Raw genomic sequence first — 144179 nt, 5'->3', positions numbered from 1 at the left:
AGCCCAAGCTTAAAATTTTTAAAGGAAAAGTTTTTATAATAGAAGAATCTAAATCTTTTACAAAAGTTGACTTAAGAGAATAGGGACCTCTATATTCCTGTCACTCAACAACAACATTGTTACCACTTTATCAGTTTCATTTCCTCTAACCTTCCCTTGCTTTCCTCCTGGTGTACCTGAACCTAAATCCCAGACACTGTGTTGTTTTATTCATAAATATTTTATTATATCTCTATATGAGAATGAGATACTTTTATCTTTTTAACCTCTTATTACTAAGGAATATATACATTGTAATATTGCCCTGATTTAAATAATTAAATATTGCACTACTTAACAAAGGCCATGAATGCAAGAGGATAGTAATTAAGACCACTGGAAAGAATGTAGCCGAAAGGAAAGGAATTTTCCCCATTTTTCTGCCTTCTCTTTAAGTACTTACTTACCATGCTTTTTTCTTCTTCCAGTTTCCTTGATTCATTAGGCAAATATGTTTTCTGGGTCATTATAAACTTAGAAACTAAAAAAAGGTGGCCAACATAAATGCAATATGAAGCAGATAATTCTTAATTTTTTAACAGGTTTTAAGGGTGAACGATTTCAGGTTGTAGCAACAAGTATTTTTCTGTACATTCTTAAACCAGACTGTAATAAAATAGTAAATAAGTAACCCAGGTTTTACAATTCATGTGAAACACTTCCTGTGTTAAACATTTTTCTTTCTGTCACACAAACTAAAGAACATACAGGAAAAATGCAACAAGAACTACTATATTCATCTTCAATAATTCCCTCTGTGCTATTCTTGAGGCCCCTGAATTTCTTTAAAACACTACATAATGTTTATTAGAGTAGATCTAAATTTTATATATTGATATACCAACATTTTAAAAAACTCAGTCATATAGATGGATGAATGGATGCATGGATGAATGGATAGATAGGATTTTTCAGGCAAGAGTACTGGAGTGGGGTGCCATTGCCTTCTCCGAGGTATATAGATAGATGGGTAGATTTTTTAAAATTTGTTGCTATTTTTATTTTTGTTTGCTTTGGGATTTTGGATCTCAAGTGCACAGAATTGAATTGATTATACTCCTTGTTTCCTGGCAAATTTTTATTGTCAACCAGTGCATCTTCTCTTTATTTCATGATTTTTCTCATTCATTTCTGCATCATCAACCCCCTCCAAACCCCACCAGGCTCCTACTCACATGCAGTTAATGTACACTCTTCCAATCCACATTCCACGGGGTTTGTAGTCATTTGCAATGTGAGCATTCATGAAATTTATTTTTGTTAATGTACATATGCTCTTATTGGCACAACTGGCATCACATGCTGTTTGTTACTATTCTATTCAACTTCATAGTTATGAAATCTGCTTACACCTATCTTTTCCATGCTGATCATTGCCTCAAGCATAAGGATTCCTCTCATGCATATTAATACACTGCATGTTACTTATACCTAAAAGCAATTTACCTATTTTTCAACTCCTAGATTGCCTTCAACTTTTTCCAGCACAATATACTTTGATAGGCATCACTCTACAGTCTCCCTGAGCATCTGTGAAGAACATCACTCAAGTCCACACTCAGGAGTGAACTTGGGGGCACAACAAATATGCCTACAGTTTTCACTCAGTACTGCCAGACTCACTCGAGATGTTTACATCGTGTTAGAACTGCCCGTCTCAATATTATATGAGATTATTTCCTCACATCCTTGCCAGCCTTTGATGTTATCTTTCTAATTTTTAACAACCTGATGGTGTAACAGCAGTGGAGTCATACCAGTGTTAGAGGTTATGTGTGTGACATCAGAGAAGGCAATGGCACTTCAGTACTCTTGCCTGGACAATCCCATGGATGGAGGAGCCTGGTAGGCTGCAGTCCATGGGGTCTCGAAGATCAGACATGACTGAGCGACTTCACTTTCACTTCTCACTTTCATGCACTGGAGAAGGAAATGGCAACCCACTCCAGTGTTCCTGCCTGGAGAATCCCAGGGATGGCGGAGCCTGGTGGGCTGCTGTCTATGGGCTTGCACAGAGTCGGACACGACTGAAGCGACTTAGCAGCAGCAGCAGTGTGACATCAGGGCTTCCTTGGTGGCTCAGTAGTAAATAATCTGCCTACAATATAGGAGCCGTGGGAGTTGTGGGTTCAGTACCTGGGTTGGGAAGATGCCCTGGAGAAGGGCCTGGCAACCCACTCCAGTATTCTTGCCTGGAGAATCCTATGGACAGAGGAACCTGGTGGGCTACAGTCCATGGGGTCACAAAGAGTTGGTTAAGACTGAAGCGACTGAGCATGCAAGCATATGTGGCCTCAAAGTCTCATTCCACCTCTAAATACTTGTGCAACTTTCTGTTCCTGGTTTCCTAATTTGGAAAAGGAGACAATAATGATGCCTAGTTCATGGAGTTGCTCTAAGGTCAGAACAGAACAGTTATACTTTAAAAGCACTTAGAGTAGTGGCACTCAAATATTGGATGTGTATGTAGTGCTGTCAGTTAATAATGAGTGCCCAAATAAGCATTCTTTGTATATGCTCCATATCTTGACATTACTTTACATTTCCATAACGTTCCTTGACTTTATTCTTGCTGCATGTGTTTTATTTGCATGTATTCTTGATATCCTTATTTACAGAAATTAAAAGCTTTTCACTCAGTCTGCCCACATCTTCAATTTTATCTTTGTCATCCTATTTTAAGGCCATATCTTTAGTTCCATGTAGTCAAAGCTATCAGTTTGTCCCTTTATATTTTGTGCTACTTTTGGTATTAATAAAGTTTTCTACTCGGAAATCATAGACACATTCAATTATATATATATTTAATTCTTATGACTTTGTATTTTATATCATTATTCTAATCATTTCATAATCTTATTGAACTTTCTTGTTCTATCAGTTTGTCAGTAGGAGTCTTAAACTTTTAATTTTCAAATAAGCATCTGCAGATAATGAGTTTTAATTCTTTCTAGCAATTCTTAATCTCTTCTATTTCTTTTTCTGGTCTTGTATTGTCCATGATTTCCTGTACCCACTTGAGCATTACTGAGATACTAGGGCTCCTATTGCCTTTTCTTATTAGTTTTTGCCATTCTCAAATGAAATCCTTCTAAAATGTTCCCACTTGATATGTTATTGCTATAATTTATTATTATATAATTAGGTTAAGAAAGTTCCCTTTTCCCAAAGCTATCTAATTTTCTAAAAATGTTGACATAAAGAGCTTTTATTTTTTTTAATATATTGAGATTATCTTATTTTTTCTTTGAAACAAAAATCATTTTTTACTTGATTGGATAAAAATTTAGATCTGATATGGTGTTAATGTTCATAAGTGAAAATGAACTGTAATTTTATTTTCTCGAACTGCCCTTATTGAGTTTTATATTCTATAATTGCTTCATGGAAATAATTTTAGCAGTTTTTCTTTTTTCCTCCTTTCTAGATATATTAGTATACAATAGAGGATATACATGGTAAAACTCGCATATAAAACTTTTTGGACCTGGTACTTTATGGAAGAAAAGTTTTTGCTTTTTAAGGGGCCTTGTTTACTCAACATGTGTGTATTGGTCAATTAAGAATTTCTATTTCTTCTTTTGGTAATTTTAACATTTTATATTTTTCTAGAAATATAATTTTACTTTGAATTTCAAATGTATTGACATTTATTTAGAATACTTTTGATTTTTAAAATACTTATGTTATTCTGTACTTAGATTACTTTTACAAATTATGTGTTATTTCCTAGAACTAAGAACTGCATACTCTTCCAAGGTCCTGTCAACTCTCACTATCTTTGATTCTAAGATTTAAAAACCATAGTCTTACTGAGGTACATCCAAATACATGTCAAATCAATTTACTCTTCTTCAGGAATTATGCTATCCTCCTGATTAGGACCTGGATGAGTTAGTACTGGGGCTTCCCTGGTACCTCACCTGGTAAAGAATCTGCCTGTAATGCAGGTGACCCCGGTTTGATTCCTGGGTGGGGAAGATCCCCAGGAGAAGAGATACGCTACCCACTGCAGTATTCATGGGCTTCCCTGGTGGCTCAACTGGTAAAGAATCTGCCTGCAATGCCGGAGACATCAACCCACTCCAGTATTCTTGCCTGGAGAATTTCCCCATGGAACAGAGGAGCCTGGCGGGCTACAGTCCATGGGGTCGCAAGGAGTTGGACACAACTGAGCAACTAAGCACAACACAGCACGTTAGTACTGACTGGTAGAGGCTGGGACGATCACTGTGGTTTAGATGGTGAGTTCAGCACTTCAGTAGCCTAGGTTCAGATGCCAACTCCGCACTGATTACAAAAGTGACTTTGGACAGATTTCTTACCCCACCTCTATCTCAGTTACTCTGTCATGAAAAGGGAGATGAAGACTTCCCTGGTGGTCCAGTGGGTAAGACTCCACACTTTTACTGCAGGGGGCATGGGTTTAATCCCTGGTTAGGGAAGTTCCACATGCTGCAGTGGTGAGGCAAAAAAAAAAAGGGAGCTGATAATAGTAGCACCTGTCTGACATGATTGTTGCACGACTAGGTTGGCAGTGCGTGTGAAAACACTTAAACAACACATGGGACACACAAAATCCTCTAAGTAAAAGGTGTTCGTTTACGATTTAAAGTCAAATCTGAAGATACTAATGTGTGAAAGTGAAAGTTAGTTGCACAGTCATGTCCGACTCTTCGATTCCAAGGACTACAGCTTGTCCCGCTCCTCTGTCCACGGAATTCTCCAGGCAAGAGGACTGCAGTGGGTTGCCATTTCCTTCTCCAATACTAATTTGTATCTTGTTTCATTTTTCTTTCACTTACATTTTAAGAAAAACTTTCCAATCATTCTATATTATTCTAAACCTTTTAGTAATTTTTAAATGTTATCAAATCCTCTCATATCATCTATTGATATAATTATATATCAATAATCTTGAAGATGAGCCTATTATTGCACACATATAGCAATGCAGATGTATCATATATTTAATTATAAAAGATTTAGGAATAATAATTTTTTTAAATCCTTAAATAATACTGAATTTTATAAACCAAGACATGACTAAATGCCAAGAGTATACCATGTTCCCAACATAGTAGATTAAATTAATGTTAAAATCAGTTGACTCGTTTCCAAAGAAGACATAGATGGCCAATGGTTGTATGAAAAAATGCTCAGCATCACTAATCATCAAGAAAATACAAATCAAAACCACAATGAGATATCATCTCATACCTGTCAGAATGCATATTATCAGGAAGACAACAAATAACTAGTAGCATTTGGCTCCCCTGCTGGCTCCGTGGTAAAGAATCTGCCTGCCAGTGCAGGAGAAATCAGGGTTGGATCCCTCATCGGGGAAGATCCCTCATGCTATGGAGCACCCGAGCCCATGTGCCACAGCTTCTGAGTCTGTGCGCTACAGCCCCGGAGCTGAAACTACTGAGCCCTGCAACCCTGAAACTGTGTGTGCTGCAACCCTGAAACCTGTGTACCCCAGAGCCTGTGATCTGCAACAAAAAAGCCCCTACAGTGAGAAGCCTATGCACTGCAACTAGAGAGAGGTCTCTGCTCATCACAGCTAGAGAAAAGCCTGCACAACATCAAAGACCCAGCACAGCCAAAAATAAATGAATAAATTAGTAAAATCAATTTTTAAAAAATAACGAGCATTGGTAAATATGTGAAGAAAAGGGAACTCTTTTGCCCTGTTAGTGGGAATGTAAATTGGTACAGCCACTGTGGAAAACAGTATGGAGGTTCCTCAAAAAAGTTAAAGTAGAACTACCATAGAATCCAGCAATTCCACTTCTGGGTATTTTTCCAAAGACGGGAAAAAAACACTAACTCAGAAAGATACATGCACACCTATGTTCATTGCGACATTATTTGCTGTAGCCAAGCTATCAAAGGAACCTAAGTGTCTGTCGAAAGATGAATGGATAAAGAAGATGTGGTATATATGTATACAATGAAATACTGCTCAGCCATAAAAATGAATGAAATCTGGTCATTTTCAACAGTATGTATGGGCCTAGAAGGTATTATGCTAAGTGAAATAATAAGACAGAAATACTGTATAATTTCACTTATATGTAGAATCTTCTAAAAAATGAACAAATAGAACAAAAGAACAATTCATAAATACAGAGAACAAACAGGTGGTTGCCAGAGGGGGTAGGGTTTGGGGGGATGAGTGAAAGAGGTGAGGTAGATTAAGAGTTACCAAAAAAATGAGTCATGGGGATGAAATGTACAGCAAGAGGAATACAGTCAATTCTATTGTTATATTTTTGATGGTGACAGATGATAACTAGACATATCATGGTGATCATGTGTAATGTGTAGAAATATTGAGTCAGTGTTGTGTACCGGAAACTAACAGTAATGTAGATCAATTATACTTCAGTTAAAAAAAAATACATAGACACTGGGAAGAAATACATCAAAATGCTAGTGATGGTTATCTCTATGGGGTGGGGATTATGGGTTATTGTTAATCTTTATGTATTTATGCATGTCTTGTAACATTAGAAAGAAGACAATAAAGGTCATTTAAAAAGTTTAATGTTCAGATGATTCTTAATATTACATGTCAAATATGTAAGAATTGATACGGAAGTTTTGAAGAAAATAGTGAGGACCTACCATAGCAGAAATTAAAGGAAAATATAATTATTGTGATAAAAGAAGCATGCCACAATGAATACATAAATCAGTAGATGGAATAGAAAGCTTAGAAATAAGAATTTCATATATGATATATATTATCTTTCAAATCAATACATAGACACGAGTAGATATTATTTGATCTAGAAATCCCACTTTTTTTTTTGATTTTTTTTTGAAATCTATTCTACAGAAATAGTGACACATGAATAAAGAATAATACATATGGAAGATTGTTTATTGACATGTTATTTAAATTGATGCTTTTGAAAGTAACTAGAAGTATATAATTGGGGAATGGTATATTAATACAGTGGAATACAAAGCAGTTACTATTTTTAATAAGGTTCTATATATCCTTACCTGAAATGATGTTTATAATTTATTAATAATTTTTAAAGCAAGCTACATATGAATATAGACTCCATTTTGGTTGAAATATGTATGTGAATATATGTGTTTGTGGGTGAATAATAACATACATTTATTGAGAGTTCACTATCTGCCAAGAATTTTTTCAAGTTTATCTATGTTAACTGATTTACTCCACACAGCAATCCTACCACGTGGTACCCCCATTTTAGAGATGAGAAAACTGAGGTTCCACAGGTTACGCAGCTCAAATTGACTGAGCAGGGAACTGAACATAGGACAGTTGAGTCCAAACTGTGCTTTTAACCACTGACGTACATAGAGACGGGTGAATGCGAGGGTGAACAGAGACGGCTAGACAGAAAGTCATAAAGATGATTCATGGATATGTCTGTAACGATGAAAAACTTGAAAAAATTGTGCATCAGATTGTTAAAACGCGTCCTCTACAAAGTGGACTTCAGTGGGCCAGATGGGCATTCACTTCTAAAATAATACAATGTTTGTCAAAATAGAGAGTAAGAAAGATGTGATTATGGGTGAGTGTGACTCTTATAATTTTTTTGAATAAAAATAAAAGGTAAAATTATATTCTCAAAGACTCTAAAATGACACATGATTTGTTCATGCCTTACAAATCAGGGTTTCTCAAAGGTGAGGACAGGGCTTTTGAAAATTCTACATTGATTTCAGCTCCACCCGCCCAGTGAAAAGATCTATGTATTAATATTAGAGATGATAAAACAAACTGCATATCAAAATGTAGAGTTTCATTTCATGATCTTATTTTTGGTTAAAATGTTATCAGAACTTATCCTTAGGTTGTGTGATTAGGGATCATTTTAATCTCATTCATAATTGGTACTTTCAAAATTGTCTTCAATGAACATATGTAACTATTATAATCAGAAAAAGCACAATAAAAATAGTAGAAAAAAACAAAAGAACTCTGCCCTCTTTTTATAAGACCTCCAAGTATCCCAGTGCCCCACGATTTCCTTGGTGAGGGAAATTGTCTTTCATTTTTCCTCTGTGGGCCTCAGCAAGAAGCGTGAGTTCCAGGCGTCCAGGGAACAGTTATTGAATGACTTATTTTGAATCTTGGTCATTTCAGGAGAGAGACTGGGTAGACATGGAAGAGGTGAAATCTAAGAGTAAAAGGACTACCAGTCAGATTGCTCAACTTAAACTCATAGAAACAGATACTGAGTCAAGAAGAGAATTAGCTAAAGGAAGTGACCTCCGGTCAGTGAGAAGGGTTCAGTCAAGCCTTAACTTTTCAGCAATCTGCTCTTTGGTTTAGGTGAGTTAATTAACCCTAATTTTGCAAGTACCTGTACAAGAAAATGATGATCTGATCATGTCTGATTTCTATTATTCTCTATGATCACAGTTCTGCCATTCAAATGCCCTAAATAAGTGTTGACATATTTCTTGAAAATTTTAGGTTATCTCTCACAAGATGGTAAACTCAGGATTACAAACAAAACTAAATAAAACACTCATCATGATTATTAGTAAATAGTTATATTTAGAAAAATCAGGCAAAAAAATAAACTGTTCAAGCAGCTTTAGCCTCAATTCTGTCATAGTTTTAAAGCTAGAATCCTCCTCAGACCCCTATTTGCATAAAAATAAGCTTAAAACAAAAATTATCATTTTAAGATCATAAATTTCTGTAAGACCTTGGACCCTCAATCTTCTTTTGGTCATGTGCATTCTCTAATATGTAAATTCCTAAAATAATGATGATGTCTCAATAATCTCATATGGGTTAGCTATTTCCTATATAATAATAATAATAAATGATTTTATATATAACAAAAAATTACAGAAAAGCACTGAACCAACCCACTGTAGTAAATAAGTTTACAAGAAATAAATTATCCCAACTGCAGATTTTCAAGACCAATAAAACCTTTACTGTAGCATTGAGCCATGGACATGGCTCTAGTTATAGTTTATAGTTATAGTATTATGTGCAATTTTAAACTAACTAACTGGTAAAAGATAAAGTCCTAGATACTGACTGATCTAAAAAAAAAGAAAGAAAGGTGAATTTTAAAAAAATTCTACTTTGTCTGATGTGGACAGAAGAGATGGAAATATACTTCCTTAGAGTACATTTTCACTTTTGATAATCACCTGCTTTAGAAAAGCACTGAGTTTAGGATCAGGCTGATTATTAACGATGTTCATTGACTGTGTTCACAGGGTTTTGCCATACCTTACTTCTTTCAGTCTTCACAACACTCACATCTTCTGACTCCAGGTTCCATGCTTAAACCCTGAACTCATTTGGTAAATCAAACAGGTTAATACAGTTTAGCAGGATTGCCTGTAAAAGAGATATATTTTTAATTATGTTCTTTTAATATTTAGTCAAAGGAAAACAAAAAATAAGATGAAGCATTTTCCTCTACTGGAAAAAAAAAGTGTATACATCCTGTTATTCACATATGTTTAATTTCAACAATTCTGTGGTCATGAATCAGTAATGGAAATAAAATTAGCTGCCTCTCAACTCTAAGATTTTATGATTTGGAGAATGAAGGCCACTTGAAGCCAATTTTTTGTTTTGTTTTTTTACTAGCTCATCCCAGTGAATTTCACAATGAATTAATTATATTATTTAACATTGCTATTTATTTTACAGATTAAACTATGTATCATTTTCCCTTGGGCATTAACATTCTAGAAGAACAAGGACCTTGAATTTAACCAAGGTCCCATACCTCAAATCTTCAGACTCTTAGTGAAAAACAAAAAACAAACAAAAAAACTTATCCACCTTGGTAATTTTTATCTGGACTGAGAGAGGATTGATACATTGACCAAAAAAAAAAAAAAAAAAAGTAATTTAATCCAAAATCAGTTATTTAACCACACATTTTCAGCATGTGTTACCATAAGATCAGAGAATAAAATAATGAGATATTCGTCTCTGAGTGAGCCTACAGTCTTGTGAGAGAAAACTTGCTTGAGAGTGTGGTAGTTGCTATAATGTAAGAGCATACCAAGAGCATTAGGAAAAGAGAGTTTCCTAAAATTTAGAGATGCCAAGGATATAATGACAATGAAGATGTATATCTTCAATTAAACCTGAAAGAAATGGTAAAACTTCAATAGATGGATAGTGGAAGAAGGGCAATAGCATGAAGAGGAGAAAATAATCACTTTTAAGAACGTAGGTTATGAGAGAAAGAAAAAGAGAAAATAAAGGCATGGAAAAGAAACTGACATCTGGCTTTAGAGACCTATTTTTGTATAGGAAATGGGCAGTTCTTATCTGAACTAGACTTAGAAACATATTTCTTAAAGGATTGGATTTGGAGAAGTGAATTAACCATTCATCAATCTCAGCTGAGTTTATGCCAGACAGTATTGCAGGCTTATATTTACTTATCCATTTAATGGGCTTCCCTGGTGGCTCAATGGTAAAGAATCTGCCTGCCAATGCAGGAGATGTGGGTTTGATCCCTGGGTTGGAAGGATCCCCTGGAGGAGGGCTTGGCACTCCAGTATTCTTGTCTGGGAAATCCCATGGACAGAGGAGCCTGGCAGTCTAGTCCATGGGGTTGCAAACAACAACACATTTAATAATTACAATTTTACAAGGATTCCTGTCTGTATTCCCATTTCACAGACAAGAAAAATGAGACACGAGAGCATAAAGATTCAGACATGACTTAGTGACTGAACAACAACAATGCAAAAAAACCCACACTAAACAAAAATACCAAAATTTTAAGTAAAGGAAGATCAGTATTTTTTCCTTTGTTTCAGCATCCAATATGGTCCCATCTAGCACTGTTAACAAGTCTGTCCTTATTTTAAACTTTGCTATTTTTATCATAATTTTTTGCATTAATCTTGATTTTAAAAAACGTTGCCTTAAAATATTATTGACCTTGATTATTGAACATTTTTGGTGCCCTTGTAAATTTTGCATCCCAGGCAGGTACCTCACTTGCTGTGTGCCAAGTCGCTTCAGTCGTGTCTGACTCTTTGTGATCCTATGGACTGTAGCCCACCAGGCTCCTATGTCCATGGGATTCTCCACGCAAGAATACTGGAGTGGGTTACCAGGCCCTCCTCCAGGAGATCTTCCAGATCCAGGGATTGAACCCACTCTTCTTATGTCTCCTGCATTGGCAGGGTTTTTTTTTACCACTAGTGCCACCTGGGAAGCCCACCCTAGTGCCTGCGTAAGCAAGAGGGAATTTCACTTATCAATCAAAGTTCCTTTTTATTTCTTTAGTAAAAAGAAATTATCTCCTTTCATTTTTATTTAATCATTAAGAGGAATTCCTTCACCAGAAGGAAAGGAATTATCACTAAAACTGAAACTGAACTTAAGTGATAACTCTGATTTTTAAATTGTCTTAATTCTAGATCACCAGTTTTCATATTTTTTTTCCCTAGAGGAAGGAAGAGAACACATGATTTTAACTTTACAGATAAGAAAACCAAAACATGTAACGGTTCAGTGACAAAGCTAAACTTCCTAGTACTAAACAGGACACATGATCAGAAGTTCTCTAGGACAAGTCTGAAGAAAATAAAAGTACAACGCGTACTTACATGAACAAATCTTGGCCAAATAATTTGTCTTGAAAGAGTAAGGAACATATGTTTTTGAATTAGACACAGTGAGCTTGAATTCCCCTTTGGCCACTCACTAGTTCCATGATCTTTGACAAGTTACAAAGCTTCAGTTGCCTCATTTATAAAATAAGCCTTCTCATACCTACCTAACATTGTGTTAGGAGAAAAAAAGAATGTAGCTAATAGTTTTTAGCAATTAGGATCTCAATCTGTGACAGAGGGCATATACAAAGCAGAAAAATTCATATTATTAATTTTTTAGAGGTTACATACATTAATAGAAGGACAGAGGAACCAAAAGGGATAGTGCACCTAAGGGTACAGTTGCTTGAATCCAAAGGAGAGAAAAAGTTGATTATTTGTCTTTAAAAGTACACGGACTTTTGGTAGAGGAAGTCGAGGAAATAAATACTCTGACCTTACTGTCCTCTCCCTCTGATTTTCAAGCAGCCCCTAAGCCAGAGGACACTGAAGCCCATTTGCTCTAGGTCATGCAGTTGGGTCTTAAGGGAGGGCTACAAGGTGCAGAAGGATGGAGAAAGAGTTCAGAGGAGCAAAAGGAAGCTTACCACCTCATAATGTGCATACATGCTCAGTCGTTCAATCTTGTCCAACTCTTTGCGACCCCATGGACTGCAGCACGCCAGGCTTCCCTGTCCATCACCAACTCCCAGAGCCTACTCAAACTCATGTCCATCACATCAGTGATGCCATCCAACCATCTCATCCTCAGTTGTCCCCTTCTCTTCCCACCTTCAAGCTTTCCCAGCATCAGGGTCTTTTCCAATGAGTTCATTCTTTGCATCAGGTGGCTAAAGCATTGGAGTTTCAGCTTCAGCATCGGTCCTTCCAGTAAATATTCAGGACTGATTTCCTTTAGGATTGACTGGTTGAATCTCCTTGTGAGAGAGTCAATTCCTAGGTAGGTTGACAAGAAGTCGGGGGTTCCCAATGAGAGAGGGGTCTGGAATTCTCAACAGGGAGGAAAGGACAAACTTTTTTTCCTCTTCATTCCTTAGGGTTATATAACAATAATGTATCCTGCTTGAGGACAGTTTCTGGAAAAAACCTTCTGGCAGCCCTGTAATCTTAAAATGTAAGTTTTATGAGAGTGGGTCTAGTAAGGTCTTCACAACCTCCAGACATTCTTTCAATTCACTGTAATAACTAATTTAAAAGTATATAACTCCATTGCTAACAGTAGTGAGGGGGTACTCTTTCTGCCCCCTTCTGATGTCTATGTCAGAAGCTTTCTCTATCTCTTTTATATTTTAATAAACTTTATTACACAAAAGCTCTGAGTGATCAAGCCTTGTCTCTGGCCCTGTATTGAATTCTTCTCCTCCGGAGGCCAAGAATCCCGGCGTCTTTTGTGATTCAGCAACCACCTTTCATCTTGGGGGCTCATCCGGGGTTCTTCAGGACAAGGTAAGGATGCTTGGAGCTCTAGTTCTTAGTTCTAGTGAACACATTTTCTGCTGTACTTTACTAACTCTACAGTGTGCTTGCATGAATGAATGACATGCCCTGTGTGACGCAAGTGAGGAGCCCTGTTCTGCGTTTCCACAGTGACCTCATAGGGCTTATGGCAGAAATCTGTTGGGGTTTATAACAACCTGCCAATGCCAAGAGGTACCCAATGTCTCCTTCGGGTACCAAGCAGAAATGGACAAAGCGTGTGGACTGAACTTTCCTTTCTCGGTCAAACTTTCCTGTCTCTTTGACCATTTCATAACTTCTTGGGAATTAGAACTACTAACCTATCTGTCGGATCATAGACTTTCAAGGGACTTGTGATCTATGCTGTTACTGTGTACCGGTACTCAGGTCCCAAACTTGGATTGATAGTCAGGAAGTGTCTAGCTAGGAGTCAAAAGTTTGAAAGTTGGATGGAGCTCTAGCTCCAGGAGCATCTCTGAGGTTAAAGGTTACTTAGATTGGAAGTGCAATGGGTTTCTTACTCCGATAACACTAGCTCTTAGTGGACCACAGGAGGATTTCCAGTGGCTTCTGTCCCAACTCCTTAGATATTCTTTCTTTAAAATCTGTGGGAATGAACTGGAAGGACTAGCCCTAATAACTGGAGGACAAAAATCACTTTTTCCTCACTGGCCAGCTCTTCACCATCTCTTTTGCTATCACTTATACTGGTGTGGTGACACTTGGAAGGAACATCTCAGTTTTATGTTCATACCAGTCTTATTGTGGTCAGGAATATACTCAGGGTCATGCACAAGCACTCAGGTGATGAATGTTTCCCCCAGTGGGTCTTAGATTGGGAGGCATTCTGGAAGGTTACTCTGACAGCACCCCGGGTGGCATCAGAGGCAAGCAAGGTTTTAATGGTGAGGAACTAGACATCAGTCTGGAATGCCATCAGGTCTACCCCTGGTGCATCTCCACCCTACCTTGGTGGTACAACCAGGAGGGACGAGTACGGTGCCTGCATCTGTAAGGGACAGACTAAGTCTAACCAGGGAAGGAAAGCTTAGGTGTAAAGTCTGTCTACACCCCCATCTAGAGCAGGGAGGGATGCCTCCGGTAGAAAGATGGTGCTGGTCACTTTTTTTCTCTCTTACATATGGGAGCTAACAATTCCAGCCTCGCTCCTTTGACACGCCTGATCTTCCTATGTGATACTGCATGGCCATGGTATCCATTGGAGGATGGTGAACGGTGGCCGGTTGGAGGGTTTCTTAATTATAATACTGTTTTACAATTAGACCGGTTCTGTAGAAAACAAGGGAAATGGATAGCAGCAGCATATGTGTTGCTCTTTTTCTCTCTGCAAGGCATGCCAGACTTACGTCCTAAGGGTATAGTTTTGGGTGTTCAACCTTTAGCTCCCTTTTGTCTTCCTACTTTGCCCCCTTACCTGGGGCTCCAAACTGAGCAAACTGAAAGTCAGAGAACCATCCCCAGGAAGGGTTGCTTTGGTCTCGGTAAAAACCCAAACTGAGAGTCAAACAGCCCAAGTAGAGGTCCAAACAACCCCCGTCTCAGTACGACCTCAGACTACTCTGGTTTCAATAGAAACTCAGACAATCGAAGTAAGAGAAGCTCAGACAGCAAAAACTAATGGTGAAATACAGGATGAGATGGAGGACAGGAGACAAAGAGATGGAGAAAAGCAGGTTTCTCCAATCTATCCCTGGGATGGTATGTGCAGAGCAGCCAGAGAGGCTGAGAAACAGCCACACAAGCTGTTGCCTCTACATGAAGCATCCACCAGGAGAAATAATCAGTCTATGAGAGTTAATAAGCCCTTTTCTTATCAAGAAATAGAAAGAATCAAGGAGGATCTGGGAGACTATTTAGAGGACCCAGAAAAATATATTAGAGTTTTTAAAGGTGTTACTCAGCTTTATGACCTTACATGGAAGGATATGATATATATCTTGGGACAAATGCTGACTCCCAGCTCAAAAAGTCGAGTTTGGCGGAACGCTGTTGCTTATGGAGATGAATGGCTTGGAAATGAATCAGTAGGGAAGAGGTAGAATGAGATAGCCGCCCTCCCCACTGGGAATCAGGCAGTCCCAACTATAGTGAAGGAGGAAACAGAAAAGGCTCCATCTTGAAATCAGAAGTCCATCTTGGGCCGGACTGTGGACTTTGAACTATATGCCCAGTATCTATGGAAATGACATATCAACTGGAAAACCAGGCCCCCCGAAGGAAGAGCCCCAGGGCTCCTACCTAGACTCTCAGTCACCTAAAAGAATACCCTAATTATCTGTGTAACCAAATAGACTCATACATTCTATTATGCTTATTGGGGTATGACCACAGGCCTATTGATAATTGTCCATTGTTAACTATCTAGGCTTAAGGTATATGATTGCGGGTAAACTTTGTATCTTTCTTTTTCCTTTGTTCAGACTAGTTTCAGGGAACCTTATACACTTAGGGTATATAGTGAAAGTGAAGTTGCTCAGTTGTGTCCGACTCTTTGCGACCCACGGACTGTAGCCCGCCAAGCTCTTCTGTCCATGGGATTCTCCAGGCAAGAATACTGGAGTGGGTTGCCATTTCCTTCTCCAGGGGATCTTCCTGACCCAGGGATCGAACCCAGGTCTCCCACATTGCAAGCAGACGCTTTAACCTCTGTGCCACCAGGGTAATCTTAGGGTATATAAGGTTTTCACAAAAACTGGTCGGGGTCCTTGGCTAAGAGGAGACTCTGCCTTGGGCCCGCCGGTGTCCACTATCTGCACTGTCCTTCTGAGTGAGATTGTTTCCCAGAACGCGTGGCTACAACTGTAGAACCAGACTGGAACTATAACAAGGCTAAAAAATGAAGATGAGATCAGAGTCATTTTGTCGGATGTATTCTTGAAGGACTCAGGCAAATGCATGCTAAAACTTTAAACTATGCCAAAGTGGCAAACATAGAACAGGAGGAGAAGGAAGCTCCTGGTAAATTCCTAGATAGACTGAGAGAAGCCCTTTGCAGATTCACTGAGACTGATCCCGAAAGTGAAGAGGGAAGAGTGATCTTAAAAGATTTCTCACTCACTTACAGCTCCATATATCCACCGTAAGCTATTAAAACAAGCGTATGGACCAAACCAGTCTTTAGATAATTTGTTGCAACCAGGTCAAACAGTCTATTATGGTAGGTAATATGAGGAAAAGAAAGAAAGGCCGAAAAAGACAAAGGAACAGTTGGAAGCCCTTGTAATGGCTGTCAGAACCGTTCTTAAACAGCCTGAGAAAAATCCCAAGAGGGACCCAGGTGAAAAGGGATGGGTTTGCTATTACTGTGGAAAGGAGGGGCACCTCAAGCGGGATTGCCCTCAGGCATCTAAGCCGCCCCCGGCTCCATGTCCAGTCTACAGGGGACCACACTGGAGGAGAGACTGCCCCAAGAGGTTTAGGTGTCAGGGGTCAGACTCTCAAGACAATCAGGACTGAAGGTGCCTGAGGGTCCCCACACAAGCTCCCATCCTAATTACACCTGAGGAACCCCGGGTGGTAATAATTGTGGGGGGCCAATCCACCGATTTCCTTTTAGATACTGGGGCAGCTTACTCTGTGTGCTTACTGAAGCCCCTGGCCCACTTTATTCCCTATCTGCTTCCATAGTGACTGTCTGGGCAGTCCACTGTCCAGTCCACTTTGCCTATTTGGGCAAAGTTTGTCACGGGATCTACAAAACTTTAATAGCTCCGAAGCAGTTATGCTATGATATATAGATGATATTTTGCTCTGTGCTGAGACAGAGGAAGCTTGCTTACAAGCCTCAGAGGAATTCTTAAGCTTTCTAGCAAGCTAAGGTTACAAGGCATCAAGAGAAAAGGCTCAGTTTTGTCAACAATCTGTTAGATATCCGAGCCTAATCATATCAAAAGGGACTAGGGCCATAGGCCCTGAAAGAATTAAACCTATACTAAATCATCCCCTGCCTATGACTTTGAGGCAATTGAGAGGATTTTTAGGAATCACAGGCTACTGCTGCATTTGGATTCCAGGTTATGGGGAACTTGCCCGGCCTTTATATGAATTTATAACTGAGACCCAGCAGGCCCAAACCAACAAACTGGTTTGGTCTCCAGATGCTCAAAAGGCTTTTAAGGCTTTTTGAACTGCTCTCCTGAAAGCTCCCGCTCTGAGCTTGCCCACAGGGTCAGAATTTAATTTGTTTGTCACTGAAAGAAAAGGTATGGCCCTGGGTGTTTTGACACAACCCTGAGGGCCTCACCAGCAACCTATTGCTTATCTAAGTAGAGAATTAGACCTAATTTCACTAGATTGCATTGTGTAAGAGTAATTGGGGCAATGGCTTTATTAATACCTGAGGCCTTAAAAAAAATTATGGACGAAATCTTACTGTACTGACTTATGATGTAAGTGGAATCTTAAATTATAAGGTTAATACTTGGATGACAGACAGTAGGCTTCTTAAATATCAGTCATTGTTGTTAGAAGGACCAATAACTAAGCTTTAAAGTTTGTGGAAATGTAAATCCTGCCACTTTCCTTCCTGAGAAGGAAAATGAAACACCTGATCATGATTGCTTCCAATTTCTAACTTTAAACTATGCAGCTTGGGAAGATCTAATGGATACCCCATTAGACAATCCTGACACAGAAAGATTTACAGATGGCAGTTCTTTTGTTAGGGATGGGAAGCATAAAGTAGGTAACCTACAGCCGCTATGCTGAGAGCTGAACACTAAGTATGTTTATTTGACTTTACATGCTCATGCTGCAATATGGAAAGAAAGGCAGTTTTATATGGCAACAGGAGAACCTATTAAGCATTTCAGAGAGATCGAGAGACTTTTAACTGCTGTATATTGCCCTAAAGAAGTAGCTGTTATGCATTGCAAAGGGCACAGCAGGGATGGGAGTAAAGTAGCAGAAGGTAATCAGCTGGCTGACTGTCAAGCCAGAAAAGCGCATTTTTACAAAACCCCTTCACTGCAGACACCCTTGATCTGGACAGGTCCTGTGGAACAGGAAAAACTACAACATACTGAGGAAGATTTAGAAAGATATGCAAAAAGAGGAGCAAAGATTACTGATAAAGGATGGTTACAGTCAGAGGACGGATGATTAATAATTCCTGAAAATGCTCAATGGAAAAGTTTTCCTAAAGCCTTAGAATTAACTAATTATGTAACTCAGTCCTCAGCTTTTCAACAGGCATTGATGGAACTCTGAGAGGTGTCTCCTGACCCAGCCTCTGAGTCAAGCAAGCCTCTACTTGAGCCAGGAGCCAAGCTGCTGAAAAAAACATTGGGATCTGGGGGCCAATCTCTCGAGCCCCTCTGGGAAGGCCCTAATTACCAAGTTATTCTTTCTTCTCCCACAGCTGTCAAAGTGGCAGGAATTGATTCATGGGTGCATCACACTCGAGTTAAGAGGTGGCACCCTGACCAGAAGGAAGTGACATCATTTTATGTCTTTACTTTCTATACTCTGACTTTGTACTTTTTAGATGGGCCTGATAATCTATGTGAGCCTACTTCTGCTGACTCCAAAAGTCCTGAGTCTGCCATTTGACCTTCAAGACAATGCCTTCCTGTCCTGAACTCATTCCTATGTCACATTCCACAATCCATCTAATTGCTGGGTCTGCGGAATGATCCCCTTATCATCAGTGGAAGGCTTCCTGTGGTGGACATCTCCACTTCAAGGAAAAGACTCTCTTCAACTCTGTAATGACATCTAACAATCTTAAGATGGACTGATGTAACTATGGACATAATGTGACTTTTGAGTTTAACTTGGTTTAATGACTATTTTGCCTTACATCTATAACTGTAAAACAGGGTTTGTTTCTAACCGTCTGAAAGCTTTTAAGTTACAAATGGTTGTCCAAGCTCCTATGAGTGCCACAGCCTCCTCCAACTATTACTTGGGACCCCTGGAACAGAGACCCTCAATATGAGGGTTAGGAGAATATGTTGCCTCAGCAATTTAGGGACAATACCCCTAAATAGCAGGAAGTAGTTATGGAATGAAAACGATGCCCCTTTCCCTTGGCAAAATAATGCTCTTAAAAGAAAAGGAGGGGGGGTGGGGGAATGAGAGAGTCACTTCCTAGGAGGCTTGATAAGAAGTCTGGGGGTCCCCAAGGAGAGAGGGATCTGGAATTCTCAAGGAGGAGGAAAGGACAAACTTTTTTTCCTCTACATTCCTTAGGGTTATATAACAATAACGTATCCTGTTTGAGGACAGTTTCTGGAAAAAACCTTCTGGCTAATCCTGTAATCTTAAAATGTAAATTATGGGAGTGGGTCTAGTAAGGTCTTCACAACCTCCAGACATGCTTTTGATTCACTGTAATAATTAAAGTATATAACTTCACTGCTAACATTAGTGAGGGGGAACTCTTTCTGCCCCCTTCTAATGTCTATGTCAAAAGCTTTCTCTATCTATTTTATACTTTAATAAACTTTATTACACAAAAGTTCTGAGTAATCAAGCCTCATTTCTGGCCCCGTATTGAATTCTTCTCCTCTGGAGGCCAAGAATCCTGGAATCTTCTGTGGTTCAGCAACAACCTTAAACTTGCTGTCCAAGGGACTCTCAAGAGTCTTCTCCAACACTATAGTTCAAAAACATCAATTCTTCGGTGCTCAGCCTTCTTTATAGTGTAACTCTCACATCTGTACATGACCACTGGAAAAACCATAGCTTTGACTAGATGGATCTTTGTTGGCAAAGTAATGTCTCTGCTTTTTAATACGCTGTCTAGGTTGGTCATAGCTTTTCTTCCAAGGAGCAAGCGTCTTTTAATTTCATGGCTGCAGTAACCATCTGTGGTGATTTTGGAGCCCAAGAAAAGCCTCTCACTGTTTCCATTGTTTCCCCATCTATTTGCCATGAAGTGATGGGACCAGATGCCATGATCTTAGTTTTCTGAATGTTGAGTTTTTAAGCCAGCTTTTTCACTCTCCTCTTTCACTTGCATCAAGAAGCTCTTGAGTTCTTCTTTGCTTTCTGCCATAAGGGTGGTGTCATCTGTGTATCTGAGGTTATTGATACTTTTCCCGGCAATCTTGATTCCAGCTTGTGCTTCATCCAGCCCGGTATTTCACATGATGTACTGTGCATATACGTTAAATAAGCAGGGTGACAATATACAGCTTTGATGTACTCCTTTCCTGATTTGGAACCAGTCTGTTGTTTCATGTCCAGTTCTAACTGTTGCTTCTTGATCTGCATATAAATTTCTCAGGAGGCAGGTCAGGTGGTCTGGTATTCCCATCTCCTGAATTATTTCCCACAGTTTGTTGTGATCCACATAGTCAAAGGCTTTGGCGTAGTCAATAAAGCAAAAGTAAATGTTTTCCTGGAACTCTCTTGCTTTTTTGGTGATCCAGCAGATGTTGACAATTTGATCTCTGGTTCCTCTGCCTTTTCTAAATTCAGCTTGAACATTTGGAAGCAACAAGAGAAGAATCTACACATGAACATCACCAGATGGTCAAAACTGAAATCAGATTGATTATATTCTTTGCAGCCAAAGATGGAGAAGCTCTATACAGTCAGTAAAAACAAGACCAGGAGCTGACTGTGGCTCAGATCATGAACTCCTCATTACCAAATTCAGACTTAAATTGAAGAAAGTAGAGAAAACCACTAGACCATTCAGTTATGACCTAAATCAAATCCCTTACGATTATATAGTGGAAGTGACAAATAGATTCAAGGGATTAGATCTGACAGACAGGGTGCCTGAAGAACTATGGACAGAGGTGCATGACATTGTACAGGAGACAGTGGTCAAGACCATCCCCAAGAAAAAGAAATGCAAAAAGGCAAAATGGCTGCCTGAGGAGGCCTTACAAATAGCTGAGAAAAGAAAAGCAAAAGGCAAAGGAGAAGAGGAAATATATACCCATTTGAATGCAGATTTCCAAAGAATAGCAAGGAGAGATAAGAAAGCCTTCCTCAGTGATCAGTGCAAAGAAATAGAGGAAAACAATAGAATGGGAAAGACTAGAGATCTCTTCAAGAAAATTAGAGATACCAAGGGAATATTTCATGCAAAGATGGGCACAATAAAGGACAAAAATTGTATGGACCTAACAGAAGCAGAAGATATTAAGAAGAGGTGGCAAGAATATACAGAAGAACTGTACAAAAAAGATCTTCATAACCCAGATAATGAACATAGTATGATCATTCACCTTGAGCCAAACATCCTGGAGTCAGAAGTCTTGTGGGCCTTAGGAAGCATCCCTATGAACAAAACTAGTGGAGGTGATGGAATTCCAGTTGAGCTATTTCAATTCCTAAAAGATGATGCTGTGAAAGTGCTGCACTCAATATGCCAGCAAATTTGTAAAACTCAGCAGTGGCCACAGGACTGGAAAAGGTCAGTTTTCATTCCAATCCCAAAGAAAGGCAATGCCAAAGAACGTTCAAACAAACACAGGTAGTTGTGCATTTAATTCAAATAACAATCTTTAAGGTGAAAACTATTATTTTCCCATTTTATACATGAGGAACCTGAGGCTTGCTGTAGTTAGGAAGTTGCTAAAGCCTCAGAACCAAGAATGCTTGCTTGCAAGAAATGTTGTTTGCAACATTGTGTTAGCAAAATATAGACAAAATTTAAATATCTATGAACCTCAACAGATTAAATAATTTACAGTACATTTATAAGATTTAATACCATGTGTCAGTAAAAAGAAGAGGCTCTATGAGTACTGGGTATTGATATTTTGATATGTTGTTACAGAACAGTGTGTATATTACCATTTCTGTTAGAAAATAAAATTACTATGCTATCTATATTCTTGTAGATAAAAGAATATCAAATATGTCTGGAAAAATACACAAGAAACTGGTAACTCAGCTGCCTCTGGTGAAAGCTGAAATAGAGATACATTTTTATTGCTCACCTATACTTCTGAATTCTTTTTCCATGGTCATGTAATACCTATTTCAAAACAAATTAATTAAGGAAAAATCAAATTGTATGTAATTAGTGACCTCCAGAGAAGGCAATGGCACCCCTCTCCAGTACTCTTGCCTGGAAAATCCCATGGATGGAGAAGCCTGGTAGGCTGCAGTCCATGGGGTCGCTAAGAGTTGGACACGACTGAGCGACTTCACTTTCATTTTTCACTTTTCATGCATTGGGGAAGGAAATGGCAGCCCACTCCAGTGTTCTTGCCTAGAGAATCCCAGGGATGGGGGAGCGTGGTGGGCTGCCGTCTATGGGGTCACATAGAGTCGGACACGACTGAAGCGATTTAGCAGCAGCAGAGGTGACCTCCAGAGAAGCCTGTAATTTGGGAAACAGTGACAGAAAATGTACATGCATAAAAACTAGCTTTCTTCCTCTGCATCCTGAGCAATTTGGTTTCTCAATAACAATAAAGTCAATTGCCACATCAGCTTCAGTTAAATGAATGCAAAATAAGGAGTAAATTTTCATCTATATTTTACAGTGCTTAGCCCATGCTACAAAAGCAAAGTCTGTAGGGAAAACAAAAAGATCAGCACCCTGAAGCATTTGTAAGAGGTAACTCACACGGTAAGCTAAGTATATAATACCGCAGTCACAAACAACCCAGCCTGAGAACATCCCAAGAGGATTGCTGCTTTTTTTTTTTTTTTTCCAAAAAATTTTCTTGGTGAACGAAGCAGGTGGCAAAGAGGTTAACCACAGCTTCCTGAATCCCTGAAGACTTATAGAGCTCTATCCCCGGGGTAAGACTGCTATCCTTCCAGGTTTTCATTCTTTCCAAGAAAACTGACAAGCTGTTTCTCGTGGCACTTTCAAACCGGGAAGATCAAGACAGAGAGAAACTGTGGCCAGCAGGGATGGAGAGACTGGCAGATGAAATGATGGGGTTGATGATTAATTATTACCTAGACAGCCAATTTTTTTCTTCCCCCTAAACGATGCACTAAACAGTTTTCATTGTTGATCTCCTCCATCTGTTGCCAAGAAATATGTCCTTCCTGGGAGGACGCATTTCCTGGATTTTCAGTAAGGTTCTCTCAGGATCTCTACGATTTCTGAGATTCCGATTTCCCTCGGGCTGCAGGAAAGGGCGCAGGAGGTTGATACAGGATGCTGCGCTTAGGCTGAGAAGTGATTGGCTGAGATACTCCTGGCTAGTAACTCCTGTCTGGGCACTTGGCCCCTCCCGTTTGGGGGCCCCGCCCCCTCCCCCGCCTCCCCGCAGAGCACACCCTATAAAACCGCTGCGACCTGGGTCCATCCAATCGGTCTGGGTTCAGTCCGACTCCCAGGTCAGCGAGACCCCGCGTCCACTCCCCGGAACATCGCGTGCCCGAGTCATGGCCCAGGGGCTGTACCACGAGGAGTTCGCCCGCGCGGGCAAGAGGGCGGGGCTGCAGGTCTGGAGAATTGAGAAGCTGGAGCTGGTGCCGGTGCCCGAGAGCGCGTATGGCAACTTCTACGTCGGGGATGCCTACCTGGTGCTCCACACGACGCAGGCCAGCCGGGGCTTCACCTACCGCCTGCACTTCTGGCTGGGTAAGGGGCGAGCCGGCCGCGGGGCTGGCTCGGGGAGGGGCGAGGCCGCCCGGGATTGCGAGTGGCCGGCTGGGGGAAGGCAGCACTAGCTGGACCCACTTGGAGACCCGTCGCGCCGGTTGCGCCCCAGTGGGCGCCCCCTCCAACTTTGGGGTTGGAAACCTTCCACTCGCGAGAGTCCGCGCCTGCAAACGCGTTAGCGAACGCAGGGCGCGGCGAAGTGGGGGAGCAGTCTTACCTCCATGGCTTTGACCTTTGTTGAGCCCACCTCCCAGGTTTTGCAGCTGGTTCCTCTAGCTTCTCCCCCTTTCACGTTCCAGTCTCCAAACTCCCGCTTCCTCCCAGGGCGGCTGCCAGCCACGCCCTGGGGCCGGTCAAGTTAGGCTCACCTTCCGAGAAGTTCAGTCCTGGTTTCCCTGTCAGCTAGGAGATGAAGTCAAACAAGTTTGTGGGCATTTGCCCGCAGCCGCGGGAAGTCCTTGAATATATGTATATATATATATATATTTTCCACCCCCCTCCCGCACCCCCCCGCCCCGCCCCGCCTTCCTGGACTCAGCTTAGCGTTCTCTAGTAATTGCAACGATTAAGTTAAGTTCTTGGCTGCTTTAAAAATCACATCCCAAGCCTGCACCGCGCTGCTTGCAGCTTTGGTGAACAGAAATTCCTTTTGATTAGGATGCTGGCGGCCTTATCAATACAAAGTAAATAACTTTCTATGGCAGATTTTGTATTTAGATGAGTCGCTTTATAATGACTATTTTTATATTTATTACCTATGTTTTTGAACAAGGACACAGTTTGGAACAAAACAGCTCCTTCATCGGTAGTAATTATTTTGGGCTTCACCCGCGCCGGGCTCTTAGGACACTGGGCCTTGTGTGTTCTACTTTTTCCACCTTCTACTTTTACTCGTAAACATGCTGAATGTCTAACCTCTCCCTGTGAGATCCTGTGCCACTGGGCACACCCCGTCTAACAACGCACCGATTATCTGAGCCTTATTGCCTTCGTTGAGAATCAGCTTGCCTCCCCTAGACTGTGTTTATTTATACTTGTATTCATTATGGGGAAAACACACAAAACATACACATTTTGAAGTCCCTGAAAGTCATTTCTCCTTCCTAACATTTGAAGATTTTGAGGCAAGATGGTAGAGAACATTGAGAAGTGATGTTCTCAATATTAGCCACCACCGGGAGCAAACACTTCCAAATGAGAAATCCATACAGGGAGACAAGACTGTTTCATTATAACATTTATTTGATACTAAAATTTTGTGCCTGCTTGAGGAGGCTGAGGCTGAGATCCAAACTCCTTGTGGTTTTCTAGTGTAATGTCACTATTCATTTTATCACAGACAGTGATCTACTTATGTTTTACACCAAGAATCACCCCACTGAAATCTTAATGTATAACTTATGTTCATGAATGAGTGAAGCCACATAGAATAGTAATGCCTTCACCTTGGTCCTTTTTTTAGAACTTAGTTTTGCAATGAGTAAAAGTGTTGTAAATGAATGAATGAATCAGACTTCAGAAAGGGAAGGGAAACTAAACTGATGTAGTTCCAGTTTCAAAAAATGTAACAGAAATGCTTTGGGCAGAAACATTTTATGATCTTAAAGATCTATAAAAACTGAACATACTAGTGCGTTAATTAATAGGTTAATTCAGTAACTTTCAATGTGTCCAGCACTGTGTAAGGCATTTTTGCATACGAATAACTTAAGGAACTTCCCTGAAAGTTTACAGTCTCAATGATGCAATGAAACAGAAGTGATAGAACACAGGTAAAATGTGATGAGCGCCAGGAAAGAGACACAAAGTGTCTGTGGTCACTGGGAAGCAGAAGAGCCTTGATGGAAAAACAGGAAAAGGAGGGGAGTTGGGAGGGATTGTGTGATAGAAACTCATGGGAAATGTGGAAAGTTTAGAGCACAGTAGCCAGCAGGACCTGAAGATATAACTCGACCTAAATTTGGGCTTGGCAAGTGGCACAGTGGTTAAAGAACCCTTGTCAGTGCAGTAGACACAGGAGATGGGAGTTCGATCTCTGGGTTGGGAAGATCCCCTGGAGGAGGAAATGACAACCCACTCCAGGATTCTTGCCTGGGAAATCCCCTGGACAGAGAAGCCTGGCGGGCTACTGTCCACGGAGTAGCAAAGAGTCAGATACGACTGAGCACCAGCACACCACTAGACCTAAATTTGGGTGAATTCGTGAGGTTTATTCAGAAAAACAGATTGAGAGGACATTCCAAGAGGGAGAGCTGAAGGTTCAAGGGAAGAGAAAGCCTGACTAAAGGAAGTCAGTTGAGAGGAAGATGAAAGAGAATAGAGTTAAAATCAGCCTGGTATGAGAAGGGGCATAGCGTAGAAGTGAAGAAACAGGCCAGCTGAGAGGAAGAAAAGGGAAACAGGAGGAAGTGAGCCCAGAACAGGAGAACAGAGGAAGAGTTGTCCTCCCTGGCCTCTCCCTCAGTGTCTTTCCATAAAACCCTCGCGTATCTCAGATCTTTTTATTTGATTATTTTTTTGTTTTATTTCCTTTACAAAGTAAGCATTTGTTGCATGTCATTCAGAAGTTGTTGCATTGGTTCTTCCTGAAAAAAACATTTTGGTTTTGTACCTAGCAGTTTAAATGCATCTACCAGCTAGTCTGTGCTGGGTTCTATTTCAAGGCACTGTGAATCCAAAAAACTGGGTGAGCGTATACAACATACAATACAAAGAACTTATACACCGGCTGCGGAGGATGCTGAGAAACTGGGGTTTTATACATCGCTTGTGGTGGGGGTGGAATATAAAGTGTACAACCATTATGGAAAAGACTTTGGCAGTTTCTTATGAAACTGAGCATGCAACTTCCATGTGATTCAGCAGTTACATTCACAGGTATTTAATCCAGAGAAATTTCATTTTCATGCAAGAACCAGTACACTGATGTCATAGCAAAATTTCAGTCAGCCCACATAACTTTCAACAGGTTACTGATTAAACAAGTGGCACGTCTATACCAAGGACTACTACTCAACATAAAGGAACAAACTTTTTTAAAATTAATTTTAATGTTATGTTAGTTTCTACTGTACAGCAAAGTGAATCAACTATACATACATATATATACACATACTCTTTTTTTTTTTTTAATTTCCTTCCCATTTAAGTCGCCACCAAGCACTGAGTTCCCCGAGCTATCCAGTTACATTCTCATTAGTAATCTAGTGTATACATCGTGTCAATAGCGTATATGTGTCAATCGCAATTTCCCAACTCATCCCACTCTCCTTCCCCACGTGGTGTCCATACATTTGTTCTCTGTGGCTGTCTCTATTTCTGTTTTGCAAATAAGATCATCTATACCATTTTTCTAGCTTCCACATATATGCACTAATATATGATATTTGTTTTTCTCTTTCTGACATCACTCTGGTTGAGAGCCCCAAACTCCGGATAAACACAAGTCAGACGAATCCCTTAGGGAATTATGCCTAATGGGAAGAAGAAAAACAACACCAGTAGGTCTCATGCTATATGATTCTACTCATATAACATTTTAAAAATCTAGATTCATTGCTACCAGAGGTTAAGGATGAGGTGAGGAAGGAGTAGTTCAGGTGGGAGGTGGGTGGAGTTTTAAAAAGACACCATGAGGGATTTTTTGGTGATGGAACTATACAGTGTCTTGACTATGATGGTGGGTATGTAAATTTACACATGTGATAAAATTATATTTAACTAATGTACAAGTGCAGATGACTACAAGTAAAATTGGGGAAATATGAAAAGTGTATAAGTGGATTGTATCAGTGTCAATATCCTGGTTGTGACAGTCTGTGCGTCCTGTACTTATATGCTTATACTTTAATGTGTGTATACTGAATTAGTGGAGAAGGCAATGGCACCCCACTCCAGTACTCTTGCCTGGAAAATCCCATGGATGGAGGAGCCTGGTGGGCTGCCGTCTACGGGGTCGCACAGAGTTGGACATGACTGAAGCGACTTAGCAGCAGCAGCATACTGAATTAGTATACATATAGTATACTAATTTAGTATACTAAACTATACATACTAAAGTTTTACAAAATGTTCTATTTGAGGAAACTTGGTCTATTGATCCATCTGTCGATTCTTCAACCAGTACCACACTATCTTAATTAATTATTGTGCCTGTATAGGAAAACTTAATATCAGATAGAATTAGTTTTTTTACCTTATTTTTCTTTGTCAGGATTGCTTTAGCTGTTCTAGGGACTGTGCCTTTTCACATTAATTTTATAACAAACTCATGTAATCTGTAATAAACCTTGATAGGATTTTGACAGGAATAGCATTAAGTCTATAGATCAATTTGGGGAAAATTGACATATTTATTATATTACAAGACTTATAATTCACGAACACTGTCTTTACTAAGGTCTTTGATTTTTATCATCATTTTGTAGTTGTTAGCATGTAGATCATGTACTTGTTTTGTTAAACATATTCCTGAGTATTTCAGTTTCTTTGAAGTGACTGAAAATGATATTGTGCTTTCAATTTCAATTTCTGCATGTTCATTGTTTCTATATAAAAATGCGACTGCTTTTTGTTATTGGTTAATATTTATCATGCTATCTTGCTGAATGCATTTATTCTAAAGGGTTTGTTTTATTCTTAGGATTTTCTATGCAGATTATCCTGTCATTTCTAAATAGACACATTGTTTTATTCCTTTACAATCTTTATGTTTTTTTATTTCTTTTTCCTACCTTTCTGCAATAGTTAGAACTTCCTGTGTTATGTTCATAAGAGTACTTGCCTTGTTCCCCATTTTGGGGGGAAAGGATTCAGTCCTTGATCATTAAAAATTATGTTAGCTTTATGTTTTTTGAAGATGCTGTTTATTAAGTTGAGCATTTCCCCCCGTATTCTAGACTTGCCGAGAGCTTTTATCATGAATGGATATTCCATTAACCTAGTCATTAAACCTCTCTTTTTATTATGTTTTATATATAAAATCCGGAGAAAGCAACGGCACCCCACTCCAGTACTCTTGCCTGGAAAATCCCATGGACGGAGGAGCCTGGTGGGCTGCAGTCCATGGGGTCGCTAAGAGTCGGACACAACTGAGCGACTTCACTCTGACTTTTCACTTTCATGCATTGGAGAAGGAAATGGCAATCCACTCCAGTGTTCTTGCCTGGAGAATCCCGGGGACGGGGGAGCCTGGTGGGCTGCTGTCTATGGGGTTGCACAGAGTAAAACACGACTGAAGCACCTTAGCAGCAGTAGCAGCATATATGAAATCATCACATCCTCGAAACAATTTCAGGAAGCTTATAGCATATGGCTTCCCAGGGTGCTCAGTGGTAAAGAATCTGCCTGCAGTGCAGGAGACGCAAATTAGATCCCTAGGTCGGGAAGATTCCCTGGAGAAGGAATTGACAACTCACTCCAGTATTCTTGCCTGGAAAATCCCATGGACAGAGGAGCTTGGCGGGCAACAGTCCATGGGTGTTACAAAAGAGTCATACACGACTTGGAGACTAAACAAACATACAGCATATGTACAAATAAAATATAACACAATGTAATGTAAATAACATAACATAAAAGAATATAACATGAAAGGCATTGGGAAAATCAGCATGGGAAAAATAAATGAAATCATAAGAACTCATTCAGAACACTCAATAGTTTTTGAACACTTATGAGAATTTCATCATGCTATAACTGAATTTGATTCTAGTTTTTATGTTCAAAGGCTAGTATTGGTTTCATTAAGACCTTTCAGCCTTTTTAGAAGACTCTGGTTTACTCATACTGACATTCCCTGGCCTGGCACAGTACATAAGCATCAACAAATTACAGGATAATTTAATTAACTTACTTCAAGTTCATTCATTAATCACATACCTATCCATTTGTATCTACCTCAAGAAACTCGGATTTCAACCTGTTCTGAAGTAAGAATACGTGTATCAGATGCATCATCCTTAACACCTTTCCTATTAAGGTTGATTTAAGTTTCCCTCCTTTAACATCTTTGCCTTCATTGATAATCTGATTTATGGATGGGGAAGTGGACAGAAGAATGACACTAGAGCTCTTTCAGACTGCAAAACTGCATGTGCTTTTTATGTGTGTTAAGTAATTTCCTTTGACCACAATGAGTTCATAAAATTGATATCTAGCTACTGATTTTCTTTTTTCCTGAGAAGATAGCACACCAGTCTTCTTTGAGAGTAAGAGAGGAGTTATAAATAAATCCAATCCTTTCTTTTATATACTTGACTGACTTCCTTTCTTCAACTTTAGTGAATACTCCTAATTGGGGTTCCAGGTGAACTCTAGTATTGTTACAGCTTTTAAATGTTTATGTGTCAATTATCCAGGGAGGAAAATTACATTCCCCAGTCACCTCAAAATGTTACTGCTAGTGAGAGTCTGAGTTTAAAAAACCTACTAGTATCGTAATTTCTAAGATCTGTGCCTCAGAGTCACAGAAACCTGTCTTAGAAACCTGGGCTGTGTCTGCCAAAGGTCAACTTTATGACCTCAAGGAAGTTACTTTTTCTCTCTAAGCCTCCATGTCCTCTGCTGTAACATGGTAGAAAATGATTTTGGCTACGTTGGGTCATTTGAAGATTAAAGCAGATCATTAATGTAAAACACTAGCACAGTGTCTGGCCCATAGCAAGGGTGCTATAAATGTATATTAGCTACTATTATTTCTAGAGTCATTAACGGTTTTCACACAGGTTAGGTATAGTAAAAGTTTTTAAATGTCTTTTAAATTTTGAGGTCTTCTCAGGACTGTCCTCGACGAAGGCAATGGCATCCCACTCCAGTACTCTTGCCTGGAAAATCCCATGGACGGAGGAGCCTGGTGGGCTGCAGTCCGTGGGGTCGCTGAGGGTCGGACACAACTGAGCGACTTCACTTTCACTTTTCATTTTCATGCACTGGAGAAGAAAATGGCAACCCACTTCAGTGTTCTCTTCTGGAGAATCCCAGGGACGGGGGAGCCTGGTGGGCTGCCGTCTATGGGGTCGCACAGAGTCGGACACGACTGAAGCGACTTAGCAGCAGCAGCAGCAGCAGGACTGTCCTGGTTCTGATCTTTGTGTACACTGAGGACACTGGGTCTTAAGAATTGGTGTTTTGACCTCAGTGAGGTGGCCTGGATCAGATCTGTATTAGAATTATGAAAGTTAAATGTGTGTAATATGTTAAATTCCCAGGATGATACTGCATATGTTAACATTCAAAAGATGTGAGCATGCTGCTGCTTTTATTCTCCCTTTTCCTTCAGAGAATATTATCTGATGCCAGTAAGACAGTCAAGTGGGGACACTGGGACTCAAACACAGGGGAAAGCTTAAGATTTTATCAGCTCTGTAGTCCTAGAAGCGATCTTTATATTTATCTTGAGAACACAGTTTCTGGACTTAAAAAAAAAATGTATTGGCGTATCCCAACCATCTGTACTGTTCTAGGTTTTTATCGCTTAGGAGTGAATATGATTTGAACTTAATACATTTTTGTTGTTCAGTTGCTAAGCTGTATCTGACTCTTTTGTGACCCCATGGACTCTAGCCCATCGGGCCCTGTGTCCATGGGATTTTCCAGGCAAGAATACTGGAGTGGATTGCCATTTCCTTCTCCAGAGGATCTTTCCCACCCAGGAATCAAACCCACGTCTCCTGCGTTGACAGATGGATTCTTTACCACTGAGCCACCAGGGAAGCCTCATTTTTAAAGTTGTCAAATTCAGAACCAGACAGATCCATCTCTTGATCTTAAACATGGTGCTAAAGTAAATTGCTTGAGAAAATTGGATTCCAAAGATTACATGGGGAGAATTTTGAAGTGTGACCATATTCCATTGAAGTTCAGAGAAGCCCAAATAAAGAATTATGGACTAACTGGCAGCTGTGGGTTGAGCTTTTTGACAGGGCTATTGAAGATTATGACTTTGGAGGAATTAAGGTGCTTAGCAGTGGAAAGAATCAAAACATGTGAAATTCCTTAAAAATGTATTGACTTAATTATGCCTATGTTACACATACTTATTAAAAAAAAACCTTTATACTTAAAAAATAGAGATAAGGTCAAGTTACATTAATTTTCCTGTTCTCAAAGTGTTGTTTAGTTCTGGCCTATGATGTTTGTATTCCTTACAAATATTAATATATTGACATGTTGGAAACCTGGAGATTAATGCTGAGAAAGGTTAAGACAACTGAAAAATGTTTTGATAGCCTGATCTTATTGACTGTAACAAATGAATCTGAATCCTACTGGAATATATTATTATATCATCCTGAACGTATTTGGACAGTGGTGATTCTTTTAAGGTTTAAAAAAAAAACTGGAAAGCAGATACAGAGAATTTCTTTTACTTATTAGCAAAATAGTATTTTATATTGAATCATTTCTGCAGAAAAATTGTTCTGTTGAAGATGAACAATTTATACATAAATTTATGGTTCAGTTCAGTCACTCAGTCGTGTCCGACTCTTTGCGACCCCATGAATCGAAGCACGCCAGGCCTCCCTGTCCATCACCAACTCCTGGAGTTCACTCAAACTCATGTCCATTGAGTCGGTGATGCCATCCAACCATCTCATCCTCTGTCGTCCTCTTCTCCTCCTGCCCCCAATCCCTCCCAGCATCAAGCTCTTTTCCAATGAGTCAACTCTTTGCATGAGGTGGCCAAAGTATTGGAGTTTTAGATTTAGCATCAGTCCTTCCAATGAACACCCAGGATTGATCTCCTTCAGAATGGACTGGTTGGATCTCCTTGCAGTCCAAGGGACTCTCAAGAGTCTTCTCCAACACCACAGTTCAAAAGCATCAATTCTTCAGCACTCAGCTTTCTTCACAGTCCAACTCTCACATCCATACATGACCACAGGAAAAACCATAGCCTTGACTAGACGGACCTTTCTTGGCAAAGTAATGTCTCTGCTTTTGAATATGCTCTCTAGGTTGGTCATAACTTTCCTTCCAAGGAGTAAGCGTCTTTTAATCCCATGGCTGCAATCACCATCTGCAGTGATTTTGGAGCCCAAAAAAATAAAGTCTGACTCTGTTTCCCCTGTTTCCCCATCTATTTCTCATGAAGTGATGGGACCGGGTGCCATGATCTTCGTTTTCTGAATGGTGAGCTTTAAGCCAACTTTTTCACTCTCCACTTTTCACTTTCATCAAGAGGCTTTTGAGTTCCTCTTCACTTTCTGCCGTAAGGGTGGTGTCATCTGCATATCTGAGGTTATTGATATTTCTCCTGGCAATCTTAATTCCAGCTTGTGCTTCTTCCAGCCCAGCATTTCTCATGATGTACTCTGCGTAGAAGTTAAATAAGCAGGGTGACAATATATAGCCTTGATGTACTCCTTTTCCTATTTGGAACCAGACTGTTGTTCCATGTCCAGTTCTAACTGTTGCTTCCTGACCTGCATATAGGTTTCTCAAGAGGCAGGTCAAGTGGTCTGGTATTCCCATCTCTTTCAGAATTTTCCACAGTTTATTGTGATCCACAGAGTATAATTCAAAGATAGTTTCTGAGTTTTTTCTTATCAGACATTCTGCCTTAATCCTGTTTCTCAGTTGACAAATGAGATACTGTCATTTGCTCTTTTAGGAAAGGAGTGTACTCAGGATGAAAGCACAGCAGCTGCCATCTTTACTGTTCAGATGGATGACTATTTGGGTGGCAAACCTGTGCAGAACAGAGAACTTCAAGGCTATGAGTCTACGGATTTTGTTGGCTACTTTAAAGGAGGTCTGAAATACAAGGTAAGCAGTTCCCCAAATTGTTTTATGACCCCCTTTCTCTTCCTATGCATCCATACCTCATGTCTTGATAGAATAAAAGTTCATTGAGGGCAGGTTTTTTTTTTTTTTTAATTGGAGGATAATTGCTCTACAATATTGTGTTGGCTTCTGCCATACAACATTGTGAATCAGCCGTAAGTATACACATGTCCTCTCCCTCTTGAACCTCCCCTCCGCGCCCCCGCCACCTCGTCCTACCCCTCTAGGTTGTCACAGAGCTCTGGGTTGAGCTCCCTGTGCCTGTACAGCAGCTTCCCACTGGCGGGCTGTTTTACACATGGTAGTTAGTATATGTCGGTGCTGCTTAAACCTAGTGAAGTAATTCAGAAAGAGGGCAGGGTATTTCGTTTTCATTTTAATCTATTTTGTTCACTGATATAGCCCCAGGACTCTCTAGACACATAATAGGTGCTTGATAAATGTTTGTGGAATATATGGTATAATGTATGACATATTCTGACTTAATCTCATTTGGCAGGGTAATTTTTAATGAAGTTAAGTAAATATAGGCAACATGGACATTAATAGTGTTTATTTTTTTGCTATTCTAAAGAATCGCTGAATTTGCTACAAATAACCCATAACTCAGGAATTTCAGTTCTGGAACGTATGAATTCAGTATTTATAGCAAGTATAACTTCAGTTAATACATAGAACTATACATACATTTCCCAAATAGCTTAGTTTGATCTTAGAAATGTTACAAATGAAACCACTGAATTGAACATATGCGTGGTTCAGCCTCACAAACTCCTACACATACACTGGCATACACACATACCCACACACGCACACACTCACACACACACTCACACACACACTCACACACACACTCACAGAGTTTATGTGTTTTGGCCTGAAACTCATTATCAAATGACTTTACTTTGGAAATAAACAAGTAAAATATCAGATAATTAACTATCTCTATACCTTTAAGGCAACTTTCAGTAAAGGATAGCTTTTTCTGGAATTCTCTCAGTGACCCTTGCAGATTGTCCATCTTTCATTATTCCCCATGCCCCTGAGAATGTTCAGTTAAAGTGTGAGGAATACCTTCCCTACAAACACACCAGAAACAATCTTTTTAAAATCAAACGTGCTTCAGCAGGTATTCTGTGAGACCCTACCATTCCTCCCCTCCAGTATATTAGCCCTGCGGAGACCTAAAACCTCAGAAGTAAACTACTAAACTAGAATTCTGACTCTAATCTAGAGACTATTGAATATGAAACTATTGCCCTTTATTTAATTCACATGAGTTATTTTATGTCAAATGATCCTGAAGTCCCCTGTATATCAACGAATCCAAGATTTAGAATAAGCTGGAGCTTGTATTACTAAATGCATGTACTGTACCATCATCCTGATTATGAACCCATTTCTGTCACTTGTGGCTTGTTTGCCGCAGGGAAACAGGTTTTCTGTGCTCGATTTCCTCAAATGTGCAACAGGATAACAACACTTTCTTGTGTAGGTGTCATAAGGATTAGATTAAATGATAAAAATGTGTATGTTATAGTGCATATGCAATCATTTGAGACTCATGCTATTATTAATTCTTCTGGTATTAGTGGGTCTTTTGAAATCAAATTTCTGGAAATATATTTAAAAGTGGACATGATAAAAGTAATTTTACAGTTATTGAATAATTGTCTTCTAATTGTCAACATTAAAACCACCACAGATCAGCATTTTTTAGAAAGAGGATATTTGCACATAGAGGTCAAATTTATCAGCAAAAAAATCAGTTTACTATCTTATCATTAGTGACATTAACCAGATGGTAACATGTGTAGTTGTAGCTAGACTTGATAGGAGATGTGGAAACAGAGATCATTTTACCACCCAGAACTTTAGCAAAGATTATTATGTTATGCTTAATTTCATGCTTTTAGGGATGTACTAAGCACTTCACATGTGTCATCTCATTTAACTGAAAAAAGCAGCCCCGTAGTACAGTTTCTATCATTATCATCCTATTAAGATAAGTAAATGGAAGCTTAGAGAGCCTAATTTGTGAAGGTCTCACATTTCACTTTCATGCATTGGAGAAGGAAACGGCAACCCACTCCAGTATTCTTGCCTGGAGAATCCCAGGGACAGAGGAGCCTAGTGGGCTGCCGTCTATGGGGTCGCAGAGTCTGACACGACTAAAGTGACTTAGCAGCAGCAGCAGCAGCAGTAGCAGCATAGGTACTATATGACTGAATTGGGTGACCGACTCCAGTGCCTAAGCTAGTAACCATGGTATTATGATGCTTTCAATATAAGTAAATGGTTCAAATGTCTGGATGAATTTTTATTTAAGAATACTTTTGAAAAGGATATTGTGTCTATTTGAAATGAGTAAAACTAGGCAAAGTCTACCATTACCAAGTCAGCAATGGTCACATTTAGTTGCCATATGCAGTATAAAGATGTAGCTAGGAAACGGTGAGACCATCTTCCCATGTCCCATGTCATTTAATTGACTTGTGTTTTTTTTTCTCTGTGAGGTTTTATAGGGAGATGGGGTGGAGTTATAGAGGATGACTTACTTACTTACTATTGCTTCCTTTCGGAGAAGGCAATGGCACCCCACTCCAGTACTCTTGCCTGGAAAATCCCATGGACAGAGGAGCCTGGTAGGCTGCAGTCCATGGGGTCGTTGAGGGTCGGACACAACTGAGCGACTTCACTTTCACTTTTCACTTTTGTGCATTGGAGAAGGAAATGGCAACCCACTCCAGTGTTCTTGCCTGGAGAATCCCAGGGACGGGGGAGCCTGGTGGGCTGCCGTCTATAGGGTCGCACAGAGTCGGACACGACTGAAGCGACTCAGCAGCAGCAGCAGCATTGCTTCCTTTATTATCTCTCTGGCTAAGCCCCTGTCCCAGCTTGAACAAGACCCAGCCCCAACTGTGGTTGTAAGTAGCAACAATTAGACATCTGTCAGCCAGTAAAACTGTATTTATGGTGCCCTTGGTTTAGAAGATCATCCACCTTGCTTTCATTCTATAAAGTAGGTAGAAGGAGACTGGGAGTTTCTAGGGTTCATTCAAGCAATGTTCACAGAAGAATTACTTTCTGATATGGATATATATGGAACTTTAGTTTTTTGTTCATTTTTGGCATCAAATATTAGAGACAAAATTAATTTTTAAAACTACCATTAAATGTTCACATACTATATATATATCACTCTGATAGTTCACCATATGAAATTATCCTAATATTATATATTTATTTTCAGCCTAATTCAACTCTATATTTTATGACTTTTTTTTTCAGAACACAGTGTTCTTACACTATTTTTTGTTATCAGATCACAGTATAATTCTTATTTTAAAAAATTAAAATGGCAAAACATAATATGTAGATGATAAACTTTATTTTTATTTTATACTACTTTGTGCTGTCAAGAAATATGGCAATCCTTTTAAAATTATGAACTGGGAAATTATTATGTATTTGTAAAAGCTTGTGGTTATAGTTATCCTGAAGTCAACATTTAAGCCCATACTAATAAAACCTTTATATTCATGAGGGCCTTTTGGAAAAGCGGAGAAGTCTGAAAGTCATTGGAAATTTAAAGAATGTGCTATTAATTATATATGAAGCTTGACCTCTTTCTTTGGATTTATTGTATATGTTGATGTAATAAACTTGAAATCTGGATTATTTAAGACTTCATTTTTTAAAGATTTTGTTTTGATGTGAACCATTTATTTTTAAAGGCTTTATTGAATTTGTTACAATATTGTTTCTGTTTTATGTTTTTGGTTATTTGGCCCCAAGGATCTGGGATCTTAGCTCTCCAACCTAGGATTGAACTCGAACCCCTGCATTGGAAGGCAGAGTCTTAACTACTGGACTCCAGGGAAGTCCCAATTTATACAGCTAATTTTCTTTCCATATTATCATGGGAGGATTTTGATCAATAAATAACAGATTTATTTCCACTGCACCTTTATTTTGTACATTACCTCATAGTTAATTATGGAAGTAAATAAATATTAACCACTGGACTCTGGGGAAGTCCCAATTTATACGGCTAATTTTCTTTCCATATTATCATGGGAGGATTTTGATCAATAAATAACAGATTTATTTCCACTGCACCTTTATTTTGTACATTACCTCATAGTTAATTAGGGAAGTAAATAAATATTATTGTCCCTAACATTTTAATTCAGGAAAAGAATAAAAAGCTTGAAAAAGCTGAAAGCTAATTTCAAATGATGCAAGAAGATGTGCTTGATACAGTTCATCTTTATTTGTCCCCATTTCTTAGTTCAACGTGGTTGGACTTTGATTTTCTTTCTGTTTTGGTGGGGATATGCCACCAATTTAGACTGTAAATACTTAGGCCTGGCATGTTTTGTACTCTTTTTACCTAAATAAATAGATAAATAAGACATGTGATGTTTATTTAATGCAAAATCAAGGACTAAGATTAGAAGCAGCCCATACCTGGCAAGCACTCAGGTCTCTCCTCTGTCTTGAGGCTGTGACCATGGGAATTTCACGCTGCCTGGTTCCCGGGCCCTCCTTCGTGTATGCTTGTGACCTCTGACTCTCTAACCTCCTGTCACCTTTTCCTCTGAAATCCTTATCTGCCTTCTCATTCAGTGCTTTGAGAATCATTAGTTCCCCAAAGGAAAAGAATAACAACTCTTTTCTGTTTATGTAGCAGGTTTTATATACTGAGGGTTTTCTGTAAATATTTGCGGTATTAACAGGAATGGTTAAAATAGGAAGGACAAAGAGCCCACAACAAAACAATTACCTATTGATTTGCCTGTTGGAAATTCTCTTCTGCATATTTAATTTTTCACACGCCCTTGGCTGTTTTCTCTTGGCCTAGCAAGCAGTTTGGTACCAACACCAGCGGTTTTCTAAGCTGCCGTGTCAAAGCCTCAGCTGTTTTGTTTTGTTTTCTTTCTCTCACTGATCAGGCTGGCGGTGTGGCATCTGGACTCAATCATGTGCTTACAAATGACTTGACTGCTCAGAGGCTCCTGCATGTGAAAGGTCGGAGAGTCGTCAGGGCCACGGAAGTTCCCCTAAGCTGGGACAGTTTCAACAAGGGTGACTGCTTCATCATTGACCTTGGCACTGTAAGTGTTATGCTTACCTGGAGATGTCTAGAGGAAGGTAAATTGTCTTCAGATCAAATCAGATGTATGTGTTGTGGAATATACTCACTTTTTCTACACACTAGAAAGTGGTCATGGCTACGTGACATGCAGTCATATCATATGACTAGTTGGCAAGTATTTAAATGACACATAAAACTTCAGAAGTTTTTATTTCTTTTGATAAACTTAATTAGAATGGAGTAATGATTTAGTTCTTCCTACCATAGAACAGAAATTGAATAATTCTTAATATAGTTCCCCTTCTTCTTGAACAGAGCTTCCTCTAATTATTTTTGTCCTGAAATATGTGTGGGAAAACATTGCATGAGGGGGAAATTGATTCCCCCAGGAAGCAAAGATTCTAGAATTTAACATGGACATAGGATGAGTGTAAATAGCCTGCCTGAAGAGTGTAGGGAAAGTATTTCAACAAATACTAATATAGCCCATATAGCCACACACATAATACTATTTCGTACTTGTTAATTCTCTCGGAATTGTTAGAAGAAAAGGCACAAGTACAAATGTCTAGTATTATCTTAGTGGGATGGGCAATATCTGACTTAAGTCTTTAAAACTTTGTAAGGTTTCAAAAGTAGAAGGAAAAAAAAAAAAGTAGAAATAAAGGGTATTTCCTGCTACTGGAAACCACGTGCAGTGGCAGGGTTGCCCTTTTCTTCTCCAGGACATCTTCCCAAACCAAGGATCAAACCCGTGTCTCCTGCATTGCAGGTGGATTCTCTACTGCTGAGCCACCAGGGAACAGTGATTCCTACCTAAGTATTTTGTTTTACTGCCTCTCCTTAGGCAGTATGTTGGGGAAGAGCATCAGTCAGAGGCCAAAAGAGTTTATTTCATGTATATAGAAAGACGTGATACCAAGGAATTTAAAAATGGAACTACACAAAGCTCAGTGTGAGCAGTATTAAGCTGGCAGGAGCACAGAAATTGAATATGCTAAGGTTATAAATGGTTTGGAAAATGACCCAAATTGTAAACTTCATTGGGTTCTCTAAGTTAGGGACACCTCTACTTTTATTACTACTAGTGTATAATCTTGGAGAAGGCAATGGCACCCCACTCCAGTACTCTTGCCTGGAGAATCCCATGGACGAAGGAGCCTGGTGGGCTGCAGTCCATGGGGTCGTGAAGAGTCGGACACGACTGAAGGACTTCACTTTCCCTTTTCACTTTCATGCATTGGAGAAGGAAATGGCAACCCACTCCAATGTTCTTGCCTGGAGAATCCCAGGGACGGGGGAGCCTGGTGGGCTGCCATCTATGGGGTGGCACAGAGTCGGACACGACTGAAGCGACTAGCAGCAGCAGCAGCAGTGTATAATCTGACTGTCTTAGATTATACAAGCTGTGTGCATAGTTGAGATTATGCTACTAATGCCCAAAGTACAATTCCCAGTGTTACATTTAGACATCTACATGCAAAATGGCAGTATTCTTGCCCTGTATTTCACAGTGAATTTCATGGAAATGTCCTTTTCAACTTTAGATACTGTCCTATTGCCCTAACCAGACTGAAGTCCTAACCTTCATGCTGCTGCTAAGTCACTTCAGTCGTGTCCGACTCTGTGCGACCCCATAGATGGCAGCCCACCAGGCTCCCCCGTCCCTGGGATTCTCCAGGCAAGAACACTGGAGTGGGTTGCCATTTCCTTCTCCAATGCATGAAAGTGAAAAGTGAAAGTGAAGTCACTCAGTCGTGTCTGACCCTCAGCGACCCCATGGACTGCAGCCTTCCAGGCTCCTCCATCCATGGGATTCTCCAGGCAACAGTACTGGAGTGGGGTGCCATTGCCTTCTCCACCTAACCTTAATATCTAGGCAGAAAACAGATGCTATTCTCTCTCTGCACTCACCAGCAAACAAAACCATGGCATATAAATAGATGATCAGGTGTATTAAGCTGTGCAGTTCCAAAGACAGTCACAGCACTTGGAATCTCTCACAGCTAATGTACAATAATTAATTTTCTGTCTTAACTACTTATATTTTATAGCCCTTTATCCCCTTATAATTTACAAAGTATTTTTATATATAAGGTGATATGGTTCATGGAAAAAGCGGGCCTCAATTTTCATCAAGTTGAATATAATCTCAGGTTCTCATCTACAAATTTGGGTATTTGATTAGATGTGCTCTGGGGTCTGTAAATACTTCCCATTGATACTGTAATTCATCATTGCCATTACTTGAAAATATTTCCTTCCTAAAAAAAATATTTTATATATAATGTATTTGTTTTACAAGTGCAATAATCTCTTTGTCATGAATAGTGTCCAGTTGAACTTTTCAACTCTCTACTCTTTTATGTTGAGCAAGTCATTAACCTCTTCCAGCCTTAACTTCCTTGTTTTTGTTTTTCATCTTGACTGTGGTTTCTAGTGACATACTGATCTCAGCTGATGGTGATTCAGTCCCGTCTGACACACAATCATATCTGGAAATGACAGTTACCATTCCAGTTTCCAGAGAAAACCACCTTAGAATATGTGAGAAAGTCACTTGCATTAAAGCAGGTTGAGCGGCGATCTGGAACGAGACCTGAATTTTTCTATTCATAGTTTACATCCTACCAAGTGTGAAATGGCTCTATAACAGAGTATCTTGCAACAGTTTCAGAATCTGCTTAACTCAGAATAGATTATGTCTAATCTGGCTTAGAATCTACTGAAATTAGTATTAGTAATGAAATTATTTGGCTTCCCTGGTGATTTAATGGTAAAGAGTTTGCCTGCAGTGTAGGAGACACGGAGATGCAGGTTTGATCCCTGGATTCAGAAGATCCCCTGGAGGAGAAAATGGCAACCTACTCCAGTAGTCTTGCCCAGAAAATCCCATGGACAGAGGAGCCCAGTGGGCTATAGTCCATGGGGTTGCAAAAGAGTTGAACACGACTGAGCAATTAAACAACAATGAAATTACTTATTATTTTATTGAATAAGTATTGAATTTCCATAATGGGCTGCATAGTTCAGTGCTGTGCTAGACTGATTATAGCTCTGGTAACATGCTGTCTTTCCATAGGTAATACCCGTCATAGGAATATTCCCCGCAAATCCAGGCTCATGTCATAGGGAAGAGTCTCTATAAAAAGGTTCAAGGACATTGACCTATTTAATAGTCAATTTTCTTTATTTTATGTAGTTAATATTTCCAATGACTTTCAAGTTATCTCTTGCTCTCGTGGCTGATTAGAGACATTTGGTATAATTTTCTTGCATCAATACTTGAAGCTGATTCCCTCTTATGTTGTGGAACTTTCCCACCACTCCCAGAGATATCCTAGTAGGATTCAAGCTCTGAATTCCTAAGTATTTTAGAACAAACACTCACATGACCTGTGTTTATATTACTAACCTTTAACCAGTTGGTATGTCGCCAAAAGTTTCTAAAAGGTGATAAGATCTTGCAGTTACCTTGGGCACTTTAGTTTTGGGGTGTGTCATAGTCAACCAATAAGAATGAAATGAAAATCTCTGTCATAATATTTTAATAGCAGTTATTGAGTTAATTATTTTGTGACCACTTTCTGCTTTAGTTGTTACTTGATGTGTTTCATGACCCAGGTATGAAAGAAGATAGGTTGCACATCTAAAGCTGTCATTAAGCTAAAGCCACATGGCCAACACTAAGGTTATAGGTATAACCTAAATCCTGTGTCTTGATTGTTTTGGGGGGAAGTGAGCTTTTTTTTCGATAAACAATCACTAGTATTAAGGTGATGTGGCATATACCTTAGTAACATTTGGTGTGATAGGATTTTAGACTACAGTAAATATTCCCTAGGGGCTTATCTGGTGGCTCAGAAACAAAGAACCTGTCTGCCAGTGCGGGGAGGAGGGTTTGATCCCTGGGTCAGGAGGATCCCCTGGAGAAGGGAATGGCAACCTGCTCCAAGATTTCTTGCTTGGGAAATCCCATGGACAGAAAAGGCTGGCAGGCTATAGTCCATAGGGTCGCAAAAGAGTTGAACATGATTGAGTGACTGAACAACAATGACAAAATATTCCCTAGACATGACAGCAAAATCTTTCCAACCTAAAGCATGAAATTGTAAAATTATTTATTTAATCACTTTGGAAGTTAAGAAAATTATCATTTTAGAGGATGATTTGGATAAGTTGTCTTATATTTAGTGTATTTTCAGTAAATAATATGAGACATGGGTAGATTTCAGCAATTTGGAATTTACCGAATTATTGGAAAAATGCTTTTGAAATATATGTTCTAATGTTGCTGAATTTATGAATCATTACTCTCCCACTATTTTTAAAGATATGAGGAATTTGTAGAAATTAATAACATCACAGCTTAATATTGCAACAGAACATCTATAACCCAGGAATGTGAGTGATAATGAAAAAAAGCCCATATTCTCAAAGTTTGGGATCTGAAGTTAACTCTTTTAGAAGTGTATATCAGAGCCAGTCACTAGTGGAGAATTAGGTTTCAGAGAAATAGGAATCTGTGCTGAATGTTTTTTTTTCTTGTTGGTTATCCATTTTATTTATTTTTAAAAATGTATTTATTTTAAATTGAAGGATAATTGCTGTGGTGGGTTTTTAATCATGATGTTCTGCATGTTCCGTTCCCGTGTTAACTTACTTGGTCAGTTATGCAATATTGCCCTACTGCCTTGCTATTTATAATCTACCCTGCCCTCTCCCATAGTCAGTCATCTGCTTCAAGAAAGCAGCCTGCACTTCCTCATTGACCAGACGTGGCCTTCAACCCACGTCTTCTGACTTTCACTCCCACCGTTTCTTTGAAACTGTACTTCCTGTGAGCATCAATGCCTTCTGCTACATCCATGCCTTCTGCTACATCCATGCCTTCTGCTACATCCATGCCTTCTGCTAAATCCAGTGAACTCATCTCTTCTACTTGCCTCCTAGGCTGCAGTTCACACTGCATTGTTGTCATTAAAGCACATCAGATTATCCCACCCACCCCCGCCCCCATCCCAGAGGAAGTATATGGAATATTAATGGCCTGGGATGGGGAGAGGGTTGAGAATGAAAGTGTGAGTCTGGTTTGCAGTCTTCAGCCTCCCTCCTCCCTAACCTTCCCAGAGGCACTGACATTTCACTGAATCTTAACTGCTGGGCTTTGACCTCTATCCTAAGGCATTTGCTGGAAAGTATCCTCACTTTGGTCTTTTGAGATGCCCACATCTCCACGGCACGGCCCTTCCTGGTCTGTCAGCCACAACGGTACCCACCCTTAGGCGTTCTGCTTAGTTTTTCCTGTGCCACGTAAAAGTTTCGGGGACAGCGTGTCCAAGTTGTTGCCAATACCTGTTAGTCCAACTGCCTGGACACTGTCCAGAGTTGTTTCTGCTCTCATGCTCAGCATCACGGATAAATGTATGACAGAGATTACCAAGCTCTTCTCAAAGATTCATTGCACCTGGTCATGTTTCCTAGTTTGCTTGTAATGACCTACTCTTTTTGGACCAGACAAACTAGTCTTACACTATTTCACACTGCTGTCCTCTCGGTGGTTTCTGCAGTGCACTCTAGTCCCTAAGGCCAAGACCGTGGTTCTTGATATACAGATCTGACTTTCTAGACCACATCCTCACTCCTCCCCTGCAAAACCCTTAACTCTGGCAAAATCAAGTTTCTTTTAAATTAAAGTTTTGTTGGCTTTCAGACTTTTGTCTCTACTATGACTTAAGGAGGCTAACTTTAAAACTGAAAACTGAGCAGAATCGTTTGTTCTGGATACATTTTTCCTTACTTCAAAGTACTCCACTAGATCTACTGGGGACAACAAGAAGAGAAATGGGCAAGATCAACCTAATTTTAAATCTGTAGAATTTACTCTGCAGCAAAAGTACGGACGGGTGGCATTTAGTGTGTTCTTAGCATGTGTTGGGTGTTTGGAGTATAAAGATGAAAACCAGATAGCCTTTGACCTCAAGGTGCTGTGAAGTGGTGAGAGACACAAACACATACACAAATCAGAGTCTGATCAGGTAGAATGTTAGAAGCGCTGGAACAGAGCTACGCACATGCTGTAACTGGAGAATCGATGAGGGCACTAACACAGATGGCTCGCAAGGTATTAGGAATTATATTTTAATTCTCAATCATGGTTTCACACTGGAATCATTTAGAAGAGGTTTTAAGAGTACTGATACCTGTGATTGGATTCCTGGAATTCTGATTTTAAGGTTTTGGAATGGGCCTTTGGTATAGGTTCTTCTTTTTTTTTAACTTTTAACTTGTCACATGGAATTTTAGTTCTTTGACCAGTGATGAAACCCATGTTTCTGCATTGGAAGTGGGGAGTCTTAACCACTGGACTGCCAAGGAAGTCCTGATGTAGATTCTTTTTAAGCCCCACTCCCAGGTTATTGAACATTCACATTTCAATATGGGAGATGCCTAAAGGTGCTGGGAAGTTCACAGTCATACGTCTAAAGAACAAATAAGTCAGTTAAAAATAGTTGAGTCACCTACTTATGTGGCTGGTGGAAATTATTTTAATAAGATGTGACTATAAGACTTCCTTGCTTTGCTAGGTACTTTGAGTAGGACACAATCTCGCCTTCTCTTCTTATGAAAAGTTTGCTCCAAAAGCTGTCACTTGGTCCCAATAAATGACATTACTGCTGCAGCCATGCTAGAGTTGTCCAAGTCATGTCCCCCTTTCTCCGTCCTCCAGTACCCATCCAAAGGCATGGTTGACCCTCCCTGTAAACTTTAGTCTTATAAATATCCCTCTATTCTTCTCTGCTTCTCCATCAGCACTGCTCTGTCCTACCTCACATGCAATTCCTCCTTTCTGGTCACCCAGCATTCTGTGACCATCCACACCCTCTGCACCCATCTTCTATCCTTCAGTCAGAGATGCTTTTAAAAACACATATGCATGTCATTGAAGGATATTGAGGTAGCTTGACTTTAAACAACAACAAAATAGAATATAAATGAACATTTGTTTATCCAAAAACTAAAAATCATGTTTTAAAGTTAAAAAAAAATGGAGATTCTGGGAAATATTGTGCAAGTTAATATCTTTTTTAAAGCAATGCTTAAAGACCCTTCAGCCTAGAGGGGCATCTGAACGAACTTCTGTATTTGTGGTTAACTAGATCTAAGGAAAACTAGGGCTTCCCTAGTAGCTCAGTGGTAAAGAAACTGCATGCAATGCAGAAGAGATGGGTTTGATCCTTGGGTAGGAAAGATCCCCTGGAGATGGAAATGGCAACTTACTCCAGTATTTTTGCCTGGGAAAATTCCATGGACAGAGGAGCCTAGCAGGCTACAGTCCATGGGGTCACAAAGGAGCCAGACACGACTTAGTGACTAAATAACAACAAAGGGAAAACTAGGCGCTGGAAACATAAAACCGATAGAAGCAAGGAGAGTAAGAGGTCTGCTTCTCCTACCCCCAGCTTTTATAAACTTTTAGATATGTTTAGAATAAATAGCTTGGAAAAGGAGCAAGTCCATGCTGAGTTCTTTGCCCATGAGTCACCATCACTGGAGGGTTCCTTTAAACTCAGCTTCTAAAATCTTGCCTCCCTTCAAGGGCATCATTAACCATTGTTTTATTTCTGCTCTTATTTCCTGTCCCCGAATGAGGTTTGGCTACACTTCGATGTGTGACTTGTTAGCTCTGACCATGTAGTTTAGAAGAAATTTTAGAAACCTCTGGTCTGCCTGCGGTGTGGTTGTTTCTATGAATACCACTCACTTACTTTTATTTCTTGTTACTGGTGGTCCAAACTAATCTCCAGTAACAGAGTGTTTTTGCTCCCTTATTTCTTCCTTTTCCAACTATCCAGAATAATTTTACTTTCCTTAAATAGTTTGTACATTAAGAGTTAATTGTGGCTTCACAAGCTTCTACTTGAGGGTGTTCATGAGCAGTACATACATCAGCAAATTTCTGCCAAAATTTAAGTGGACTTCAGTCTGAATTGAATGGATAATTCCATATTTACAAGGAGTTTTTATGTCCTTTCCCCGCAAAAATGTAAAGTTTTCTGTTGAGTTATTAAAGTCTTTAGGATCTTAGAAGGTAAAATAGTTGCCTCTGAAACTGTATTTGCTTTATAATTTTTAGTGTCCAGTACACAAATCAGATTTACAAAAAGTTTATCTAACTCCCATTCAAGTATTATAATCATCCTGAACCCTCAGGATGGAAAATAAAGAAAAGAAAAAAAATAAATAAATAAATGTGAAGAAGTTTTTGGAAAAAAAAAAAAGTATTATAATCAAAACAATTTAAATTATAGTGAAAGCTTTTTCTGTTTTAAGAATACACATCAACCTATCACATCAGTTACATTTTTTAGCTCTGTGCAGAATTTCTTATTTTTTAGCCCTTGCCCTTTAAAAAAAGGTTAAGTTGAATTATAGGGGAGTTTTTTCAAGGATGGGGCCAATTGAGTACAAGGTTTCTTCGTTTGCAGAGTGGTAAAGTAGTCTTAACCAACTGCCTCTGAATAGGGTGCGTGTTGGGCTAGTGCAGCTTATTAATAGTACTGCACACATGCATTTATTTCATCACTGTAGCGCTCTGTTAAAATGAGACGTCTTAAACACATCACCCACATGTGGTAAAATATGAACTGCTCAAATTGAATGAATTGCTCAAATTCTGTTTAAAATTTGAAGTATGTTTTAATGTCCATAACTGAACAAACTATGTTTGTATAAAAAACATAGTATTGAATGAAAAGTGTTTTTTATTAACTTAAATTTTTTTTAATTTTATATTTTAATTAACTTTTTAAACAGTTCTGGCTTTTAGCAATTTAAAGTCCCCATTTTATTGCATTTCTTGTCTAAGTTAATCACTGAAAATTAAATCTAATAAATCAGCTATGTTACTTCTAGAAATATCACAAAATAAGGTGAAAATAATAAAAGAGTAAGCATAATACACAACATCCATTTTCATGCTCAATAAGAAATTTTTTGGCAATGTTTTCTTTGATGATTTAGTCTTCTTTGAGTTAAAAGGAAAACTTTACTTTTAAAAGTTTTATCATTTTTATGAGTTTTTCCTAGATATATTTTTGCTATGTTAAAGGTTGAAAGTTGTCTCTAAGCAATGGTGAGGAATATTTTCTAAAACTAAATTTATCTGTGAATTGATACTGCACATAAAAAACTCTCAAAATAATATCATAAAAAATATTTTGGGGTCCAAGGAATATTATAAAATTCTATGTTAAATAATATTTATAAAATTATCATTAACTAGAATTCATTTTTAAACATGTTTTACCAGACTTCCTTAATGCTTTACAAACACTAATAAAAACTCAGTTCAGCCACTCAGTTGTGTCCAACTCTTTGCGACCCCATGCACTGCAGCACACCAGGCTTCCCTGTCCATCACCAACTCCTCAAACTCATGTCCATCGTGTTGGTGATGCCATCCAACCATCTCATCCTCTGTCGTCCCCTTTTCCTCCTGCCTTCAATCTTTCCCAGCATCAGGATCTGTTCCAATGAGTCAGTTCTTTGTATCAGGTGGCCAAAGTATTGTAGCTTCAGTTTCAGCATGAGTCCTTACAATGAATATTCAGGACTGATTTCCTTTAGGATTGACTGGTTTGATTTCCTTACAGTTAGTGTGATTTTATATAATTTCTTTGAAGTAGATAAGAGGTCATTTATAAAACTAGAGAGAATATCAACATCTATTGGATGCATATAAAAATACAGAGCAAATCTGTAATGAATGTGGCTAACAGTCTGAGAAATCTTGAGAGATAACTTCTTATCCACTTCTTATATTTCACTGTAATGTAAATATTAGAAGTTTGTTTTCTCAGATCTACTAAGAAAAAAACCAATTGCAAAATATCACGGAATAAGGAAGAAAAGGTACCTAAGCTAAGAGCCTAAGTGTACTGGCAGAGTAGCCTGCTTTGCTTCAAGGGGTAATTAGAAATGATAGATTCCCTGCAACACCTGCTGGGTGCAATTTGCTCCTAGAGACCAGCAGATGTTCCAGCCCTGGTTTAATGCTTAGAATTATCAGGGGAGTGTCAGTAAATGCAGTTGCCTAGAACACATCTGAGAGTCCCTAAAGGGTAGGCTCAGGTATCCATATTAAAAAAAAAAAAAAACCACTATCCTACTCTAACATCTGATTTTAATGCTCAGTGATTAGGTGTTGGCTGATCATTGGGAACCATTTGTTTTCACTGTTTGTAATTGCTAATGTGGGCCTGGTATTCAAATCACCTCTAAATGTGAGTCTCATATTCAGAAGCCCAGGTGTAGAAAACAGGAAAAAAAAAAAAAAAAACAGAAGGAAAAAAACCCCACTCCCTTAATCATGTTGAATAACTAGATCGGATTCTGAAATGAAAGGAGTTGCAAGGCACAGTCCCTTTTTCTTTTACTTCTTATGAAGGCGTGAATTCCTAAGAGTTATATTTTACTCTTGAAAAGGAAAGTGGAGCCGATGAATAAGGAACATGGGAGTTGGGGGTACAGCTTAAGGGGTTAGAGAAGCTGTTACTGGGCTGTGTGCTTTGAAGTTGCACTCCCACGGACAGGGAGCCTGCCCAATTTTAGGCAATAGTAAGCTATCTTTGAATGAAGAAACAACTCTGGACTGTATCAGCGAAAAGAGACCGTTTCTCTGATTTTGAGGGTGCTGGGTTTTTTTTTGCTGTTATTAATTTATTCCCTCGTTTGAAAGTTTGCAAACATAAAGTCACATAGTAAAAGGCTGCTAAAGTCTGTCTCCTTTACACTTAACCACAGTGCAACCTCCCCTCCAGATTGACTAGACAAGTATGTATGGAAACGTTTTGAAAACCGACGGTAGTGCAAACATATTACTAGCCTTAGTGATCTACATGTCAGTCTCCCTTGCTAGTGTCCACTCATTCATCTCTAGTCCCAACATCTAGCTCCTAATAATCACTTAATAAATGAGTGACATTATTAAAAAAAAAAAGAAAAAAACAGACAGATTAAAAACTGAAGGCTTTCTTTCTGCAAATATGTGCCCCTCCCCGTGAGACACTGTGTAGCTTTAAAAATCTTTTTCCTGCAAAGGCAAAAACAGAGCTTATATTTTTGTATCTAATTAAATGGAACTGTATTATTGTGTGGTTTTATTTAAGTCTTTATGATGTACCTGGATATTTTCAACATCAGTGTTTAAACATTATCCTCAATTTCTAACCACTGAAGGATAGTCTATAGTATCCACATAATGACATTTTTATGGTGATTTCCCTATTGAATGGGCATTTGGTTTTGTTTCTTTGTTTTTGTATCTGGTGTCTGATACTTCTGTAAAATAGATTCCTAGAAACGGTCCTGACTCTAAAAGCACATGTAATTTTTTAATGTGATGCCAAACTGCCCTTGAAAAGAGCCTGTCTCAGTATCTGTCACCTTAATAGTGTATGATAATACCTACTCCCACATCCCACCAGCCTGGGTACCATTAAACTTCTTTCTGTGTTAACTCACATTTAGTGGAGAAAATGACATTTATTTTTACTTTCATTTGTTACTGTATACTTTCTGAACATTGTACCTAAGTCCAAAATATATACTGTAATATAAAGGCAAGTAATATATTTGATTTACTATTTATAAAACTGCTGTTGTTCTGTTTCCATTTTTTTAAAATTTCTGTTAAAGTATAATTTTTATATATAAGTATATTTTTTATATATCATAATTTATATAACTGTTATCCTATTGTTGAACATTTAATGTCTTTTCAATGCCTTACAAAAATCTCAGCTGTGAAAAACTCCTGTACACATGTTTTTTTCTCTTCTTTATGAATAATTTATTAAAATAAATTCCAGTTAGTGATATTACTGGGTCAAAGGTTTAACTTTTCATGACTCGGTAAAGATTGTTAAATTGCTTTACAAAAGTGATAATATCATTTTTTATGATCAGCAAGATCATATTACTACTGTAATAGATTCTTGACTAACTTTCTGAAGGATGTTAGGTTTATTATTCTACATTTATAACTTGTATAAGTTTACTTTCATAAATTGTGCTTTGTGGATTATATACACAGAATGCTGAGATATGTATTTATATTTTCCATGTTTAAAAAATGCCCACTTTATAATGCTAACTGAAAGCAACAGGATACACAATGAGGTATAAATTAAATATATCGAATTATATATACCTCACCAGTGGATAACTTTATTTTTTATGCCTTTGCGTTTTTTCCTAATTAACCACAGCGTGTATTATACCCGGGCTGAATGTCTGTCGTATATTCTTGAGGTCAGAAGATCTGTCTGTTTCTTTTAGGAAATTTACCAGTGGTGTGGATCTTCTTGCAACAAGTACGAGCGCCTGAAGGCCAGCCAGGTTGCCATCGGCATTCGGGACAATGAAAGGAAAGGCAGAGCTCAGCTGATTGTGGTAGAAGAAGGGAGTGAACCATCAGAGCTTACAAAGGTATTATGAGTTGTGTGGGTTTTTAAAAGCTTGCATCTCTAAGCTGTATGTGTGAGCGTGTGTGTTAGATTTAATAACATCTCTGATAAAGCTCAGATTAGGTAAGAGGATGTATCAGAGTTTTCTAAGTCATGGTCCTAGGAGAATAGCGTATCACGACTGTTTTTCCCCACCATTGGAATGACTATCAAAGGAAGCCTTGTTCCCTATCTTCTGTGATATTCAAGGACTGATAGGTGGGCAACACCTTTGAGATTGACTGTAAGAAAATATTTTGGAAGAAAAACAATATTTATTTGAGCTTCTCACCTTTTTTTAAAGTAGTGATTTTTTTCAATTTTAAAATTAATTATTTCATTAAAAGAATGAAATAAAGTCTTATACCAGGAGATTAAATACACCAATATTTTAAATATTTCAATCATTTTAAACTAAGAATTATAGTATAGGTAAGGCACTTATAATTTTAGGATAGTTGTTAAATTAACATGAATTATCTGTCTGGCTCTTTACATCTCTGTCATTTACTTAATCAGTATACCAGTCCTGAACATTTAGTTGTGAACAGTTTTTCCCTTTTAAGAAAACGACAGTGAGTACCTGAGTCTAAATATTGTATATATTCCCTTAAGTAAGATTGTCAGTCAAAGGATATAATCATATTCAACTCTCTAAATACATATTGGTAAATTGATTCCCATTCATTTATTTAACAAATATTTATTGAATTCCTATATGAGCTAGGCCCTAAATATTTGTACCAATTGCTGCTTCCTTGCATAAGTACTGTGTTCCTTCATGACTTTACAGAGCCCTGTCAGCATTTCCTATCATAATACCTTTTTGAATCTTCCCACTTTTCTCTTTGAGTTTTCATTTCTCTAATTTCCTAGGATATTACACTTTTTCCCCAAAGATTTTAGCCATTTGCATTTAAATTTTTCTAAAGACAGTTTTATAAACATGTATTTTTAATATTTTTTTATTTAGAGCAATTTAATGCATTAGAGTTACCTGATCCAATGCTAGGCTACATAATCCAGTAAATGAAAATTATATAATGGAATCATTTTATTGATTATAGTGTCTTTAAATTTTTTTACTTTAATAACCACTAAACACAAATTTTCACGTTAATGTTTTGGGAATAATTTGAATTCAATGGGAAGATGATCTCGGTATAATGCTAAGAGAAAGGATAGGCTATAAAATTTTATGTGTAATATTATCTTAATATGAAAGTTTATATTATATAACTGTATATTCATATATACATTTATATCTGGAAAGAAATATGCTGAAATATTACCAACATTATCAATAATGTCTTTGACTCTGGATATATGGCTTCTTCTTATCTTCCTCTTCATTTGTGTTTTCAAAATGTATTATAATGGGTTCCTTTTATAATCAGAGAAAAAAGACCATCTGAAAAAATAAAATTAGGAATGGCTTACCTGGGTTTTCAGTAGTCAAAATTACATCACTAATAAATTAGACCTTGAAACTACTTACAGCAAATTCTTGATCTTTTCATATTTTTTAAAGACCTCTCTTCTGGAAATGTGATCATCATTTAAGTTATCTAATTCTCATATTGAGAAGCAAAAACCTATAAATAAGATGTATTTCTAATTGATTGTAACCCCTTGATTCAATAGCTATATTTTGATAGAAGTGGCCCCTGAAACACAATTGGTCCTTGCTGGGAGCTGGAGGGAGTGTTGCATTAACTGTCAGGCTAGCTTCTCCAGGTCACCTTGGAAGTCAAACTCTCATTGTCTCTGGTTCCTCATTAGTAAAGTGAGGGTTAGACAAAGTGGCTTCTTGGGTCCTTTTAGGTTCCAATGATCTGTGATTGCACATGTTTAATTACCAATCACTTGAGTCTGTTCCAGAGAGTGAAGCTGCTGAGGCTGAGGGCCTTAACTGTGTGTATGTATTTTCCATGTCTTTGCTTGTTGGATTTCATTCAAAGTTCTGAGAAATAAAAGCTTAAGTATGACTGTATGATGCTGTTAAATTAAAACAAGGTAATGCAAATCTGAGGACAAAATTTTGTAAAAATGTAACTGATTTTAAAATATTAGAGATAGGAATAAGGGACATACTGTTTAATATAAAAATGCTTTGTTTAATATAAAAATGTTTTAGGGGATCTTTGTTTTCTAAAAATAACTCCTAGAAAATGCCTACTTTGTTTCTATTTAGTACATTCAATGTATACTGCGTTATGATCGACAGTTCTCACAACTGATCTGAACTGAATTTTCAGTGGAAGCCTTCTTTTTTTGTTGTTAAAAAGCATTCAATGGGAAGTTTTGTTTTTAGAAATGTTCTTTTGGAGCTTGATTACCTGGGTAAGTAGTTGTTTGATGAATTAAGTATGCATTTACAGTCAACTAGTTTGACTTTTAGGCCTTCCTAATGTTGTACATGTAACAATAGAATTCAGAAAGTTTATGAACTTGGTTGGGGAAAAAAAATCACAGTTTCATTTTCACTAACCTCTTCATGAAAAATTTCTCCAGTTGTGAATGTAGTTAATAAACCACAGTAGCACGAGCAGAACCTGTGACTTTTCGGATCACATTGTAGGTATTGCAGATAACTTCAAAATATCATTTATGCTTATCACTATTTGGTAATTATGGCAGTTATTAGACTTGCTAGTCAATAATATTATGTAATGAGTATATGAAGGAGCTTATTTACTACTTTATCATGTTTGTTTTTTTTAACATATATTTTGATTTTTGATGGTTATATTCTAATATAATTGGTTTTCATTGTAATAATATTTTATTTTAAACATGTAAAAAATACATTCATTAGTAGGGGTTCACAGACTTGGCAAAAATGGTCCAAAGTGGTCCATAGCACAGGGACAAAAAAAGGTTACCTTGTTTAAGATGATGGAATGCCACTTTTTTTTTTTTCCTGAGATTCTAATGCAATTGTTGACTTTGCTAGAGGATTCTAAAAAAATCTTTCAGAATATCTTCTAAAATTGATCTTTTAAGTGACTCATTTTTAATGAGAATTTTAAAAATTTATTTCCCCAAACTTTGAAAGTCTATATATGAAGGTTAGTAATGGCTTGAACTCAAGGACTTTTCAACCAATTAAATGATGCAATTGTCATGACTCCATATTCAATGCTGAATTTTTGGAACATGTCTTTGTAACACATTCAAGTGATCAACACAGAAAATCATGAAAAGTAATTTTTCTGAGAGTCTTTTGAAAAATTGATGTTTATTTAGAGGTGGTTCAACTATCTATTGATCACAATATTGTAATATTTTCACACTGCTTTCCTATGACTTATCTCTAGGATGATCATACATTTATAATCCTTTAAAACCAAACACACTGGAGAGTAACAGGGTGTGCTAACCACACAGGACATCGCATGCATTAACAAGAACCGTCTGGGGAAACGGGATGTGTGGTCAGCCTCTTCTCTGTATCTTCAGCACTTTTAAAAGTCATATGCCTAAATAATGAAAGTGATACTATAAGCAAAGCTAATTAAAGCCTGTAACTAGGGTTGCATTGCCTCTGTGCTGATTTTCTCCTCTTTTTAAGCATATTTACCATGAAAAGCTGCATATAAATTATGTAAAGCTTTTTTTCTTGTTTTTTTTTTTCTTTTCCTATTTAAAATAATCAGTGAATGTGAAGGAAAATCAAATATCTCAATAGCCCGAAGGTCTCAAACTTTCTTTGTTGGTTCTACTCATTCTCTAAACATCCGAAGGGAGGAAAAATGGCGAAGATGAATAATTTATCAGTATGTTTTATAGACTTTCATTTTTAAAAAGACAGCATCTTGCTATCTGTAGGGTAGATAGCAAAAAGAAGGAGCAAGTACTTTGAAACAACAACAAAGCAACTAACCTGGAAAGAGTTTTTTCTCAGTGTAATTTAATGAACTTGTTTAGCCCATAATCACTGTACATGCTATAGAAGGAATCCTGGCAGTAAAAATACTACAGGGAGATTATGAACAGATGCTGTGTTGTTGAACTGTTAGAGTTCTTGCTTCTATAAAAAGCACTAAGGCTCCCTGGAAAGTCATATGTACAATCATTTTAAATTTTGGATTAAAAGAGAAAACTGGAAAGAAAAATTAGAATGTCATATGATATTTCAGTCAATCAGTGTTTATTGATCACCAGGTTGGTTCCCAATCAAGTTCAGAGGCTATATTTTATTGTCTGATGGAGAAGATAAGCATGCACTGAATCTGAAACATAGACCAAGAGTAGGAACAGATTGTAAGGGTCCTCAAATGCTGGAAAGCATGGTCAGAGTGACACCATCAGAAGTTGAAAGATTTCTCATAATAAAACTCATGTATTTTATATTATTTAAAAAAAATTTTTTTTGAAGTATAGATGATTTACAATGTTGCATTAATTTCTGCTGTACAGCAAAGTGATTCACTTATATATACTTTTTTTTCATATTCTTTCCAATGTCACAGGATATTGGATACAGTTCCCTGTGCTGTATATGGTAGGACCTTGTAGTTTATCCATTCTGTATATAGTAGTTTACATCTGCTAACCCCAAACTCCCAATACATCCCTCCCAAACTTACGTATTTTAAACTGCATGACAATAGCATATAAGATAATCTCTAGAGGATCTCCCCATATAATAATTATGTTCATCTTGTTATTATAAGTCATAATTGCTTGAAAATAAGAAAATTTATTCAGTCATTCTTTTGACAAGTTGATTAGATATTCATGATGGATTAAGATCTGAGTATCTTGTAAGTAAGATCTAGAGTTGAATTGTAGAGGTGTTTCTTAAATTATCTTTTAGAGGTGTCTGTTTAGACAAAGAGTAAAATTTTAGTTATGTTTCCCCAAAGTACTTGGCCCAGCGAAATTTGTATCTTAATTATGATGCTACACTAAATTCCTTGAGGGCAAGGTACTGCCTTATTATCTGTGTAACTTTCACATCTCTAACTCATTGCTTGTTAATATGAAGATAATTAATACAATTAACTGTGAACTTTGAGGTACTATATAACCAATTACATTTGTCTTCCTGTTGCAAAGAGGATAGTATTGCTTTAAAACCTTTCCTGTGTTTTAGATGATAGTGTTGGCGAAGATATGAAGAAAGCCATATGACTGATTAACTTTTAAAACTGACAACATTGATATAGGAGCAGTTAGTGTTTAGATAAGCATAATCTATATATTCTGCTAGTCTTCTTTCTATAAATCAATGGTTAACAACTTACCTCCTGGCAAGTGATAACCGAGCCTTGAGCTTATCTGCCTTCCCATGTATTAGGTAGATTGTATGTTCTCCAGGTGAGAATACCTAGTACAGGAAGAAATGGATAGCTGATGTCTAAAACTGTTCGTTCTGTGAAAGTGCAGGTCCCCAGGAGCTACATTTGGGTCTTGCCATCTGTAAAATCTTCCTTCCCAGGTCTAGTCACTTCCCCATTTAGTGTTCAGTAAAATTGGACACCATTTCAATTTTTGTTCACTTAGGGTCCAAAACCCTCTCCTCTGACTCTCTAGCACACATCAGTGCTGGCCACTCACCTTGACCACTTTGCGTGGCCACTGTCAGTAATCCTAGTGCTGCCTCTCCTGATGGCTGTGTTAAAAGTAATACACTCCATGAACTCTAAGAAACTGTAGAGATGTAGGGCTTTATTTTTGAAATCACCCTATATATTTATTTTTCTCCAATACTTTACATTAAAGGCTGGGGTACTAATGCTTCCCAAGGTTGTACAATTTGAATTTACAGAAAGTAAAAGCAGGAATGCTTTTGAATGTTTAATAATCTAAGCACTGGAATAGCCATATATTTTTATCACATAAAGTAAAAGATGAAGAAAAAGCAAGTTAGAATTTGCAAATTTATAATTCTGTTGACATGCCATGAAGCTTCTTTGTGGACATGTTTGCTTTCATAGCATAATCTTGAGTTTACTGGATTTATATGGAATTATATATTAATCTTTTAACTAAAATAATATTGTATATTTGAATCAAGCTTGATCATTTTGAAAGTGATACAACAGAGAATAGGAGAAACTTTATTTTCTGGGGGTAATTTTTGATTAAATATATCAATCCTCATTTATCTTTGTAGAATAGTGTCAAATGAACCAAAGAAGTACAACTAATAGAAATTGGGAGCGATTTTGAAAATCCCCTCATGACAATTTTGGAACAACAAGTGTGTAATTTTTTAAAGGGTCTAAAGATGTACGCTGCTGCTGCTAAGTCACTTCAGTCGTGTCTAACTCTGTGCAACCCCATAGATGGCAGCGTACCAGGCTCCCCCGTCCCTGGCATTCTCCAGGCAAGAACACTGGAGTGGGTTGCCATTTCCTTCTCCAATGCATGAAAGTGAAAAGTGAAAATGAAGTCACTCAGTCGTGTCCTACCCTCAGCGACCCCATGGACTGCAGCCTACCAGGCTCCTCCGTCCATGGGATTTTCCAGGCAAGAGTACTGGAGTCGGGTGCCATAGGGAAATAGTATAAATAAGAACAAAAATCACAGGTTTTTAGTGTCAGAGAATAAACATGGGTATTTTGAACTCGTTAAATGTAAAACACAAAGTTGTTTTGGGGGTTTATAACACACACACACCCACACCCACACACATACATCACTCATTAAAGTAGTTTCTGTTGCTCTCTTGTGTGTGTGCTCAGTCACTAAGTCGTGTCCAGCTCCTTGTGACTCCATGAACTGTCGCTCACCAGGCTTCTCCGTCCATGGGATTTTGCAGGAAAGAATACCGGAGTGGGTTGTCATTTCCTTCTCTGGGGGTCTTCCTGGCCCAAGGACCGAACCTGCATCTACAGCAGTGGCAGGCAGATTCTTTACTGTCTGAGCCACCTGGGAAGCACCTCTCACCCTCTTAATTCCTTGTTAGTCACAACTTTATGCTTTGCGAGGATGGAAATCTGAGTTGCGTAAGATGTTAGTTTGGTCAGTAGGCACAGTGAACATATTAACACTAAGAGACAACAGAAAACGTTTTGTTAGAGCAATGTGCTTGTTAGAGAAGTACACTTCTCTACACTTCTTGTTAGAGAAGTACACTTCTCTTTGTGTGCTATCCAAGTAGCTTTAGCTTCCTTGTTTACCCCTCCTTTATTTTCCAGCCTCTTTTAGTTCTTGGGAAATTGAACAATGTCTTACATACTTTGGAATTTCCTAGTCATGTCGCGTGGTATCTGGCACACCAGAGAAGTTCACCAGAATTTGTTGTGTGATTGAAATAACATTGTTATGAGAGCCATGTGGTCCATTTATGGGTTTGCCATTCAAAGATTTTTGAGGTAAGAGGATTCAAAATATTTGCCACTCTCTCTAGAGTAATCCTCTTATTACATATTAAGTAGACAGGAAGTGTCAGAGGTACCAGCAAATAGAAATCTTTCCTTTTCTTCTCTCTGTTGCAGTACACTTAAATTATCCCCCATTTTTGCTTTACAATAAATGATACTTAGTACACACACCAAATCAACAGAATTATAGTGAGAAGTAGAGCATGCTGCACGGTTATGCTTCTAAGAGCATTACAGTTGCTGTAGCTACTTGTATCTACCACTTACTGATAGCTTATTTCATGTGCCAGGCACTGTTCAAGGCGCTGTTCATTTGTTATTTATTTTAATGAGTATTTTTATTGGATGTGTGCTCAGTTGCTTCAGTTGTATCCAAATCTTTGTGCCCCTATGGAATGCAGCCTGCCAAGCCCTTCTGTCCTTGGGATTCTCCAGGCAAGAATACTGGAGTGGGTTGTCACGCCCTCCTCCAGGGGATCTTCCCGACCCAGGGATCAAACCCGGGTCTCCAGCACTGCAGGCAGATTCTTTACCTCTGAGCCGCCAGCAAAGAAGACCCTGTCTAGTATTTAATTCAGATACCCACTTTGTTCCTCATTGGCTCATCCAGTGGGGGCAGTTGAAATATTCTGAACAAAGATAAGAAATATAGTAAAAGTATAGCTAACCAGATATACTACAGGAAGATGATTTTTCAAATAATTTACTTTATCACACCAAAGTTCAACATAAAGATTCGTGACCTTACTAATAAGATGTCACTTTATATAGTCAATCCAAGCTAATACTACTTGGCAAGCTTTTTTGAATGAGGTAATTTCTCCTTTAGTTTGTAGCTGAAGTGAGGGAAGAGTGATAAGCCCTATCAATAGGATAATGCAGTTCCAAGACAGATGGCCTGTATGGAAGGGTGGCTCTTCCCTATATCTGAATTGATAAACTAACACAAATATTACACTAGAATGGCATGTTTCTAGTTCCTCTATTAGTTTTATTTCTCCTCATGTTTGCTGTGACATTAGTGATTATATATATATATGTGTATATAAATATATATATATATATAGTAATAAAAGAACTGATAGTAAGACTGTATTTCTTTTGGCAGTTTCAGGTGATTTCTTCTTGTCCCTGTGCTAAGAATTAGCCAGACACAAATATCGAAGGGCGAGATCTCTGAGATTCAGTGATTCATAACTCCTTGACATTTTCATTTTGTAAATTAAATATTAAAATATAGAAGAATAATTTCATCTTGTCCTCCTTTACACGGGTAAGGGCAAACGGTTCACTAGTTGGCTGAATTTTCTGTTCACTTTTTCTTCTTTCTAGCTGCATTTTCTTTAGATAATGCAAGTGCTTCTTGTCAAGCACACAAAAATTCAATAACCTAAAAAATAAATTTGTCATGGATTTTATTTGCTGCAGAGGAGGTAAAACAAGCAGCACCAGGACAAACATCCAGGGCCCACTTGCAACTGGCATTCTTATATGGGCTGTACATGGATAAGCTGGTTTATGAAAGGTTGTTGCTGAACCACGAAAAGACGCCGGGATTCTTGGCCTCCGAAAGAGAAGAATTCAGTCCGAGGCCAGGGACGAGGCTTAATCACTCAGAGCTTTTGTGTAATAAAGTCTTATTTAAGTATAAAAGACATAGAGAAATCTTCTGACATAGACATCAGAAGGGGGCAGAAAGAATACCCGCCTGCTAGTTTTTAGCTGGATATTATATAGTCACTGCTGCTAAGTCACTTCAGTCGTGTCCAACTCTGTGTGACCCCATAGACGGCAGCCACCAGGCTCCCCCGTCTCTGGGATTCTCCAGGCAAGAACACTGGAGTGGGTTGCCATTTCCTTCTCCAGTGCATGAAAGTGAAAAGTGAAAGTGAAGTCGCTCAGTCATGTCCAACTCTTAGCGACCCCATGGACTGCAGCCTACCAGGCTCCTACATCCATGGGATTTTCCAGGCAAAGTACTGGAGTGGGGTGCCATTGCCTTCTCCAATATATAGTCACTAGCAGTCTGTTAATGAAAGAAAGGAATGTCTTAAAACTCAGAATGGCATCAAGCCCCTCATCCAAAAGATGTATTTTGGGATAATCTTGGCACCAGGGTATCATCCCAGGGCCATAAAATGGTTGACTTGAATCTTGTAGAAAGGCAGATTACCATAGAAATAGTTTCGTTTACACAGATTAGGGGGACAATGTCTGAGTATAACAAACTGGTTTGTCAAGTTGGTTCTGAGCCATGAGACATTAGGGACTTGAAGACAGAGTCTGGGATAAATGCATAGTATATTAACATAGCTTAAGACAAACATTTCCATAAGAAAAATGCATTGGTTAACTCAAGGTTTGAGAAAGGTTAACTTCAGGTGAACCAGGTGTCATTATGGCAGCACAGTATTTTAAGAAGAACCTCCTTTTTAAATTTGTATAGAGAAGGGAAAAAAAAACATATCACTGGTTTGTTTCCTCCTGCCACTTAAAAGAGAGATAAAAAATGTCTGACACTTGCAGCCTATTTCCTCCATTTGGAGACCCCTGGCCTTCCTGCCTGTTATCCTCTCATTTACTTCATAAATAGCCCTATGAAATGGATACATTTACTATCCCCTGTCTTGGTTTATGTTCCTCAAATGCCTATTTGGGGAAAAGGACTTGGGAGCAGATTGTTATTTGGAAGATGATCCTGGAAGCACAGAGTAGGAGTGAAATGCAGCAATAGTTTGTTAGTAAGTTACTTACTGCTACAGGCAACTGGGACCTAGTCCTAGAGGGACCCTCTGAGAAACTATATGGAAAACACTTCAGAACTGGCCCACTGAAGGCTGAGGTGGCTGCAGAATTTAGCTGGTAACTCTTATTCCTCATTGGTTGAGGGTCACCCCTTGGGTATTAACTCTCCAGAACCTCCAGCTGCCTTGTGTATGGGTATGGTACAGCTTTGTGGCCAGATCATGCCATCAGATAAGACAGCAGAAGGCTTTGGTCTTTAAGGAATTACTTGCTGATGAGCCTGGGGGTAGACCTAGGCAAGATGGGCAAAACACCAATAGCATCTCTGCATCCTCACTCTATGAAGAAAGTCACAGAGAGCCTATGTAACTTGCCCACGTGGGTTGGGAATAGGATGTCTGTGGTTCACAGATCACGGCAGATTTTCATTCCATGGCAGATCTTAAACATGCAGAGAGGTGGGACCCACATCTGTTGATCTTCCAAAATTTTGCTATGCATTTTTGACAGCCATACCTGTTTTGTGTATTCCATACGGAAAGTGTTAGCTTTTGTAGCATAATTTTTTGTGCTCAATAGGCTGGCTTGACCCTTTATTTTATATCACTTAGGATTAGAGTGCAACCTTTCATCCATATTGTAGAGGCATTAGGTGCAGGGTAATTGGGGTAGACATTTTCTTTGAAAGAAAATACATTGTTTTAATGTGAGTATAAAAGGTAGGCAGATATTTTTCAAGCACCTCAGAGTACATGAAAGCCGTTTTAAATTTGCTCAGTTGAATGTTGGTGTTTGGGAATTTTCTTTTTTTTTATTTTTAAAATTTCCTAGCACCAACATTTAACTGAGCAAATTCAAAATGGCTTTCATGTACTCTGTGGTGCTTGAAAAATATCTGGTTTTCTGAATTAAGTAAAGAGGAACTTTCACAACTCTCTTGTCATAAAACTCTACCTAATCTGATTAAGTTTTATATGTAACTCAGGTTTATTTATTTCATTTAATCATCATCATAACTGTGAGTGGTAGTAATTATTATACCATTTGAAATATGAGAATAAGGTCACGGAGTCATTTAGTTGTGGGTCCATCCAGCTCAGATTGTCTAATATTAGTAAGAGAAGGGATTGTGAAAAAGACAAGGGTGGAGGATGCTCATTGTGAAGCATGAAGATTAGGAACCATAAAGACCAATGATGAAAGCATGCATTCAAGCACTGGTCAGGTAGAAATATCCAAATGGGTTTGAGATCTTACAGGAAAAAGGTCTAATAATCCCCAGAAGGAGCAGAAAGCCTAGAATCTTTCAGATTTGACTCAGGGCAACCTCCAGAGCACCAGCCTATGTTAATTTGTCCACAAGATTAATTCTTTTTGTGAAGATATGGCTTCCCAGGTGGCACTAGTGGTTAAGAACCCACCTGCCAGTGCAGGAGATGTAAGAGACATGGGTTCGATCCCTGGATTGGAAAGATCCCCTGGAGAAGGAAATGGCAACCCACTCCAGTGTTCTTGCCTGGAGAATCCCATGGACTGAGGAGTCTGGAGGGCTGCAGTCCTCTGGATTGCAAAGAGTTGGACATGACTGAAGTGACTTAGCTTGCATGCATGTGACAGTCAGAAATGCTCGGCAGACTTGTCCTGATGGTGAAGATGAGTGAGCCATGCTACCAAAGCTGATACCACTAAAGGTTTAAATTGTATCACTGTACCCAGCCCAGAGTCTCTCCAAATACACAGTGCTAGGGCTTCATTCAGAATCTCTGGGGCTGGGGTTCAAACTTGAGTGTTCTTTATTATAACTCCTAGGTGGTTCTAGTATGCAGTCAGCGGAAAACAGCTGCTCTAGTTTAGTAAGTTGACATTCTGGCTTATATATTTTAATAACTTGGGAGTTATGTTTCCATGTTAAAGAAAGTCATGTTAGCTTTATGTAGTAGCACTTTGTGGATTAGCTTTCTATATTATAATCATTTATGAGTTAACTTTCTCATGATGTTGACTCCCTGAATATAATCTCTACAGTGTGGTTATTACAGTAATGCTGAGGTTCAGGTCTCCATCATGATCAGTTCCCCTGGCCACAGCGTTCTCTGCATCCTCCTGAGCTACATTGTCAAATGAAGCATGCATTTGACGTGTGAGACACAAGTGGCTATTTAGGTTTTGGTTTAAATTAGCTAAAATTAAATAACACTTAAAATTTAGTTACTTGGTGACATTCACCACATTTTAGGTGCTCAGTAGCTACAGGTAGCTAGTGACCACTGTATTGGATCACACAGATATGAAACATTATAGTCACAGAAAATTCTACTGGACAGCCCTAGCGGGATAATGAAACGAAGCTCTCTTGTAGACACTCATTTCACTTTTGTCCTTTTATCCAAACAGGTATTTCACATGCTTTCCCTCGGTCTAAAATACCTTACCCACTATTTGATGTATTAAATTACCCTTTATATGACTTACCAGTAAAGGGATAAAGGTGTTTTAGAGGTGGGGAAGTACATCAGTGAGAGAGAGCAGGAGGGCAAATGTTGGACTGTTTCCATATTAGGTGGAGCTGGCTACAGGAGGGTGCCACTTTTCTCGGAATTGCCTGTCATTCTATATGAGTGTTTCTTCCCTGTTATCAAATATTAGTCTTATCAAAGACATAAACTGTCTCGAAGTAAGTAAATATACTGAAACTATGAGGCTGTACTTCACTTGAACAATTTCTTTCTATTTACCATATGCTTGCACTGTATTGATCTTTTTTCCAGTTAGGGAAAGGAAATAAAACACAAAACTACTGAGCAGTTAAAATTTTAGCCCTTAGAATGCAGAAACTTACTCTGTTTTTAGTGAAAAAAGAAGCAGAGCCATTTACAGTAAAATAATTAAGGTAAAAACAATGCCATGTCTCATTCTCTTAAAAGCACTGCAGTAGGAGTTGGAATTCCAGGGGGTTAGTTACATCCTTGCTTCAGTGTTTTTAAGACCTGGGCCTAAGGCACACTCCTAACTCATTTTCCTAATCTTGAGATGAAATTGGGTTGAGAAGTACATAAGACCCTCTGTTTAACACCGTAGGACTTGACACCAGTGTAAATAATTTTTATCCCAGGTGATTTGGAGTTTGAGTTATGTACTGTTCTTCTTCCAGGCCACATCATTATCTCTTCTTTTCTTATTATTTACTTTAATTTCTTACTGTAAAGTGTCCAAATATCTTGAAGTTTCTGTTGAATGTCAAAGGAGGGAAAATGGATCTTGTATGAGCTAGATTGCAAATGTTGGAATTTTGTATCCAAAATAGATGGCTCTGGCTAAAAGCTTTAAAATAAATAAATACAATTGCAAATGTGAGAAGTCAGTAAGGATTATGAAAGTATAGCAAAGTTTTCCTTAACTGCTTGATCCTTTCTAAGAAAACAAATTTACACATAGGCCAACTTATTATTTAAACAAAGTAGCAGTGGATCTTACAAAAGAAACAGGCAAGATGCTGAGGATGGTCTTGGCACAGGTCATGAAAACCTAGAAATTCTGAAGATCGGGGATTGTGAATATAGAGCTGGGTTGTGTGTTTGCTTTAATAATTTAATGTAAATGTCTCCTGAGTTGTTTTGAATTGAGCTCCTGTTGAAGGCAAAGAATAAACAGCAGAAAAGAAAGTCCAGGCAAAGAACAAAATTGTATTTCCACAAATTTCCAACCTCTTTAATATACTTGGAGTCGTGTTTTACATTGTTAAGCATTTCCATTATGTTACTGATAAAAAGAGAGGAAAAGATAGAGATATGCCCATTTTTGTATTCACATCCCATCTGTAACAAATTAGGTCCTCATCTGTAACAAACTAGTCCCTGTGATCTTTGGAGCTACTTCATTTCCTAGCTGAAAACTTAAGAACCCTGGGCCCCTGCTAGCTCCTTCTAGGTCTTTACATTAACAAGTGCTTCTTTGGTCAAAATGCCTAGAGCTGTTAGGGATCCAGTAATATTTACTCTCCTTTGATGAACTGAGGGAATAAGGCTGAGACAGAAGCCTGAGGTAGTCAGGCTTTCCTGTTGGCTTAGTTGGTAAAGAATCTGCCTGCAATGCAGGAGACCTGGGTTTGCTCCCTGGGTTGGGAGGATCCCCTGAAGAAGGGAATGGCAACCCACTCCAGTATTCTTGCCTGGGAAATCTCATGGACAGAGAAGTCTGTTGGACTCTACAGTCCATGGAGTCACAAAGAGTCAGATACGATTTTGTGACTAAACCACCATCACAAAGTTAAAATGAAGTGGTAATTAGTTTAAGTAAGGCGATGGCAACCTACTCCAGTACTCTTACCTAGAAAATCCCATGGACGGAGGAGCCCGGTGGGCCGAAGTCCATGGTGTAGTGAAGAGTCGGACTCGACTGAGTGACTTCACTTTCACTTTTCACTTTCACGCTTTGGAGAAGGAAATGGCAACCCATTCCAGTGTTCTTGCCTGGAGAATCCCAGGGATGGTGGGGATACATTTTGCATACATTTTAATTATTTCTTTAGAATAAGCTACTAGAATAGAAGGATTGAATCAAATGATAGGCATCCTTTTTTTTTTTCCTATCCAAGTCATTTATTTGAAATGCCATCATATTCCTTAATGTGTATTTATATGCATATGTTGACACGAATTACCTTACACATGAGAGTAAATAGAGTACAGTGTTGATGGTATAGTGGTGAGCAGAGCTGCATTCCAAGCGTGAGTAGACATAGTTGGTGGAGGAACTCTTTCTTATCTATGACCTGTATTTTTTAAAAACATTACGCAAGCGCTGTTGATGCCACACATGCATTTTTCTGAAAATTTATTAAATATTCTTCCATATCTTTAAAATAAAATTATAAAAGAAGTGGCCACTGTTCATAGTTTAATTTATGAAGTTTGCTTTTAATAATTTAGTAGCATACCTGGCTAAACTATATGTATACAGAGAAACGTGCTGTGCATGGCTGTGACTTTCAGAAGGTAAACAGATGGGTTTTTTTGTGTTAGGATATGTGTTTAGTGGACTTTTCACGTATCTTGTGAAGTATGGTCAACAGAGTAGGCTGGATAGGCCATGCTTTTAAGGTTTTTGTCACTGTTCATCACTTTGAAGAATGTTCCTTCTCACCAGAATGCCTGGTAGAATACTGAATTTTCCCAACCCTGGATATTGTCAGTTTTTTCCTAACCTCTGATGATTCTGTGGATAAAAAAGTATCATGGTTTTACTGTTTTACATTTTTTAGTAGCTCTTCCATGTCTGTTTTATCTTTTTTAAGGGCTGTTTGCTCCCACAACACTGACAGATGAAAGAACTCCTCTCTTTCAGCCTGTAATGCCCACAGCATAGGCAGAACCAAGAGGAAAGGGGAGTAGGCAGATGGGACTCTGAGGAAAATGAGAGCTATGCAGACAGGAAGGGAGAGTACCCACCCACTGTGTATAGGATGAGTGTTGCACGCTGTATTTGCTGGCATTATTCTGATCAGAATGGGAGAAATAAACATGACAATAAATAGAAATATACAGTCCCTGCTATGAAGCACCCTCTGCTTCATCTCCAGCGACAAGCCCTAAACAGTGAAGTGAAGACTTTTGGACATAGCTTGGAGAGACAGCACAGCCTGTTAGTTAAGAACACATACTCTGGAGTCAGAGTTCAAATCTGGACTTTGTCACCTACTAGCTGCATGAACTTAGTCTTGTTTTTTCAAGCGTAAAATGGGATAATGAAAGTGCCACCTCATAGCTTGTTATGAATATGAAACAATTTAATAAATGTAAAGTGCTTAGAAAGGTGTCTGGTACACACTGATATATAAGCATTGGTTATATTAAGTGTGGGACATTATGGCACTTGAAAAGTTGTAGTTGAATACATGCAACATAATAAAAAGCAATAAATAGATAAATGCATTCCACTACATGGTGTTTAGACAAGTGGGGTACTATCATTAATGGATAATTTTCAAAGAAATAAAATCAATCGCAGACAAGTATAAAATAACCCATGTCAAGAAAATTGGAGATATCAAGGAAACATTTCATGTAAGGATGGGCATGATAAAGGACGGAAACAGTAAGGACCTATTAGAAGCAAAAGAGATTAAGAAGAATACAAGAATACACAGAAAAACTACAAAAAAAGTCTTAATGACCTAGATAACCATGATGGTATGGTCACTCACCTAGAGCCAGACATCATGGAGTCTGAAGTAAGGTGGGCCTTAGGAAGTATTACTACGAACAAGGCAAGTGGAGGTGATGGATTTCCAGTTGAGCTATTTCAAATCCTAAAAGATTATGCTATGAAAGTGCTGCATTCAATATGTCAGCAAATTTGGAAAACTCAATAGTGACCACAGGACTGGAAAAGGTCAGTTTCATTCCAGTCCCTAAAAAAGGGCAATGCCAAAGGATGGTCAAACTACCGCACAATTGTGCTCATTGTACCTCCTAGGAAGATTATGCTCAAAAGCCTTCAAGCTAGGCTTCAGCAGTATATGAACTAAGAACTTCCAGATGTACAAGCTGGATTTTGAAAAGGCAGAGGAACCAGAGATCAAATTGCCAACATTTTTTGGATTATAGAAAAAGCAAGGGGATTCCAGAAAAATAGCTACTTCTGCTTCATTGATTACTTGAAAGCCTTTGACTGTATGGATCACCACAAACTGTGGAAAATTCTTAAACAGATGGGAATGCCAGGCCACCTTACCTGTCTCCTGAGAAACCTTATAAAAGATTTTATTTTGCTGGACTCCAAAATTACTGTGGATGGTGACTGCAGCCATGAAATTAAAAGACACTTGCTCCTTGGAAGAAAAGCTATGACAAAATTGGACAGTATTAAAAAGCAGAGACATCACATTGTCGACAAAAGTCCGTATAGTTGAAGTTACAGTTTCCAGCAGTCATGTATGGTTATGAGAGTTGGACCATAAAGAAAGCTGAGTGCCGAAGCATTGATGTTTTTGAACTGTGGCATTGGAGAAGACTCTTGAGAGTCCCTTGGACTGCAAAGAGATCCAGCCAGTCAACCCTAAAGAATATCAACCTTGAATATTCATTGGAAGGACTGATGCTGAAGTTGAAACTCCAATCCTTTGGCCACCTGATGCGAAGAGCCAACTCATTAGAAAAGACCCTGATGCTGGGAAAGATTGAAGGTGGGAGGAGAAGGGGACGACAGAGGATGAGATGGTTGAATGGCATCACTGACTCAATGGACATGAGTTTGAGTAAACTTTGGGAGCTGGTGAAGGACAGGGAAGACTGGTGTGCTGCAGTCCATTGAATCACAAAGAGTCAGACATGACTGAGCAGCTGAACAACAACCAGAATCTCAGCCTCAACACGTAGCAGTGTGTAAAACAATCTCTTTGCTTCATTGGGTATCAGTGACCTTTTCTGTAAAATGATAAGAGTATCTGGTTCACAGGAGCTCTTATAAGGTTGAAATTAACATGTGTCTAAAGCTCCTGACCCAATGTGTGACTCATAAGAGACATTCAATAAGTGGTAGCTATTACTATGCTGAACAGTATTGTGCTAATTATAATTAGCTGAATCAACCAAAGAGTAATTGTTCGGTTTTGCTTCTGCCACACCCCGTCAACCTAGGTGACAGTTACATGCAGCATTATGTACCACCCTGGGGAAGGAAAGTGCATGGCTGCCGGGAAACATGGAAAACATCAGCCTGATTAGAGGAGGTTACTTGGTAGATGCTGGGAAATAATGCCGAGTACGTTACATCCAGCCTCTGGAGGTGCCTTGGAAACCAAGCAGAGGAGCTGGGGCTCTGTCAGTAGCATCCAATTCAGAATCATCTCAGAGGAGTTGGGGCTCTGTCAGTAGCATCCAGTTCAGAATCATCTGCAGATTTCTGGTGCATGCCTGTGTGCTAAGTTGCTTCCACTGTGTGTGACTCTTTGTGACCACATGGACTGTAGCTCACTTGGCTCCTCTGTCTGTGGGATTACCAGCCAAGAATACTGGAGTGGGCTACCATGCCCTCCTCCAGGGGATCTTCCCAACCCAGGGATAGAACCCACTTCTCTTATGGCTCCAGTATTGGCGGGTGGGTTCTTTACTGCTAGTGACACCTGGGAATCCTGCAGATTCCTGGGTTTCACCTCAAATCCACTGTAACAGCTGGCAGTTGGGAATCTGTATTTTATCAAGTTACCCAGATGTTGCTTGAGCACATTGAACCTTAAGAATCACTACTGCCAGGCTTCCCTGAGGGCTCACTGATTAAAGAATCCCCCTGTCAACGAAGGGGACATGGGTTCCATCCCCAGTCCAGGAAGATTCCGCACGCCTTGAGGCAGCTGAGCCAGTGTGCCACAACTACTGAGCCTGTGCTCTAGACTCTGGGAGCCACAACTACTGAAGCCCACGCGCCCTAGAGCCATGCTCCACAACGAGAGAAGCCACGGTAACGAGAAGCCTGTGTACCCAACTAGAGAGCAGCCCCTTGCTCTCTGCAACTAGAGGAAAGCCCGGGCATCAGCGAAGACCCAGCACAGCCATAAATAAATAAATAAAACAAAAAAATTGGAAAAAAAAATCACTATTGCAGATAAAAGATGTAAATCTTATCTGGAGTCATCTTCTTGAAACACTGAAGTAAAGTGAAATAGGGAGTCTTCCAGCCACTGTAAAGAATAACTTTCTGGATGAAAAGATGAATGGGGCCCTGAAGGCCGGAGGGAATTGACAGGAGTAGGCATAACCTGTGACTTGGGTGATGAAGAACTTCACTAGGGTGGAGGTTAATGTAGACAGGGATCAGAGACTTTCAACATCATCAGTAAAGAGGGAGAATTTAATGACTGAGCAGCTAAGAGATTCAAAAAGAAGGACAGCAGGTATTCAAAACTGATGTCATGATTGTAAGTCCAGGTGGAGAGAGGAATAGAGATTCGCTGACAGGGATGGAGAATGGTCAATTTTGTGGAAAGATAAAGTTACGTCTGGAGCATGTTAGAGGATGGTGGTACTTTTAAGTGGAAACTTACAGGAACTAACTGAAGGAAAGGGGAGGACTCCAAGCTGGAATGACAGGTCTTGGTTTAGGTGAAACTTTCAAGGAGCATTCTCAGATAAGATTTCTCTGCTTCAGTATTAAATATGTCCTTTAACCCAAACTATTGATTCCAAACTACTGTCTTCATTGGAGTAGAACTTTAAAAGGGTATATGACATCTTTCACTGCTCTTATAAGGAATACATATTTCTAACCAAGATAAAATTGTTATAAAAAAAGCAATTTTGATTGCATTTTAACTTTTGTTTGATCCTACTTTTAGCAAAAGAAGAAAACTATATTGCAATCATTTAGTATGTTCAATAATTAAAGGATTTTATGGATCATTGTGTAGGCAAAAAGATGGGCATATTCCCAGAGGAAAATAAGTCTTTAGTATATTTCTGAACTCGAGACTGTGCTGTACTCATGCATAGGTTAGAATTTAAGCTTTTATTGTTGTCTGGTATTCAGCAGTATGTATTTTCATACAGTATATTTGTAAGGAATACTGACTGTAAAACACATTATGCATGGAATTTCATTGTATATTAAATATTTATTAAATCTAAATGAATAGCATCTTTGCATTTTTAAACTTGCATTTATATTTGTGTTATAAAACTCATATTGTTTTGAATACATTTATATTTGATTCCTGTTCTTAGCATACTATGATACTTATGTCAGTTAATTAAATTCATTAATTAACGTCTTTATGGGCATTTTGGGGGATGATTTTAGTGTACAGAAATTCAAAGCAGATCCAAATGTATTTTCTACAAAATGCTTTCTTAAACTTTTGGATTGCATCAGGTGTGCAAAGAGTACATAAGCACATTCATTCATTCAACATTCATTTGTTCTGTGTCAAAAATGCAGCAGGAAGCAAAGCATATGATTAACTGACATTTCATCTAGCCTAGCCTATATCAATAATAATAATAGTACCCTACCCTCAAATAGTAATTTTGCCCAAGATTTTGTTACAATAAATTAATAAAACCTATAGATTGCTTGTAGAAACAGAGGTTATGGAAGATATTTTGTTGCACAGCTGAACTTAGAACTCATATTTTAATTAATTCCTACTAGTTTTCAATAATGGAGAATGCAATGGCACCCCACTCCAGTACTCTTGCCTAGAAAATCCCATGGACGGAGGAGCCTGGTGGGCTGCAGTCCATGGGGTCGCTGAGAGTCGGACACGACTGAGCAACTTCACTTTCACTTTTCACTTTCATGCATTGGAGAAGGAAATGGCAACCCACTCCAGTGTTCTTGCCTGGAGAATCCCAGGGACGGGGGAGCCTGGTGGGCTGCTGTCTATGGGGTCGCACAGAGTCGGACATGACTGAAGCGACTTAGCAGCAGCAGCAGCAGTTTTCAATAATACGGAGACCTACACTTTCAAGTTTGGGATTTCACTTTCTTGAAAGTTCACATCACCAGCAAACTCAGTGTTTGTTTACTTAATGCTGTCGATTGATTTGACCTGTGGGAGAAGGCCAGTTTAGTATGATTGGTGAGAAATGTCTGAGCCTTGTCATTTCAGTTGCTAGTATTTTATAATCTATGACTTAGGAATCTTTTTTTCAAACTTTGCGCCATTAATAAGAGGTCTTTATCTTTTTATCTGTACTCTTTTTTCCAGGTATTAGGGAAAAAGCCAAAGCTTAGGGATGGAGAAGATGATGATGACATCAAAGCAGATATAACTAATAGGAAAATGGCTAAACTCTACATGGTGAGTTCACTGGTAGGAAGTTCTGTTGTTTTTATTGGACAGGATGGTGCTGGGGAGACCTGCTGGGGAGGGACTGTTTGCCACAGATGACAATGTTCCTCGTTGCCCTCAAAGAGAAATGTGTGGGAAGAATTTGTTCTTTGCTTTAACACAAGTTATTTAAAACTCTTATTTCTATTACTTTTAAAATTTTTATTAAAAACAAATAATTTGCTGTGATTTAAATTAAAAAATTATATATATTGTTGCTGTACTAGTTTGCAATAGTTCAGTTCAGTTCAGTCACTCAGTTGTGTCCGACTCCTTGTGACCCATGGACCACAGCACGCCAGGCCTCCCTGTCCATCACCAACTCCTGGAGTTTACCCAGACCCATGTCCATTGAGTCGGTGACGCCATCCAACCGTCTCATCCTCTGTCGTCCCCTTCTCCTCCCACCTTCAATCTTTCCCAGCATCAGGGTCTTTTCAAACAAGTCAGCTCTTCACATCAGGTGGCCAAAGTATTGGAATTTCAGCTTCAACATCAGTCCTTCCAATGATTATTCAGGACTGATCACTTTTAGGATGGACTGGTTGAATCTCCTTTCAGTCCAAAGGACTGTCAAGAGTCTTTTCCAACACCACAGTTCAAAAGCATGAATTCTTTGGTGCAAAGCGCAGCTAGTGCTCCTTGCCTTGGAGGTGGGGTATCCCCTCTCGACCGCTTGCCGCTCCAGCACCCGCAGCCACCACTCGTTGCTCCAGCGACAATATGTCCTGATATCTTACATTCAGTACAATACATTCAATAAAGTGTTTCCTTCGTAGAGTACAAAGACTGTAAGCTTTTTCTTATGAAATCCTAATGAGCTATAAAATTGTGACCTCACTTGAAATATCCTGTTTAGCCATCATGAAGTCTTTTTTATGAGAGGGCAAGGCTATCAAATCAAACAGCTGGAAGGAAAAAGGGTAAAAACTGTCCTGGGTGTTGGCAGACTTAGTTCCATGTTAGCTCTGTGGGAAGGACTGCCAGGGCGACCTTGGCCAAGACACGGCCATTCTGGGTCTTAGTTTTCTTATCTGACAAAAGAGAGATTAAACTGGAACTACTTAGGTTCCTTCCAATCCACAATTTTATGATTTTATTGCTGGTGAGGGTAACAAAATCCACAAGATGTACCAGGTGAGGAGACTTCACATGGGATCCGTTAAGCATTCCCTCCCTCTGTAACTTTCCAAGCACATGATTTGGAGCAGACCACAATCTCCCTGTGGAATTGAGTCCTTTTCTCATCTCTGACAAGAAGGACGTCTATTTTCTGCTCTTTAAAGGGATGGTCTAGCTCAGACACACTGTGATTTTTAAATGAAGTTCAAGTGACTGTCTTGTGTAGAATAACTTCCTTTTCTGTAGAAAGAAAGGAGAAATAGATTCTTTTTATCTAGATGGCAAAAGAAGATGTCTTTACCACTCCTAAATGCTGATAATTTTAATATAAGCCACACAGAAATTGTTATTCTAAAGATTTTGTGACTGCTTGTTTTTTATTATTGGGTTTTGTTTTGATTATTTTTATTTATTTTAAAATTAATTTTAATTAAATAATAATTTAATTATTTTTTAAGCATAAATTTATTTTAATTTACATTGATTATTTTTATTGTTAGAATTGGGTTTCTAAAACCCAATTTCAAGAGTTTAACAAATACCTTTTATGTTACCTCATTAAATAAAGCTGTTCTCCCCTCAGAGAACATCATGAGAGTAAAGAAATAAGCATGAACATGTTAATCTTGGGGCTTCCCTGGTGGCTCAGTTGATAAATAATCTGCCTGCAGTGCAGGAGACCAGGGTTCCATCTCTGGGTCGGGAAGATCCCTTGGAGAAGGGAATGGCAACCCATTCCAGATGTCTTGCCTGGAGAATTCCATGGACAGAGGAGCCTGGCAGGTTACAGTCCATAGGGTCTCAGAGTCGACTAACACACAATGTTAATTTTGAGTCAATGCTCCCTCTAGTGGGCCTATTATGTATTGCATACTTCTATTTCAGTCCTGAAAATAATTTGAAATAGCTGAACAGGGCTTCCCAGGTGGCGCTCGCTAGTGGTAAAGACCCTTCCTGCCAATGCAGGAGACATAAGAGACTCGGGTTCGATCCCTGGGTAGGGAAGATCCCCTGGAGAAGGGCATGGCAACCCACTCCAGTATTCTTGCCTAGAGAATCCCATGGACAGAGGAGCCTGGCAGGTTACAGCCCATAGGGTCTCAGAGTCAGACACGACTGAAGTGACTTAACACAACAACACAGGGCTGGGAAGCTGACTCACCTCGGGTGATTTCTAAAAATACACAATTCAAGCCCCACCGCAGTGCTGTAAAACCCCACCACTCATCTAGGGAGGACCCTCAAATCTGCGTATTTAACAAGTGCCCAGGTGGATTACCTTACAGCCTACCAGGCCTTGAAAAAATTGAATTCTAACCTAGGAAATTTTGTAAGACTTTGTAAGCTGTATGTCTCTAGCTTAAAAAAAAAAACTTACATAGCCGTTTCCAAACTTCGGGAGTCTCCGTAAGTTTACTTGTGACACAGATGTAACAAGTTTTATTTTATGATGTTTTATTTGTGACATGAGATTTACTTTGATAATTTATACAGAGTATTTAAGTAAATGACAGGCTCCATATTGAAAAAAGTCTGTACGCATAAGCTATAATGTATCAGGGCCTTCCTTACCACAGTGTCTGGGATATGGTAGTACTCAGTGAATATTGAATGAATCAACATTTAAGCTTCAGCTTTGTGTGTGTGTAATGAGTACAAGAGTATCTATTTCAAAGATTTTTATAAAGACTAAGAAATAATCATGTAAATTTCATTGTGTGGCTCCTGGTATATGTGAAAACCGAAACAAATTTTATCCATGATTATTATCACTATTATTTTCTGTGTTGAAACTTAGCTTTTTATTAGTAGTACTTTTATCCTAAAGGGCTTTAAGAAAGTCTTTTCCAGGTCTAACTGGGTCCATGAGGGTTTTTTTGTTTTGTCTTTGTTTTCTTTGAAATAGCTCTGTTGAGATATAACTTACATATATAGTTTATCCATTCAAAGTGTGCAATTCAGTGGTTTTTATTATATGTACAGAGTTGTGCAGCCGTCACCATGATCACAGTTTAGAACTCACTGATGATCCTCAAGCAAGCTCATGGTTTTCATGTCAGGTTTCAGATGCCAGTGGCTCCATGAAAGTGAGTCTAGTGGCAGAAGAAAACCCCTTCTCCATGGCGATGCTTCTGTCTGAAGAATGCTTCATTTTGGACCACGGTGCTGCAAAACAGATTTTTGTATGGAAAGGTAAAAAAAAAAAAAAAATGCCATTGGCATTGTTGACATACTTCAGATTTATATGTATTTCTTCAGAAAGATAAATAAAACATCTTTTCTGACTTAAAAAAAGCTTACCTTTCTGCATGATCTATACAATGCAGACATCAAAACCATATTTTCTTACTATTAGCCTTATTTACTAGGGATGATGGGGTAAAAGAAAGTCTTTGGGTACTAGAAATAGAATTTTTTATATATTCTATATTATAATATTGTTAAATATATTTAGTATACTAGGAAGTTTTTGCCATTTTTCAGTATTGTAGTTAAATTAAATTTTAATTATGTTTGCTTTTTGGTGCACAAGTATCTCTTAATCATGTAATATCTTGCCTCTCTAAAATTCTCTTTCATTTATGTTGCATGTTAGGTAAAGATGCTAATCCCCAGGAGAGAAAGGCTGCCATGAAGACAGCTGAGGAATTCCTACAGCAAATGAATTATTCTACGAATACCCAAGTACGTATGGAAATGAACTAGCTAGGAAAAATTTTTTAGATATGGGAGCTCATGACATTACCACAAAACTCCTGAGCGAATTTGGTTCCAAAAAACATACACAGAAGTCATTCTTACCTATGTGCCTGCAATGTTGCATCCTGTGCTCTAGAACTCTGTGTGGAGGACAGAATTTTACAGAAATTGGAGATTAGACTTTCAGTGGGACACTGTGATTAGAATAAAAGCCCATTCACTTCCTGCACAGCCTTTAAGTCAAGATGGTCAAGCACAGTTGAATTAACTGAGAGCATATATCAGTTATTCCCTAGAGCAAGTTGTATCAGCATGGACTAAGGCCCAGAAAATACTTGCCTTCATGGAGATTAATTTAGACACTGACTAGTTGCTCTTTTCTGAATCTCCTAGCTTCATCTTTTCTCTTCATTTTTATGTCCTGGCAAAAGCAGCACAAGGAGATAATTTCTTTCAGGTCACAGAACTTCTATGAACCTAATATAGAAAAACAGTCAAACTTATTTGACTGTAATGGAAACATATGAAATGACTTGATTCTTCTCTCAAACATCCAAATTCATTGGCACTTAGATTAGCTATAAGAAAAAAAGCAGGGTTGAATTGTTTTAGCTTCATATTTGATACTTTTCCTTTTGTGTTCATATAAGGATTCCAGCTTCTAAGTTTACATTTGTCATCTTTAAAAAAAAAAAAAAGGCTCCTCTTTGCATTTCCTTAGTTTTTTCTCCACAACTAGATTATTGTTTTTCCTTGGTCTCTTATTTTTCTGTTTATAATTATTGTTGTTTAGTCACTAGTCATGTTCAACTATTTGCGATCCCATGGACTATATCCTGCCAGGCTCTTCTGTCCATGAAATTTCCCAGGCAAGGATACTAGAGTGGGTTGCCGTTCCCTTTTCCAGGGGATCTTCCTGACCCAGAGATCAAACCCATGTCTCCTGCATTGGCAGGCGGATTCTTTACTACTGAGCCACCAGGGAAGCCCAAACCAGAGCACCAAACAGGGACATGAACCCTGGACCCTTGGATTAAAAGTCTGATGCTCTACCCACTGAGCTAATCATAATAATAATAATTTTTTACATTTCAGATTCAAGTTCTTCCAGAAGGAGGTGAAACACCAATCTTCAAACAGTTCTTTAAGGACTGGAGAGATAGAGATCAGAGCGATGGCTTCGGGAAAGTGTATGTCACAGAAAAAGTGGCTCACGTAAAACAAATTCCATTTGATGCCTCAAAATTGCACAGTTCCCCACAAATGGCAGCCCAGCATCACGTGGTGGATGATGGTTCTGGCAAAGTGCAGGTACTTACACGTTTCTGTCTATTTGTCTGTCAAGCCCATTTATGCCAGTTTATGTGGCAATAGAACTTCAGGAAGCTACAAATTGTAAAATGTGCATTTTAATGATTAATAAAGATGATCCAAGACCAGGGGGTTGAAAGTTGGAAGACAGCGTTGTCTGACCTTCAGTCTTAGTGTGTAGTGTGTTTGCTGAGATTCTAAGAAACTAGGTAATTTGTGTTAGAGGCCTCCAAGGAACCCAGCTGTCTCCATCTCATTTCCTGGTCCAAGCCTGCGTCTGCTCTCGGAACTAGACTTGTCCAGGGTGGGTGCATTGCTCCGAAAGTTCCAGACCCTACGTTTGTCCTTCCCTTGCACCTTAGGGGCATTCACAAAGGCAAATTGTGTGTTATGTGCCAACATCACAGATGTTTTTAGAGCATTCAAAATGAATTTGTTGATTATTGCTATTTTTTGACAAAAATTGTCGAAACCCTCCTAAGGATTCTCCCTAACTAAAATCTCTTCATGTTTGGTCTGCCATTGAGTCATCTAACTTAAGGGGAACTGTATAAGATCACTTCTGTTCTAGAGTCTGTTGGTGGCTCTCCACAGTCTTCCTGAGAACATCCGTCCTTAGCTGGGCCTCCCAGGCCTTCCATGACTGAGCCTTGCTCTCCGCACCTCAGCCTTCACAGCCTCGAGGGCTCCTCGCCATCCCCATCTGGGTGACATTCCCACTCCTCCTTTGTAACTCAGTTAAGTCTCAAGCTTCATCTCTTCTGAAGAGACTTCTTTCTGCACTGAAATGACCTTTCTCTGTTCTCAAGCCAGAAGTCATGTTCTTCATGGATTCATCGTAGAAGTACCACAGAGTTGTTCATTTACTTAGACATTTCTTCTCCCAGACCTCTTGTCATTCCTTGAGGGAAGGAATTGAATAATTTATTTCTTCATTCCCAGAGCTTATCACACACTGCTCAGACCAAAGTCTGAGATTTAATGTAAGAGATTTAAGAAGGTGTTTTTCTTCTTTTCAAAGGCTTGAAGTGTGACTCTAAGCTGGGCAGGGATTATGGGAACTACACAGGGAGAAGCGCCTCCTGTGGTCGCTGTCAGAGTTATCAGTTTTGGGGCCTGAGCCTGTGTCCTGCTCAGACATCCTTTTCTGGAGCTCAGCACAGCCAGAGAGCCCCGCGGTGGACATGGATCCCCAGCTCCAAATGTGTCCTGGCTGCCGTCTCCACATCAGAGCATAGTGTTCTGAGAAGTCCTCCCATGCCACCCGGGGAAGATGATGTCCAGGGTTTTCTCTAGGATTTGGGGTTTAGCCAAGCCATGCTGCCATTGTTCCTCTGGGACAGCGCAGGAAGGCTGCTCTCTGAAAGCACTGCACCGCTCCATTCCACTTGCTCATCTTCAATTTCAAAACAGAGGATCTATCCTGAGCCTCCCAGGACCCAGGCAGGAGGATGTGTGTGTGTGCAGTCCCTGCAGTCTCTCACTCACGTGTTACTTTCCCATTTCATTTACAACTCTCTCTCCAACTTTTAACCTTTAATTAAAAATATCTTTAGTTCGTGATGAGGAGGAGAAAATAGAAAATAACTAGTTCTGCCTGCTTCTATCTTAGTCTTATGGCACATTTTGAAAATAGAAGTCATGCAATTTGTCATTTTTATTGTTTAGTCACAATCTGCCACTCTTACCTGGGGGAAAAAAAAACAGTTTCATGCCTTAAAGCACAGGGAAGGAGAAGTTTTAAAAAATTGCCTCCCAACTGATGAAAAATTTTGAGAGATGTATTTCTGAACTAAATATTTCAGTTTGTCATGTAACTGGAGTGTCATCATGTTATTTTCACTAATCAATCAAACAATAGGTATTTATTAATCAACAGGCTCAGAACTGAGATAAGTACTATGAAGGGTATAAAAGAAAAGAGTATAAAAGAACTCTAAACACTTAAGAAGTCAATTAACCAAACGGACAAGAATTTCTTCCTGTTGCTTGATTTGTAACTAGTTAGAAAAGTAAAAGGTTTTTAATGACAGATCTAAACCAAAATGTTTTTTTTTAAACCTTAGAGAAGTAGTACTAGATAAAGAAGATTTTGATTTTGATACACCTATTTATTCCTTTTAGATTTGGCGTGTAGAAAACAACGGTAGGGTCGAAATTGACCGAAACTCGTACGGTGAATTCTATGGTGGTGATTGCTACATTATACTTTACACTTATCCCAGAGGACAGATTATCTACACCTGGTGAGTTTCCCTCTTTCATAGAATCTCAAGTTCTGTAGAGGCCACATTTTGCTCCAAAGTTAAAGCAATATGGGATAAAATTATCCTATAATTTAGCCTCGTGAGCTTTGTATAACATGAATGTAGTATTTTCTTCTTGTATGATTTTGGCTATGTTTTGATAGCTGCTGTCCACTAGCAGTTTAGATAAAAGTCATTCTTACCAATTTAGGAGAAAGGTTTTGGTAGCTGAAGGGTGGTGTTCCTTTAGTGGATATGTAGTTGAATAACTCCTCTCCTTTGAAAGCTAACAAACACTCCAACTGGCCAGCATCAGGTACCATGTCTTCTTATTGTTAAAATTCACAGAGGCTCATCCTGATTGGAGTTGCAACATTTCAATGAATCAGATTCTCTAAGGCATGTATATAATTTATGGTTCTATTTCAGACTCTGGAGATCTCAAATTGATGCATCCTTATTCTTTGTCCTCATGAAATTCATAGCAGTATTAAATAAAAAAATGCTATTGCTTCAATTTCTTATCCATTTCTTTTGCATAATGATTTGAGTTAATTAAAGGTTAAGCTTACTTCTCTGGTAGCTCAGACCATATAGAATCAGCCTGCAATGCAGGAGACCTGGGTTTGATCTTCAGGTCAGGAAGGTCCCCTGGAGAAGAAAATGGCAACCCACTCCAGTTTTCTTGCCTGGAGAATCCCATGGACAGAGGAGCCTGGTGGGCTATGGTCCATAGGGTCGCAAAGCATCAGGACATGACTGAGTAACTAACACTTTCACCTTCAAGTTGACTTAGAGTCAGTGCCAATGGAAATGTCCAAGTAAGTGAAGTGCACACAGCATGCTGGACTAGTCCAAGGGACAGAATTCTGCAACAAATCATGCAATGCTGGATTCTCAAACTATTTATGAAGTGAAATCACATAAAGTGGAATATTTCTGAGAAGACTGAAAGAAAGAAAAGAATTTTCAAAAAAGATATTAAAGCTGAAAAGTGTAGGTTGAAGTTGCGAGGATGAAGCAGGATCCTGCCTTTGCCTATGTGGTGGTAGCTGTCTTCAGTAAGGATACTGAGTGGACGAGGACTCAGGTGTCTGCTGATAGGGTGTCTGCTGATAGGGTGACTTTTCTCTATGGTGAGTGTCCCACTGGATGACAGAGTCATCCATCCTCATAGTGTGACCACTTCCCCCTTATACTGGCCAGTGCCTTGACCTTAACCAAGATCAGGAGATGAGATGATTTTCCCCACCCCATGGGTTCTTGGTACCCCGAGGATGGTCTGGAAACCAAGAGTATCAGCGTCCCTGGGGAGCTGGTTAGAAATAGAGAATATCAGGCCCCACCTTTGACCTACTAAAGCGGAACCTGTGTTTTAACAAGTTCTCAGGATGATTCAGAATCACCTTAATGATTTACAGGCACTGCCTTAGGCAATGGCTCCGAACACTAGCTGCACATACTAACCCGGATAATTTTTCCCAAAGCTGAATACCCAGTGCCCTCTTTACACCAAATAAATCAGACCCCCAGTTGGCGGGACTCTGGAGTTTCTAATGTACACCATGGCGTTAATGAGAACCACTGTGTTCAGAGACATTTCTGACCCCACAGTCGCATCATATCCTGTCAAAGATGCATGTATTTAGCTATTTAGCTCTGTGTTTAAGATGCCATCTTCATAGCAACCAGTTTATTTTGAGCAGCGTGTTTGTGCCAGCAAAATGCTAGATGTTTCCATGTATTATCTCTCTTCCTCACAATTAGATAATTTTCAAAAGATACAAAAGGAGGGGGGAATCAGGGAGTAAATAATTTAACGCAAAGTCACAACTCTTGTAAAGGGTGAAGCATCATTTCACACCTTGATCTGCAGCTGTCTTTAAGGCCTGCCTGCAGCTATCCCCTGGTAGAAACTATGTCCTTATTTTGCAATTTCCTTTTCTAAAATTTTAACTCAGAAAAGTACCTGTGCAAAGCATGGCATCTGTAGGGATAAATTCATTGTAAGTAGGTAATGAATTTACATTACTTACATTCTTAGTAAGCTTTTCTTTTACATTCTGTTTCTTGGTCTTCCTCTAAATTCTTTTCAGTATGTAAAAAATATAGTTAATAATTGTGGCACTTAGATCAAACAGGAAAGATTAAATAAGTAATTCAAGAGAATGTTTTGAGGAATTAGCAATTTGCAATCCACATAAATAACTATGTGGATATAGATTAAACAGATTAAATCAGGTTATAAATTTTGAACGTAAAAGCTATTCTGTAAATCATTTGAAAGTGTCCATTGAGCACTTTCTATGTGCCAAGCACTGAGCTAGATACTAAAGATACAATAAAAAACGTTCCCCAAGAATTTATACTTAAAAGAGAGAAAGATGGTTATCAGCCATTTCAATAAAGTATGAAGGCTTAAGATAAAACCAAGCTGAATGATCTGTGTAGAATTAGGAACAGATACTCAAGCTCACTGCTAGGTTATTGGTGAAGGACTCTTAAAAGTGACATCTAAGTGGGAGCAGAAATGAGAGTGAGGAAAGCAAGCAAATAGTATTGAAGGTGTTCCTAGCAATGCAAGAAAAAGCGTGCTCTAATCTAGCAGTAATGGCGTATGGCACGAGCAAAGTTAGGAAGCAAAAGACAAAACCAGTGAATGAGAAGGAGCCAAGTGATTAGTTGGGCTTCCCTAGTGACTCAGACAGTAAAGAGTCTGCCTGTAATGCCAGAGACCTGGGTTTGATCCCTGGGTCGGGAAGATCCCTTGGAGGAGGGCATGGCAACCCACTCCAGTATTCTTGCCTGGGAAATCACATGGACAGAGGAGCCTGGCGGGCTACAGTCCCTGGGGTCGTTTAATAGCACAGATGTTAAATTTGTCAGTTTGTTGATGTATAGTTTGCAGAACTTCAAAAACTTCCATAAACATAGTGAAGAGGCATTTAGGAAATGCCTCCTGAAGACTAGCTTCAAATTAAACAACTTTCCAGTTTATGTGGTCGTTTCAATCATGGGATATGAATAGGTTAAATCCAAGAGGCAGAGTTCAAGGTGACAAACTTGAATGGAATCACTGCTGAATACACAAATTTGTCTTTTTATTTCTGAAACTACTGAGACTCTAAAATGACAAGAGAAAACTAATTTCAACAGTGATCTTTTCTCTGAAATGTCAAGTAATTGAAATTAAACAAACTTTGATCAGTGGTGATAATGAGTCTCTTGAAGCAATAAATTCCATTTTCATGCAGCATTTTATTTTTAATGAGTAACAAGTACCACAGATTTGTAAAGAAGAAATCATATCAAAGTAGATAGCTTCTTTTCTCCCTCTAAGCACAGGATTTCAAAGTTAAGAGACAAAGCAATTTTCTTATGGTCTTGATTGCATTGCAGTCCTTGACTGCCTGGGTCACAGATCCATAAAGCAAATTAGTTTGAATCTGTGTGGGTGGAAACGTGGTCACTTTGACAGGAAGAGGAAGAAGGGTTTGAGATAAACAGTGAAATATTAATTAAGAGTGTCAGAAGGCAAAAAGAAAATGAAGAAATATCCAAGAAATTGCCGAGCTAGGGAATAAAGGACAGGTGATGACAGACCCTGCTGTTTCCTCAGCTCTGCGTTACTCCCCACCTGGTGCTGCCAGCGGCTCCCAGAAGTGTTTGCTAGCGTGACAGGCTCATGGAAAATTTCAGTTATTCGCATTAAAAGGCTATATCTTCATGTGTGCCCTTATTATGAAAAGCATTTTCTATTTTTTTTAAACATATGTCTGACATAAGCATGTCCTTTTTTTTCACCCCACTGTACAACATTTTCATATCAACCATTTGACTCTGTTGGTTCAATGAAATATTCTGAGATAAATGAGACAGGCTTCCTGCACTCAGTGTTGTGTGGGTATGTGTGTGCATATGTGCATGTGTGGTGTGTATGTATGTGTGTGTGTTGTCCAGGTTGGGAGCCTACTGTTAATCTGGTTCTGGGTATGGAACAGGTAGGTCACTCTCAAACCTTCAGAAGCAAGAATATAATTAATTGTCAAAATCCATTTCCAGGATTGGTGTTCTTCCTGCTAACCTGTAGTCATGTAGAGATGGGAGGATTGGCTACCAACAGTGCTTTCACTGCCTTTTCCCTCCCACAGTCATCAAACAAGCAGATCTCCCAGAGGCTGTTGTGTAGGGTGAGCCAGTGTTTGGAGTTAGAGCCACAAGTTATCCTAGAAAGAGAAGTTGCCAATGAATTGACTCCTATCTGGTCACTGATACTTTAGCTTCTCTTACTGTTTTATTCATAATTCCTTTAAAGAATGACAAAATGGGGGCCTCTCCATTGCCTGTATGTGTTTGTGTGTGTGCGCTCCATCAATTCAATCGTCCAACTCTTTGTGATAGTATAGACTGCAGCCCTCCAGGCTCCTCTGTCCATGGGAAATCCCTTTAAAGAAAGACCAGAATTACAAAATGGGGGCCTCTCCATTACCTCTGTGTATGTGTGTGTGTGCACGCGCGCACGCTCAGTTAACTCAGTCGTGTCCAACTCTTTGTGACACTGTAGACTGCCTGCCAGGCTCCTCTGTCCATGGGATTCTCCAGGCAAGAATACTGGAGTGGGTTGCCACGCCCTCCTCCAGGGGATCTGCCCGACCCACAGGTTGAACCTACGTCTCCTGTGTCTCCTGCATTTCAGGCAGATTCTTTACCCACTGAGCCACCTGGAAAGCCCCTCTATTGTCTGCTTCTAATAATTATTTTCTTGATTTTTGTGGGTCCATACATTTGTTACTATGCTCACCAAATAGTCATGGGAAAATAAAGTGCCTCTAATATCCAGCCCAGTAGATCTGGCTCATATACTACTCAAATGGATTATTTTCACTGTTGAGATTGTTTCCCAAAATAGGCAGCTCCAACTTGAAATCAGACAGAATTGACTACTTAGCTAAGTTATTATGGAACTAAAAATGGGCCCTTGAAATGGAGATTAAAAACATCGATGGTATGTTGTTCTAAACAATACATAGGATAGATCATGGCTCAGCGTTAGTACTTTAAAAAACAATAGCTTCTATGGCTTTTTTATGTCAAAACAGCAAGGTTTCTTCTTGATCTTTCATAATAACTTAAGTTTCTGTTTGAAATGCCTGCCTTAGAAGATCTTAAACCTAAATACAAGCTAATTTGTTTCACTTTGGTTCCTCCAGGCAAGGAGCAAATGCCACACGGGATGAGCTGACAACCTCCGCATTCCTGACTGTTCAGTTGGATAGATCCCTCGGGGGACAGGCTGTGCAGGTTGGGATGTTTTTACCCCCTAAACTCATACAAGTTTTTCAAGCCCAGTGTCTCGTTAAAACCCTTCTCCCACTTCAGGATGCAGATTTGACACTTTGTAAATATTTCCTTTTTTTTCATTTCAAAATTTAAATATTCCTATTCTCATGCCATACTTGTTCTCTCAGATTCTGGAAAAGAGGGAACAAATTTAAAAATAGAAACAAAAATAAGCTATTAACAGATTTAGAGCCCCAAAGAATCTTTCCTTTAGAATCATATCAGATCAATGGCAACCACTTGCTGCTGCTGCTGCTGCTGCTGCTGCTAAGTTGCTTCAGTTGTGTCCGACTCTGTGTGACCCCATAGACGGCAGCCCACCAGGCTCCCCCGTCCCTGGGATTCTCCAGGCAAGAACACTGGAGTGGGTTGCCATTTCCTTCTCCAATGCATGAAAGAGAAAAGTGAAAGTGAAGTCGCTCAGTCGTGTCCGTCGCTCAGTCATGTCCTCGTTCTACCTGAGTTATCACTTCCAGCTGATCACTTTCCAGTTTTCAAATTTTTATACATTTTAAGATCTTTATAAATCAAATCTCTATCTAAATTATTACCTGATTCAAAGGTAATAATTAGAAAAGTAAGTCCGATACTTTAGTGCATAATATGTAATATATGGAGATCCAGTCTGGTCTTTTAGCTGGTTTTCTTTCCATCTTGGTTTTTAGTTCCTAAATAAAGCAAGTTAGACTTAAATTTAAAGATGCATATTAACTTTGTAAAATAAAACTAACATTGTTAATTGTCAGTTAACAAGTTGACAAGATTATTGAATTCTTTAAACACACTTAACTCCTGTGAATTCCCCATGAACTGTTTACTACATTCGTTTCCTGAATGAAATATGTCTAAGAACGGACATCATTGATGTCATTTAATTAACCTTTCAACTGTTCTTACAAAATCACACAAAACTTTAAAGATATGCACTGTGCCTTATAAATTCTACATTTCAGAGTTAACTACTACTATTTAATACACCCAATGAATGAATTTATTGTCAGGCATTTGAATCCTAATTAACAATGAAAGCATAATGCCTCGTTTTACCACTAGATGGCAGGGGTTTACAATAAATAAAATCACTGTTTTAAACATTCCTTCATACTCAGAAACAGTACTGAAAAATTTTCAATTTACCTTTCTCTCTTTCTCTCTCTCCGGCCTTGCTGCATCGCTTGCAGGATCATAGTTCCCTGATCAGGAATCAAACTTGAACTCCCTACAGTGGAAGTACAGTCCTAAGCATGAACTGCCAGGGAATTCCCCTTTCTCTTTCTTGTTTTCATTCATAGTGGAGAATGGGTTTTAATCTGTAGCCCTCTTTCTCTCAATTTGGCAATTGAGGTTTTCTCAATGTTATGGGAAATGCTAAGGCAACAACAGTTTTAGGTACTCTTAGCTAACCTTGCCCCAACACAGTTTCATAATTGGCTGCTTGCTTATTTAAGTAAATGTGTACTAACTTTCACTTTCATTCATTGGAGAAGGAAATGGCAACCCACTCCAGTGTTCTTGCCTGGAGAATCCCAGGGACGGGGGAGCCTGGTGGGCTGGCTGCCGTCTCTGGGGTCGTACAGAGTCGGACATGACTGAAGTGACGCAGCAGCAGCAGCAGCAGCTGTTAACTGAAGGTTATCTGTTCACCACACCCTAGGCCTTCCCATGATGGTGTATACTTCAGCATTCTCATTCACTTGGTTTCTAGGAAAAAAAACAGACCAGGGCAGGGTAGGGGAGATGGTTTAATTTTTGCAAAAGGCAAGGTAATTGAAAAAAATAGGAGACTGACACAAAATTTGAACTCTTCATGTAAATAAATGCATCGTTTATGCAAAAAATAGGAAATTCATGTCTAATCCAGTATCTGTTAAACTAATAGATGAAATTAAGTCATTTACCATTTATTTCCTTCAATTTCCTTATCCTGACAAATGATTATGTTAAGTAAATCTATTACCATTTCCATAGGTAAGTTAAAAAGTAAAAGTCTATTCTGTTTATTTTGCCAGCTTTTGATGTTTGGATTGAAATCTTTGTTCACTCTTAGGTAACGATGGTGGCTCAGATGGTAAAGAATATACCTGCTTATCCTGAACCCTCCTCTCCCCTGGGGAGGGAGGAGGGAGGAGGGTTCAGGATAAATTTTAAGAAAAATTATTAAAAGTGAAAAAAAAAAAAGAATATACCTGCAAAGCAGAAGACCTGGGTTCGATCCCTGGGTTGGGAAGATCCCTTGGAGAAGGGAATGGCAACCCACTCCAGTATTCTTGCTGAAGACTCCCATGGATAGAGGAGCCCGGCAGGCTATAGTCCATGGGGTCACAAAGACTCAGACATGACTAAGCGACTAGCACTTTCACACATGTGTTCATCTATATCTCCAAAAGGGAAAAACAACAAAGTGCTGATCTTTGTCATCTTTTATAAAAATTCCTTTTTTTTTTTTTTTTTTTACGTCTTTGCGCTAAGGTGTAAGTGGTGCAGTGTGGAAGCAGAAAGCAGCACAGTGTGATGTTGTACCTACCTCCCCCTACCCCAGTGTGCTGTATCTGGAATAACGAATGGTTCCTAAGTCAGCAAGGAAGCTGTGCTTGATTTTTATGAACCTATATTTTCTGTTAATCATCGTTCCTCCTGCACTTGACTTTTTATTTACTTTTAATTTTGTTTTCGAAAAGAAAAATAAGGATGTCTTTGGAAATACAGCCTTCTTTCATTGCCCTCTTTATTACATTTCTTTATCCCCTCTGCCCCCAGATTCGAGTCTCCCAAGGCAAAGAACCTGCTCACCTGCTGAGTTTGTTCAAAGACAAACCGCTCATTATTTACAAGAACGGAACATCAAAGAAAGAAGGTCAGGCACCAGCCCCCCCTATACGCCTCTTTCAAGTCCGAAGAAACCTGGCTTCGATCACCAGAATTATGGAGGTAATGTCACGCGGTCAATAAAACCTGCCCTGCTCATGGATTTCCCAGTGGCCCTGGGCCATCAGCCAATATCAGTCATTAAAAAAAAGTGGCAAGTAAACTTCTTTCATTGCTGTAACGTATCCAGTTTTCACCATTAAAAATACTAAAAGCAGGAGAATCAAGTAAAAAGTAAAAAAGTTAATCAGATAACGGGCCTCTCATATTTTTCAACCACATTGTAACAAAACAAATGGATTTAAGAATAATGGAGAGGGGACACAGGTATACCCTTGACTGATTCATGTTGATGTTTGGCAGAAACCAACACAATACTGTAAAGCAGTTATCCTTCCATTAAAACTAAATTTAATTATATACAAAAAAGAAGAATGTAACACATCAAGTTGTTGAAGCCATGAGACAGCTTAAGCTCTGTCTTGAAAGGCCTGGGGGAAGATGGATCGCGGGTGATGGTCCGGTGACCACACTGGGGAAGTTGAAAGAGAAGGTGCTTATTTGCACAAATGTAAAGGAACATGGAAAGCAAGCTTTGCCACACTGGGCCAGAGTCATAATTCAGCTGGCCGAATGAGCTGCCTCAGTGGCAGCTGTGAAAGAGGTCAAGCCCCAGATCGCGGTGTCCGGCCCCAAGCCTGCCGGGTATGGGGCAAGGACAATGGGCCCAGGGTTTTGAATGGCTGAGTGCTTTGACTTCAAGGAGGATTCTCCACAGTTCCTCACCCCATCACCTCAGTCATCATTGAACCCAGGTCTCCCAAGTCTCCTAATTGCCCTGCGCTCTCTGTATGCCTGCAAACCTGGACTGCTCTGCCAAGTTGTTCAGATGAGCCCTTAAAAGCAGGTGGGTCACGGCCTCCCTCCCCCTGGAACCTCTCCTCTAAGCCGCCCCCTTTCTTGCTCTGTGTTCTGAGGTCACAGAGGCCCATACAGCCCTCTTGAGTGGAAGTTGTATTTTTCTCCGATGCCGGCTGACCAGGGATGGGATGGCAGGCGCCCCTCCTTGCTCACTTTTGCCCCGTTGGCTTCGTTCCTTCTTATCCATCTACCTCCTCCATCTTTTTTCTGTGTTCTTATCCATCTCCCTCCTCCATCTCTTTTCTGTGTCTGCTGAGCCGAGAGTCCTGCCCTCTTTTTCTTTGATGGCTTTCTTATCTCACTGTCTCCATCGCTGGCTCCTCTCATCTAGCAGTCTTATCTTGACCCCACTTCATCTCACACTTGTGGTCCTGTATTAGACCTTGTCCTTGGCGATAACTTTAGCACCTCAAGCATCTAATGTGTGACAAGTGTCTCCTGTCCTTTAGCCCCCATTTCATCCAGCAATTCTCCAGTCTCACGGCTGAATCCACGAACCCTCTCCACCCATCACACCCATCACACCCCCCACGTCTCCAACATCCCATTTCTCTACTGATAATGGATTCTGAGTTCACAGAGAATATAAAAATAATCCCAGAAGATTCACTTTATCTGCACGCGTGCGTGCTAAGTTGCTTCAGTCATGTCCGACTCTTTGTGACTCTATGGATTGTAGCTCGCCAGGCTCCTCTGTCCATGGGATTCTCCAGGCAAGGATACTGGAGTGGGTTGCCATGCCCTCTGACCCAGGGATCAAACCCACATCTCTTATGTTTCCTGCATTGGCAGGTGATCTTTACACTGGAGCCACGTGGGAAGCCTGATTACCTTATCTACTTCCCCACAATATCACCAGCTTGTCTGCATCTGTATATCGAATTCTCCCTCTTGCCTATTTTACAAAATCAATTTATTGGTTTATTGATAGCTAACAATTAATAAACATTTTATAATAGTAATTTACATATAAACACTAAGGTACACATTAATATTTGTATATTGTTATCCATACATTAATAAAAATAATAATATTTGTATAAACTAATATACTGGTAAATAACTGAATACGTATTTATTACATAAATAAAATGACTCCTGTCTCTCAGGCCAAATTCCATCTGCCCCCATTCCTCACCACTGACTTCTGTCCTGGGTCCCCTGTCCTGGGGTTTTCCAAGGACTTCCCTGGATTTCTCTGTCCAGCACTCTCATCCTAACTCTGGTTCATCATTCTTGCCCGCAGTCATCTTCTTTCTCTTCATATCATTGATTTATTCTTCTCTCCTGGATTACTTACTCTGCAGCACAAACATGCCTTGAAAACACTTCAATCCTTTCTTTAAAAACTCTCTTGACTCTGACCCTCCCGGCTAGCACATCCTTTCTCTGCACTCCTTAAGAGTACAGATCCTCAGAAGAGTCATCTTCGCCCCCTCACTGCCCCTGCTATGCTAAGCCTCCTCTATCAAAAGCCGCTCCGCTCAGCCATCCCTTCCCGCCACACCATCCACATGGGATTTATCTAGTTTGCCAATGACCTACTTTTGCCATCAAAATTCTCTTCTCTGATGCCATTGTTTCAACCTCTTTCTAGCATTTGACTTAGTTGCTCTTTCTGTCTTCTCAAAACACTATTTTAAACGAGGCTTCTGAAACCCCACACTTAGCAGGATTTCTCCCACTCTTCAGGGTCACCCTTCTGAAGGCTGTTTTCACTCCCACCCAGTTTCTGAATTCTCCTCCTCTGCTTGTCCTCGAAGCTCTTGAGCTCTCCAGGGCTGTCTTGGCCTTCTTCAGAGTGAGCTCGTTTAGTCATATAATTTAAATGCCATTCTGTATTGACTCATCCATGACATTCTGTGCAGGGATTCTCATGTGTTCAATTGTGACTGATTGTTTAGTCTGTCAAATTGAAAGTGAAGTTTTCATCTCCAGGCCCTTTTAGCTGATTTCAGAGGCAAGAGTCAGGGAGAATCGTAACAGTTCTGAGCTCTTCCCAGTGGACACTTGTTTATGAAGCATCGTGAGCTGCTTGTGATGTAGATTCTTTTCTTGCAGCCTCTCAAACTAACCTTTGCATTCCTAGCCTTTCTGAAATGCACCAGTCAAAACACTATTGCTAAGACTTTCTGTTTTCATCTCCTGGGAGGCTAAAGCTTTCTAAGGTTCTTCTGTGGAACTACCACCCTGGCCTCACACCAGTCTGGGCATGGGCCTCTTATCAGTCTCTCCATCTTCCATGCTCTTTCCTCCCTACCAACAAAGAGACATTTGGGCTTCCTAGGTGGAACAGTTGGTAAAGAGCTCACTGCCTGTGCAGGAGATGCAAGGCAGGCAGGTTCATTCCCTGGGTCAGGAAGATCCCCTGGAGTAGAATGTGGGAATCCTTTCCAGTATTCTTACCTGGAAAATTCCACGGGCAGAGGAGCCTGATGGGCCTACAGGCCACCAGGGTCAAAAAGAATCAGACATGCCTGAGTGACTGGAAATACACACACACACAAAACAAGGAGACATCCAGATTAGGAATTGGGAGTCACAACTCCTACCAGTTTTCATCATCACATCTGATGGATTCCTTTGAGCTTGGTCCGTGGGGCCAACTTCTTACTGAAAGAAGATGCCAACCCTTCCCCTGAATGTGACCAACACCTGGGCACATCTTCAAAGCATCCAGGAGTGCGTGCTTGCTCCTCCAGTGCTGTCTCTGGGGACAGGGTCCTGATGAACCTGGGCAAGACCAGCTTTCCACACGCTGATGCTTTCCTTTGGCCACCCCACACAGTTGGTCAAACGGCATCACGTGCTGCCTCCCGAAGACTCTCTGCACTTGGCCTCAGGACACCACGCTCTGGAATTCCTCCTCCCTCATGGCTGTCCTATCACAGTCTTGTTTCCTCCTCCTCCTCCATCGCCCTGCTAGCACACGTCACACGTCACACGGAGTCCTACGGAAAGTCACACACACACTGTCGCGGTCACACACTCCTGTGTCCAGAGGGCCTCAGACCAGTGCAGAGACACAAGATGACAAGCTTACAGACGCAAGCCCATGCTAGGAGCTCAGGCCCCCTCCCAAGCCTGAGGCTCTGCACAATGCCTTGTTGCTACCGGGAGGCTCCACCTTAAGGCTCACCCTCAGGCTGCAGTCTGGCCTCAGCCAGGCATCTCTCACTGGCCCTTGGCCACACAGACCAGAACTGTGCTCATGTGGCTCCTCCCAGACGGTGTCCACAACATCTTGGTTAAAAGGAAGGGGGTTTGTTAGTGCTATGGAGAAGGCAATGGCACCCCACTCCAGTACTCTTGCCTGGAAAATCCCATGGACGGAGGAGCCTGGTAGGCTGCAGACCATGGGGTCGCGAAGAGTTGGACACGACTGAGCGACTTCACTTTCACTTTTCCCTTTCATGCATTGGAGAAAGAAATGGCAGCCCACTCCAGTGTTCTTGCCTGGAGAATCCCAGGGACGGGGGAGCCTGGTGGACCGCCATCTATGGGGTCTCACAGAGTCGGACACGACTGAAGCGACTTAGCAACAGCAGCAGCAGCAGTGCTATGCTTTTAATGCCTTCTAAATATTATTTTTTAATCTGAGCTATAATTTATCTGAGCCTGGAGAAGCTTTTAGTCAATCTCTGTTACAGTCTTTTCTTACATTAAATCTCAATCCCTGTTTTATGATTTTTAGATGTCCCCTTGATTATTTGACAAACCTCTTTAGTAGGGGAGAGAAAATCTGAACACTGCTTTATGAGTGTCATTTGGGAATATTACATCCTCTTTCCAAGTATCAGTTATAGGCCATCATCCTTTTTGCAGTCTCTTTGAATATTATCCTTGTTATGTATCACTTAAATTTGCCTCATTTTATTCTCAGAGGATTATGCAGGCAGGTGAGCCTTACAGTGACCCAGCAATATATGCTCCTGTTCTAATGTTTCTAACCCCCTAGCAGTTACCTAGTGGTACCAAGGTGAGTTCACTTCAGTCACTTAGTCATGTCCAACTCTTTGCAACCCCATGGACTGCAACACTCCATGTTTCCCTATCTATCACCAGCTCCAGGATCTTACTCAAACTCATGTCCATCCAGTCAGTGATGCCATCCAACCATCTCATCCTCTTTCATCCCCTTCTCCTCCCGCCTTCAATCTTTCCCAGCATCAGGGTCTTTTCAGATGAGTCAGTTCTTCGCATCAGGTGGCCAAAGTATTGGAGTTTCAGCTTCAGCATCAGTCTTTCCAATGAATATTCAGGACTGATTTCTTTTAGGATGGACTGGGTGGATCTCCTTGCAATCCAAGGGACTCTCAAGAGTCTTCTCCAACACCACAGTTCAAAGGCATCAATTCATCAGTGCTCAGCTTTCTTTATAGTCCCACTCTCACATCCATACATGACTACTGGAAAAACCATAGCTTTGACTCAGTGGACCTCTGATGGCAAAGTAATGTTTCTGCTTTTGAATATGCTGTTTAGGATGGTCATAGCTTTTCTTCCAAGGAGCAAACGTGTTTTAATTTCATGGCTGCAGTCACCATCTGCAGTGATTTTGGAGCCCAGAAAAATAAAGTCTGACACTGTTTCCATTGTTTCCCCATCTATTTGCCAGAAAGTGATGGGAGTGGATGCTATGATCTTAGTTTTCTGAATGTTGAGCTTTAAGCCAACTTTTTCACTCTTCTCTTTCACTTTCATCAAAAGGCTCTTCAGTTCTTCTTCACTTTCTGCCATAAGGGTGGTGTCATCTGCATATCTGAGGTTATTTGTATTTCCCCCTGCAATCTTGATTCCAGCCTGTACTTCCTCCAGCCCAGTTTTTCTCATGCTGTATTCTACATATAAGTAAATAAGCACAGTGACAGTATACAGCCTTGATGTACTCCTTTTCCTATTTGGAACCAGTCTGTTGTTCCATGTCCAGTTCTAACTGTTGCTTCCTGACCTGCATACACATTTCTCAAGAGGCAGGTCAGGTGGTCTGGTATTCCTGTTTCTTTCAGAATTTTCCAGTTTATTGTGATCCACACAGTCAAAGGCTTTGGTGTAGTCAGTAAATTAGAAGTAGATGGTTTTCTGGAACTCTCTTGCTTTTTCGATGATCCAGTAGGTGTTGGCAATTTGACCTCTGGTTCCTCTGCCTTTTCTAAAACCAGCTGGAACATCTGGAAGTTCACGGTTTATGTACTGTTGAAGCCTGGCTCTGAGAATTTTTTGTACCTAGACAACGTATCAAAAGCCAGAGACATCACTTTGCCAACAGAGGTCTATCTAGTCAAAGCTATGGTTTATCCAGTAGTCATATATGGATGTGAAAGATGGACTATAAAGAAGGTTGAGTGCTGAAGAATTGATGCTTTTGAACTGTGGTGCTGGAGAAGACTCTTGAGAGTCCTTTGGACAGCAAGGAGATCAAACCAGTCAATCCTAAAAGAAATCAGTCCTGAATATTCGTTGGAAGGACTGATGCTGAAGCTGAAGCTCCAATACTTGTCCACCTGATATGATGAGCCGAATCATTGGAAAAGACCCTGATGCTGGGAAAGATTGAAGGCAGGAGGAGGAAGGGGCAACAGGGGGTGAGATGGTTGGATGGCATCACCACCTCAATGGATGTGAGTTTCAGCGAGCTCCCAGAGGTAGTGAATGACAGGGAAGGCTGGTGTGCTGCAGTCCATGGAGTCGTAAAGTTTTGGACACAACTTAGCAACTGAACAACAATAACAAGTGGTGTGCTAATGCCCCCTGAGTTAATTCCTGGATCAGGACAGAAGTCTGTAGGTGGGTTGGCAGCAGCACAGCTTCTTGGGCATGTTTGCTGAGGAACCAGCAATGAATTTAAATCATATTATTTTTCTTCATACTCTAGGTAGATGTTGATGCAAACTCATTGAATTCCAATGATGTTTTTGTCCTGAAACTGGGACAAAATAATGGCTACATCTGGATAGGAAAAGGCTCCACACAGGAGGAGGAGAAAGGAGCAGAGTACGTGGCAAGCGTCCTCAAATGCAAAACTGCGACGATTCAGGAAGGCAAGGAACCAGGTGTGTACAGGTGGGGCCAAGGACACGAGCCAGAACTTACATTTGGTGTACTTGCTCATCATGTAATTTATCTTTTTTTATAAAAAGGAACTTTGAAATGGTTATAGGGCATTAAAAACCCATTAACTAGTTGCAAGAATGGGTGATGGTACCTGCTCTATTTGTGGAACATCTCCTGCTATATTTAAGTAACGTAGCAGTGAACTTGAGGTGAGGTGCAATTATTTGTTACTGTAAAGCAATACCGACCATACGCTCCTGAAAATGCATAGGTTAACTCAGTGTGTTTTCCACAGAGGAGTTTTGGAATTCCCTTGGAGGGAAAAAAGACTACCAGACCTCTCCTCTGCTGGAATCCCAGGCTGAAGACCATCCACCTCGGCTTTACGGCTGCTCCAACAAAACTGGAAGATTCATTGTAAGCATCCTGAGAAACCACGGGTAGAACCGAACAGTAGGGCGAAGGGAGGCATTCTCATGCTGCTCTGAGTGTTTCCAGCGGCGTTCCTACTCCAATCCCAGTTTTGGTTTACTTGCAAACCACAGACAATCTTGGCTCCACACAGGGCTGATTTTAGGAGCCAATGATAATGGATGGGAGAGCATGGAAATACTCAAGCGGCTCTTAAAAATATCAGCTACTGTGCACCCGTGTCAGCGTGTGGCTGTTGCTGTATGCATATGCACATGGTTGGATTTGGTAATTTAATAATTTGACACTTTTGGTGTGCTGCAATAGAGGTCTCTGTGATCAAACTATGTAAAATGTTACACTTCAGTTTCCCAGGGGAGTCAAACGTCTCACTGTGTTGATGGAGTGGAAAACATTACGGAAATATTATGATCATTGAGCAAAATCACAGAAAGCTCTACACACACCTGCAAGTGAGCTGAAATCAGCAGGAATAGTTTATGTCACAGTCACATTCACAAGCTTTGAATTCTAGGCAATTTGAAGTAAAAGTGTCTGTGTACAAGTATTCTCTATGCATCTCTGAAATATCCTGGGCTGAGCCCCTCATCTCAGTTTAATCACAAAAATTCTGCTTTCTCTATTTGACATACTAGGCTTTTGTATAAATTTTTCATTTAAGGAACAAATTCTTTGCTGATAAAATTTGAACTAAAGATTTGGTCACCCTGTCTTGGTAAATACAAGCTTTACTTTTGAACACACACATCAACTTTAATATTTTCCCAGGTACATTGCATGCTTGAAATAAAATGCTTTGAAGAAGAAACTGCTCATATGTGAAACACACTTGCAGCTTACAAGTGACTTGACCTAAAGATTAAAGATTTAAATGGTGAATTGTGATAAACATTAGGTTGTTAGGCACCACAATTGTTCATCTACTTTGCAGGAAATCCCTGTATTTTATAAATTTTTCATCAGGGAAATCTGTTTTACTCTTTTGTCTGTTATTTGGTATTACATCCAAATAACATCTTTTTCAGTATGAGCCTCTCTAATTTCTTGAGAGTATTATTTGCTAATATTTCTATAAATATCATGCTTGTTTCCAATGAAGATATATTTTACAAAAATGAATATGCAAATATATACTCACAAATATAATTCCTAGGCTTTTTCTTAAGTTTAAAAAATCTATTAGTTTTTGGCTTTTGTCATTCACATATTTAAGAGAAATATACTTTTTTCTTTACACCTATTCATTTTCTTGTTTGACATTTGGAACTCTAATTCTTAACATTTTAAGGAAAAGGAGTGTTGCTAACAAGTGTTTGATCTTATTACCATCATCAGAAAACAGGCTTTAGACGTGCAGATTCATACAAGACAGCAGAGTCTAGTGGTCAAAAGCACAGCTTTTAGAACCAGTGTGCCTGTTCAATATCACTTACTTGGTGATATTTCTTACTGGCTGTGTGACCTGAGGCTGGTCACTTACCCTCTCTGTGTTATAATGTTCTCATCTGAAAAATGGGGCTAATCCTAGTACCGACTTCACAGAGTTGTGAATATTATCTTGGTTGTTGCATATAAAGAATTAGAATGGTGCCTGGCATGGTATATTCTGTAAAAAGATATATAAACACATTTCTTGCCCTCTGTACATGGCTAGTGTTTGTTTTTTGTGTAACAATCTGAGAATACCATCAGATTGCAACAAATTGGTATTGTCATGCTTAAGGGGCTGCAGGTGAGGTTCATGCCTGTTTATCCATGGACAGAGCCCAGGAACACAGGAGGCTCTGCTGAGTCCCATTGGCTAATGTGACACAGCCAAGGCCACAGTCAGCTTTACTTGCAGAGTCACATGGCAGAGGGGCGACATGAAGAACTGCAAACCCTAATCCAATCTGTCACCACCTTCTAATGATTAGGGGGAGTTTCATCCAGAATTCTTTAAAAAATTTGAACTTTAATGAATGCCTGCTGGTATTGGGTGTGTTAAACTAGCCAATTACCCTTTAGTGTTAGCTCTGGAGAACACAATTTAACCCATTTAAAATAAAAATAATGACACTTTGCTTATGGAATATTGTTATTTTATTTAAAATGGTTGATTTTTAAAAATGACCAGATCTATTGATTTTATTAAAATAATCTTGACCTACCTACAAAATGAAAGAATATGTAATACCTGCATCATAAACTTAAATGTCTTTAGGAACCAGGAAGGCAACAGAAACCTGCGAAGCAACTTGTCACAAAGAACTGGAAGTAGACAAAACTATGGCTATATTTCTTGTGCATGGTCTCTCTAAAGCCATATGCAATATTTATGTTAAATACTCTCCTCCCTAAATAAGATAGCCTCAGTTTGTGATACATGACTAAATAGATAAATGATTATTTAAGTCTTTATTGCCCAAAGGGAAGGAAAAAAATGACTAACAAACTTTTTTTTTCCCCGCTATGCTCCAGATAATACAAAGCATTTGTATCCTTTATATTAGAAAAATCACTGCTTGACTGTTGGCTTATAAAGCTTTTTTATACATTTCAGATTGAAGAGGTTCCAGGAGAGTTCACCCAGGATGATTTAGCAGAAGATGATGTCATGCTGTTAGATGCTTGGGAACAGGTAAAACTGTATTTTGTTCATGGCAAGAGAGTATGCTTATACTTGAGAGCTGATACAACCTTCTTTGAGAAATGGCAAGTTTAATAATAAATAGACCCATGGATTTAGGCTATATTTATAAGAAACTTTCCTCAGTTTGGCAAAAAATAAAACTAATGCATATGGCAAGTTTTCTTAAGCTGGAAATGATTCCATGGCTATCCATCTTTGGCTGTATAGTTTTAGGTAGAAACAACAAACAAACAACAAAAAACTCCTGTTTTTCATTTATTTTGTAAGATTTATTTGTTCCTTATTTATTCAGACATTCATTCATTCTTATTCATTCATACATGTAAGTAATAAATGCATTAGTGGGTTGCAATGCCTCAGGGGGAGAAGGCAATGGCACCCCACTCCAGTACTCTTGCCTGGAAAATCCCATGGACGGAGGGGCCTGGTGGGCTGCAGTCCATGGGGTCGCTAAGAGTCCGACATGACTGAGCAACTTCACTCTCACTTTTCACTTTCATGCATTGGAGAAGGAAATGGCAACCCACTCCAGTGTACATTGTGTAGAACAAATATAAAATACGTTCCTGAATTAGGCCTAGTCTTTAGTCAACCACAGAGATTTGTTATTTTTAGGTCTGTTCTTACTTGTTAAATCATTCAGTTATATTATACTTTAGCTTCTTGGTCTTGAATTAGCATATTTGAATTTGGGATCTGGTCACAGATTCTCCCTAAGTGAATGGATCACTTATTTCTAGATATGAAATATAAAACCTCATGTCAATAAAACACCTTTGTGTATTTAAGAATTACAAAATAAGAAAGTCTCATTATTCAGAAGAATTTAATCTTTTCCATTTGCAGTCAACTCTGTTGCTTCCATGATCAAGGATGCTTTAGAATATTTCCAGTACTACACTTCATTTTTTTTTAACTATGCTTTTTATTTACTCAGCAGTGTGGTCATGGTTTATTCTGTACCTGTAGGCAAATATTCCAGCACTTTCAGTACGAATTAGAATACAATCAAAACTAACTTCACCAAAATTTCTCTGCCAACAAGTGATCTTAAAGTGATTTAAATATAAGGGAATTCAGGAGAATTTTTCATCACTGAAGTACACAACCTACATTTGACAAGAAGGATACATGCAGAACTTATATCAGGTTTTAAAGAATCAGTATTTAAATACTAAACAATATTTGGGCTTTCCTGGTGGCTCAGACTGTAAAGAATCTGCCTGCAATGTGGGAGACCTGGGTTCGATCTCTGGGTTGGAAAGATCCCCTGGAGGAGGGCATGGCAACCCACTCCAGTATTCTTGCCTGGGGAATCCCCATGGACAGAGGAGTCTGGCAAGCTGTAGTCCATGGGGTTGCAAAGAGTGGGACATGACTGAGTGACTAAGCACACACACACGTAGCACTTTTCCCAAAGTGTGACAGGATGCCATAACATAGAAGAAGACTAGGTTTAAGTTAGGGGTTCCTAAAGGGAGTGTGGGGTGCCCATGAACAAGCTACATATGGCTCCCTCAGGATAATAATATGGGAATAATGCCTGCTTTACACACCCCAGGAGCATGTGTGCATAAAACCCAGCCGGTATGTTGTTTTCAGGAAGGCTCACTTTGTAAACTAGAAAAATACTATATAAACATAAAATACCAGAATGTGATATCTAGCGTCAAACTGGCTGGATACAAATTCAGGCATCTCTTAATAAGTGTAGACATTAGGAAAGCGACGGGACTTCTCTGGACCTGCATCTCCACATCCCTGACTTTGGGGCTGTGAAGATTCAGTGAGATGGTATGAGAAGCACTTTGCATAAGGCTCACACTGCATCTAGACTCCCAAAATTATGAGTATTATTATTGCTTCATTTTGCAGATTTTTATTTGGATTGGAAAAGATGCCAATGAAGTTGAGAAATCAGAATCTCTGAAGTCTGGTAAGCTGGATCCCACGGGTAATTAGGACATAATTCTGAACAGTTGTTACCAAGTTCCTGATTTCTCTTTGCACCACATCCTCCAAAACCATGTATCAAAACCAAGAAGAATCAGAAGAATCTTAGCTTTCATCTTCAGAACTAAAGAGAAGTGGAATTTTTTTTAAACTGAAGAATTTCAGAATAGGAATAAGAAAATTATGTTTTGTTATCTAATTTAGGATATAATTATATCAATTTATTCTTAGACTTTTAAATTCATTTTTTAAAATTATGGGAATAGTAAAAGCTCCATAACTCTGATAATCTAGATTTTTATAAATTCCTTTTGAGGAATGCTGTTCTTTCTGGCAGTACTTTGTTGTTGTTGTTTTTTTGCATTATTGCAAAGTAAAGAATAATTATGCTATAAGGATAATTCCATAAAGTTTGGAATTTTTTTCAGGCAATAATGAGACATGCACATTCCAGATGTGAGAAAATAATAAGGAATTGTCCAAATGGAGTAGCATTGGCTACTTTGGGCCAATGAAAATTTGATTTATTACTTTTATTGGAAGGCTTTTCATTCTTTAGTTATTTTACTTTAGTTGAAACTAACCAAATTTATTTGTTTTTTAAACTCTTTTTTAGCCAAAATATACCTTGAGACCGACCCTTCTGGAAGAGACAAGAGGACGCCAATTGTCATCATAAAACAGGGTCATGAGCCACCTACTTTCACAGGCTGGTTCCTGGGCTGGGATTCCAGCAGGTGGTAAACTGATTTTTGTAGGAAAAAAACAAATATAATGGGGCAGCTGTCCCAGGGGGGAAGGAGGAGCTTGTTTAACTTTAGAAAATTAACCTCAGCCATATGGCTATTTTTCCGTGCTTAGAATTGGTTTGAAATTTCTTTTAAACTGGAATTTTCTTATGTTAATATTTTTATAACTTTTCTTATGGACCAATATTAGCTCTGCTGGATGCTGACATATCTTTATATATGACTTTTTAAAGGGGAAAAACTATACACAATCTAGGGGAGTTTGTCAGCAACTTTTACAATTCAGGAGCCATTAGCCAAACTCCTACTTTTAATATACCATGGAAGAAAGTTATACCTGCCTTTGAGGTTATTCTTCTTTCTATGTATTGTGTTGAAAAGAATCACCTATTTGCAGTAAGATTTCTGTTAAGATGGTTTTAAAAGTTTGTTATTTTCCTTCTTTAGCAGATGTAACTGTGATAAGTATTAACTCCTAAGCATAATTTCCTAAGAGAAACTTTACCTTTTTGGCCTTTTAAGAAGCCTTTGAAAGCACAGCTCTTTCTTGACAAATGATTTATATTCTTAACCCACTTTTATATACATCCATATATTTGACAGTACCTGTTTAACATCACAAAAGATACATACAAAAAAGGCTTCACTAATACTGTCTTTATTATTAAAATACATATCTTTTAAAAGGTGACATGTTGTGACATTTTATTCAAGTGTGATGTGTGAGTTAATTACACGGTCAACTTTAAGATTAAAATACTTTTATATATAAATATGAATTTAATTTTTAAAAACTCATTAAGTAGTTAGAATTAAACTTTTCCATAGCTACAAAGTTAATATCATAGTGTAAATGAAACCCGGGCCTTGTTAAAAGATAAATAGAAGCGTATTAACCATTTTAAGAATATTTTTTTGCGCAAAATCCTTCTTGGATTCAGCAGTGCCAAACCGAGCACTGGGGAGAGATTTTCACGGAGAAAAGGTGGCAAGAAAGCAAGGAAATTACTGCTGATTGGCTACAGCTTGAACCCTAGTTGATTGTGATTGGTTGTCCTTAGGTTTTGATTTCGTAAGCAGTGAGGCATTTACAGGCTTAGATCTTGGTTTGCTTCCGGAAGTGGGAGCTTGCTCTATACAATGGGTCTGAAGCCTAAAAAAGTAGGGAGATACCTCAGGGTTCTCTCCTGTCCTGGGCTACAAAACATTCACCTTAACAGACCGAGCTGTTTAAGCCTGCGCTGTGAAAACATGACTTTCTCAAATCCCAAACGCAAGCACTCGGCGGCAGGTGTGCCATCAACACAAGCCCTGAGGGAAGGACAAAACCCTGGGGCGGTCACAGAAAGTACCAGCAAAAACAGCTGCTGTATCATCAGTCCTGCGTCAGTCAATTGAAGGGCTGTTGGTGGACAGTGGGGATAAAGAGGATCTGTAAAAACTGCCTGAAAAAGGTGAGCTAGGGAATTCCTTTTTGCATTTCACACCCAAAAGTGATATGGCTGGAAGAAACGCCTGCAACACGTGTGAAGTCAGCCTAGGGCAGGGGAACCAGGCTACTTCTAAAAAGAACATTTGGTGGATTATAGCGGGGCCGTCGTTCTGTGATATCGTGTAGCCTTAAAACTCCTATTATACGTAAACACATATGGAAATTAGTCTTTTGGATTTGAAATGCACTTTCATACAGCCGAATTAATAAATATAAAAGTCACATGAATTATTTTCTATTTTTCTAGAATGGAGCTATTGCTTACTAATGTTTAATATGAAAGGTTAGATTGCTTTATTGTCTCTGATTTTCCTCAAAGATGTTTGGGATGAAAAACTAACAAATTTAGCTGTCAGCTAGTGCTTTACAGACCTTTCTTAGCTTCAAAAAATATAGCAAACTGGTCTTTGTGTGAAATTTGTGACCGGAAAGAACATTAATGAATCCAGGAAAGTCGAGTACTAGTCAGAAATAAGTATTTCTTATTTACTACTTCTTCTGAAGTAGCATGCTCAAGAATTTCAAATAAGGAATTGGATCATGGCATTAACTTTGAACAGAAGACCAGGAAACAAAGAACCTATGTAAAGTGAACTATTGTTTTGTGTTTGAGCATTGTTTGTTTGTTTTGCAAGATTGTCCTAGAATTGGCTTCAAAATAGTTTCTGTGCTGGACAGATGACTCAGAAAGATTAAATTCTAGTCAAAAGGAAGAAAAGAATGTTCGTATTCATTGCATGTAAGGAAGCGCATCTTGTAGTTTAAAAACTGTATTTTCAAAATGTTTTTTCTTGCTCTATCTTTAGATGTTTTTTCCCATTATGATTTCTCCCTTTTTAGTTTTAGATACATGTTAGGTATTTTAAATACATGTTTGATATTGTGACTTCCCTGGTAGCTCAGAGGGTAAAAGCATCTGCCTACAATGCGGGAGACCTGGGTTCGATCCCTGGGCTGGGAAGATACCCTGGAGAAGGGAATGGCAGCCCACTCCAGTACTCTTACCTGGAAAATCCCATGGACAGAGGAGCCTGGCAGGCTGCAGTCCATGGGGTCGAAAAGAGTCGGACACAACTGAGTGACTTCACTTACACTTTCACTTTAGATATTTTAAAAGTATGTTATGTATTTTATATATTTTCTAAAACAGTCTCTCCTAAATACCATCCTTATTGTACTACCTAAAATATTAATAATGAAATACTTTAGTGATAAAAGAAAAGGTTGGATCCACATTTTATTGTATATGCCTGGATAAATTCCATATGGTTCAAAAGTTTAAATGTGAAAATAATAGACTAAAACATGGAATTCCATTGTAATGGGGAGATAATCTCTCAAGAACTGATAGAATAAGAAAATCAGTAAGGACCTAGAGATTTTGAACAGCTTTCTCAGCCACTTTAACCTAATTGATGTGTAGTGAACACTTCACCAATAAAGTGCTTAGTCGCTTGTTGTGTCCAACTCTGTAGCCTGCCAGGCTCCTTTGTCCATGGGGATTCTCCAGGCAAGAACACTGGAGTAGGTGGGCAGGCTTTCCTCCAGGAGATCTTCCCAATCCAGGGACTGAACCCAAGTCTCCTGCATTGCAGGTGGATTCTTTACCATCTGAGCCACCAGGGAAGCCCCCACCAATAACGGCAGTACATGTAATTGGTTTTTAAGGGCACTTAAATTCTTTGCCAAGAGAGAAAATATTCTGGACCATACAACAAATTTCAACAGATGTTAAGTATTGAAATCATACAAACTGTGTTCTCTAATCACAATGGAATTAAAATAGAAATAACAGGCAGATAGCTTTCTAATCTGCAAATGTTTAGATAAATGAAAAAATCACAAGGGAAACAAATTATTTTTATCTCAATGAAAATTGAAATACAGCCTATTAAAATGTGTGGGATACAGCTAACTCTGGGTTTAAAAGGAAATTCATAGCACTAAATGCTAATATTAGATCAATAGGCCTCAATGATGTAAGCTTCCACCTTAAACTGAGTGAATTAAATCTAAAGGAAACAGAAGAAAATGATTAATACAGACTATTACAGAAAATGGGGGAAAATGTAAATTTATATTTATATATACTAATATCAGGAATAAAAGAGGGGTTATACCACAGAATCTATGGACACTGAAAAGAAAATAAGAACCATAATTTTATGCTTATGAATCTGACAGTGATGAAATGGGCAAATTCTTTGGAAGACAAACTAAGTTAATTCAGGAAGGAACAGATTTAATTAGCAACACACTGTTGTTCAGTCGCTGAGTTGTATCCTGCTCTTTGTGACCCCATGGACTATAGTCCGCCAGTCTCTGTCCATGGGATTTCCCACACAAGAATACTGGAGTCAGTTGCCATTTTCTTCTTCAGGGATCTTCCCAGATCAGGGATCAAACCTGAGTCTCCTGCATTGCTGTGCAGATTCTTTACACTGAGCCACCAGGGAGCAGTAGCAGCACATACACACTTATTAAAGAAATGGAATTCATAGTTAAATGTCTCTGGCAGAGAAAGGCCTAGGTCTAATTGGGATTCACTGGTGACTTCTATCAAGCATTTGAAAAAGCAGTTATACCAATTTTGTGCAAACTGTTCCCAACAATAGAAGATGAAAGAACATTTTCTGACCCATTTATTAAAGAAACTGAATTCATAGTTAAAACTTCTCTGGTAGAAAAAGGCCTAGGTCTAATTGGGCTTCACTGGTGACTTCTATCAAGCATTTGAAAAAACAATTATACCAATTCTACACAAACTGTTCCCAACAATAGAAGATGAGAGAACATTTTCTGACCCATTTATGAGGCTAATACTACCCTAATATCAAAGCTAAACAAAGAAAGGAATGCTATATGCCAGTATTCCTCCATACATAGATGGAAAAATCTTTAAAATTTGTCAAATTGACTCTACATTGAATGGGTTTTATCCCAGGAACCCATTTAAAAATTAATCTCCATATTACCAGACTAAAAAGAAAGAAATATGAATATCTGGATAGGTGCAGAAAAGTAGTTGATAAAGTTCAACAATCACTGATAATGAAACTGGGCAATCAGGTATAGAATGGAAGTTCCTTGATGTTAAAAAGGGTATCTATAAAAAAAAAATGTACAGCTAACATCATACGTAGGTTTCCCAGGAGGCTCAGCGCTAGAAAATCTGCCTGCGAATGTAGGAGATGCGGGTTTGATCCCTGGGTTGGGAATATCCTCTGGAGAAGGAAATGGCAGCCCACTCCAGTATTCTTGCCTGGGGAATCCCATAGACAGGAGCCTGATGGGTCTATGGTACTCGGAGTCACAAAGTAGGACACAACTGAGCACCACCAAGCAATATCATATTTAAGAGTGGAAGACCAAGTGTTTTCCCACTAAGATGGTATGAAATACAGAAGTTTGTTTCCATCCCTTCTCTGCTTTTCTGGAGGTCCTAAACAGGCTGCGAAGGCAGGGTTCTCAGTCTTGGCACTATGGACATTTTGATAATTCTTGCACTGGGAGTGCCCCTGGGTGGATGACCGATAGCATCACTGGCTTCTGCTTCACAGATACCAATAACCCCTTCCTCCCCTACCCCTTCTGCCAGTGTACTAATTAAAACTGTCTCCAGACATTATAAATATCCTTGGGGGGAGAGGGAAACCAAATTGCCCCCAGTGGAAAACCACTTCAGCATGGCAAGAGAAAGAGCTAAAAGGCTCACAGACTGGCAAGGAAGACTTGAGTATTGTTGCTGAAAGTGATCTGGGTGTTAATAGTTTCAACGGCTCCCAGGTGAATACAATATGCAGCCAGGATAAATACCTACTAGAGCCTTCTGCGGAGAAGGCAATGGCACCCCACTCCTGTACTCTTGCCTGGAAAATCCCATGGATGGAGGAGCCTGGTAGGCTGCAGTCCATGGGGTCGCTAAGAGTTGGACACGACTGAATGACTTCACTTTCACTTTCATGCATTGGAGAAGGAAATGGCAACCCACTCCAGTGTTCTTGCCTGGAGAATCCCAGGGACGGGGGAGCCTGGTGGGCTGCCATCTATGGCATCGCACAGAGTCGGACAAGACTGAAAGTGACTTAGCAGCAGCAGCAGAGCCTTATGCAAATCACATGCAGTTCTCTCCTGGCTTCGCTATCTGGGGAGACTTCTTAATGTTCATTCAGATGCAAGCAGCAGCAAAAACTGTAGCTGTTTAGCCTTCATGGTATCTGACAACCAGCAAAACATCTCTTTGACTTAAAAACTCTGTTTATGTTCTACTGTTGCCTCAAATCCAGTGTGAGGTGGTAAATAGCCATTGAGGAAAAATCTACACCCCAGCAGCATAAGATTTACTTTCTGTTTAGAAATACTGATAGCATCAAAGATGAAAATTATCTATTTGTAAACCTTTTCAAACAGTGTTCTGCCTGATTAAAGCAAAAATTAAGGAAAAAAGATACCTTCGGGACTTCCCTGGTGGTATAGCAGATAAAATGCCTGCCAGTGCAGGGGACAGGTTCAATCCCTGGTCCAGGAAGGTTCCACATGTCGTAGACCAACCGAGTCCATATACCACAACTACTGAAGCCTGTGTGCCTAGAGCCTGTCACGAGAAGCCCCTGGTAGCCACAACTGGAGAAACATGCACAGCAGTGAAGATGCAGCACAGCCAATAAGAAATAAATAATTTAAAAAAAAAAAAAAAAAAAACCCTTCAGAGATGCGTGCATCTGTGTAGCACAGTAGAGGGCACTCTTTGTTCATTTTAATAAAGATTTTGCTAGATCTTGAAAACACTAAAAAATACAGTCAAAACTTACTTTTATTTTAGATTGGAAATGAGTACTTCTAAGCAGATCAGACACAACTGAGTGATTTTCAAAGCAGGTCGGATGTGGCTGTGGAAGTATTTTATACTGTTTTCCAATTTTGAAGTTCAGTGGAGTGCAGTCATATATAGCTTTTATAATATATTTGCTACCTACTAGGCTCTCCTGGCATGTATATCCTGAGGCATGCCCTTTTCCAGGGGATCTTCCTGACCCAGGGATCGAACCTGGATCTCCTGCATTGCAGGTGGATTCTTGACCATCTGAGCTACCAGGGGAGCCTAACAGAGTGCAACTGTATATTGCTTTTAAAATATATTTGCTACTTGCTAGGCTATCCTGGCATGTATATCCTGATGTGTGTGTGTGTGTGTGTGTGTGAGTGTATGTATATATACACACACACCTGTGTGTGTGTGAATATATATATATATATATATATCTTTCTGTGATAGATACATATGAATATTTACCTATCTCACTCTCTGTATCCTGTTCTATAGCCTAGTGCTGGCAATACAGCAGAGGGTAGGTAGTTAAGGATACCTTCCCTCAGTGAAGCTACTATCTGGTGGGTGGAAACAGAAAGATGCAAATACTAAAATCCACATTCTGTCGATTAGTCGTCTTATGAAGGAAAACTAGGCCAGGGATTGTGAGGTGAGCAATTCTATTTTAGATCGAGTGAACAGGAAAGGTCTCTCCAGGGTAGTATTTGGACAGAGACCTAGAATAAGTGAGGAAATGAACTGCGAGGATTAATGGTATGTGTCATCTTGACTGGGCTATGGGATGCCCAGTTATGGGGTTAGATGTTATTTCTGGGTGCATCTGTGAAGGTGTTTCCTGGAGAGATTAGTATTAGAATTGGTGGACTGGGTAAAGCAGACAGCCTTCCCCAAGGTGGGCAGGCATCATCCCACTTACTGAGGGCCTGAATGGAGCACAAAGGTGGGGGAAGGTTGGATTGGCTCTCTCTGCCTGACTGCTTGAGGTGAGACGTCAGTCTTCTGCGCTTGGGCTGACTTATAAGAATTCCTGTTCTCAGGCCTTTGGACTCAGACTGGAAATTTATACCACCGGCTTTCCTGGGTCTCCAGCTTGCAGATGGCATATTGTGGAACTTCTCTGCCTTCCTAATCACGTGAGCCAATAACTTATAATAAATCTTATTTTGTATAGATAGATGTAAGTAGATACCGAGATCTGTATCTGTCTGTCTATTCTGTTGGTTTTGTTCCATGGAGAACCACGACTCGTGACTGACACAGAGCCTTGGGCACATCTCTGGTTGGGGCCTTTCTATGCAGAGGCATAAGAAGCTACTTGCTTTGCTCACAGAATTGTGAGGAAGTCAGTGGGACTAGAGTGATGGAGAGGTGGAGAAGCGTGGGAAGCGAAATCAGAAAGATTAGATCATATACAACTCGTGGCATTTTCATTTTCCCTCTGGATGGGATTTAGTGGAATGACGTGATTTGTCTGACATTTTCAGAGCATCACTCTGGCTGTTGAGTTGAGAAGAGACTGCAGGATGAGAAGACAGAAAAAGAGAGGCCAGTTAGGAGGCGCTGATTCTAATCCCAGACAGAGTTGATAGTGCTGGTGGCAAAGAAGGATTGGATTCCTATGTGTTCTGAATGTGGATCCAGTGAGAGGATGGTGGATTTGATAGAGGATGTGAGAAAATGAGAGAAATCGAGTATCAGAGGAGCTGTAACTTACTGAGCTGGGAAGGTGGAAGGAGAAGGTTTGAGTGGGGAAACAGGAGCTGAATGTGTTTATTTTTGAGATGCTTATCCTATTGGACAGTTAATTGAAGTTGTTGAGTAGCTGTTCTAGTTCAGTAGAGAATTGATGGCCGGGGATGTATATATGCTGTGAGTCAGTGTATAGATACATTTGGGGACTTAAGAGTGAATGTGATGACCTAGGGTATGTGTCAGTAAAGAAGAACTCTGAGTGGATAACTTGAGTCCTGGGATGTTCCAGCATGTAGAGGTGAGGCAGAGGCAGCAAAGAGGATGCAAAAATCCTGGTGAGGCAAGAAGAAAACCAGGAGAGTCCACAAGAGACTGCCTTGTTGAGGTTCTCCATCTCCTTTAGTTACAAACATGAATTTCAAAGAAACAGCAGCCATTGTCTTTCTGATCATTTCCTAATGTGTGCTGAGTCGCTTCAGTCGTGTCCAACTCTTAGTGGACACCAGTGTAGCCCACCAGTTTCCTCTGCCCATGGGACTTTCCAGGCAAGCATACTGCAGTGGGTTGCCATGCCCTCCTCCAGGGGATCTTCCTGACTCGGGGATCGAACCCGCCTCTCTTATATCTTCTGTATTGGCTAGTGGGTTCTTTACCACTAGCACCACCTGGGAAGCCCTGACCAGTTTCCTGATCAGGGAACTAAGATCCCACAAGCTGCACCAGCGCAGCCAAAATAAATAAATAAATAAATAAAATAGAATAATAGCATATTATTCTATGTCCTAATAGCATAGCCAAATATTCTTGTGAATGTTCCAGTGGATACTTACGGGGTATTTATCCCCAAGTAATGAGTTGCCTAAGCAGTGATTTTCAACCAGTGTCGATTGTGCCCCGCTGGGGACATTTGGCAATGTCTGATGGCATTTTGGTTGTCACCACTGGGGGACATCTAGCACTACTGGCACCTAGAGGGTAGAAGTCAGGGACGCACAGGAAGGTCTCTCCCAACAAAGGCCTGTCTAGTCTAAAATGTCAGTAGTGTCAAGACTGCGAATCCCTAACATCCCTAGTCATTACAGTGCAAAATGAAAATGCACTGTTACTTCAGAAAAATTTTAAGGAAATAAGCTAAATTGAGATACTACCATATGGTATGACAAGTGCCTCGTTTTTTGGGGTTTTTTTTTAACATGTTGTTTCACATGAAGGACTAAATGAGAGCTGTTAATTAATTAACTAAATTTGCTATACATTCTTGTCATCATGACACAGAAACCCTATACCCAAGATTTAATTATTTAACAGATGGATAGGGAATTCCCTGGCCGCCCAGTGGTTAGGACTCCATTCTTTCACTGCCAAGGGCGTAAATTCAATCCCTGGTCAGGGAACTAAAATCCCACAAGCTGCACCAGTACAGCCAAAATACATAAATAAAATAGAATAAAATAAGATATATGGATACAGGTAAAGAATCCACCTGCAATGCAGGAGACCTGGGTTCAATCCCTAGGTTGGGAAGATCCCCCGGAGAAAGGCATGGCGATTCACTCCACTGTTCTTTGATATTCTATATTTAAAATTGATATTATTGAATCATGGTATATTTATTTCCTATTGATGCTATGACAAATTATCCCAAATGTAGTGGCTTAAAGCAGCATAAATATATCATCTTCCAGTTCTGGAGCTGAGAATTCTAAATTGGGTCAAAGAGTTACATCCCTTCTGGAGGCTTTGGGGGAAAAATTCCTTTCCTTGCCTTTTCTGGGTTCTAGTGGCCTACCTCCGCATTCCTTGTCTTGTGATCACTTCTTCAGTCCTTAAAGCTAGCTGTGTAGCATCTTAAAAGATCTCTCTTTCCCTGTCTGCCCTCTGCCATGTGACCATCAGTCATTTCTCCTTTGCTGACTCTTTCTTGCCTCCTTCCTTCACTTATAAAGATCCTTATATTTTCTTGGGCCCTCTTGAACAATCTTAGATAATCTCCCCTTCTCAAGATCTTTCATTTAATCACATTTGTAATGTCCCTTTGCCTTGTAGGGTAATACATTCACAGGTTCAGGACAAGATGTGGTCATCTTTGGGGGTTGCTACTCCACCGCCCTACTGGGTAGAAAGATATACAGTGAAGCCAGGATTCTAGTTGGTTGGCATAGTGGATAAAAGCTGATAACCTGGGAAGCCAGTACATTTTCCTTCTGTCCTTCTGTCCTTCAGCTTAGACTCCAATTTCTAAAATAGAAAATAAATATAATTGTAGCTAGGGGGAAATCTAGTCAATATTTCATCTCTTTCCTAATCCTTGCAAGAGAGTATTCTGGTTTCAACCTGACCCTCTTACAAACAGATGCAGAAAGAAATTTCTCATACTAGGTTCGCCTAAGGCACTTGCTATCTTCACAATTAGAGTAACACTGCTAAATATCCTATCGTGAGACTCTTTGGAGACAAGGGAGTGGGTATGACAGTTTTTTAGGGTCTAACCAAAAATAAAATAGTTTGAACAATTAAATACCTAACTTAGTAAGATCATTTTTGAGCTTTGGAGTTTTTAAAAAATATTTGGCTGTACTGGGTCTTTGTTGCTGCGTGGGCTTTTTCTCTAGTTCCGATGGTGCGTGGTGGCTACTCTCTAGTTGCATAGCCTTCTCACTACAGTGGCGTCCCTTATTGCAGAGCACAGGTTCAAGGCACACAGGCTTCTTAGTTGCAGCTCTCGGGCTCTAGAGCACAGGATAAGTAGTTGTGGCACACGGGTTTAGTTGTTCCACCCCATCTGGGATCTTCACAGACCAGGGATTGAACATGTGTCTCCTGCATTGGCAGGCAGATATTTTACCACTAAGCCACCACAGGAACCCTGAGCTTTGGTTTTTGAGAGTAGTAAATTTTATGTATTTGAAGAGCCAGTAATAACATTTCTATAATGATAATATTCTCAGTGAGTCATCAGAGAGGTTAGCCAACAGGATTCTAACGGTATATAATATTCAACCCAGATTTGAATGAGAATAATTATTATTTGAGATCGTAACTTCTGAATATTAAAGTGTTTCAAAAAGATCATGTTTTTATAACGTCAAGTATTATTTTACATGGGGCTTCCCTGGTGGCTAGGTGGTAAAGAATCCACCTGCCAGTGCAGGAGACACAGATTGGATCCCTGGTCCGGGAAGATGCCCTCAGAAAGGAAATGGCAATCCACTCCAGTATTCTTGCCTGGGAAATCCCATAGACAGAGGAGCCTGGCTGGCTACAGTTCGTGGTGTTGTAAAGAATCGGACGTGACTTGACAACTTAATAACAATTATTTTACGTGAACTTTTATTTAAGGCACCAAAGATAACATTTTTTTTTAAGGCAATAGCTGAATAGACTGTAGTTTTGTTCTTTTCTTTGTAATGTTTTAGGCCCTGCAAGATCATCAGTTACTCAAAGCAGAAAATTTATATAATGGTGAACTACTCCTATAGAATCCACATAGTTCAGTTCAGTTCAGTTCAGTCGCTCAGTCGTGTCCGACCCTTTGCGACCCCATGAATCGCAGCACGCCAGGCCTCCCTGTCCTTCACAAACTCCCGGAATTCACTGAGACTCACATCCATCGAGTCAGTGATGCCATCCAGCCATCTCATCCTCTGTCGTCCCCTTCTCCTCCTGCCCCCAATCCGTCCCAGCATCAGAGTCTATTCCAATGAGTCAACTCTTTGCATGAGGTGGCCAAAGTGCTAGAGTTTCAGCTTCAGCATCATTCCTTCCAAAGAAATCCCAGGGCTGATCTCCTTCAGAATGGACTGGTTGGATCTCCTTGCACATAAGCCTCTTCTTTATGTTCCCATGATGATATTCCTTAAGAGAAGAGGTTTCTGCCAACCACAATATATTTCTCAGGGAATTTCGTAAATAATACATAGGAACAAATCATTCTATAGTCTAGCACTAAAATGAACACAAACGTAGAAGAATGTGTTGGGAAAAAAAGCAGTAGAATAATGATTCCCCAATTTTTAATGAAAAAATAGTTAACAAAAAGTATGGAAGTTTTTGTTCTATTTCCCAACAAGGATTATAAGTACCCTATAGTTTGTTAAAATATTCTATGATCCTAAAATTTCCAGTTTTATAGGTTTTTTAAAATGTATTTTGTACTTGTTAGCTTTTAACATAATTTTTAAGTGAGACCCAAAAGAAATGGGTGTAATTTCATTCAATTTTCTGGCCATGGTTTTTCTCCCAGAAGGTAAATTACTCAGCCTTGGCGGAAACAGATCCCTTTCTGAGCCTCCCGTGGATCACCCCTCACAGTCAAATGTAACTGACAGATCACTGAGGCTGTAGGACTTCCTTTGCTTTGTCTGAAAGCAGTGTGGTTGTTTACAATAGCAGTGCAATGCTAAAGAACACTGGATGATGTCCTGATACGTCTTTTAATTAATCCTCCAATTAAAAGGATGTCAGGATTCTTGGGAGGAATCCTAAGTCCACCACTGTTAGTTGAACTAAGTGTATTAGGGAAATCATTTGTGTTTTAACCTCAGTTTCGCTCAAGGTTAAGCGCGCATCTGCCTGCCTACACTTCTTACACTCCACATGCTCAGTGGCCTTCACTGGTCCGTGTGGGTGCTGGGGAAAAAAACAGCACGAGGTTGTCGAGCTGCTGCCCCTGGTTAAGCTAAATGAGGAGAGAAGGAGGAGAGGATGGCACAGGCTCAGGACATGCAAAATATGGTGAAGAAAGAAAGACTATCTGAACAAAACTAAAATGAACAGAGCATGCAAGAGTGCCGAGAAAGGGAAATATAAGCATAATTGTTCAACTGCTCATGGAAACCTTGTGAAAAGGAGGGAATATTGGGGAAAGCTCAAGGAGTGAGTAGAATAAATAAAACAACAAAAATGGTGACGGCGGGTCCGTAGGGAACAAAATTGAATGCCAGAAACCATTACTAGTTTGCAGTACTTTATTCTTGATGAGATGGGTTATACATGCAGAGGTGAGAAGTACAAATTAAGATGAACAATACCTGTTCAGAAGGTAGGGAGAATTCCTCCTTTGTTAACACCTCTCATATATCATCAGCTGTTTTATGTATTCACTCACCTTTTGCATTAGCATATATAGTCTCCTACCATCAAACACATTAGTAAGAAGTTTTGCTTTTATTGAACATTTCAGAAAATAGAGGGTAGAAGTTTAGAGAGCTTTGAAAAAAAACTATGTGTAACTTGAAGGAGAAAAAAAATAAAAGCAGAAAGTAACAGATAAAAAATAATTTTATTGATTAGTGACTTGGTGTTGATAAACAGCCTGAATATTCAAAAGATATGAAATGTAGATTGAAAATATGTAATTTTGTAACTTGGAAGCTAAAAACTGTTTGTAAATATGCATATTTACAAATATGCAATTGCCCCAAAATGATGTCAAAAAAACAAGCAATATGTTTGTTTGTGAAATATGTTAGTGTGTTATCTGTATCACTGATTGTTGTCTGTTATCCATTCTTCTGTTCTTCTTGTTAGTAACAGAAACCCCCCTGAGTGACTTAGCAGGTCACGTTCTCTGTGTCCCTAGTGTCAAGGTCATCTGAATAAATTCAGGCTAATGATGTGAGCAAAAGTTTTTCGAGTTATGAAGGCAGGTGAGTAGTCACTTCCTTGAAAAGAAAGCTCTTTGTCCTCCAGTTTTCTATTCTCTTTCCCACTGGCTGTGAAACAGCAAGAGCTCAAATAGCCACCTTGGGCTCAGAGATGGAAGCCACGTGTAGCTGCTGACAGAGCTTGCCTGTTACAATCTTGTTTAAGATGAATAGATAAAAAGAATGTTCTTCTCTTAGACCCATGGAAGTCTCTTTTTAAAGCAGTTCAGCTTCAACTCTAATTAATACAAAAATTGATACCATACGTGGAGTTTTACACTGTAAAACTATTCTAACATACATGGCCCTTCCTTGATGACAGACTTGCTGAGCATGAGTAAACAGATACTTCAGACTGAAGAGCCAGTAATCCTTTTTATGGTAAACATTACATAAAACTGTTACCCATGGTAACTAAGAAGGCAGATCATGTGCCTATCAATTCTGTATCTCCTGGAACAGGGATCAGAAAGTTGCAGAATATTAATGTGCCTTGGCTGTCCCTTGCAGCTTTTAGCAATGCACTAAGAGAGAGATGAGTCAGGCAAGAATTAATCAGTGTGACGCAGAGCTGAAAAGGGAGTATAACTTGGCTCTATTCTCAGCAAGTGGCCTTTAATCTAAATTGACTGAGGGATTAGTAACTTGGAAAAGACAACTGTTTCTGTAAACAAAATCACAGCAGATAAAACTTGTCACCCAGGACCTTGTTCTAGAGCCCTCTCTTAAGTATTCTTCATGAATGTGAGCCAGTCCAAAATCAGATTAAGGATGTGGTTTCCAAACCCAGGGTAACTGCTGTTAATTCAAGGGAGAGAATATAGCATCATCGGGGTTACATACAGATAAGGCCTTTGGCTGTGCTTTCTTTCACATACAGGTACCTGGAATGGACAAGAACTCAACTATTTTTTGAGCAAATTATACTACCAAGGAACTTGCAAGTCTAGTGTGTAAAAGTTTGATAAGAAACCATCTCCTGAGATTCTAACCCTGTATCTGCAGAGAACTGAGAAACTTGGGCTGCATTCAATTTCAACCCTGAAACTCCTTGTCTATCATTACATCTAAAGTGAAAAGAGAATATGCTTTCCAGTGTGCACTGTAGAAGTGTCCCAGGGATGATGGATAAAGAAGAATTTCCTAAAGGACAAAGCCAGTGGACCACAAGGACGGTGGATTGGGGGTTTCCAAGAGGGCAGAGCCAGGAATTCATCAAGGAGCTCACTCCAGTGCCAGCGAGGGGAGTCTGCAATTGCTGCCCAGCAAGATTTCCGCATTGCTAGAGACCAGCTTCTCTGTGTCATTTATATCCTTCTCTTTTCCAAGTAGGAATTTTATTACACTTGTCCTGGTTCTGTTGCACTACTGTATATTGTGTTTTCGTGGGAACGTGGGGGCTGTGGGAAGTGGCAGGGAAATTATCTATAGTTAGTCAATCATAGAACCAGATGACGCTTCCTCAGGACTCATGGAAAGAATTTCACATCACGTAGGAATTCTAGATTTTGAGCTGAACTGGGTTGGACTCTACATTGTTCACCTTTGGAAAAGAGGTGTGTCAACATGGGGTAAAAGAAGCAAAAAAAAAGTTGAGTTACACCCAAACGGGTTATGGCAAAAGCTGCCAAGTGTCCCTAGTATCACTACCTCTTAATTCCTTCTAATCCTAGAAGCCACCAGAATTTTAGCAAATATATACATGGTCCAAGTAGAAATGAAATTTCTAAAAAAAAAAAAAGAAAAGAAATTTCTCAGCCTCACTTGGAGTTGACTGTGGCCATGTGACTCAATGCTGACATTTACCTAATAAGACGTTTGCCTAAGAAGTCATCTTATGGGCTTCCCTTGTGGTGTAGTGGTTAAGAATCTGCCTGCCGATGCAGGGTCACAGTTTGGATCCCTGGTCTGGGAGGAGCCACATGCTACAGAGCAGCTAAACCCACGCATCACAACTACTGAGCCTGTGCTCTGGAGCCCAAGTGCCTAGAGCCTGTGCTCCACGACAAGAGAAGCCACCGCCTTTGCAACAAAGTGTAGCCCCCACTCACTGCAACTAGAGAAAACCTTCACAAAGCTACAAAGATCCAGTGTAGCCAAAGAGAAATTAAAAAAATTTTTTTTTCTTTTTAAATTAGTCTTGCTACAGCAGCTTAACCCAAACATTGGTAATGATAGCACTTCCCCTGCACTCAACAAGAATGCTATAGGAAGCCATCTAGCTACTTCTAGGAATAATAATGGAGTACAAAATAAAAACATACATATTTATAAGTATTAATATCTTATGTTGTTCAGTTGCTCAGTCGTGTCCTACTCTTCGTGACCCCATGGACTGTGGCACGCCAGGCTTCCCTGTCCTTCACCATCTCCCAGAGCTTGCTCAAACTCATGTCCATTGAGTCGGTGATGCCATCCAACCATCTCATCCTCTATTGCCCCCTTCTCCTCCTGCAAGCTTAATTGTATATTTCAAGGCTAGTGAGAAGAAAATGTCTTAAGAAAACTTCTTCATGAAATTAGTAAGGAACAAGTTTACTGGTTCAATGTAAGTTGTATTTAAGTTTCTGTAGTTTAGCAAATGGCTTTTCTCATCCCAAATTTCAGCATAGGCCTAGGCAAATAGCTGGGTCTCAGTTAATATTCATTGAATGGAAATCTCAAAAATGGGATTTGGGCAAGATGATATAGTAGAATGATTTTAGAGCCTAAAATGATTACTTAATCCTGTTGCAAAAGTTTAAACCTGCCTGAAGGAGAGAGAAAAAACCACAGCTGTACAAACAATTTCTGTATGCATCACAGCAAAAGCATATGCTCTCAGAAGGCATTAAAAGAAAAATACAGTATGCTTTATTACATGAAACTGTGACATACATAGTACCCCAAACTGAAAAACCTAGAAATTAATATGTAATACATACAGCTAACATTATTGCTACACAAGTACTAATTTCTTTCTTTCTTTTTTTTTTTTTTACTAATTTCTGTCATTGAAATGGCACTCTTAAAAATCAATAGTCAACAGTCAAAAGATAAAAAGAGATAGTCCACAGAAAAAAATGAAAATGACCAATAAATATGGAAAAGATGTTCTATGACACTCATAATTTAATGAATTCAAAATTAAACAGGAGAAACATATTTTTTGTCTATCTACCAAACTGGCAAATGTTAAAATATCAAAATGTTAGTGGTCAACAGCATATAGGGATACAGGTTCACAAATACACTCTTAATGGCTGTACAAATTGCTTAAAAATTTTTTAAAAAATACACCCAAAACATTTTATATTTATCAAACATATACACTGATCTAAAATCAAAGACATTTGACTGGATACCTATGGAAGACAGAGAAATGTATATTCTTGAGGAGGCTAGTATTTTGACATCCCCTGGAAGTGATATTTTGGCATATTTACCTAATATATAATCACATGCAAGGAAAGGAAGTTCCTTTTCCTGGATTCAGCAGGGATCCAGATCTATTATTAGCAGAAACCACTCCCATTTTGTCATTCTGATGCTCAAGGTACATACTCTATTCTGTCAGTGACTCATTGGAAGAGACCTTGATTCTGGGAAAGATTGAGGGCAGGAGAAGGGGGCAGCAAGGATGAGATGGTTGGAGAGCATCACTGACTCAAAGGACGTGAGTTTAAGTAATCTCTGGGAGCTAGCGAAGGACAGGGAAGCCTGGCATGCTATAGTTCATGGGGTTGCAAAGAGTCAGACATGACTTAGCAGCTGAACAACAACAACAACAACCACCCTTACCTTGAAGAGTCATTTATTGAGGTCATCAATATTTATACAAGCATAATTCTTGGTATTCTCATCTCCTATCTCATGTAGCTTATGAAATAGATTTTCACACCACATATTTCTAACATTCCTGATAAATAGAATTGCCTCCATGTTGTATTTTTCTAATATTTGGCCTCCAGTAATTGCACTCATCTCACACGCTAGTGAAGTAATGCTCAAAATTCTCCAAGCCAGGGTTCAGCAATACATGAACTGTGAACTTCCAGATGTTCAAGCTGGTTTTAGAAAAGGCAGAGGAACCAGAGATCAAATTGCCAACATCCGCTGGATCATGGAAAAAGCAAGAGAGTTCCAGAAAAACATCTATTTCTGCTTTATTGACTATGCCAAAGCCTTTGACTGTGTGGATCACAATAAACTATGGAAAATTCTGAAAGAGATGGGAATACCAGACCACCTGACCTGCCTCTTGAGAAACCTATATACAGGACAGGAAGCAACAGTTAGAACTGGACATGGAACAACAGACTGGTTCCAAATAGGAAAAGGAGTACCTCAAGGCTGTATATTGTCACCCTGCTTATTTAACTTATATGCAGAGTACATCATGAGAAACACTGAGCTGGAAGAAGCACAAGCTGGAATCAAGATTGCCGGGAGAAATATCAATAAGCTCAGATATGCAGATGACACCACCCTTATGGCAGAAAGTGAAGAGGAACTAAAAAGCTTTTTGATGAAAGTGAAAGAGGAGAGTGAAAAAGTTGGCTTAAAGCTCAACATTCAGAAAATGAAGATCATGGCATTTGGTCCCATCACTTCATGGGAAATAGATGGGCAAACAGTGGAAACCGTGTCAGACTTTATTTTTGGGGGCTCCAAAGTCACTGCAGATAGTGACTGCAGCCATGAAATTAAAAGACGCTTACTCCTTGGAAGAAAAGTTATGACCAACCTAGATAGCATATTGAAAAGCAGAGACATTACTTTGCCAACAAAGGTCTGTTTGGTCAAGGCTATGGTTTTTCCAGTGGTCATGTATGGATGTGAGAGTTGTACTGTGAAGAAAGCTGAGCACCGGAGAATTGATGCTTTGGAACTGTGGTATTGGAGAAGACTCTTGAAAGTCCCTTGGACTGCAAGGAGATCCAACCAGTCCATTCTGAAGGAGATCATCCCTGGGATTTCTTTGGAAGGAATGATGCTAAAGCTGAAACTCCAGTACTTTGGCCACCTCATGTGAAGAGTTGACTCATTGGAAAAGACTCTAATGCTGAGAGGGATTGAGGGCAGGAGGAGAAGGGGACGACAGAGGATGAGATGGCTGGATGGCATCACTGACTCGATGGACGTGAGTCTGAGTGAACTCCGGGAGTTTGTGAAGGACAGGGAGGCCTGGCGTGCTGTGATTCATGGGGTCGCAAAGAGTCGGACACGACTGAGCAACTGAACTGAACTGAACGGTTAGGAACACACGATAACTTTAAACATTAAGCATCTGTTAATGGGCTCATCACTCAGTCATACAGCAGTTTTCATATTAGTCATTTTCCAAAGCTATACGCTGGGAACATATATCACTGTGTAAAGAAACCAGCTTTTCTACTAAAATAGTAAGTTGAGATGTACTGAACTAAGAGGAAGAAAACGATAAGTATTTATTATGTTTTTGAACTGGGTTTGAATTTTAAAGCTGCATTGATCAAAAACATGTAGAATGACCATTCATTCCAGCTTGCTGTTGTCCCTGGGAAGACAAATAACTTGAGGCTTATACATGCACTTTGCAAAGAATGATATACAAAGGCCATTAGACTTATAGAAAGTAGTTCAAACAAAGCATTGATTAGGGAATGGCTAAAATCAAACACTGTCAGTACAAAGTGAAAATACTAAAGAGGACGTGGTGCTACTGCAGCTCTCATCCATGGCTGGTCAAAGTATGAACGGATACGTTGGTTTTGAAGAGCTTTCACTTTCTATTAAAATGAACATATACATATCCTTGGAGAAAGAAATGACAACTGTCTCCAGTAGTCTTACTGAATAATTCCATGGAAAGAGGAGCCCAGCAGACTACAGTCCACGGGGTCACAAAAGAGTTGCACAAGACTGAGTGACCGAACACACACACACACACACACACACACACACCCTATTACCTAGAAATTCTACTCCATGGAATAAACCCAACAGAAATGCATATAAAAGTGCACCAAGGGATGTAACTGAACGTTTAAGTGATAAGTTTCTCTTTTGCACTGGCAAAGAATTGAAGATACTGATTAGTAATTTCCTTGTATAATACAGTCACTGGAAGACAAATCAGAAATATTGCTTCCCCTGTGCTTTGCAACTTGTGTTTCTTTCATACTGATATGAAAAGCAACTGACTATTATCTGACAACATAAGTCTCCTATTAAGATATCATTTTCAATATATAATTGGCTGTGATATTTGCATATATTTTATCTGGTCTCTAGTTGTTTACAATGATGATTTCTAACATATTTTTCTCCTAGTGCAAGAATAAGAATTCAGGAGTCATAATATTTTCTGTTACTGGTGAAAAATGGGTCTTTTAATTTAGTTAACCTGACAAAGTTCATCTTATTTAGAGGGATTATTTTTAATGTTATTATAATGAAAATGATACCTTTATTACCAATACTTAATCATAAGATGCTTTTCCATCATTTCAGCACTGATTGCAAACAGAACCAAATTAAAATATTATTCCTGCATATTTACTGTGACTCAGTCTAAGGTTTTAATAATTCATGAATTAAGATTAATGTTGATGTTACCCTAATCATTCTGGCTAATGCCAACTCCTTGGTAAACAAGTAAACAAGAATGAACTAATTTCAGTTTTACTAATTAACTGGCACTGGCATTAGCTTGTGCTAGATCTATAACTGGAATGTATTTGTTAGATCTTTCTTCCCCTTGAGACTGATGAGCCCTGGGTGGGGTGAAGTGAGAACAACCAAGAATAGTTCTTAACTCCTTAGAAAGGTCAGAGGATTAAATGAATGTGGGTAGGTTTTTGCTCGACTTTTGACCCATCATAGATGCTATGGAGACAAAAATTTCTCCTGATACCTTCCCTTTCCAATGAACTGGAAATAGCAGTTGAGTTAGGAGCTCTCAGTAATGCAGTACCTTCTGGAAAGTCTTGCTTTGCATGGTTAAGCTTTATGGAGCTCATAGTGGATAGAGTTTTGGGGTTAAGATAAGCAAGGAAGGAAGGCAACTGAAGTAAGGTTCATTGTCTCCATCATTTTAGAGGAGACATGTGATTGTAAAGAGTGGTTGTGATGAGAGGTGAAGCTAAGACTCCTTGTGTGATCTTTCTATAGCTTGGTGCTGTGTCCTGCCTTTTGCCTATGGAGGTATTTTTAACCATCCTATCTTTCCTTTTCAGGCTACCCAGTGGCTCAGTGGTAAAAGAATCTGCCTGCCAATACAGGAGATTCAGGAAATGTGTCTTTGATCCCTGGGTCAGGAAGATTCCCTGGAGTAGGAAATGGCAACCCACTCCAGTTTTCTTGCTTAGAGAATTCCAGGAACAGAGGAGCCTGGTGGGCTTCAGTCCATGGGATCCCAAAGAGTCATGTGACATGACTGAGCACACAGCACACATCTTTTCTTTTAGATATAGATTGCCTCAAGTGTATCAATGAAGTTGGGGAACTCATGGAATATGAGAAATTGTAATTGCTGTAGCGTATGAAGTGTTCTGGACAGGGCTGTTGTAGTTTTTAATTTTTTTTTAAGAGTTTTGAATCTCTGATTTATTACCATGGCAATAACAGGTTTAGGTTATTTTATAGAAAGAGCTCAAGCTGCTCATACACAGCAACTGGGCTTGCTGAGGGAAAAACATTTCTTCAGACTACTGCACAAGGACACAAAGACTCCTCATCCTACAGTCAGGAGGAAACACCAACAAGAGAACAGAGAAATTCACATACTAAATAACGTGTCCTCAATAACTAAAATGCATCCCTTAAGGGACTGAACTGAACTGAACTGAAGGGACGATCGTGTATCGGTAGGAAGCAAAACAAAGCTTTCCATAGAGAAACCACTTTCATGAGATGGTTAGGTGGACTTGGGTTTTGTTTCTGCATCTGGGTTTTACTGCTCCAAAGGGTTTTACAATATTGCTGCTGCTGTTGTTTTGGGAGGTGCCCTGGGTATGAACTCTGTCTGACAGAGTTTGCAGTGCTAACATATGCAGGCTCTGGGGCCAGAAAAGGCGGGTCCCAGGCTTACCTGCAGTCACTCCCAGGCTGCAGTGCATTATAACTGGATTAGTGCAGAACAGTCCAGAAGGCAATATGATAGCAATTTTCACTCTCAGATGAGAAGGTAATATTTTGGGAATCAGTTTCCCAGGCACATCATGCAGGGAACGAAGTTCTGAAGAGGAGGAAAGGACATCTGTTGTCCAGCTAGAATTAAAAGTCCTGACAGCATCAGTCTGGAGGGATCCAGTGACTCTGGTCAGGTCAGAAGAAATCTTTTCTTTTCCTGAACATCTATAATCATCTCTGAATATGAGCTATCATGAGTAGCCTGGTGTACATATACACACCCATACACACATCCTGTCTTGTCAGAGAAATTGCCTTTATTTTCTGATCATAAAAATCTCACGTAAATGTTCCTTACCAGCTGTCTGTGATCTCAGTGTCATAATACATCCTTTAAAAAAAACAAATACTATCTTTTAGAGAGCCAATTAAAAAATAAATTAATTAAAAAAAAAAAAAATTCATGGGGCACAGGTTAAATCCCTTTTCAGGGAACTAAGATCCCACATGCCTTTCAGTGTGGAAAAAAAAAAAAGAAAAACCAAACGTGGGGCAAGATTCTGCTCCCTTTCATAGAAGCAGCATGGTGGTGTGAGGATGGGGAAACAAACAAAGAAGCTCTTCATCCCCTGGTGAAAAATTGGTCGCAGTTGGAAGCACGTTCTGGCATGAGAGTTGAGTTGGAAGTATCATCTTATGAGGCCAGAGTTAGAGGGGGTGAGGGGACGGCTTTAACATTCAATTTATGGGAAACAGACAAAGAGAAAGAACAGAATCCAAAGCAAAGAGTTGATTAAAGAGCAAGAAAGACACAACAAAATGCATTCAGCTAGTAGGGTCTAGAGTCTAGTTCTGTAGGAAAGCAATGATATGCCTGGACTGTCCGCAGCCAGTGGAGCTGGCAGTGACTCTGAGCTAGTGTGGAGAGAGCCCACTGAAATGACTCAAAAACAAAGAAAAGTCAAACACTATTAGAATGGATAGATTTTTATGAGGAAATAAACAGGAATCAATCTATGTAGCTACTATTAATGCTTGTGGATTTTCTCAGTAATTTCCTGCAGCTGTTTAGAACCTGTTCTCCCTTGAACTCCTCCTACCATCTTTCCAAACACAGGCTCAGACTCAGCTAATCTATAAATTCTAGAGATGGATTGAATGGTAAGGTCTTCAGAGATAGATGAAAGCCCAAGGTAAAAGAAAAACATCTTTGGGGAAAGCACTGGAAACAGAGAGCCCTCCCTACTTCCTTCCTTCCTCTCTTCCTTTCCTTCCTTCCTTCTTCTTTTTCTTTTTTAATTATGTAACCTTCTGTTTCAGATCAGATCAGATCAGTCGCTCAGTCGTGTCTGACTCTTTGCGACCCCATGAATCACAGCACGCCAGGCCTCCCTGTCCTTCACAAACTCCCGGAGTTCACTCAGACTCATGTCCATCGAGTCAGTGATGCCATCCAGCCATCTCATCCTCTGTCGTCCCCTTCTCCTCCTGCCCCCAATCCCTCTCAGCATCAGAGTCTTTTCCAATGAGTAAACTCTTTGCATGAGGTGGCCAAAGTACTGGCGTTTCAGCTTTAGCATCATTCCTTCCAAAGAAATCCCAGGGCTGATCTCCTTCAGAATGGACTGGTTGGATCTCCTTGCAGTCCAAGGGACTCTCAAGAGTCTTGTCCAACACCACAGTTCAAAAGCGTCAATTCTTCAGCGCTCAGCCTTCTTCACAGTCCAACTCTCTATTATGTAGGAGTTTACTTTCCCCCAATTTTTTTGGACAGTCATTCAGTTTCTGATGAATCAAAAAGAAATGTGAAACAGGAGGTATTAGCCTTGTATGAATCAGAAAAGCTGCTTCCCTCATCATCCTTTGGGGGAAATCCACCAAAGTTATGAAGTGAAGGTTATTATTCCCTAGATAGTGCACAAAATGATTAATTAAGAAATGTTGGTTCTATCTTGAAAACTTAATGTTAAGTAAAATAAGTTAGACAAAGAAAGAACTGCATGGTTGCTCTTAAATATAGAATCTAAAAACACAGTAGAGGAACAGAGAGTAGAGTGGTGGTTACCAGGGTCTGGGTGGAGGAAATAGGGAGAAAACAGTTAAAGGGTACAAACTTCTGGTCATAAGATCAACAAGTTCTGGGGGTCTAACATAGAGCATGGTGATTATGGTCATGATACTACATTATACACTGAGAGTTGGTAAGAGAATAGCAGCTTAAATGTTCTAACTACAGGGAGAAGGCAATGTCACCCCACTCCAGTACTTTTGCCTGGGAAATCCCATGGACGGATGAGCCTGATAGGCTGCAGTCCATGTGGTCGCTAGAGTCGGACACGACTGAGCGACTTCACTTTGATTTTTCACTTTCATGCATTGGAGAAGGAAATGGCAACCCACTCCAGTGTTCTTGCCTGGAGAATCCCAGGGACGGGAAGCCTGGTGGGCTGCCGTCTATGGGGTCGCACAGAGTCGGACACGACTGAAGCGACTTAGCAGCAGTACAGAAAAGAAATGGTAATTATGTGATGGCATGGAAGTGTTAGCTAAGGCTATAAGGGGTATCGTTTGCAATATTTAAGTGTATCAAATCAACAGGCTATGTATCTTTAACTTTTACAATGTTATATGTCAATTATATCTCAGTAAATCTGAGAAGAAGTAACAGAGGGAGAAAATAAGAAAAATATTGCTTCTAGGTTTGAAAGCAAACATTTACCCAGTTGAGACCTTCCTTGTATCATAGCAGGTGATTAATTTGGATGAAGATAGAAAGAATGAATAAGTAATGGTTTATTTACAAGAAGACTTTTAACTTCACTTCTGTCATGAAGTTCTTTAATTTTTAATAATGTTTTTATAACTATGTCAGTTTTACATTAGTCATGTTAGTGAAATATGGAAGTTAGAGTATTTATTTCATTCAGAGATAGGGCTTGTTTTCCCAAAGCATGTTCTCTGATGACTGTCCCACTTAGAATGAGGTTCAGTTACGTTCAGTCGCTCAGTTGTGTCCGGCTCTTTGCGACCCCATGGACTGCAGCATGCCAGGCCTCCCTGGCCATCACCACCTCCTGGAGTTCACTCAGACTCATGTCCATTGTGTCAGTGATGCCATCCAACCATCTCATCCTCTGTCGTCCCCTTCTCCTGCCTTCAATCTTTCCCAGAATCAGAATGAGGTTAGCAAACATTAACTCTTCTTCAATCTTAATTTTTTGTTTACACTTCAATTTTTCTTCAATTTTCAGAAAGCATTAATTCATAAATAATTCATATAGATTTTGGAGTCCAGGTTTACCTAAGAGGGAAGATGGATGTGGTAAATTATCAATACATGTCATAAGGATTAATAAAAAGACACAGAATTCTACACAGAAGAAAAATTAGGCCCGAGAAACCTGCATGGAGTCTTATTCTTCTGTGAAATACAGTCTGGAAATCCTTAGACAACAATTTCTAAGCTAAGTTTTGCCATTTTTCTCTTATATGAAGAATAATGACATTTTGTTGTCATTGTTGTTCAGTTGCTAAGTCATGTGCAACTCTTTGTGACCCCATTAACTACAGGATACCAGGCTTCTCTGTGCTCCATTATCTCCCCAAATTTGCTCAAGTTTATATCAGTTGAGTCAGTGATGCTTTCCAACCATCTCATCCTCTGCCAGCCCCTTCCTCTTTTGCCTTCAGTCTTTGCCAGCATCAGGTTTTTATCCAATGAGTCAGCTCTTCATATTGGGTGGCCAAAGTATTGGAGCTTCAGCATCGGTCCTTCCAATGAATATTCAGGGTTGATTCCCTTTAGGGTTGACTTGGTTTGATCTCTTTGCAGTCCAAGGGACTCTCAAGAGTTTTCTCCAGCATCAGTTCTTCAGTGCTTAGCCCTCGTTATGGTCCAACTCTTACCTCCATATATGACTACTGGAAAAACCATAGCTTTGACTATATGGTCAGCAAAGTGATGTCTTCTCTTTTTAATATGTTGTCATTTAATAGCTTTCCTTCCAAGGAGCAACTATCTTTTAATTGCGTGTTTTCAGTCACCAACCACAGTGATTTTGGAGCCCAAGAAAATAAAGTCTTTCACTGCTTCTGCTTTTTCCCCTTCTATTTGTCATGAAGTGAAGGGACCAGATCTTATTTTTTTGACTGTGGAGTTTTAAACCTGCTTTTTCACTGTCCTCTTTAACCCTCATCAAGAGACTTTTTAGTTCTTGTTCACTTTCTGCCATTAGAGTGGTATCATCTGCATATCTGAAGTTGTTGATATTTCTCCTGGCAATCTTAATTCTAGCTTATGATTCATCCAGCCCAACATTTGCATGATGTACTCTGCATATAAGTTAAATAAGCAGGGTGACTACATATAGACTTGACATACTCCTTTCCCAATTTGGAACCAGTCTATTGTTATATGTCTGGTTCTAACTGTTTCTTCTTGACATATCCAGCCAGTGCCATAAAAATGGCACATTTTTATCCAACAGAATTTTGTTTACTGTCTGCTAAATGCTAAGGCATTGGGAAGTGGGAGAGGATGTGTAATAACATTTGAAATTTGATGATGATAGTTTAAAACATGAGTAAGTCTTCATAAAGTGATAATAAAACTATTATGTTCCAATTAGAAAGCTTTCATTGCCAAGATGAGAGAAAGAGAGAGAGAAATATTAGAATCTCTCCTTTGATTCATCATCTGGTATATTCTTTAATCCTGATCTTTATTCTAGTCATTCATTTCTTCAAAGTAGCTAGCTGTTTTGAATCTCATTGATCTGTCTTACATATACTAACATCTTAGAAATGACACATCCAAGCAAGTGGCCAGTAACATTATAGGGGTGGTGGCAGGGGATACAGAGCACATATTATTAATTTTGAGTAAAATTGATCCACCCCATGATTCAGCCCATATTTTTCTTCAAGTATGTTCTAATTCCTTGGATCTCTGTGTTGGGAGAGTGTGTAATTTCCTTGGTTCTGTCTTGACACAACAAAGATTTAAAATGGCGAACCAGTGTTATAGCTTGGTTACAGCTCAGAGTTTTATTTGTCAAACAAAGGATAGGAAACCCTGGAGGCGTGAGGGCAGGCTGGCCCCAAAAGAGAGGCCTCAATCCCTTTTAGCTTCCTTGTTTTATGTTTTATCTCCTCCTCCGCCCCCATCCTCACCCCCAACCAGGCTGCCCTATGCAAATTGGCCTAGCCAGGAAGCGGGTGTATTTGTTTCACCTGAGGTTCTCACTCCAGTCCCTGGAGTTTCTTTTGTTCCATTTTCGAGGGCTTTTCCCTTTCTTTGTCTTTTAACCACTGCCATTTTGGATTCCTTTTTCCTATTCTAACTACTAACATCTGTATACTGTGTTAAATAGATATATAATGTATATAAATAGTATATATATATTATATACATCCTTTTAATAATTAACATATTCATGTGTATTTCATATTCATTCAACAAGTTATACTGAGTGTATATATTTCATACTCTTAACATACAGTGGTGAGCAAAATAGATAGTCTTGTGGGAAAGTCTGGGGAGTAAAAAGAAAATTATGTCAGAGTTTAAAAATCCAACCATCATGAGAGTACACAGGAAGTGTTGGCTTGGAATCTGAGGGAAGGTGAGACAGGAGTGGTTCAAAGCAGACATTCTGAAAGAAGTGATATTTAGGGTAGATCTGAGGTATATGTAGAAGTTGGCCAGGGACATCAGAGTTACAAAAAATTGTTCCAGGTGAAAACAGCAGCAAGGGACAATGAAAAAAGGACCTGAGAGAGAATGTTTTAATATTTCAGGGATTCATAAAATTTCCTGTGGTAAATTCTGTTATTTAGTCAAAATGGCATTTTTAGTTCTTTCTTATTAAGAGAGCTCTCATTTTGTTCAAAGTAGCAAAACACCCAGGTTAAAAGGCATATAAAAACAGACAGAAAGCTACTTGTTCTTGTTTGACTTAGACTTAAGGGCCACATGACAGAGCTCTGCTGAAAACATAAGTAGATGCTGAGGAAATTTATGAGTAGGTTTTTTTGTAGCCACACGTTCTGGGAAACAAACTCACTCAGAAGGACAATGTAGATAGTGGAGTGCAGTTTATTACACCGGCGGGCCCAAGGCAGAGTCTCCTCTCAGCCAAGGACCCCGACCAGCATTTGTGAAAATCTTTTATACCCCATGTGTACGTGTCTGAACCCACCACTCCAAATTCCTTGAGACTTACATAAACCAAGGAAAATACAATCCCAATAACCCCATCATCCACGTGCTATGTGCTCATGTACTCAAACAGTCAAACAATTAGCCAATAATCAATAAACCCGAGGTTACACTCCAGTAGATACAGAAAAATTTATGGCCTGTCTGGAGGAAGGAATGACTAGTGTATGTTTTCTCTTAGGCGATGAGTAACTTAGATACGATCTTCGAGGTTCCCCTGTCTGGAGGGGGTCTTATCCTTCTGTGGTTGTTTTCATAGGCACTAAACACAGAGTTCAGAGTCCATTGGAAAGGTGGCTGAGCATGATCAGCATGAACAGGCCTAAGATGGAGTCCAGGCCCTATGAATTCCTTCTTCAGTTTAGCCTTCCTAATACAGGTGTTCTTGTTACCTAGTCCAAACTCACTCTGCTGGCTGCACGGTAGGCCAATAAATCCAAGAGAAAAGGGGTTAAGACAAGTAAGGGATATATTTAGGGAGCCGGCTGACCAAGAAGATGGCAGATTCAGTTCAGTTCAGTTCAGTCACTCAGTCGTGTCCAACTTTTTGCGACCCCATGGACTACAGCATGCCAGGCTTCCCTGTCCATCACCAACTCCCCGAGCTTATTCAAACTGATGTCTATCGAGTCAGTGATGCCATCCAACCGTGTCATCCTCTGTCATCTCCTTCTCCTCCCACCTTCAAGCTTTCCCAGCATCACGGTCTTTTCAAATGAGTCAGTTCTTCACATCAGATGGCCCAAATATTGGAGTTTCAGCTTCAGCATCTGTCCTTCCAATGAATATTCAAGACTGATTTCATTTAGAATGAACTGGTTGGATCCCCTTGCTATCCAAGGGACTCTCAAGAGTCTACTCCAAAACCACAGTTCAAAAGCATCAATTCTTCAGCACTCAACTTTCTTTATAGTCCAGCTCTCACATTCATACATGACTACTGGAAAAAACAGCTTTCACTAGTAGGACCTTTGTTGGGAAAGTAATATCTCTGCTTTTTAATATGCTGTCTAGGTTGGTCATAACTTTTCTTCCAAGGAGCAAGCATCTTTTAATTTCATAACTACAGTCACAATCTGCAGTGATTTTGGAGCCCCCCAAAATAAAGTCTCTCACTGTTTCCATTGTTTCCCCATCTATTTGCCATGAAGTGATGGGACAAGGTGTCATGATCTTAATTTTCTGAATGTTGAGTTTTAAGCCTACTTTTTCACTCTCTTTCATTTTCATCAAGAGGCTCTTTAGTTCCTCTTCACTTTCTGCCATAAGGGTGGCATCATCTGCATATCTGAGGTTATTGATATTTATCCCAGCAATCTTGATTCCAGCTTGTGCTTCATTCAGCCCAGCATTTCTCATGATGTGCTCTGTATATAAGTTAAATAAGCAGGGTGATAATATATAGCCTTGACGTATTTCCCAATTTGGAACCAGTCTGTTGTTCCATGTCCAGTTCTAACTGTTGCTTCCTGACCTGCGTACAGATTTCTCAAGAGGCAGGTCAGGTGGTCTGGTATGCCCATCTCTTTCAGAATTTTCCACAGTTTGTTGTGATCCACATAGTCAAAGGCTTTGGCATAGTCAATAAAACAGAAGTAGATGTTTTTCTGGAACTCTCTTGCTTTTGCAGTGATCCAAAAGATGTTGGCAATTTGACCTCTGATTCATCTGCCTTTTCTAAATCCAGCCTAAACATCTGGAAGTTTCTGGTTCATGTACTGTTGAAGCCTGGCTTGGAGAATTTTGAGCATTATTTTGATAGCATGTGAGATGAGTGCAATTGTGCAATAGTTTAAACATTCTTTGGCATTGCCTTTTTTTGGGATTGGAATGAAAATTGATGTCTTCCAGTCCTGTGGCCACTGCTGAGTTACCCAAATTTGCTGGCATATTGAGTGCGGCACTTTCAGAGCACCATCTTTTAGGATTTGAAACAGCTCAACTGGAATTCCATCATGTCCACTAGCTTTGATCATAGTGATGCTTCCTAAGGCCCATTGGACTTTGCATTCCAGGATGTCTGGCTCTAGGTGAGTGATCACACCATCATGGTTATCTGGGTCATGAAGATCTTTTTCGGATAGTTCTTCTGTGTTTTCTTGCCACCTCTTCTTAATATCTTCTGCTTCTGTTAGGTCCATGCCATTTCTGTCCTTTATTAAGCCCATCATTGCATGAAGACTTCCCTTGGTATCTCTAATTTTCTTGAAGAAATCTCTAGGCTTTCCCATTCTATTGTTTTCCTCTATTTGCATTGATCACTGAGGAAGGCTTTTTTATCTCTTCTTGCTATTCTTTGGAACTCTGCATTCAAATGGCTATATCTTTCCTTTTCTCCTTTGCTTTTCACTTATCTTCTTTTCATAGCTCTTTGTAAGGCCTCCTCAGACAACCATTTTGCCTTTTTGCATTTCTTTTCCTTGGGGATGGTCTTGATCACTGCCTCCTGTACAATGTCACGAACCTCTTTCCATAGATTTTCAGGCATTCTGTCTATCAGATCTAATCCCTTGAATCTATTTGTCATTTCTACTGTATAGTTGTAAGGGATTTGATTTAGGTCATACCTGAATGGTCTAGTGGTTTTCCCTACTTTCTTCAATTTAAGTCTGAATTTGCTAATAAGGAGTTCATGATCTGAGCCACAGTCAGCTCCCTGTGTTGTTTTTGCTAACTCTATAGAACTTTTCCATCTTTGGCTGCAAAGAATATAATCAGTCTGATTTCAGTATTGACCATCTGGTGATGTCCATGTGTAGAGTCTTCTCTTGTGTTGTTGGAAGAGGGTGTTTGCTATGACCAGTGCGTTCTCTTGGCAAAACTCTCTTAGTCTTTGCCCTGCTTCATTCTGTACTCCAAGGCCAAATTTACCTGTTACTCCAGATATTTCTTGACTTCTTACCTTTGCATTCCAGTCCCCTATAATGAAAAGGACATCTTTTTGGGGTTTTAGTTCTAAAAGGTCTTGTAGGTCTTCATAGATCCATTCAACTTCCTATTCTTCAGCATTACTTGTCAGGGCATAGACTTGGATTACTGTGATATTGAATGGTTTGCCTTGGAAATGAACAGAGATCTTTCTATCATTTTTGAGGTTGCATCCAAGTACTGCATTTCGGACTCTTTTGTTGGCTATGATGCTACTCCATTTGTTCTAAGGGATTCTTGCCCACAGTCATCTGAGTTAAATTCACCCATTCCAGTCCATTTTATTTCACTGATTCCTAAAATGTTGACGTTCATTCTTTCCATCTCCTGTTTGACCATTTCCAATTTGCCTTGATTCATCTACCTAACATTCCAGGTTCCTTTGCAGTATTGCTCTTTACAGCATTGGACTTTACTTCCATCACCAGTCATATCCACAACTGGGTGTTGTTTTTGCTTTGGCTCCATCTCTTCATTCTTTCAGAGTTATTTCTCCACTGATCGCCAGTAGCATATTGGGTACCTACAAACCTGGGGCATTCGTCTTTCAGTGTCCTATCTTTTTGCCTTTTCATACTGTTCATTGGGTTCTCAAGGCTAGAATACTGAAGTGGTTTGCTATTTCCTTCCCCAGTGGACCACATTTTGTTAGAACTCCCCACCATGACCCGTCCATCTTGGGTGGCCTTACACAGCATGGCTCATAGTTTCAATGAGTTAGACAAGGCTGTGGTCCATGTGATCAGATTGGTTAGTTTTCTGTGATTGTGGTTTTCAGTCTGTCTGCCCTCTGATTGAGAAGGATAAGAGGCTTATAGAAGCTTCCTGATGGGAGAGACTGACTGAGGGGGAAACTGGGTCTTGTTCTGATCAGGGGCCCATGTTCAGTAAATCTTTAATCCAATTTTCTGTTGATGGGCAAGGCTGTGTTCCCTCCCTGTTATTTGACCTGAGGCCAAACTATGGTGGAGGTAATGAAGATAATGGGGACCTCCTTCAAAAGTTTCCATGCACACACTGCTGCACTCAGTACCCCCATCTCTGAAGCAGGCTACTGCTGACCCACAACTCTGCCAGAGACTCCTGGACACTCAGAGGCAGGTCTGGGTCAGTTTTTTGTGGGGTCACTGCTCCTTTCTCCTGTGTCCTGGTGTGCACAAGGTTTTGTTTGTGCCCTCCAAGAGTCTGTTTCCCAGCCCTTTTCCAGATGCAGGCTAGTGCCTCAAAATAACTATCTTGTGGGGTCTGTATGCTAAGTGCTTTTGGAGAGTCAGAGAGAAAGAAGCAAAGAGGAGCTAAAGTCAAAAGGCAGAATAGAGAGGGAGAGGCAGTGGGGCATTAAAGTGAAAGGGTCTTCAGTCTTGTAAAACATCTCCAAGGGAATGACCAGCCTTTGGAAGGGCTGTGTTAATCTTGTCTGTTTACAGGTGGGCAGGGTCAGATTATCTCTCTATGAGCTAAACAAAGGCACTTTAGTTTACAGTTAGGCAGAGGGGCAAGGTCCTTTAAGGAAAGCTATTAAGTATGATTATAATAACAAAAACAATGAAAAGCAAGTCAAAGAAACAGTTTCCAACATGGAGTCAGAATTGGCTTTTCCTTACAACACTCTTTCTTCATGCTTCCTGTCTCATCTGCTATCTGTAAAGAGAATGTATTGTTCAAGGTGAAGCAGTCATCTTGTTACTGGGAGGTGACCATAAGGAGGAAAGCTGTAGGTGGTAACGTTGTTTAGTCACTCAGTCATGTCTGACTCCTTGTGACCCCATGGACTGTAGTGTGCCAGGCTTGCCTGTCCTTCCCTATCTCCCAGAGTTTGCTCAAACTCATGTCCAATGAGTCAGTAGTTGACATCCAACTATCTCATCCTCTGTTGTCCCCTTTTCCTCCTGCCTCCAATCTTTCCTAGCATCAGGGTCTTTTCCAATAAATTGGCTCTTCACATCAGGTGGTCAAAGGATTGGAGCTTCAGCTTTACCATCAGTCTTTCCAAGGGTTGATTTCCTTTATGATTGACTGGTTTGATTTCCTTGTAGTCCAAGGGATTCTCAAGAGTCTTCTCCAACACCACAGTTCAAAAGCTTCATTTCTTTGGAGCTCAACCTTCTTTAGGGTCCAACTCTCATATCTGAACATGACTACTAGAAAAACCATTACTTTGACTCTATAGATCTTTGTTGGCAAAGTGTTGTCTCTGCTTTTGAATATGCTGTCTAGGTTCATCATAGCTTTTCTTCCAAGGAGCAAGTGTCTTTTGATTTCATGGCTGCAGTCACCACCTACAGTGATTTTGGAGCCCAAGAAAATAAAGTCTGTCACTGTTTCCACTGTTTCCCCATCTATTTGTCATTAAATGATGGGACTGAATGCCATGATCTTCGCTTTTTGTATGTTGAGTTTGAAGGCAGCTTTTTCGCTCTCCTCTTTCACTTTCATCAGAGGTTCTTTAGTTCCTCTTCACTTTCTGCCATTAGGGTTGTGTCATCTGCATCTCTGAGGTTCTTGATATTTCTCCTGGCAATCTTGATTCCAGCTTGTGCTTCATCCAGCCCAACATTGTGCATGATGTACTCTGCATATAAGTTAAATAAGCAGGGTGACAATATACAGCCCGTAGGTGGTAGCCTAAACTGATATAATAAGGAGCCTGGGAGGTGGATGATATCAAGGAGCAGCAGTTGTAACCCTGAACCACATCCCTCTGGATTTTCTAATACAGTCAGTCACTTACATACAAACGAGTTCCATTTCAAGAGCCCTTTCATAAGTCTGTCAACTTAAAAAGTATTCACAACCTAAAAGTTGAGAGTTATGTTGTATATGATAGAAATTTTAGGACTTCAAGCCCAGGAGACAGCATCTCAAGTAACCCTGAGAGAAGTGCTTTGAGAAGGTGAGGGGAGGAGCCAGTTATATAGAAGTTGTGCAACAAAGGGCAGGTAGTCTTAACAGTAAAAAATTATTGTAAGAAAACCAGATAACCCAAGTTAAGGAATTTAGTGCTTTTCTATGTATGGGAAGATGCAAGAATCTGGGCTCAATGCAATCATTCCCTTCATATGCATCTCAGGTATCCTGGAGCCATTATCCCGTATTTTCACATCCTGAGCTTCACTTCTTCGGGGCTTACCTTAGGAAATTGCTGCAGTCTGATGGCTGCTAGAGAGCAGGTATTCTTTTCCTTTCTGAGTCGTCTTAGGGCTCACCAGCTCAAGTAGGAGGGCTGCAATCTCTGATGACTGTGATATCCTTGTTTACTGCTATGGCAGGTAATATATGTTAGTCACTCAGTCGTGTCCAGCTCTTTGCGACACCATGGGCTATAGCCTGCCAGGCTCCTCTGTCCATAGGATTTCCAGGCAAGAATACTGAAGTGGATAGCCATTCCCTTCTCCAGGGGATCTTCCCTACCCAAGGATTGAGCCCAGGCTTCCTGCATTGCATGCAGATTCTTTACTGTCTGAGCCACCAGACAAGCCCCCTATATGGCAGGAAATATTCCATTTCTCAAGTCCAGTTTATCCGTAAGTCCAACAAAGTTAGCCTTCATACCCAATTTACTCAGTGGGCTATATAGTTCTGTACTGTAATAGATTTATGATACTTTCCACACAAATAATACATAAACAAATACAAATAATAAAAATACTTTTTCATCTTGGAATACAGTACCTTGAAAAGTACAGTACAACAGCTGGTACTTCTTATCAATACCAGCTACAGCACCTCTGCCTTTACACTTCCTTTCAGGCATCATGGACTTGAGATAAAAATACTGTACTATGTACCCCATACAGTGCGGGGAGCTGCCCGTGAGAACGGGGTCCTTTGTCTGAAGGACACAGCTCTGGGAGCTGCCTTAGTCCTTGAGGGTTTGCTTGCAAACATAGCTCTCTGTCCCGCCACCCCAGAGATTAGGTGCTTATTTACTGCAGGCACCTGGAGTTCTGTGCAAACTTCTCACGCACAGAGAAATGTTATCTGGTGTAAGAAATAATAACAGGGAGCCATTCCCATGCTCTCAAGATTTCTTGTGACTGTTTGTAAGATGTATAGGCTAACCAAGAAAAAATGTCAACTGTTTTGTCTCTCTCACGCTTTTCTGTATAAATATGAGATGTTGAATAAAGTTGGTGTCAGACTGCGTCCCTTCGTGGTGATGTGTCTGAACCTCTCGACCCCATCTTTGTAGTCTCTTGCTTTAGTTTCTTTCTTAGCCCCGCTGTGCACGTTCTCGGGACCTGATCGACTTTGCCGGCTGGCTCCAGCAATACAGTACTGTAAAGTTCACAAAAACAGATCCACTTGTAGAGGATTCATGCGATGAAAATATACGCCAGACACGTGAACTAACTTTCCCAATGGGACATGCAAATGCACGTTTACATCTTTGAAAGTTTGCAACTTAAAGTTTCCAGTGTAGAAGACTTACTGAAATAATGTCACTCCTCCTACCCAGTTCAGTTATTTGGGTCACTGTTTACATGTGGCCAGGTGTAAGGGCCGACAGAAACAGTGCTACAGTGGCTGGAGCATTGTGAGTAACTATTAAGGCTGAAAAAGCAAGCAAGGAGCAAGGTCAACGAAAGATCTTAAGACATATTAGAGAGTTTAGACTTTATCCTTGGAGCCTGTGGGGTAGCAGTAAAAGGTGTTAGACAAAGAAGCCAGCAGGCATATTTGGACACTAGAAAGCCCCCCTTGGCTGCAATGTAGACAGTGCACTGGAGGGGGTGGGGCTGGAGGCAGGGGAAATACTGAAGCTGGGTGGCCATCCAGATGCAGACATGAGACAGTCATGGCATAAACTGGAGTAAAACTTTAGGGATGGAGAGATGAACAGTCCTGAGTGATACTGACGTGGCAAATCAGCAGAAAGAGCTTCACGAATGGCTGGATATGAGGACTGAGAAAAACTTGATGAGTGAAGGGTAATGGCAGTTTTCTGGCTTAGTCAGCTGGGATGATGCTTCCTTAAGGATTCCTTAAGGAATGCTTCCATAAGGAAGAGAGCCAGCTGTGAAAACAGGCAGGCTTAGAGGGAGGAATTGGGAGCTCAGTTTTGAGCATTCTGAGTGGGTGATTCCTGTGGGATTTCCAGGAGGCTACGTGAGATAAAGTGTCAGAAACGTGGGCCTAGAGCTTAGAAGCTTAGAAGATGAGGGAGAAGATGTAGGTTTTAGAGTCGTTATTATTTAGATGATATTTGGAATCATGAGAGGAAATGCAGAAGCCCACTGAGGTGTGAAGAGAAAAAAAATGTGAGGTCAAAGACTAAGGCTGGGGAATAATGACATTAAGAGGTAAGTGGGTTAAAGCCTTCCAAGGAGCCTGAGAAGAGACCAGAGAAGAAGGGGAGGACGAAGAGACTGTAGTTTCAGAGAAATGAAGAGAAAAGTGGTGTCAGCAGTCTCAAAGCTGCTGAGTGATCAAGGAAGATAAAACCCAAGAACGATTAGATTCAGTTCTCACAGTCTTTGCTGACTTCTAGGAGCAGTACAGGGAATCTCAGGGGCTGAAGAGGGCCTGCAGAGTGAGATAATAGAGGTAGTCCAGTGGGGAAAAATGGGGCTGTAAGGGCAATGATAAACTTGGTAGCAATAGGAAGACAGACCTCTGGATGAAGAAAGATGTTTTTGACAATGTGAGAGCCTTGAGCATGTCTCCATGCCGAGGAGGAATAGCCAGTATAGATGTAGAGTTTGCAAACCTATGACACAGTGAAATAAATGATGGTGGGGACCCATGAAAAAGTGGGAGAAGATGGGGTCCAGAGCATGGGCGGGATTAGTCTCAGACAAGAGGGTCTCAGGCTGTATCATCACTAGAGGGAAAGAGAATGATAGCCGGAGAATGAGGTGTTTATCTGCCCTGGGCAGGATGAGATGGACATTTAAGGCAAATAGATAAAGCTTAAAATAGTCACCATGGAGAGAGGGGTGTTTTTGAGAAAAGAAAAACTTAAACAGGAGAGGAATGATGTTGAGAAACTGTTTGTTTTTTATAACCATGAATTTATGAAAGTGCCAAATTTTTTAACTTGAGTAATTATGTTTTATTTCCAGAAGCATTCCAGGCATATGAGGAAGACAGTCATATCAACTCTTCTGCCATAGTTTCAACTTCCCTTATTTCTCTCTTTTTATAATTGTGTATCAAAAATTTATTATCAAATTTCATGTATTGGCACTGAAATTTTACCATGCTGAACATAATCTATAAGAAAAGAAGCATACGAAAGAATTATGTGTAAGAGAATAGTAGTGTTGGGAAGGAACACTGTTTCTGTTCTCCAACCCTCTCCACCTATGACAGAAGTTATATTTTCAGAGCAGAGAAAAGCATGGTCTACCAGGAATCTGAAAAGCAATGTTTTCACATCCTGTTGAATATTTTAGGCTGATAGGCCATCCAGCACTTTTGGCCAGCGTTTACCCCCTGTGGTGGAGAAGAAGCCAGTTCTTACTCCATTTTGGAAACTGTTTCTTTGACTTGCTTTTGTTATTATAATCATAGTTAATGGCTTGCCTCAAAGGACCCTGCCCCTCTGCCTGACTGCAAACTAAAGTGCCTTTGTTTAGCTTATAGAGAGATTATCTGACCCTGCCCACCTGTGAACAGAAAAGATTAACACAGCCCTTCCAAAGACTGGCCATTTCCTTGGAGACGTTTTACAAGACTGAAGACCCTTTCACTTCAATGCCCCACTGCCTCTCCCTCTGTATTCTGCCTTTTGACTTTAGTTCCTCATTGATTGTTTCTGATGGAAAGTTACATGGCTCAAAATAACCTGGAGTTAAAACTCCTAGTCAGGTCCTCCCCACCATTCTACGCAAAACAAAGAACTCTCTCACCTGAAGGAAAAACAAACAAACAAAAAACAAACAAAAAAAAAAAATTAAGGTTAATTTGCCCGGTTCCTGCTGGTCCAGTCCCTGGCCGATCTCCAGAATTCTTTGCCCCAGCCGTTTAAGAGATAACTACTCCGTACAATCCTCGAGAAGAACAGGCCGCCTAAAAACAGTAGCTTTCCACATATATGCCTATATATACTTACTCTTTTCTTGGGTTAGTGCAGCAGCTCACTAATCTGACTACTGCCCCTTCTGGCCTCATTAAAGGTGATCTGTTCCTGTAAAGTGCCGGTCTCGTTCTTTTTCGGAACCTCGCCTTCTCTAACTCCCTTACCCTACACTTTCTCTCTGACTCTACAAAAGAACCTAGCATCCAGACCCCACAAGAGGGTATTTTGAGGTGCTAGCCTGCCATCTTCTCGGTCATCCTCTTCCCTGAATGAAGTCCCTTTCTTTTCTCAACCCCTTGTCTCTCGGATTTATTGGTTTATTGTGCAGTGAGCAGAGCGAGCTTGAGCTTGGTAGCACCATCACCACCTTTTAAGACCACCACCTTTTGAGAGCCCATCTCCTGCAAGGAAGTGGGCAGCCAGGACTCCCATCTTTCCTTGCCATTAGTGGAGGGCAGACCATTCCAGACTTGAACTGGGAGCTGATGGCACCGGTACTGTCAAATCCACTTGTGCGAGAGCCATGGTGTGTGTGTGTGTGTGTGTGTGTGTGTGTGTGTATGTTCAGTCACTCAGTCATGTCTGACTCTTTGCGACCCCATGGACTGTAGCCCACCAGGCTCCTCTATGCATGCAATTTTCCAGGCAAGAATACTGGAGTGGGTTGCCATTTCCTACTCCGGGGGATCTTCCCCACCCAGGGATTGAACTTGTGTTTCTTGTGTCTTCTGCATTGGCATGCAATTTTTTTTACCACTAGTGCCACCTGGGAAGCCAGAGAGCCATGGTGGGTGCACTCAGTTTACAGAGCTGCCTGTGGCCGAGGTTCTAGTGGTGCTGTTCAGGACTCACCCTCAGCAGTGTGGGCGGTGTGGTCTGTGGTGGCCTCATTCAGCAACTGCTGCAGTGGTTGGTATCTTTGCTGGTGCCATTTATCAATGGTGGGAGTAGAATTATGGTTCTTAACTGTGCAGCCTCCAAGCTAGGCTCTCTCGCCCTCCTGCAGATTCAAAGAGCTGCCTGACATCTTTATCCATCATCTTTCTGCTTAGCTACTTAGAAGTGATTTCATCTGTTGGTAGCTAACAACACTGACTGCTATACACAAACAAAGGTGTTTGAGTTGAGGGTTTCTTGAAAAAAAAAAAAAATCTTCCCACGTGGTCAACTCTAATTCTGGCTTCAGTGAAGGCTGAATTTCCAAAAAATTTGTGGGTGATGCAGAATGTTCCATGATCTCAGAAGTGTCCCCAAAGTTACTTTAGTGGTTAATTTTGGATATCTCAAAAATCTAAAAATGAGCCCACCGTTTGTCCATTTCATGTGTGAAATGATTTGTTGTCAGAGCTCCTTGGGATGGAAAAAGGGAAGTCTGGTATCCTGATTCTTATAATTTTCCTTATAATATAAGGAAATATATAGTATCTAATATATTCCTTATATAATATAAGGAAATATAATTATCCTTATAATTTTAAGTCACTTAAAATTATAGGCAAAGAAGAGGCAGAGGAGAAAACAAAGCAAATAAAATTTTAGTGTTGTAGATATTTGATTAAATATTTTATAATGTGTTTAGGGCTAAACTCATGAAGGAAAATAATACATGGGGTATCTATTATAATGATGATTAAAGAACATATTGTATCTCTTTTGCATGTTCTTTATAAATACATATCATCATGAATTTTTAATTCCCCAGAGCCTACTACAATACTGGCAAGAAGGCAATCTCTAAATACCATTCATATGTACTGATATACTGTCTTTTTGCATAAATTCATGTTTAATTTCCACAACATAAATATCAGGCTGCAAAAAGAACCCATATACATAACCCTGTCTGTGTTTATGCCAAAATTCTCCCAGTCACATGAGTGTTGAGCTTGATCAGCAGTCCAGATGTTCAGCCTGGATTAGGATGTATACAAATGCAGTTGCTAAACTAAGTCTCCATCCACTGGCATGGTGGATTGCCAAATACCTTTGCTTGATCTTTGCTTAGTCCTCTTCTTTGATGTTGTAGCAGGGAGATTTTTATATTAATACTGTACTTGGAATGGATTATCTGTGAGATGAAAACACGCAGTGGACACAATCCTGAACTGAACCCCTCAGAGGCATCCTGTAGTTTTGTGAAGTCTTGGATATGTGACTTCAGACAGTCAGCTGATACATGCCAACTGTGTGCTTGTTAGTGAATTACTCTTCAGATGATCAGATATATTTTGATATGCTTACATGTTTTTAATATTTTTATTTATATATTGATGTATTTTGATATAAAAACTCAAGGAGATCTATTAAAGCCTGGTGATGTTTTCCCTTTGTAGTCAGAGAACTATAATGAATTCAGTCAAAATGTTCTACTGAACATGAATAATGGCCTGCATAATCATTCATATTTTCAGTTCCTGAAGAACTGGAGTACTGTAAGTTGTTTTTTTTTTTTTAATACTCCTATGAATATGCTAGATTTAAATATCTTTGTATCTGGACAAGTGTGCAAGTCTTTTTTGAAGAAACATGATTTATTTGCACCAATTAGTTTTTAAGAGATTGCTATTGCTCCCTTCTTTTTTCACAGTTGTACAACCATCATTGTAATTAGTTTTAGGATATTTTCTCACCCTAAAAAGAAATTCCATGCATGTTAGTCGTCAATTGTCATTTTTTCCCAGCATTCCCCGTTCCTAGCCCTAGGCAACCACTTGTTGCCTAGAGATACTATAGAGATGCTGTTTGCTTTGTTTCTATAGATTTGCCTGAACTGGACATTTCATTTATATGGAATCATGCAGCATTTGGTCCTTGTGACTCACTGCTTTCACTTGGCATCACGTTTTCAAGGTTCATCCATGTTATAGTATACAGCAGTATTCATTCATTCTTACTGCCAAATATTCCTTTATATGGATGCATCACATTTTTGTTTATCCATTCTTCTGTTGAAGGACACATCTGGGTTGTTTTCACTTTTTAACTATTAAGAATAATGCTGCTATGAACATTAATATATGAGTTTTGTATAAACATATGTTTCCATTTCTCTTGGGTTGATACCTAGGAATCAAATTGCTGGCTTATATGATAACTCGATGTTTTACCTTTTGAGGAGCTGCCAGTTTTCCAAAAGCAGCTGCACCATTTGTATTCCCATCAGCACTTGTATATACTTTTTAATGTCAAAATATTTTTATATTTGTGTGTGTGTAGTAGTCACTCAGTTGTGTCCAGTTCTTTGCAACCGCATGGACTGTAGCCCACCAGGCTCTCCTGTCCATGGAATCCTCCAGGCTAGAATACTGGAGTAGGTAGCCTTTCCCTTCTCCAGGGGATCTTCCCAACCCAGGGATTCGAATCCAAATCTCCTGCATTGCACGTGGATTCTTGGAACTTATTAAAACTTTTAACTTTTGTATTCAACAATATATTATTCCATAATATTTGAGTAAAACTTAAACAAATGGAATTTTTTAATTGTTTGGAAATTATAGTTTCAGATTCAAAATATTAAAAGGAAATTAATTTTTAGAAGCCTGATTTTAATATCCATTTCTTGGAAGAAGAGAAATATAGATTTTTTCCTTTATTAATATAGTTTATAAGTTTACAAGGTGTATATGAAATTCAGAAGATCCAATTACAGTCCATTTTTCATCCCTGCTTTAGAGTCTAATCCAATCCACCTCTAACCTTCAACTAAATAAATGGAAAGTTCAAGTAGAAAATATTAACTGTGTCCATTATTGATAATTTCCTTTTTAAACAGAATATACAAAATTCTTAATATTTTTCAGATATGTTTACAATTTTACACATGGATAAACAGCATTGAGAAATAATTTTAATTTTACTCTTAGATAAATTGGTCTTCTGATACTGATGGTTTAGCGTCTATAATGTGGCTGGGTTTTAACACACACACACACACATGCACACTGAGATCTATAGTTTTCCCAAGGTATTTTAGTGGATCACTTATACTTTCTTTGTACCTATTATTTTAGAATGAAACAAATTTTCTTCCAATATGAGACTTAAATGGTAAGATGGAGTTCTATTTTGTGGTCTATAGTATGCAGTATTGTATATATAGTAAGATTTCCAGTTGAATACTACTTACCTTTGTCATAACTCCACACATAACTTTCTTTCTAATATTTCAGATTTCCCCTGAAACAACATTGCCTTATTATACTTGGCACTTAGCACATCTTGAAGCCAAGTTTCATTTCAGAATTATAGGCGTATTTGAGAACCTGGCTTGTACAACATTTCTATCTATTGTTGTAAGATATGAATTAAAACATAAGTGATTTCTCAGTCTGAATATCAGCCTGATTTAATTGTCAGGTTCCTAAAAAAGCAATTGACTCTAAAATTAATAAGCCATCCATGAGTACCTTCAATTTGTATCATGGAGAATCACTATTCGAAAGAAAATGTAAGTAAGTAAGTAAGTGAAAGTCGCTCAGTCGTGTCTGACTCTTTGCGACCCCATGGACTACACAGTCCATGGAATTCTCTAGGCCAGAATACTGGAGTATGTAGCCTTACCCTTCTCCAGGGGATCTTCCCAACCCAGGGATCGAACCCAGGTCTCCCGCATTGCAGGCAGATCATTTACCAACTGAGCCACCAGGGAAGTACAGAATAAAAAGATTTGTAATTTAATAGTAACGTAATTTTTTATGTGGGCAACACATTTCACCCCTATCATTTTATTGGAGGATGATCTAATTTCCTTTAAAGGGTAGAGTTATCTTTAAATAGAAGATAGGGCAGTTCCCCAACACCAGTTTTTTCTGTGTCAGTGCTAAACTTTAAACTTTATTTCTTTCCCTGATTTTAAAACTACATCTGGATATGTGTTAAGACCATAAAAATCCCTTTGGATTGAGAACATCATAAATTTGCTGCCAACTCTCAATAGATTTCAGCCTGCTGGTTATTAATCCTTAAATATTACATCTTCATGATAAAAGAAGCAAGCATATGAGGGATTATTGTGTTAAAAATAGGAAATGTACATTTAAACAAGGACATATTGACCTTCGGTAATTTTCTGCTGTATGGACTGCATCCCACCAGGCTTCTCTGTCCATGGGATTCTCCAGGCAAGAATACTGGAATGGGTTGCCATTTCCTTCTCCAGGGGATTTTCCCAACCCAGAGTCAAATCTAGGTCTCCTGTATTGCAAGTAGAGCCACCAGGGAAGCCCCAGTTTGGTATAGCAGAAGCTTTCTGGAAAAAACCTTTCTCCTCGGCTTCTATTCCACATCCCTAAGTTGGTCAGCACGTGGTCATGGTGGAACTCTTACCTGGAATCAGCCAAGCTGCAACTCCAAAACGTTAGCTTAGTGACCCTCAGCAAATAAATCTCTCACTGTCACAGAGCCTCAGTTTCTTCATTTATAAAATTAGGATCAATTGCTTTCTTTTTGAGGCAGTTTGGAAGGTCATTGCTAAATATGGAAAATTCCTTTTAAAATAGCTTTGTAAACTGTAACTGCTCTTTCATTTATTTAATAAATAGTGATTTTTATAAAAATGCGAAAATCTTATCAAACATCAAATTTAGGACTCAGTTTGCTCGTTAAAATACTTGCAAATAGCCACCAGTGTTATTTTTCTTTTCAACAGTTCAGAAATTTTGCTGTGTCTTTGCTCAGTTTACCAGTTTCACATCAGAAAATTTCAGTAGCTTAGAGTAATTTTTAAATCCTTATCACTTTGACTAAAATGCTGTGTAGTTACTAGGTTCTGTAATCATCAGGGAGCTAAAAAATTAAAGTTAATCAAATTAATAAAGGACTGTTTTACATAACAATTATTGATCTTATACATCAGTTCAGTTCAGTTCAGTTGGTCAGTCATGTCCGACTCTTTGCAACCCCATGGACTGTAGCACGCACTCAAACTCACGTCCATTGAGTTGGTGATGCCATCCAAA

The 144179-nt window shown here is 39.5% G+C and overlaps 1 protein-coding gene and 1 long non-coding RNA gene across 5 annotated transcripts; both read left to right on the top strand.

Annotated features, from left to right (window-relative positions):
- Positions 1 to 23371: 23371 nt before the first annotated feature.
- SCIN (scinderin) lies at positions 23372 to 100987 on the top strand. The gene is made up of 16 exons (XM_086397604.1): positions 23372 to 23647; positions 33282 to 33436; positions 38413 to 38574; positions 50898 to 51047; positions 71849 to 71941; positions 75154 to 75286; positions 75690 to 75778; positions 76889 to 77104; positions 79229 to 79350; positions 84561 to 84651; positions 87448 to 87618; positions 94352 to 94529; positions 94826 to 94947; positions 97505 to 97582; positions 99470 to 99530; positions 100164 to 100987. The coding sequence occupies exons 1-16, from the start codon at positions 23449 to 23451 to the stop codon at positions 100289 to 100291; spliced, it is 2148 nt and encodes a 715-aa protein (XP_086253730.1). The 5' UTR covers positions 23372 to 23448; the 3' UTR covers positions 100292 to 100987.
- Positions 100988 to 101368: 381 nt separating this feature from the next.
- Positions 101369 to 137709, top strand: LOC147374583 (uncharacterized). Of its 4 annotated transcripts, XR_015162926.1 has the most exons (4): positions 101389 to 101750; positions 107657 to 107752; positions 113841 to 113959; positions 114837 to 115321. It is a non-coding gene; the product is annotated as an uncharacterized LOC147374583 (long non-coding RNA). The 4 variants fall into 4 exon arrangements; XR_015162928.1 differs by lacking the exons at positions 113841 to 113959; positions 114837 to 115321 and adding an exon at positions 137264 to 137709 and having other exon boundaries at positions 101400 to 101750; XR_015162925.1 differs by lacking the exon at positions 113841 to 113959 and having other exon boundaries at positions 101418 to 101750.
- The last annotated feature ends 6470 nt before the right edge of the window (positions 137710 to 144179 follow it).

This window comes from Bos grunniens, chromosome 4 (assembly GCF_055505025.1).
Source record: "Bos grunniens cultivar Pamir isolate PY7600 chromosome 4, Bosgru_T2T1.0, whole genome shotgun sequence".
Lineage (NCBI taxonomy): Eukaryota > Metazoa > Chordata > Mammalia > Artiodactyla > Bovidae > Bos > Bos grunniens.
Note: the sequence above shows the minus strand (reverse complement) of the source record. Positions and strands in the feature narration are given on the sequence as shown.

Bases quoted from the DNA above. Each gene is read 5' to 3' on its own strand.
- SCIN (XM_086397604.1), top strand. From the start codon at position 23,449: ATGGCCCAGGGGCTGTACCACGAGGAGTTCGCCCGCGCGGGCAAGAGG. The intron at 23,648-33,281 runs GTAAGGGGCGAG...TTGCTCTTTTAG, and splicing joins CCGCCTGCACTTCTGGCTGG to GAAAGGAGTGTACTCAGGAT. The intron at 51,048-71,848 runs GTATTATGAGTT...TCTTTTTTCCAG, and splicing joins AACCATCAGAGCTTACAAAG to GTATTAGGGAAAAAGCCAAA.